Here is a 106,440-nt window from a genome sequence, read left to right as displayed (position 1 = left end):
GGCAAAAACGTAAATTTTTTACGAATTTGTTCAAAAAACTATTAATACATGAACATTCTAACATTTAGCCCCTTTAAAATAAAAACTGCACATGCTTTTATAAACCGTAATTTAGAGCAGGGGTTTTCAAGGGAGTGTCACCGAGAAAGAGACAGAAAAAGATTTAAATAAATAAATAAATAATAAGAATAAAACAAATAAGTAAGCCTACATAAATAAATTAGATTAAAATAAATAAATACAAGAACAGCACGATTAAAATAAAAAATATATTTTAGTTGTTAATATATTAAACAGATTAAATTAGATTTAAAATAAATACAAATTTGATTAAAGCTACAATATGTGTTTTTTTTTTTTACAGCTAGGGGTCGCTAACCTCTTAAAATAACAAAGGCGTAGGTTGATGATGCATAAGCGTCTGCAGAATTATGGAACTTGTCGTCATGCTGATGGATCTTATAATGTTTATGGATGAGTGAAAACACTGATGTTTTTAACATGGTTGTGGTATGAAGCAGGGCGCGATTGCTAATGAGAGACAGATATCAGCGCCACATGCGAAACCTGCGGATATAAAGGAATAAGGACATTTCACCGAACTAACTTACCCACAAGTGCATAATTACTACTCACACAGATCAGTTTATTTGACGAATTCAACTTGAGAGGTAACACAGCGCTGTTTCACTTGGTCTACACCAGAGGTGCCCAACCCTGCTCCTGCCAGCGTGAGCGTGCCGCTAGACATTATGCAGTTGTCCATGTCTGTCGCCATGGTTACTATGGCAGTACGAGCGGAAACCAGGGAAAACGCGGATATTACGTCACTGACAGGTGACAATGACCAGGGACGAGCCATTATTTCAAATTGGAATTTCTCTGAAATTAAAAATCTTTGGGAACTTTTGTGATATTGCAAGTACACAACTGCAGGAAATATATCACACTGTGCAAGTGATTTTTGGATATTTTATTACGGATGTAAAATCGTACATAATTATTGTACCTTTAAAATGAATCGGCCTACATATAACAGTACATTACTAAAATAAGCAGAAAAAAAAATATATAAAATGTAACTTCATAAAAACTAAATTTGGAGTTATAATGTTAATTTTCAGTGTTTAAATTGGGTGTTTATAATAGGTAGATGCCTTTGAATTTTTAGGACGGGCATCCCTAACATGAGGATGGTCATATTTGTGGGTTTGTGGAAACCCCTGATGTAGAAGAAATGTTCCCAGAGTGCTAAAAAAAAAAAAAATTCTCAGTGGTTTGAATTTGACCTTACCCACTAAAGCTCAGTCATGTCAATGTTACTCGCAGTTACTCAAAGCATCCACTGGGAGGCAATGTGGCTCAGCTCTTGAGCTTCCATGGGGAGTGGCACTGGAAGATAGCTAATCACTTGCAGAGAGACGGCATGCTCGCTCATTGCCTTGTGCTGGATAAAAACCTGTGTTATATCCTTTATACTCTGTAGAGGAACAGTGTCTTACAGTTAAATTGTCATTGGCAGTTTTTTGGCCTGTTTACCCTTGTCGAATTGAGAGAGTTGCCTATTTGATTGTACAGTGCAGTGCAACAGTGCAGTTTTCACCACGCCCTATGATATACTATAGGAATTTAATGAAACTTTATCATGAGGGTAAGTTGAATTATTCTTAAAGTCATGCAGAAATGTGCAGTTTGTCAGAGACATTGTGCTTGGATTGATCTGGATTGTTAAACAGCCCAGGGGAACGTACTGGTAGCTCAGTTTAAGAGGGAACATAAACCCAATGTCGTACTGGGACAGTGGCCAACAGACCCTGAAAATCAAAGGCAGATGATCTGGGCCATAGGGGACGCTGAGGAGTAAACAGTGTACTAGTGCATTTAAAGTCATTGTGCAATCAGAACTTTCTTAATACTTGTTCTTGGTCTTATTTTGAAGGACAATACTTTGCTGATGTGACCCAGGCTGTGCAGATGGGGAAAATATTGTTAGTCAAATAGCTATAGGTGTTGTTTTAGCCTCCTGTGTACATAATGCAGCCTGACTAAAATCTTGCCAATAGTTAACCCTGTAATTTACAATACACTTTAAAAAGTGTTAACATTTGGATTTGATGCTCGAGGTTGAATTTGACCTTCATGCGCTGGTCAGAAAGCCCCCTAAAAAGCGTTTTATAATTCACTGAAAAACACATTCAGATTTGGCCTTGGAACTCAAATATTATATATTCAAGTCCAGCCGGTGGAATATCCTCCTTCACTTGAAGCTATTACATCATATTAGAGAAATATAAAATATATTGCAAATGCTATACTGCATTGCATGCCATGTACTGTACATGTGGTACCTGAAGGGTTTTCTCTTGAGTGTACTGTTGACCTGGAGAGCCTCATTGTGCGTGTCCTCTATGTGTGTGTGTGCGCTTGTTACAGTAGACGAGGACACTGTTGACCCCCTTAAGGGTATGAGTGGAGAAGGGAGGAGAGTTAATGGTGGGTCAGTTTCCAGAAGAGGGGCCACACTGAAAAGCTCTTAGACTACAAACACACTTACACATACACACACACAGCACATATACCTGTAGCCCTGCTTAATGATCCTGCCGTTACCACGGCAACCTGTGAAAGGATCAACTTACTGGTATTTGCTCCATTATTTAAACCCGCCAAAAGCACGACATAAACCAGACGCTAATTTGCGCTGCTCTTGGTAGTTTGCGTTGGTCATTATGGAAATGATCCGGCTGCGTCATTGTTCTTTAATTTGCTTGTCATCAGTAGATCATGCGCAGAACTTTCCACTCCCATCAGCGCTTTTTTGGAATTGCGCTTTCACGCTAATTTGCCATTTAGTAAATATGGCCCTCAGGATCTGTACGTACAGTAATTGAGAGTTTTTGCTATGTTTCACAGAACCAAGTTGTAATGTTAGCTGTAACTGGACAGTTTTGAGTGTCATTGTTTGTCTGGAGCTGGTGTGCAGCTGGCGACTAACAACAAACTTTTGCTTGAATCTACTCTTGTACTGCATGTTCATTTTTTGTTCTTCCTTGTTGTTCGTTCGTCGGCTTCACTTTATTTTTCATGAAGCATTATTTTGCTTCAGTTTCACTGATAAAGAGACATCCACTCTTGCAGACAGCAACACAGTGTCGGCCCAGATGTGGGCCGGATCTGGGCCGACATTATGTTGCTGTCTGGGTTGCTTGTTCATGCATTTTGGGGGCGGAGCAAGGAGGGGAGACGTGTTTGTTTGGGTTGAATTTCAAATATCAACAATGTTTCTCAGAAATCATTTACTGCACCTTTTAAGCACGGATTCAATGATCCGGTCGGAGAGAGTCTAGTTAACTCAGTCTGAATTGGTCTTGTCTGGTTCAAACATAACATGATCCTCAGAATGTGCAGATGAAGTATATCAAATAGAAGTCAAATAATAAAACAAATGTTACGGTTGGTGTTGTGATATAGGCGTGATTATGCAAATGAGCAGCAACTCTCAGAGATCCAAGAAATGGGATGTGATCCATCATGTGACATTTTGTAGTTTACAGTGATACTGTAAAACTTAGTTATTGTTATGTGCGATTTTGCAGATCTATAAGATTTGTTTATGCCCATGTACAGGGCTATAATTAAACAAAGATTCATGGAAATTCATGTCAAAAGTTGTTAGCATTTCAATTTATTCATTGCTTATTGTTCATCCTGTTCATGACACTGTATGATGACTGTGACAATTTCTACAAACTCCTGAATTAATTTTAGCTGTTTTTTTTTTTTTTTTGCCTTGTCAAATTACATTTACATTTAAATGTATTCCTTAATCAGAAACTTTTACCCAGAGTGAGAATAATTCAAGCAGAAGGAATTAATCGAAAGGCAAACTCTACACAAGTAGTGCCACTATACCAACTTTCCAAAGTATCAGAGTAGTTCAGTGCTCGAGTGCAGAAGGGCTGACTTCTTCAGGTCTTCAGCTGTTTTGTGAAGTTTTTACTGGACTTGACTTGAAATTAGAATCATCTTATTTTACCAGTAATGAGATCAGATGCAGACCACCAATGAGGTTAAAGCATCTAGCAGAAGGAACGGCCTTTGCAAACAACAACACAGTAACTCCACAACCTCCTGCAATAAAATCACTGTAAGTGTGAACATCCCACTATGAGACAGCGGGATTACAGCCCCCAAGCATCATTTGCTCTCCATCAGTGTCTTCAGACTGGACAGCAGGATTCTTGTCTTTGGCAATTACCGACCATGTTTTTTTTTTCAGGTTTTTTTTCTGCCTGGTATTTAACCAGGCAATGGAAATTTAAAAGCAGCAAGAAAGACCTCACAGACGAAGAGAGAAAGAGAGAGGAAAAACTTCAGCTGATGTCTTTTGCTGGTCTTGTTATTGGGGTGATTTCTTTATAATTGTCGTTACTCAAAAAAGCCCTGGAACAGAGCTGAGTAGGATAAGCTGTTAAACTAAAAAGAGATCTTAACATTTTATGAGGTGACAAAAAAGTCTTTCTTTCTCTCAAGCAAGCATTCACACACACATTTTTGTCCCCAATAGTCATTAAGTGCAGCTTTTCATGGCCAAGAAGAGCAATCACAATTGCCAAACCACAAAACCCCCATCAATTCAGAATCTAAAATCATCATAACCACAGCAATGGCCGCCCCTTCCAAATAACAAAATAATGAGTGAAATGAACACATACAGATGTAAAAGGGTTTTGAGGCTTGCGGACAGAGCAAACCAATACTCGCTGCTTTAGTTACTGTAAAGAGAGCTCACACAGCATTAGAATTCACTGTCAATCATTTGTGTTCTCTCTGTGTGAAATGCAACACAAACACTCAGACGTTTGCAAGTTTGTTGGTTCCAGATGTCCCAAAAACATTTTCATGAAACACTCAAACACGCATATTCAATTATTTTTTTTACTTTTTCGAGGCTGTCATCTGATTTTTTTTTTTTTTTTACAGCATTAATTTTGTCCAACTACAATTTGATCACAACTTTTTGTCTTACTATATGACATATTTTCTTCATCTTTACAGATAAACAATGCAGCATGACCAGTCAAACATACAGACACCCCCCCCCCCCAACCTCCCCCCCCCCAAAAAAACATTCATACCAACACACTGGCACCATTCTATTGTATACATATAACAAAAGATAATATATATTTATGAATATTCAATTAGAAGAATTATATCAAAGACATGGCCACAGAGTCATTAAAAATAAATCTAATAAATAAATAAGTCGATAATTACAGAAGAACTCTTTTGAGGAAATGGATGATTGATTGAACTCGCTAACCTTACCATTCACAGAAGCAATAATACACAATTTGTACTGTTTTCAGGTCACTGAAACATTAAACTTAGACCAAAACAGTCACTCAGGTTGAACCTGAGAAATACTGATTGGTCAGTTTATCTATATTTTACAAATGTCCACTTCTTCTCATCACTGTCAGTTAAACTCTTTTCTAATGTTCAGTGCATAGGCAGAAAGTTAAGTCCCTTTCCTACATTCACTTCCCATGCAGGTCATGTAAACACCACGTTATTCCCATCCAGCCTGATGTGCACTCTCGGACCAGTCAAGCGTTCCCAGGCATCCGGATGCCAAACATGCTGAGGTCCCACCGTGTAGCACCATGCCGACCGTCAAGGATCGGACCGTAACCTCATGGTGGTATCTGCCTCCTGAGTCTCACCTCTGCATAGAAATGCCATATGGAAGGTGGAGGTATGAACAACACTATACCGTAGTCTCGTACTCCGTCACTTCTTTGGGGTTGCTGAAGCTCTGGTACTGGATTCGGGGCGTCACAGGAGACGTATTCTCTAGCACCAGGATGGTCTTCCTCAGCCTACGGTCGATAAAGTGGGCGTCCCAGGCCGGGTACCTTTTTCTTGGCAGGTCGATGCGGATAACGGGACCTTCAGTTCTTGATGGACGTGGGGAAGAAGCTGGGGGAACACTAGGAGGCCTTACCTGAAACACAGGCAGGCAACTGTCTCTATCCCCGGCCCCAATCTCCCGATCCCCACCATTAGTCCTCTGGAGTGTTCTGGGAGGGCTAGTAACCACGTCCGGTTGGGGCAAGGGTGTCCCCAAATCCCCAACGCCTCCCAGGCCGATTACCCCCATTCCCTCCTCCCTACAGCTCCACTGAGCGCCCAGGATGGGTCCGTCCGGGTGGAGCAGGCAATAATAGACGAACATAAAGAACGTTCCCAAAGCGTAGCTACACACAACCACACATACGACGATCAGGGCGTAGAAGTCCAAAGTGCGAGGTCCCCTGTGAATATACCAAGCGGTGGTGAGTGCGACATTCTCAACCAAGGTCACGCAGCAATACACACCCAGCCGAAAGCGGGCACGGCCTTCCTTCACATTGAACCAGCAAAAGATGTAGATGATGCCCACCACCATGTTGTAGATGATCTCCTCCCACTTGGACATGCAGAAGTCGGTCTCGCCCTGGATGATCCAGAAGGTCATGGCGCACCAGTGGGCCACGATGAAGATCCCGAAGTAAAGCTGGAAGACTGATGCGAAGAGGGCGAAGGCGATGGTTCGAGCACCGATGGTGAAGAGATGCCAGAGCATCTGAACAATCACAGCCTTGTAGGACATGGGGAGTTTATCGTCACGAGAGTCGCGCAGAACCTTCTGGTAGGAAGCGATCATCCAAGCGAGTGAAACCAATGAGGCAGATGCAGAGAGACCTACAGAGACAGAGCAAGATATACAGAGAGAAAGCTTAAGTAATGAAGCATAAAGCCAGAAAAAAACTTTACAAATGTATGCATAATAAACTTGGCCATTGCACTGCTAGCAATGTTCTACATAGATGTTTCTTGCATTACAGTGCTGGTAACAAACCTTACTCTAGGGTCAATGGAGTTACCTTTAAATGTCTGTGCTATTAAACAGGATTTGCTATTGTTCATGTAGCAGTATAAATGTCAACCATTTAACTAATTCTTAACTAACGTGCTCAGCAAGATTCCCTTGAAACTGCTGCCACACCATGACAGTAAACTAGCCATAGATGATGCTAAACCACTGCTGCTTAAAAGAACAGCTTGGACCAGTGCCATGAAGTTCCATGCTGGTCCAAGCTAGTTTATGCTAGTGTGGTGCTAGTCTAGCTGGTAGATTGCTGTTGGTAATGTTAAAATGAAAACATTTTCATGAACTGAAATAATAATCGGAAAAAAAAACTGAAACTAAACAAATAATGTTCAGGTTTCCGAAACCAACACACAAAAAAAGGCCACAAATATTTATTTTTTTCCTTTTTGATACATGGCATATTTAAACCTGAAATCTTTACAACCCGCCTGTATCTAAAATGAAAATGCCACTTGATAGCACTTAATTAACAAGACTGCTGTAAAACATTTTTAAACCATACCAGTTGGTGCATTAACTTTGGTAGCCCTAAATACTAAAACTAAAAAGAAAATAATAATAATAATAATAAAAAAATAGACTGAAGCTTTGGAAATTCTGGAAAACTAAATTCAATTGAAAATAGAAACAGAAATAAAATAAAAGTAGCAAAAATATATAAGAACCCTGCAAGCAAAACAGCTTGGTTTTTCTGGTGATGCTGAGAAATGAAGTTTTGTTGGTTAGACTAGTCAAGAAGCTTAACTGGAACACCAGTGCAACAGGATCCCATGCTGGGGTCCAGCAAACAAAACAACACATGCTGGTGACCAGCTCTTTTTAAAATCTTCAGCAGGAAATGCAAAGGCAACGATGCATGAAATCAAGCCTGCATAGCTAGAAGCGTTTGCATTCACACACATGCATACAGCAGATTTCAGGTCTGAGTGTGAAAATGACTGGTCATTTGAAAGAACAGTCATTTAAACTGCACAAATTGTAGAAATGATACACAAAATGTAAATGGATGTTATAAAACCTTATGAAAATACATTTTAAGTCTGTCTAAAAGGTTAGTTTATAGCTCAGTCTATAGTGTAGGTATCTTATGTATACAGATGCAAATGAGACACGTGTGATAGCATGAGAGCATGAGAGTCTCACTCTCTCACGCTGCCCAAGTAAACCCAGACAGCAACATAGTGTCGGGCCAGATCCGGCCCTCATCTGGTACACGTGGAATCCACACGTACCAGATGTGGGCCGGATCTGGGCCGAACACACGTATTGACAAGGTATGGATTTTAATCACAAAAATGTACCAATCACAATTTCCACACATCATGCAAGGTCACGGTATAAGCTGCTGACCCCAACCTGTGCATATAGTTTTTGTGCACACAAAGCAGATTTACACATCTAAGATAGCTATTATTAATTTTAGTTGTTAATTTGAACCTTTAATAATAATACCAGCTGACAGGGCTTATGTTTACTGCATTAGTTGAGAGATTTTTTCCTTGATACATGTATCTACTGTACTTGATGTACAGTATATCCAAATTAATTGATATTGAATGAAGATCGGAATCGTATAACAAGCTTATGAATAAATTCAGTAATAAAAACAGTAGGCTACTGGTTATTGTACCATGGAAGCTTTGTAACATGTTGTCACTAAACTTAATGAAATTCTTTTTTTATTTTACAACAGGCAGAAACCTGAGTGTTGCATGAAGATCCTCTATAGCAGTAGCTAATTAAATAGCCTGTAAAAAGCAAGTACTAAATATAAAGCCTAATCAAAATCATTAAGAATCGCTACATTTCCACATTCTCAGACTTCTGCCTTCAATAATTAATTAGATATGATTCATTGCTATGAACATGCGATTGAATAATTAACTTTCAAAACATGAATAATTGAGGCCCTAATTGATGTCGCTTGCCTCTCTGGACTCATAATATATGAATGTGCGAATATACCTTGCATCATGACGGTTACATTTTGAGAAAATGTATTCTTACGAGGCAAAGAAGCAAAGCGATGTTAATTCCAGACATCACGGCGGCTCTTATGAAACACAAACTGACGTGAGCTGGCAGAGATGCGAGAGCTGCTCTTTCAAGGGTGATGGCAGGAAAAAAGGAACGGTTCAAAGTTTTGTAACGTTTGTTGCTCTTGTTTTAGATTTCAAATAATATTTCATAGAAGCTACAACACCTGCTGAGACAACAAATCGCAAGGCTTGTTCCCCAACTGCCTGAGAGGATGTCTCTCTCTAGAGAGACTGAGTGTGAGTGTGTGTGTTTGACTTGCTGACAGGGAGACAGACAGGCGCTTTATATTGTGTTTGCGAGTAGTACCCTAAAGCGCAAGGTAGAGTGAAAAGGTGAAGAGGAGGTGTGTGTGAGTGTGTGTGATTGAGAGATGTGCAGCAATCTCAGGAGGCTTCCAGACTGAGCTGATGTTATCATGGGGATCAGCTCTTAAATACAGCCCACTACATGTTTGTGTATCTGGTGGGTCGTGGCAGATTGGCTTTGTTCTGGTGCTTGATTCCTCTCCTGTCCTACTATACACACACACACACACACACCTACACTTGTAACTTCAACCCATTTAAAGTGTCATGAAACCCCCTGTTTTAGCACTGCTTGTTCACACCTCTGATTTGAAAAAGCCTCAAATAATGGGCGTGTAAAGCTGTGGAAAAGTGGGAGTGTAGAGGGAGGGAAGAAGGAAGCCAACAACCAATAAAACACAGACCTGCAACACACTTCATCAGACGAATGAATATGTAAATATGAGCGTAGAAAAACAAACCAGCAACAGATTTGGAGGCACCTTGATGTATTTTAAAAATATAACCCTATGACAACAAACTCACAAAAATCGTATCATTAGAGACTATTAACAACTATCACGAACAAATCAAATATGATATGTTTTGTTAAATTATTCTCAAAAATATCAACAAATCAGCATTTTAACTTTGCAGAGCTATTGGTCTAAAAACGAGCAAGAACATTTAAAAGGTCTAATAATATTTTTATTACATTTACGAGCACTGTAGCCTATGAATATATGACACATCAGCAGTGAGAATAAAAGCATAATTACTTTTTTGTCCATTCTTCTTTGAATTTTCGGTCTACGTCATTGTCTTCGGTGTATCAGAACAATCCATCTTGTCATGGCGTACTGCTGTATCAGTGTCCTTTTTGCACATATATTTTATTAGAAGAAGACATGGTGAAATATGTGCGCATGGACCGTGCTGGTTAATTTTTTCGATAAAAACTTGAAACACACTTGCTCCAGTTATGAATTTTGATTGTTGATCCTGGTTAAAATTAGTAATCGACTAATATGGATTTTTTTTTTAATGGCCAATGCTGAAATCCTACCCAGATAGCATACATATCCGGGCCTCATCTGGGACAACAATGGCACATGTGGCTAAGTTCGACGTGTGACGTTACCCGGTGCTGTCCGTTGCGATGGTGCTGAATTGGTTAATATCGTTGGCTCGAGAATCAATTCTTCTCTCGTGCAGGGGCTGTTTCACTGCATTATGTGAGAAAGCGGTGTTCTTTATAAAAGAAGCACTTCAGAAATAGTTGAAATTGATATTATGGATTCGGACGGCAATAAAATCACCGACTTACCCCTGTAAATGTTTAAAATACCGGACGAGCCCATGAGAAACAATATTAGCGTCCTAATAGGACTTAACTGACAGAATGCTTTCACTGGCCTTTGAAAGCGCTCCACAGACGGCGCCGTCTTTTAGAACAACTATTCGCTGTATCGCTGCCATAGTTTGAGCAAACTCCCCACCACAATCATTCCCTTTAAATAGGCTATTAAGCCTTTAATGGTTCGCCAGCTGATGTACCTTTGGATAATATAATTAAAAATTTAACAACAATCCATATAATGACAGTTTTATTCTTTGCATGAAAACACTTGAATTAGCCTTATTGAACACTGTCTGGGTGTATTAAAACTTCAGAATTATTATTCGTATAGACCTGCAACAGTGATTAGGTAAAGCTAAGAGTGGTCCAGACCAACCCTCCGAACGTATGACTTGCAGAAGGTATACTTAACTAAGTACGTTTCGGGAAACACATATTAACGATAAGGTAGAGCTTAAGGTGTAACTTTAGAATGACGTAGCGTTAAGAAGGTTTCGGGAAACGCAGCCCAAGCCGGTTTAAGTGTGAGTTGTGGCTTGCTGTGTGTGGCCCATGTGATCTTTGCCGCTGCCAGAACTGAGCCATATGTGCCATAGTTGGCCCAGATGAGGCCCAGATATGTATGCTATTGCCAGCCACACTCAGGCTATCGCCGTCATCCGCGGTATGTGGGCCAGAAGAATGTGGGAGATGTTTATATATATATATATATATATATATATATATATATATATATATACACACACACACACTACTTATAATAGAAAGTAAGTTAAAGATGAAAATAAAAATAATAAAAGATAAGATAAAAATTATACTTTTTCATTTACTTTCTGTGTTAAACAGTTCTGAATACTAATTTATTAAACAGAGCTATTACAGAGGATGAGTCTGAAGTCTGTCAAAATAAAAGTCGCTCATCAACTAAACAGAAAAACGTATCAGCTGATGGCGATAATTATATATTGACCATGTCAACCACTAGTATAAATCATTTTTCTTTTTGCACAAGCCTGACCCTTGCTTTTTATTGAGTGTTTACTCTTGCATTTCATTTCCTCTGTATCTCACTCACTTTTTCTCTCTCTCTCAGCCCTCATTCTGAGCAACTCATTTGGTTCAGATCCAGATTAAGTGAGGTCTTAATTAGCACAGATCTGAAAGCATTGGTCTGCGTTTTCCCGCTCTGCTTCCAGCTTGCCCGCATGCTCTCCTCGTTCTCTCCCGGCCTCTTTTCAGAGGCTCTCATGGAGCAATGCGCTGGCAATCTTAATTAAATCAAACATCAGACGCAGCGCAAGCCCACTGCCACAAAGACTGTCTCAGATTAGAATGCAGTTTAAAGAGAAAGGGATAAGACAAGTTAAAGCCCAGCACTGCCAGTGCTGAGAGAGAGAGAGAAAGAGGGAAGTTTAAGTTGCTACTGCGCCTGCATTTAACGTGATGTGGTGGAAGAAAGTGCAGGAGATGTTTGGATAATGCGTTTTAATAACAGTGTTTGTGCTTTAGATTGAATTAAATGACTACATGGCAGTTACAATCAAGTCCTCAAAGAACAAAGACTCTCTACAAGACCTCAAAGACCTTAAAACACACAATTGGGAATTCACAAAGAATGAATTGTGCTGGCTGATAGTGCTGTTAATTTGCATGCCATATCTGTGTTGTTTCATTTTCTAAAATGCTCTTCTGTGAATTACTTTCTTATGCTAGTGAATAACCATCTTGCTTAAAAACAGCCCAAGCCGCTATTACTAGTTTAAAAGCATCACCTATGTGTTGAAAGTAATGTGTTTGAACAAGTAACAACTTGGTTTTGTTTTAAGCATTAGAGAAACACATTTCTGTGTGTGGGGGTTTGTATGAGAGAGAAGAGTGCTCATGATTACCTGTGGCTGCTCTGGCTGTCAACCATTAAGTGATTTTATTCACATTATTTCAGTATTTTTAGCTAGGAAAAAAAAATGGTTGTCTTTTGCTTTTTTTGTAACAGGCCTGCAGTATACCTAAACAAATATTTAAAAAGTAATAATTTCATGCCCATTGACTATATATGACCCTGGATCACAAAACCAGTCATAAGTTGCACGGGTATATTTGTGGCAATAGCCAACAATACATTGTATGATTCCAGATTTTCAAATAAATGTATCTTGGCCAAATATTGTCCTATCCTAACAAACCATAAATCAATGGAAAGCTTATTTATTCATAATCTCAGTGTGTATATATATATATATATATATATATATATATATAATATTAGTGATTCACAGATCGGAATTTCATGGAAATGAATCAAACTTACCAACTCCACTGTTTTTGCTTCTGAAGAGGTATGTTAATGTGTAATAATTAACATTATGTAATAATAATACATATGTTAAATCAGAGTAAATAAAACATCTTAATGCTTTTAAAACTTGCAAGTAAGGAATGTGAAACTAGTCTTATGCTCTTTAGGAAACATATATATAAAAAAATCTATCAATAAAAAGCATTTTAAAAGCCCTCCGAAGCTCACAATGTTTACAATGTTATATAGCCAGGAAAATCACAGCGAATATATTGTTAAAGGGACAAAATGTAAATTTCGCCGCTAGAGGTCGCTTGTTCAAAACAAAGGCGTAGCTTGATGATGCCGTGAATGAGCGTATAGATTCATGGGAGTTGTCGTCTTCACCTCCATAGCCGATGGAAGGCAATCATCTGTTTTGGCATCCCTCTACCTCCCCAACTCCACCAACATAATTGTTACCATACTCATCACCCAAGCATTAGTAGTCCCACTGGGGGGGTATATCTAAGCTCGAGTTGACGTTGCTTCCTCGAGCCCCTCCACTGCGGACAGCAAGCCAAATACGCTAAACCTTATTATCTTAAAGATTATGGGCAAACAAACTCGTGAAAAACTGGAAATTGAGGGAAACGCGGATATGACGTCATTGACAGGCGACGCAATGACATGGACATGGTCCGTGTCCTGGTTAAGATTGCTGATTTCTCTGGATTTAAACGTTCGAAACGTTTGGGATAGTGTAAGTACACAAGTCAACAAATATATATATATAACATTGTTCTTGTGATTTTTGTTCAAATATCTTACATATTGTGCCTTTAATATTCCTATAGGTCCATTCATTTGAAGCTTAGTTGTTTAAAAAGGACATATATGTCCTTTTTAAACATTGAACACATTAGTTAAGTAATTATAGTTAAGTGAAATGTGCTCAACAAACTAGATTCTACTGTACGTCATAGCAGTGCAGTTATAGAAAAAACGTTTTATTAACCTTTATATTAATATTTATATTAATCTTTGCAAATTGCTTGCTGCACGCTTCACAATGAATGCGGCTGTTTACACTCAGGGTACATTATGGGTTATGGCTTTATAATTCATAATCCCACGTTTATAATGAACAACGTGTTATGGTTATTGTGTTATTGTGTTACGGTGTACGCACAGAACAGAGCAAAGCTCATTATCATTTAAAGACACATGCACTTAAACGGCGTGCTGAAAACAGAGCTGTTTTTGACCAGGTAAAATTAGTGTTTTCTTACAATACTAATGAGAATTTTTAATTAAAGTATATTACAAACTTTTAATTTAGACCCTAAAGAATCATATTAGCTTGTACAAAAATGGCATTATATGACCCCTTTAAATAAAACAGCATTGCCATAGAATAGGAGACTGCACCCTTCAGAGCGCTCACTTCAAGTGCTCTGCTCTCCATAGTGAGTGCAGCATACAGATGCTCTCTTTCAAATGGAATTCGCTGACACAATGTAAAGGTCAAAGGTCTGAGTCAGACTGACAGGCAGGGCCTTGAGATCAGATGAAAAAACAAAGGAAAAGCCTTTGTTTGGTAGTTGGAAACCAAACCCATGACCCAGAATTAATCAGAACATCTCTGAGTCTGTTCAGTCCTACAGCGTGTCCCTCTGAGCTCTCCGTCCGGCTGCTATACACCTTATCCTCCCCTCTCTCTCTTTCTCTTTCATTCTATCTTCTCGTCTTTTTCTGCTGACTATCCTTTTGCTCTCATCTTTTGTCTCCTGAGTGGTGTTCTCTCTCCCAGTGGTGTGTGGTGGACTTCTGAGGAAGCAAAGAAGTCCTCTCTGTGTTTTTTTTTGTTCATTTTTTACTTTAATGATTTATACATCATTAAATACATTTTTTTCTATATAATAAGAATATAAAATATATATATCTAAAAAATATTTATACACTACCATCCAAACATTTGGAATTGGTCTCTTATGATCAGCAAGACTGTATTTATTTCATCAAAATATAATAAAAACAGTAAAATTGTTAATGTTTTCTATTTCAATATATTTTAAAATGTAATTTATTCCTGTGATCAAAGCTGAATTTTCAGCATCATTACTCCAGTCTTCAGTGTCACATGATCCTTCAGAAATCATTCTAATATGATGATTTGATGCTCAAGAAACATTTCTCATTATTATCAATGGTGAAAACAGTTGTGCTGCTTCATATTTTTGTGGAAACTAAATTTTTTTCAGGATTCTTTGATGAATAGAAAGTAAAACAAATATCTTTACTGTCACTTTTGTTCAATTTAATGCATCCTTGCTTTTGAATGGTAGTGTGCTTTTATTATTATTATTTATCATTTTTATTATTAAACTGTTGATTCTTTTATATATTATTTTATATATATAGTTTTATATATTGTATCTGAGGTGCCAGAGTAATTTCATATGCCATCGCACAGAGTGGAGCATGTTAAACGTTTTGTTTAATTCATCACAAGCAAAACTCTTCTCAGGAGTGGCCAGATGAATAAGTCATGACGATCAAAGCACAATCGCACAAGTGTTCTGTCCTCTCTCTCTTGTTCTCAACACTTCCCATTATATATGCACAACTAAAAGCATCTCATGGGAAACCTCCTGTGTGTGTGTGTGTGTGTTCTCTCACCCTGTAGGGGCAGTATGTGGTTGCTGTGGATCATGATGCTAAGCTGTAGCACAAGCTGAGGTGCGCTCTTCAGGAAAGCCTCCAGCAGCCGAAGCATGTTGATGTCAGCGCTCTCGAACATCAGACGCCAGTAGAAATGACGCTGACCCGGGTCGCTATGCCAACGGCTTTGCACTCCCAGGTACAAGGTGTGGACGTACCTAGAAACACGCAGAGGGGAAATGTCAAGTCGTTATTTAGGTTCAGTAATTAAAGGTCAAATGACGATATACATTAACAGTTGGACTACTGCAGGTAAGGGTCAGAAATTAACCAGGGGTTCGAAATGCCAATTATTCAATAATTAAATGTATTTAATACTTTTTCAAACATTCAGGCCTATTTAGTGAAGCATTTAGTACAGTGTTTTGTTCTGCTGTGGTGGAATCCCACCAATGCACCAAAATGGTTTACTGTAAAAACCCAGCAATATGCACACTTAAGACATGAAAAATTAACAATTTTGAAAATGCATAAACAACAGCAGAAGTCTGATTTACCAGCCAAACACATAAAACAAACACTGGGCCAAATATTTTCTCCAAATATATTTGTATTAGTGACAGTATAAAGTGACTGATAAATTTATCATAATAGTTTGATTGGATGCTCAGCCTTTCTCATCCGCCTTTCTCTGCAATTCAGCACTGTTTTTCCTTGCTGTCTGTTTGTTATTTCATACAGCTTTCTACTGTGTAATCTACTGTGAGTTTTGGACTGATTTTAAAGTCCACTCCAGCAGAGCACTTATTTTTTAGATTTAGAATTCCAATTAATTCATTCAAATGAAGTATTTGCTGTGTCTTATGTGGTTCCAAAAGCATGCCTTAAGGTAAAAACTGCAGCTGAAAATAAATTCCAGTTGAGGAGAATAACTTCTGACACTGCTGCTAGAAAATGATATTGGTTTTATTTAAATTAACGTTCTTATTTGCATATTCATGGGGTTAATAACATTGATTGGACATGAACATGACGCAACCTGTTTGAATATTTGCATTTGCGAAACATTGCTACATAAATCAGCTATTTGTCTTATATTTCTTGAAATATAACACAAAAACAATACTGCCTCTCTATCAGTTCAGTTAATGCGTTTGCCATCACTGTTTTTGACATTTTTAACTTCGTCCCCTCAGACACTGAAACTAAACACAGTGAGTGAGTGTGACAGTTTCTGTGACTTGCACAAACTGCATTAATATTTAATGAGGTAGGCATTAAATGTTGTTACATTTGAGTTGTGGCTTTTTTGAAAGGAGGGTTTTCTCTCTCTTTGGCCAATCTATAAAAAAGCCTGTAAAATGACAAAATATCAAACTACTGTGGGGAAATTCTGGTGGAAACCTGGTTGAATGGCAAGTAGGTGAGACAGGTCTAATACCTAAACAAGCTTTGGCTGAGCTGAGCGAACTGACTGTCAAAGTGGCCATCACAATATGACACCAGGAGAGTGGCACTAAGCGCTTTTCACCTGTCAGCAGCTTTTGGCAGGAGAAGAAAAAGACACAACCCGATACCATACACACACACACGGTCAATGCGGTGAGCACAAGCTTGAGCCATCTTTTTTTTTTTTTTCAGAAAGGATGCACTGAATGTGTCCATGGACAAAGATAACTGAATGACTGATTCTTTCTGTTTCAGACAATTTTCAGATTCATTTCTCAAATTCTATTCAATCTCTTTCTCCTTTTCACTGTCAAATTGATTTATTTACTTCAATAATCAATTAGATTCTCAGTTTTCAATTAGTTCAACTGGATTGGAGTTATGTTAAAGGCTCAGGGAAGAAGAACACCGGAACCGATGACCGCTCAACGTATTTTTAATCACCAATTAAACAAACAACAAAATGAAAGTAAAGCGGTAGCCCCTCATGGACTACTACCGCATAAACTAAAACAAAACAACAACATAAAGTCCAGGTCTAGTCCTCTCTCATCCTTCACTTTCGTCACTCCTCCTTATATCTATCCGGAGCTCCTCCGTGGGACTCAAGACCGGTGTGGTGCGGACTCACCACTCGAACAGTCTAGCTCTGTTTTCACCCTGCTTGTCACATAAATAATCATCATTTGGGGGCAAGGTTTGCTGCCAACTTGAAGTGTGACCTTCCAAACGTGCATACGTCACCAGAGAGGTCGTGAACTAAACTGTTTGGTGGACGCGCATCGCAGAGCTGGACCAAGGTGAACATTTGTTGTTAAAAAGTATATACATTTTTATATTTTTCAGAAAAATTGCTAGATAAAACCCTTATTCATTGCCTGCACTGAAAAAAATAGTGTGTTGGATTTACATGATTTAATAGTGTACATCGGTTCCACATGAATCAATTAAGTTGAACATAATTTGTTCTTGTAACTTCAACATCATGGAATTATGTAGTCTCAAAGTGAATTTTAAAAGGCTCTCTGATATGATTCAGGCATTCAAATTCAAATTAAAAAAAAATAAATCAAATACTTATTGGACTGCCTGGGGGGGTGTAAATAATAATTTTTAGGTGAACTATTCCTTTAATCTTTCTTCTATTGCACTTTCAAGCTGAATTCTGAAATTCAATTGGTTCAGTTAAACAATTCAACACTGATTTGATCAAAGAACTCTCCAAATTATCTGCAGAATTTTCACATTCATTTGATTCAAATGAATTGTATTATGAAAATTTGTAGCATTTATTCAATTAAAGAATTCTCAGAATCATTTCAATCTCTTGTTCTCAATCCTGTTCTATTTTTCTTTCTCTTTCTACCTCGCTCTTATCTCGGCTCTAACCAGGTTCAGGCCAGCTACATTATCTAAAGGCTGCAGAAGAATACTTTATCCCGAGCTCTACACTTTCAGCCTGCAACGGGAGGGATTTTTTCATGATAGGCGGTGAGGGCCAAATATTGTATTTCATGCTCCTCTCTGATAGGCTAAAGGTTTTAAGGGAACTGAGCCTGCATAGCACTATGGGAGATTTTGAGATGATCCATTGCCAAGTGCTCCATGCGAAGTGAATGTAAAAAATTGTATCAGCGAGAGAGAGAGAGAGAGAGAGAGAGAGAGAGAGAGAGAGAGAGAGAGAGAGAGAGAGAGAGAAAGAAAGAAAAGAGAAAGACAGAACCGGAAGCAAAGACATGCGAAATAAAAAATAAAATCATAAACAATATGTTACAATTTGTGCTGTCTGTGTGTGTGGTGTCTCAGACAGACATTTAGCCAGCATGTGCGCTCCAGCACATCCATTATCAAAAGGATGAATTCATCTTGAGGTCTCCAGGGCTCTGGAGTGGTTTGGAGTGATGAAGCCTGAGCAAAATCAGAGAACCACCTCAGATGCAGCAAGAACCTAGTTTTTCTACAAATATATCTTAGAGAAATGCCTTTTTGAGGCTGATGAAGAATCGTAAGGACAGGCAGCAGTGAAACACATTGCAGATGAACCTGAGAACAAGAGAGAAGAGACTAAAGCAGCCAAGCTTTACAGTATGAAGGACTTCAATTGCATTGCGCATTGATTCTGGCATAATGAACCCTGATTACTTTATACACAGGACCTGAAGGAAAGCAGAGAGTTCCATCTAAGGAACTATACAGAGAGACAGAAAGAGAGAGCGAGAGAGCGAGAGAGAAAGAGAAACTGAGCATGTATGCGTGTGGTTAATTGATCCTCTGCAGTAATTAGCACCCCTGTCCCTGTTGAGACCGCCGAGAAGCATTCTTGTCTAACACGCTTACAGTCAACACTATTTAACGCCGTCCGAATTTCAGCAGTAAATAGCATTATTATCGGGTGTCTATTAGCAGATGTGCCATCTGCTGTGTATAGAAATTAAGGAATGCGTGAAAAATGTCCAAATTCAATTGAATCTGAATTTCTCAAAACTGAAATCAACAGAAGATCTCTAATTCAGTTGATTCCATTCAAGAACAAAGAATTCTAAAATTCACTGGTTCAGTCAAGGCCAGCACGGCTCATTTCCTGCAATCTGGATTAGACAAAAAAAAAAAAATTATTTCACTATCAGACATAACATATTTTTTGTGATTGTGGCATTTATGTGATTGCGACACTGCACCTTTAAAGTTGCGTTAAAACCGAAGTAACAGGAAGATCTAGGAACCGAATGGTGCTCTCATTCCCTCCTAATCCCTTCTTTATCCAATATTTTCCTTTCATCTTCCAGTTCTCCCACTCCAGGTCTATGGGGAGTACTCAGAGGCAGCACTAAAGGCAATGTATCTGTGCCATGTTGTCCCTTCTGCTCTCATAGTTAGCCACTGGTCCTGTCTGGAACCACAGCATCAATTTTACTACAGACCCACAAGTCAAACTTCTATACACTGAAAATGTGCTGAAACTACGTCTACTTACATAACCCAATGTTTTGATCAAATTTGACTTTCGAATGACTATTACATTTATTGTGCAGTTTTAAATGTGATGGCAATACACACACGCACACGCACACGTACACGTACACGTACTTAGCTATCTAAATGGGACATTCCATAGACGTAATGTTTTTTTTTATACTATACAAACTGTATATTCTCTTTCCTTACACTTACCCAACAACTAAACCTACCCATCACACAAAACTTTTGCAGAGAATTTTTCATCTTTAATTACTGTATTTTTATACCAGATTTACAAATGAGGATGTTTTTGGAGATTTTGTCAGGTTTTGGTCACTTCTGGGTACAAATTTGTCCCCAAATACAGTTAAGTAGGCACACACACACACACACACACACACACACACACACACACACACACACACACACACACACACACATGCGCGCACACACACAAACTTTTTACTCATATGCTAGGAAATTAACAACAACAACAAGCTATACTGGAGAAGCACAGACACCGGACAAAGATTAAACTTTCCAGTGTGTCGAGCGCCTGTTTTTGCGCACACTATCAAATGGAATGTACTTTGAAAGGTTCAACAGTAGGCATACGCTAAGCATTCACAACAAAACTGAAGTATACTTAGGGCTTTAAAAAAAGGAAAACTTTAAATCGTCAAAGGTGAGAGCTACTGTAGACTTCAAAGAGACATTGAGTCAAGTATTATAATTAAACTAGGCAATACAACAAACCAATTGACCTAGACCCAAGACTAGAGAGACAATGGACTTTCAATCCCATTTCTACTCAAGATCTCATACCATCTCAAAGGAACTTTCAGAGAGGTGTATACAGCAAATGTGGTAGATTTTTACATGGTTTCTAGCTGGTCAAGGCTGGTCACTGTCAAAGCAGGAGCCGGTCAACCTGGTAGACTATTCTAGAGGAGCCCACCTTGTCTAAACTGGTTGAGCTGATTTAACTTCTGAAAACACCTTGAGCTCAAGGATGAATAATGGTACTGTGTGTGTGGCCCTGGGACACTCTTTAGAGGTCCCCTTTTGTCAAAATTATGAGATAATATTCACATACAGTAACAATATCAAAATTGCAAACCAAATGTGCAAAATAAAGTCAGAGTTGTTTTTCGTATAGTTGCACATACAAAACTGTTTTATGTGCAATACATTGCAAAAGAGATTGTTTTGGTAGTTTTAGTGCATTTTGAATGTGAAATTAACTGCTGCACCTAGTTGGAGAACTGTGTGAAGAGTTTTGAAAAAGTGACCAAAGTGTTGAGAAATGTGTCCTAGCGTTTCAAAAAAAAAAAAAAAAAAAAAAAACTGCTATACAACACCAAAGCTGCAAAAGTACTGCTTAGAATAGATAACATTTCAATTTTTTTTTGCTTATTTCACACTGTGGCGATACTCACTGGCACACGTTCAAGTGCTCTTCATCTATCTATATCAATATTACATCTGCAGTGGCTTGTTTCCAGGAGTCTGGAGGCCCCTTGCAGTCAGTGACCCCAGGGCACTGGGCCCATTGGCTCGGCCCATAATCCATCCTTGCTTAAGATGGTATGAACTGTTTTTTTTTTTTTTTTTTTTTTTGTAACGAGAGCTAGTGTGGGTGTTTAAGGTTAACACTTGTGCCAAACTGTGAACATGTGGAATCAAAAAACACAAGCACATCAATCGCCTCTCAGATACACAGGGATTCCAAAGTGCATGCTCTAAAATATGTGCAAAATTTGTTGAAAAAACATCTTGTTACTGTCGTAACCCTTGTTCCCTGATGTCGATGAATGACCAATGAAGAGTCAATTGGGAGCCCCAATCACCTCGAGGCCAATGGAATTGGTGAGTAGAATTTGCATGCCAAGCTACTCCTCCGTACATAGAATATTGAATATTGAACCTCGCCATTGAATAATTCAGGGTTGTGGCAGGAGGGAAATAACATCTCCATTCCCTTCATCAGGGAACGAGAGTTACGACAATAACCAAGATGTTCCCTACCTGTCAGTCATGTTCAATGTTATGTCAATGACTGACAAACGGGGTCCCATGGAAAGCGCCACAACTACTGAACTGTGTTATGAGTGTTGGAGACGCAGATACTGGCAAGCTGAACAACTGCCAGTTTTCGGCAACTGCTCTCTTAAGTTGTAATCCTTTCAGTGACCTATGTAAGCCCCCAGTGATAGTTTTCCAACCAACGGGGTGGAAGGGCCAGTGCCCGGTTGCATAAAGCACCTTAAGTGTAATTTTCCCTTAAGTTCGCCCTTATATTTCCCTTAAACCTAAGGGTGTTGCAGAAAAAAACCCTTAAGTGTTACTTAAGGGTTTCTTTAAGTGAAACGTCATAAACACTTAGAATTTCCCTTAAATGCTGTTTTTTCACTTAAGTAATCCCTTAAAAAGCATTAAGTGTTGCATAAAACCCCTTAACGGTAATTTCCCTAAGTATAGTTTAAGGTTTGGAAATCGTAACCTTAAGAGTAACGCGGACAAAAATAAGACGACATGGCTGAATTTATGGAACCAGCTGAAGATCATTATGTGCCAAGAAGAATTTTTAGGGATAGGGAGAACCCTTTGGACCATCTTAGCGATGAAAAATTGTTGCAAGAATACCGATTTGATCGACGCGCAATATTTGACATCGCTAACAAACTAGACGGCGACCTTGACCATGTCACACATCGCAACCACTCTTTACCTGCGGTGTTACAACTGCTTATAGCACTGCGTTTTTTTGCAACTGGGAGTTTTCAGACGGTAGTGGAAGATGTTTTCCACGTGCATAAATCGTCTGTCAGCAGAGTGGTTCACCGGGTTGCGGGGGCTCTTTCCCGTCATTTAAACGCAACGGTCAAGTTCCTGCAGATACATTGGGATTTAGTTTGCTTTTCAAAATTGTTTTTCTTTTACCATATTCGTCAAGAAGAATGCATTTCTCCTCCTCTGTCCAATTAGGCTTTCTTTTTTTGTTTTCTTTATCCATTCCGATATCCTAGCCTACTTTATTTGATAAAACTACGAAATTGCTAGTGTTAGTGTTTTGCGTATCTATGGCAACAACAGACTTTTGTAACGTGAATCCAGGATCGCTGTCGTGAAACACTTAAATGTTTCCCTTACCTAAGAGAACCGTTTAAGAGATTATATGCAACATCCTTAAGTTATTCTCTTAGGTAAGGGGAAATCGCCTCTTAAGTATCATACTTAAGGGAAAAACTTAAGGTGCTTTATGCAACCGGGCACAGGGCTTTCCATGGAGACGGTCATAGCTACCGTTCCTTAGATATGTTACTTCATGGGTAATCTCGCGTAGCCAGACCTTCTGCCGTCAGTCTGAAGCCAAGGACAGCCCAAGAGGACGTTTGACTGAGATGTAACGCAACCAATCACAGTTTGTTTTGTTCTGCGTCATGTTTAGGGGCATGAAAATATAATGTCGAGTCCCTACAATAACAGGGGCGTTCATCTATAAATAATTCATTCAAGAACGTTGTGCAAGTTTAATGTAACAATGGTTCCGCGAACTTCACATACTTTTGAAAATCCAATGTTTAGTTGATCGAGATAAGCGCTCACTGTCACAGTTGTAAACACGACAGCTTTCTTCTTCCACGAGGGGTTTTGGCGTCACAACATTTGTTTCCAGGTGGACCGATAAAGAACGCGACACGCACGTCACCCGGACATCCTGTAGAATTCAACCAATCAGATGATGAGTTCGAAACTCCTTAATTGTTTCCAGAAAAGTGTGCCATATGCATCAGACGTTCAGCCAGCAGTCTGTGGGCGTGGCGTCTGAGGCTGAGACTACTTCATGGGAAGAGTGCTTCGGCTTCCCATTTTTCTTTTTAGTCATGACCAGTGTTGTTAACACTGGGGAAGCATCCCTAATCTAATGGAAAGGGACGCTACTTAGGCCACGTCCTACCTGTAGGGAGAAAACCTGTGGAGATACACATATGGACTGACCCGAGGGGGAATTATATTTTTATCATGGCTGGTCTAAGATGGTTCTGCACATACTGTGGCTTGCTTTAACATCATGATCTGCGCAAGTAAATGATTCAATTTAGAGTGAGTCAAGGATGGAAAAATCTAATGCTATTCTGCTTTTACTCAATATGAGCCACATGCTGCTTCAAAGACAGGATGGCAAGTTCCCCGCGACTCCATTAGCATTGCAAAGCAACGAGCAGCGTGACTAACATCTCCTGTCTATCAGCCTGTCCCCACCTTAGTCCTCCACCATCCCAGCAACCCCTAGGGTAGAGCTGCTGTAATTAGCGTGATTAATGCTCATATTGAGTGTGAATGAGGCCTGGGAGGTTTTTACAGACAGAACACAAACACACACACACACACACACACCCCAAATGGAGTCTGCCATACCCAGGTAGAGTCTTTTTCTGACTGACAGAGTTCCTCTGAAAACAAGTATCCAGAATGGAGAGGGAACTCATTAACTCAGCCAAATACAGCTAATTACACTAAACGAGGCTTAGAGCCAACAAAATACGGAAGCAGGGAAGATGCAGCTGGCGCGTAGGGTTCTAGGTGAAGAGCCTCTCTCTCTCTAACTCTCATTCACATTCACACATCCGCACATACATACATAAAACAGCTGCCACCACATTAAAGCCTGACTGAAAGGACTTGACAAGATATTCAATGATATTATGGCTGCTTTGAATAAGAAATCAGCCAATTCTACCTCAAACGTCACATTGAACTTCAATAAAAGAAATCTGTCCTGGTTTGAATAGGAAAACATTTTACTCAACATGTTTATCCATAGCAAGAAGCAAATATAATCCTCCTCACACAGAAATTAAGCCCTCTTTAAACACACCTGAGCTTCATACACGTCTGCACACACATACAAGCATGCGCACACACACATACACACACAAATTTCTGTTCAAGTGAACTCTTCTGTCATTACATCGAGATCTTTGTTTCCATTCTTTTCACTTGTCACCATAATCTAATTTCTACTTGATTTTATGAGTTTTAAAACTCTAAAAATTAAGCCAATTTATGGGTCAATGACAAATTCTTGGAAAGTTCTAGCTAAGTTCTTGGGAAATGTTGGTTTCATATGGTTTTGAAAAATGTTATGCCATTTAAAAAAAAGAAAGAAAAAAAGTTTAAATCTAAAAATGTCATGTGGCGTAACCATCAAGTAAAGAGCAATAACATAATTTCCTTGGAACTTGAATACAGTAGATCTGAGTGTAATCAACTATTTTCAAAACTGTTTAAAATATTTTTAAGGTAAAACATATTTTGTTTTTACCAATATCTTTATGCCCCCCAAAAAATATTGAAATGAAAATTACAAATATATTATTATAACACTGTTGTGATTTTTGTATTGTGACATTCCCTTCAGTTCTCATTAATTTAATGCTAAAAAACAATACTTTTTAAATTGTAGAATATATACATCATCATATTTGAAATATTACTTTAAATTTATGCAGATTTTAATTAAAAAATGTTTTGTCTCCAGATGCGCTGATTCTCAATACTGTACTGACACATGACCCAGATGTCTTTGTGAAGTTCACTCTTAAGCAATATGTTGGGACATACAAGAGAGTGTGTTTTGACCTGTTTGAACTCTTTCGTAATTCGAAGTGGAAAGTTCTCTGTCAGGATGCTTTATACAGCTGCAATAACTTTTAATGGAAGATATAAAGTCCTCAGAGCGAGGAAGAAAGAAAGAAAACGAGCAGTTAGAAAACTAAACTGCTGCATGTGGTTTAACTAAATTAGGGTAATTATCCCATTTGAATGGAGAGAGTCCAGTTTAAGCCATGGATTATACACTAAACCCAGGTGAGTGACTGTCTGAATGACTTTACTTAAACTGTAAATTTAACCCACTAAGCAATTACAGTTCAAAAACATCATCAATATTTAGTGTGTGTACTTAGTCTAGGAACAAAACTTCCCTCAGGAGTTAGCTGAAACAGAGAAAACCTTCCTTTGGTGACATTCAGAATCGTCCTGATTCGGAAAAACAATTCATAAATAATGTCAGTATCATTGCCAGTAACAAATGTGTGTGTCTGTTTCTTCCCTAATGTGATGTCAGTGAATGCACACAGTGAATGTCGTGAATATCGAGTGTGCAAACATTCTTTCACCACTGCGTCATTTTGAAATGATTTGAGTAATAAGCTGATGAGGTGATGACATCCATTGAATACATTAATCACAAACCTGAGTGGAGTAAATCTCTCTCTGCCAACAGGCAGACGAAAAAGTGTCCAGCCCTCCTTTGGTAAGCCTAAACAAGCACACACCTGCACAGCTCCATGAATTACAACATTACGCTCTTACTCCAAACCACAGGCTTCTTCCTTCACTGTCTCTCTGCAAAAAATATTCTGGCATTTCGTCTACGTATAACTGTCATTTATTTCTAACATTAGGTATATTGACATTTCTATGTTATAGCCATTCTACAAAAAATAAGTATACTTCAAGTTTATTTTATTAAGTGCACTTAAGTCAAGTTCAAGTATATTTCTTCGTGGTCAAAAATTACCTCATTGTAAATAAATGGGAGACGAATTTCATCTAGTGGAAACTTTTGGTACTACAGCCAAACAAAATCTTACTGAAAGCTCATTTTTTGAGATATCAAGCTCAAATTTGGAATACAAATTTGGAACAGTAAAAAGTGTTTTTGCAATATATATATATATTTGAAATATATATAAGATTTACGACAGTTTAAGCTGAAAATGTAACTATGCTCAAAAAGTGGATTTATGATGGATATAAATGGATTTATAACTACAGCGTAAATATAATTTAGTACCATAAAATCCCCTAAAAATACAAAATATTAAATAAAAAAAACATAAAATTATAATATAGTACATTCATTTCATTGAAATAAAAAAATCGTTCAGTTTTGACCGCCAATTGAAGAGCACCAGAGAAGATTGGCTGTTTGTTGGTCAATGCATTTTTGCTTTTCAATCATGAAACTTTACCAGCTAATCAAATTTGACACAGTGTCAAACCCTCGAGCTGTGAAAAAAAAAAAAAAAAAAGCTCAGATATTAGATAGCAAAACAGGACAGACAAGGTAACACTGAAGATGTTTTTTCTCAGTTAAATGTATTCACATCAAGATGATTAAAATGTGTTTTTAAAACATAATAAATCAGCCAGAGGCAAAGTTCATCTAATCAGAGATATCCCACGAGTCACATGACAGCCAATCACACAAAATGGAACTAACTGGACAAACATAATGCAGCCAATCACAACGATCAAACCCTGTAGTTGCTCTTTTAATACTAATGAAAATTATAAATATACAATTTAATAAAAGGTCAGCTGCAATGTCAGGGTCAATACATTTAGACTACAGTTTTTCTGAAGAAAATATGAGTGGTGCTTGTCTGTGCACAAATGTGTTGCCACAAACTAGAGCATTATGGGTGGTTGCCAGGTGTTACTTGCAAAAAAGGTGCCCTCAAGTGTCTATGATATTCTAGTCCTTCCATTAAAGTTGATGAGAATGTTTTTCCTGTTTACCATGCAAAAGTCATCAGTCACTTGGAAAATGAATAGCACATCTCACATCCGTAACACAAATAGTGCAGGATGTTACACACGCTAAAGCTTAATACTAAGGATTAGGGGTTTGTTCAAAATATTAACCCTGAGAACTATATGGTTAAAAAGTGATGATTAAAAAGCAAAAATGCATAAAAAATATTCCTACATAGATGCAGACTTGCTTTTGCATGCATTATGTATGTAGCAGCACGGCACAACACTCTCTCATGCAGGTAAACACATTTTCAGGAATGTTTATTGATGTGATGCACGCACGCACACACACACACCAACTCTCTCACTTTCTCTTGCTGTACCACTGTCTCTCTCTTTCTGTCTTGTCCAGCACTGGTCAGCAGTAGTCAGCACTGTCAAAAAAAAGCATAGCGATAAAGATTGAGACTCTTGCTTTTTACAAGAAGTCCAGAATCTGATTGACAGCTGTCCTGTGCCATGAGGCTTCGAATAACACTTTCATAAAGTTCAGCGCTCCAGAGAGAGATAAGCCTCTGCGATACCAGTGCTATTTTTAAAGAATGGAGTTAAAAGGGGAACATATAACTTATACATTTTCCATTTTCTCCAACAAAGAGGAATCAACAGCGTAAAATAGAAGTACATTTAGTAAGAAAAATTTTCGGATATGAATGAAGGGGGGTAAAAAAAATCACTTTATAATTTTCCAGTGTTATTATAAACCCTAAACAGTATCTAATGCCATTTTCATACTTTACTTCCTGCTTATGCTGAATATGTGTATTAGTGCATGAGTGAGTGAGTATATGCAGCTAAAGTTTTGGATTGTTTCACTGTCCTTCTCATTCCCTCTATTCTGCCCAGACAGCAAAGACAAAACTCAGAAGAACAAAGAGCTGGAGAGCCATAAAGACAGAGAAAAATGATGTCAAACTATGTAAAGCTGAAATGACTCAATCTTCAAAATGATCTTCATTTTTCTGTTGTCTTCTTCAGTTGTCACTTTCTTGTATGTTTGAGAGAGCAGAACAAAGACCAACTTTGTGAAACAATCCCACTCAAGCCCACAATCTGTCCATCTATCCCTTCTCTCATGCTGCTCGCCTGCCAATCAAAAACACTGATTATCGCCATGGAGACAGAAGGCTTGGTGACATCATCAAACAAGATTTCAGAACAGCAGGTTATCAGAAAGTCACTCGCTGGCGGAAAGAGTTTACTTTACTTCCAACCCTCTGTAGAGTCAAGGTCAAGTGACGGTTTGGTTTTAAAATGGTATGATTCTCTCTCCTTAATAGTTTATCTAGTTCTCTCTCAGACAGAGCAAATCTTTCCAATTAGTGAGGCCAGTGGTCTGGAACAAAGAGACGCGCAAAATGTCTTTACGGGATTAGCCACAGTGTTTTTATTCCACCCTGGCTCTTCCCTCATTAAAATGCACTGGAAATATAGAATGTTACACATCAATGACACACACAGACGCATGCACGCACGCACGCACACACACAAACTAATCAAGTGCTATCAGAAGGCATTAATCATTTCTTTAAAAATGTCCATAGGGTTAAGTTAATATTTAAATACACTAACTAAATCTAATCTACTTGTTAAATATAAATATATAAATGTTAAATATACATGTTCAGTCCAATAAATGTTAAATATACAAGTCCTAAATCGAAATGCAAGTCTAAAGCAAGATATTTAGCAAGTATGCAAATGTATGATGCCTGTGGGTAACATCAACCAGTGGCGCACAACGTTGAACTAATATGCTGAACTAGTGCTACAGGCAGCAGCAGAGACATCAGGCTTTGATTCAGTAGCAGTAGTGAGCTCTATAACTGGCACACTGCTGCTAGCAGGAAGTCAGATCTGAGTCTTTATGCATTTCTTTTAACCTGTTGCACAGTCACAGTCAATGGCTTACTTTCTCTGCTTAAAGGGATAGAAAATGAAACAAATTAAATCATTTACTCACCGTTCCAAACCTATGTGGCTTTTCATTTCTTCTGCAGAACAGAAAAACTGATATTTTGAAGAAAAAAAAAGTCAGTGTCGTTTTGGACCCCATTTGAATGTTGAAACATTCCTCAAAATATCTTCTTTTGTGTTCTGCAGTAGAAAGAAAATCATACAGGTTTGGAATGACATTAGAGTGAATAAACGATGACAGAATGCTCATTTTGGGGTGAACTATCCCTTTAAACTCTCTGTGGAACTCAAATTGATTGAAGTCAGAATACCCCTTTAAGCTGTAGATTTCATATTTTCTACTATTAAAAGCCAAACCGGGAAAAAGCGGCACCAAATTTACATGCTATCATCAAGTAAGAGGCTCCATAATCCTCTCTCAAAGCCAACAAGCAGGATTACAGAGCCTAAAAGAGGAGTATTAAGTGACAGCATCGGTGGTCTTGATCAGACTGAACTGGTTTAGTTTTTCTCTGTGGGATTGGGCAAACTTGGTTTAGCACTCAACCACAGACATATGAACTGCCAAAGTCTGTCTTGATCTGTCTCTCCACGTCTTGCTCTCTTCCCTCTTATCCCTGCTGTCTGCCACTTGATGTCATCTGCTACCATGACCTCTGCTGTTTCCATGGAGATGTGAGAGTGGTGGCATACTTGCTCTTTTAATAATTAACATGTCTGGAGAACTGAGCTGTTCCAGAGGAGCTGTTCAGGTATATAGCTGTGCCTCAAACATTGGACAGGTCCTCCACATTCCAGTGTGGCTGCTCTTCGCAAGCATCCACCATTCAATGGCCCTTACTATAGTAATGTGGTTGTAAGGTACTGTGATTTTACGTGATGGAAATACCATGGCACTTTGATATGTACTGAATGATACCATGTTCATGTAAAATGGAAAAATGTAATGTTTTGATTTCTTAATTTCAGTTTATTGGACAATTTATGATGACAAAATGTTCAATTTAAAGTAAATTAGATGCGACTGACTAAATTAGACATGTCAAAGCATTTGGGGAAAAACCTACAATATTTGTTATATACTAATATATATTGTTACATACTTAATAGAGTTTCATTCTAAATTCGGCTTGATAAAACATGGTATATGCATAGTAGCATACATGTCCAGAAATCTGGCAATTTTCCATGGAAAATTTAATATTTCTCTAACCTAAATAATACTGTACCGATGGTACCTTGGTAGATGGCAAAAATGTGTGGCATTACCATGGTAATATGTAACAAAAACTGTTAGTGGAGAGGATGAATCCAACGAAAAGAAAAAAATATGGTCAAAATACATGGTATTACCATGGTACATGTCCAAAAAAAGATATAACATGATACTGAATGACACTGTGTCCATTCCGTGGTGTTTTCATATTATTATGGTATTTCAGAAAACCAAGATAAAAAAGAGAGTGAGTGAGTGAGTGAGTGAGTGAGTGAAGCAATAAAGGAAGAGCTTGGAACTCTCAACATCTAATGCTTTGATGAAACCAACCAGTGTTTGTGTGTTAGAGTCATCTATTTTTTCATTAGAAAACCCAAAGATCTATCCATCAAGGGGGCATCAGAGAGCGGGAAAGTCAGAGAAGGAGCAAGCAAGCGAAAGACAAAATGAGAAAGACAGGTATTTAAAGCGAGAGAGACAAGGAGGATCGAGGGCAAGTGATCAATGTGTGCTGTCAACCTCTTCAGCTCTGATAGGATCTGTCTGTGAGCCGTACACATTCATTTGCAAAATAAATCAGACATGAAAAAAGCTGCACACATCTAAGTAAATGTGCAATATATGCATGTATGTTAGTTTTAAGCACGTCAGTAATTGCATTAGATCACGTTTATACTTATATATTGGTCTATCTTTGTCGCAAGTGTTTAAAAGTCAGACTGTCACTTAGATGTCACAGTGTTGAATGGGCATATTGTGAAAAAGAAGTGACAAGTAGGTCAGTCACAGACAAGACTGAAATCAATTCTCATTTAGGACCGTAGACACATTCACACACACACACACACACACACACACACACACACACACACACGTCCTTGAGATAAGACGAAATAGTGCTGCTGAATAAAAGTAAATAAGCTAAATCACTTTTGTGTGTTTGTTTTTCTGAGTATCACCTGGCTGTAGGTCTAGTGTCGGAGATGATATTCAAACCAACAGCAGAGTTGTGCGTATGAGATTGCTTTTACAAAACAGTTCAATAATCAAGAAGTTAAAATTGGGTAACTTATAATTCAGATAATACTGGTTAGTTTATTTGCCGCTGACGAAAATAGTTCCAAACACAGTCAAAGTAGAATTAATTATAACATCTCTCAGCAACACAGTAGGGGCTGCGTCCGAAATCACATACTCTCCGAGTAGGTACTTACTTACACAAAGTACTCACTTCGCAATGTTAAAAAAATATGTTTTATGAATGTGTGTATTATGAATGTAATCTTGATGTACTACATTCAGCATGTTGTCCATATTGTGTGACCTACCAGCATCACTTCATGTCATTCACAAATCCTCTCTTCGGCCTCAAGGGATAGGGCCTTGTTTTGTCCCTGAATGAATCAGTGTGTTTGAACAAATCGGCTGAGTGAGTGATTCAATGACTCCCTCATAAAGACAGACACTTATCGCCACCAACTGCCTTAATCCACACCACTAATGCAGCGTTGACTTTTTTGTTGTTGTTGTTATTTAATGTCAAGGTAATACAACACAAAGTATCATCATATTAAACAATTTAAAATAATTTGAAAAAAGTTTGCGAGATTTACAATGTTAATCATTGCAGAAATGTGACATATCAGCACACGTTTCTAATGTAACTCTTAAAATGCTCAGCCAATTAAATTTATGGACTGGAACTAACTATTATTGAATGTTTAATGAGTGTCATTACAAGCTTTTTCTATGCATAAACCCTCATCATCTCACTTCCTCTATCTCTCGCTCTTTCTTCCTCACTCTCTTCTTTCCTCTAAAACTCAGTCTCTCCTTTCAAGCTCTTCTTGTTTAGCAGTAGTGGACCTCTCCAGTTGTGTTATTTATGGGAGCAAGACAAGTCTTGCATAGGGGATAGTGTGATTGACAGTGAAACAGAAATAATCATGAAATTAAATTAACAAGTTAACAAGAGAAGAAATATGAGAGCCAAAAGATAGAGTTGAGTCAAATAAGACACAAAGGTTACAAATACATGACGAAGGCTTAACATGAACTCCATGGACAGGTCCATCCTTTTGACTGAGGCAACAGAGCCAGTCCCCAATATCTCAGTTTTTTTATTATTTAATTTGAGGAAATTTATGCATTAAATGAGTCTGTTGTGAAGCACCAGAATCAGAGAGATACATTTGCAGCTTAATTTATTGAGCAGAGTAGTCAAACAGGCAAGGGTCAGAACCAGCAGATACAGCAGTGAAGACAGGGCTAAATCTTAGAACAATACCAGGCAGAAGATCAGGGCAGGCAGCAAACAGTCAGAGTCAGAGAACAAAGCATTAGGCGTTAGGTAACGTAGGCAGGCAGCAGACAGGGAGATATCCAAAAACGGGTAGGGTCACATTCACAAAACAAGCAGGCAGGCAGGCAGGCAGTCACAGGAATAAACGCTCAGAAATGTTCACAATAGCAAAACAAGACTTCGCTCAGAGTGTTGTGTGAGTGTGGCTTAAATGAGTGTTTGAACATGAGGTGCAGGTGTGTGTAATCAGTGCAATGCAGGTGTATGGTGTAATCAGTCCAGGGAGATGCATGATGGGAAATGTAGTGAAAAAGTCAATATTCAGGCAAAGGTGCCCTCTGATGGCTGGAGAGGGAGGTTACAGAGTCTGTGATTGTGACAGAGTCAGGCAGGGATGACCCATCGGAGCTGGTGGTGAGATAAATTTGAATGTCATCAGCATAGCAATGAAATTGAAGTCCTTGCCTGCGTATGATGTCACCAAGTGGATATATATAGATGATAAACAATAGTGGGCCAAGAACTGAACCTTGAGGAACACCCTGTGTAAGCGAAGCAGTGGCAGATCTATACCCTTGTATGGTGATATAGTACTTCCTGTCGCTGATGTAAGAAATGAGCTAAGGAAAGAGTGGTGCCGATATCAGTAAGCCGAGAGATCAGAATTTCATGGCAGACTGTGTTAAATGCAGCGCTTAGATTGAGAAGCATCAAGATGTTTATTAACCCTAAATCCACGGACAAAAGAATGTCGTTAACCACCTGAAGAAGAGCAGTTTCAGTGCTATGAGATCCTGACTGAAAAGGTTCAGATCGCAATTGCAAAGCCACAACCTTTTCAAGAATTTTGCTTAAGAATGTTCAATTAGATATTGGCCTGTAATTGTCCATGTTTAGTTGGTCAAGGCCTGTTTTTTTAAGAATGGGGGTCACCGCAGCCATTTTTAATTCTGCTGGGATAATGGCGGAAGCCAAACTACAGTTTATCATTATGTGTTATGAAGGGTGCAACCTTGAACACACATCTTAAGCAAGCCGGCAGGATGTGGAATTAGACTTCACAATTAAATCACTTATGGCAGCAGGAGTAGTCAGAGTAAAAGCAGAGAGAGAGTTTGTTGAGTGAGCTGAATCAGATAACATCAAATTAACATTTGAGTCACTTGTATGAGGGGTGTCTTTGGTGATGGATTCAGTGATTGACTTCAATTTGTCTGAAAAGAATTGGGAAAAGCTATTCACAAGCACCCCAGAGCCCGAAATAACATGGTGTGGTGGATTAGTGAGTTTGTTAACCATAGCAAAGAGTGATTTGGGCCTGCACATGGAATTCCTAATGGTAGAGGAGAAATAAGAGGATCTTTCATCGTTGAGGGCTGTACGGTAGTTGAGCAAATGTTCTTTAAAAGCCAGAGAGTGCACAATGAGTCCAGTTTTCCTGTATGGTCTTTCTAGGCGACAACCCTTAGTTTTCATCGTCTGAAGTTCAGGAGTGAACCAGGGTGAGGCACGAGTAGATGGAACCAGTCTAGTTTTAACAGGAGCATGCCTCTCAAGTATTTGAGAAAAAGTATTATTGTAAATACAGCAGATTTCTGATGGACAGTTAGATAGTAAACATTTGAACAAGGTTGAAGCAGAGAAATTCACAGAATTGATTTTACGAGAGGTGAGCATTTTCTTCAGTGGTGATATAGATTTTGAAAAAGTTTTGTGATCTGAGAAAGCAAAATCAGAGCCACTAACAAGAATATTATAGCCAGATGTACATATGAGATCCAGTGTATGACCCCTGGAGTGAGTAGCAAAAGTTACATGTTGAGTTAAGTTGAAACAGTCCAGTACAGACGTCAATTCTTTGCATTGTGCAGTGTTTTCATGTATATTAAAATTACCAAGCAAAATAACAGATGAATGACTACCATAGACAAGAGTAAGTAACTCACTAATCTCAGAGAAAAAGTAAGAGGGAAATTTTGGAGGTCGGTAAATTAAGATTACAGTGACGTTTGGCCAGTCATTTTCAGCGCTAGATGCTGCAACATCATGAAACTCGATCTTGGATATTTTAATAGTCTCACGGCAAACTACAGCCAGCCCTCCACCTCTACGATGAAGACGCGGTTGAGAGAAATAGATGTACCCAGGTGGTGTTAAAAGGTTCAATGTAGTGAGGTCGGTGTACAAGTTCAAGTTGTTCACACCATTTATAAGTGTCCGGAGCCAAGCGGAAAGATCCTTTTAATTGAGTTGAGTTGAGTTGAGTTGAGTTGAGTTGAGTTGAGCAGCAGAGAATTATAAAGCCATCTCGGGAAAAGTAATTTGATTAACGTCATCCAAAACCAGCACAAAAAGACCAAAAAACAAAACCTGCAAGTGGATACGCAACGACATGACCAGTGATGACCAATGTGACCCACACAACATTTTATCGGTTTAACTACGTTAGCCAGAATCCACAGAAGGGAAGGCTACCCAACCATACCAAGGATTGACACCACAAAAAGATAAAGAGATAAAGCTCGCGGCCGATCTGTGTGACAGGATCACGGAGACTGCCGGGTCAGTTATCAAAAACTTTTTGAGTGTGTAAAGTAGTCCAGGAAATAATCCAAGAATGTCGATTCCCAGAAAAAAACATATCCAAACAAGGTAACACTTTAGAATATTGTTCCTTCATTAATGAATAACTACACAGGAACAAATGAGTAATGCATTAGTAACACTCTAGTGACTACTATTAACTAACAAGAAACTCTGATTAACGAATTAGTAAGTAATAGCGCTCAGTCGGATGTGGTAGTTCACTATTAGCTAATCAATAACTACTATTTTTCATACCTCACTGAAGACTATAAGAACTACTATATACAGGTTAATAAATATTTATAATGCACAATGTTTAATATAAGGTAATGGTAGCCCATTAGTAATGAATCAAGTGTTACTACATCATTCTAAAGGAACTACTAATAATTTGGATCAGTATTCTAAAGTGAAAAACATGATAAAAACCTAATATTGACTGAAGTCATTGTAAGCTTTTAAGGCTTTTTGTAAGGTTTTGGATAGTAATGAATCAAGTGTTACTACATCTTTCTAAAGGAACTACTAATTATTTGGATCAGTATTCTAAAGTGAAGATCATGGGAACACACAAGTAATGACTAAAGTGTTACCAAATCCATTGGAAGGAATTGCTATTCAAAATCTTACAAAAATCTCAAAAGCTTACAATGACTTCAGTCAATATTAGGTAGTTATCATGTTTTTCACTTTAGAATACTGATCCAAATAATTAGTAGTTCCTTTAGAATGATGTAGTAATACTTGAGTCATTACTAGTGGGTTACCATTACCTTTTATTATAAATTATGCATTATTCATGTTAATTATGAACCTGTAGATAGTAGTTCTCTGGGAGGTATGACAAAAATAGTAGTTATTGATTAGCTAATAATGAACTACTACCATCTGAGCGCTATTACTAATTTGTTAATCAGAGTTTCTTGTTAGTTAATAGTAGTTACTAGAATGTTAATAATTCGTTACTTGTTTGTTCCTGTGTAATTATTCATTAATGAAGGAACAGTATTCTAAAGTGTTACCCCAAACAATAGCAGACAGACAGGTACCAGCGTGAAGAGGCAGCACAAGCGCGCCTAGCGTTCTCACACCGGAAGTCGCAGGTATGACATCAGACATACAGGGGGACAGCAATGACATACAATGACTGTGAGCAATAAAGATGTCTTGGTCCAGTGTGACAGGCCTGTTTGAGGTCCATAGCATGCAGAGAAAGAGAGCTGATAAGGCAAATGTGCTGACAGAAGGGCAAATAAACTCAAGCTACAATAGACAGGATGACAAGTGAATAAGCAAAACAGCAGGCAGACATACAGAGAAAGAGACAGACGGAAAATTAGAGGGACAGGTGGCCAAAACAAACAGTGACACATACTACGCTCACATGCCTCCTATGGACTGACAGTAATATCACATCGCTCAGTTCAACCATAAACCTGACCAGGTCTGCTGCCTGAAACAGATTGTGGCTGACTCGCAGACCGCTCATTGTCATGAACGATTCAGTCCACCCGCTGAATCAAGTCCACCAAGGACCCAACAACTTTATATAGGTACTCTATTCAGTTTCTGATTAGATTAGAACTATATATTACTGCAACCAATATGAATATCTTTTAATTTATGTTAAATACAAAATTATATCACCAAAATTTTAGACTGTTAAATTAAACATTTCTTGATCGTTGTGTTTTCTTAGTCCCTGTTTACACATGGTAATAAGAAGCATTTTCGTCGATTGATTGATTTGACTTTATTGTCCTCCAATGTGGAAATTCTCGTTTAGCTTCTCATAAAAAACACAATTAGACACATACACAATACAAAAGTTATACACATACACAATGTAACAATATAAAAGTGGATGACGCTAAATTGAGGTGTAAATGGGGTCTACAAAGCTTGTCCACTTTCGACTACTTCCAGAGGTAGTCAATAACACATTTGACCGGATTGCTTTCATACTGTAAACGCTCACGTTGTTGAATGCATTCGAACAGCCACAAAAGATGCGTAAACATTATGGGAAGTGCGCCAGCCAGCCAGGATTTAAACTTTGTCGACTCAAGACCCAAGTTTGGTTTGAAGACTGATCTAAACTTATTCAGTCAAGACTTCAGCTGCAATCTATATTTCATACGATCCCTCTTAACTTATCAATTTACCGCTCTCTTGATCTTCAAGTGTGTTCCATTTTCACTGGAAGATTGCTGTGGTCTCCTCTCTATAGAGAAATGACAAGAATAGGCCAATGACAAACTTCTGACGGACTGAGTCTGCCAACAAGCCCTTCTGATTGGCTGTAATTTATGATTGATTATATACTGAACATAAAATTATATTATATGCATTACATCATCTTTCAATCGATTAGTTAGGATTCAAAAGTGTTATATACAGTTACTCATTGATATTACAGGAAAATTACTGTGTCACTAAACCTAACCAGGCATTATCAGTTTAGGTGCAAGATATAGATTACTGATTATGTCACATCATGCAACACATGACAATAATGCTTTGTATCATGTTTAGAAAGTGAGCGAGACTATGTGTGTGTGTGTGGGTGTGGGTGTGGGTGGGTGGATGGATGGATAGATGGATGACTCTCATAGCAAGCCTTCTGGACTGAATGGATAAAGCCATAGAAAGTTTAACACCCCTGCATGTGGTGTGTGCTCTGTGTGTGCATGTGTTTGCCGAGATGATAAAAGGTTCACTCGGATGCTGCCATGGATACAGAAATCTCTGGTTGGCCGTATGGCAGCTCTGATCCCCAGGATGAGCAAATACATGCATCAGCGTAGCATACAAATCACACTATGGTCAGCTTACCTTGCTGTGTGTGTGTGGGGTGGGGGTGGGGGTGGGGTGGGGGGACAGTGTCCCTTTGAGGAAAACAGTGTCCTTGTGAGGAAATTTTTTTGGTCCCCATGAGGAAAACAGCTTAGAAATCACACTAAGAATGCTGAAAGTTTTCTCTGATGGGTTGGTTTAAGGCTTGAGGTAGGGTTAGGGGATATAATATACAGTTTGTACAGTATAAAAATCATTGTCTATGGAAAGTCCCCATTAAATATAAAAAAAAGGAAATATGAAAAGAGTGGCTTTTCACCCCCCCTAAAAAAAACAAAAAACATATCCATTTAAATTTCCCCCAGAATGAATCTGATTGTATAGCCTTCCTGTATCTCAAACAGTAGAGCATGGGGCTAGCAACACCAAGGTCATGGGTTCAATTCTCAAGTTAAGCAAGAACTGTGTTCCTTGAATGCAATATAAGTTGCTTTGTGTCTTTTTTAAGTGTAATTTAATTCCAATAGATGTATTTAAAAACAAAACTTCTATCTATAGTTATGTGATTGTTCAAGCGGAGGTATTTTTACCAATGAAATTCCAATGTAATTTTCCGAACACAATGACTATGGTGTGTGTTTGTGAAAAGCCTCTTTTTCTCACTCAATTTCTTTCCACATCTATCTGGAAAGAGAATAAAAGTATTTTACATCTCAGTTAATTAACAAAATGTGTGCCAATATGCTGATCCCTGTGTGAGTACAGAACTGAAAAAATTACCAAACTTTTGGGAATTGATGTTTGTAAATAAGTTTCTTAACACTCAATTTTAAATGTGTGTATTTGCAATAATTATTTCATTAATATTGAGGACTTTGACTAATTGCTACAACAACAAAAAAAATTGACGCTTTTGATTTCGTGATTTATCTATGTTGGGATAGAAGAGATTGCATCCGTTTTAACTGTTGTATTAACTCAGTTGGTCAGTGGCAGAGTGTGTGAGTGTGTGTGCAGGTATATCTGAAGTGCTGAGATTACGTGTATGCATCTATAAATAGTTCTTCCTTCAGTGCCACTCAGTATGAATCAGCTGTCTCTCCTGAAGCTGCTGGCCCATTTGCCCAGTCAACCACAGTGTGACTTCCCCTCCGACACACATGCAGGTTTGGAAGCACGTGTTTGCATTCACATACCATTGTATTTGCACACACACACACACACACTCAAGTACAGTTAGCCGTCAACATCCCTCTTGGCTTCATTACTCTTTGTGTGAGTGCCCTTGGACGCGCTTCACCTCACTGGTGATCCTCTGGATTGCCTCTCAACACTCGGAAAACTGAAACACCTACTACTCAACTCATATCGCTGATAAAAGCTATCATATATAGTCTCAATGCCAAGTGCAAATGCATACAATATCCTCTAACTACAAGGCTAACATACACTAAATGTAAATATTTCGCAACATGCAGTTTATAGCTTGTTAATGTAATATAAGCATGTCGTCAAATGTGTAAAAAAATAAGTGTACTTTTAATAAGAGTACTTAATATGGAAAAATATACTTTAAAATAAACCGATGTAATGTTTTCTGAAACTTAATTGCATGTCAATTGCATTCAAATGAAAATATTATAGTTTAACTTTATGTTAAATAAATTAGCTAAACTTTAGAGTGCTTTTTGACCCATTTAAATCTTTATGTTATTTCACATCTATTGTCTTTGAAATGGTTTAAGTTTACTGTTAAATGTACTGACACATATTTAAAATATACTTTAATGTTATTTATGTCATTTTAACTTGTATGTCATCTATTAAAATAAATGTGTCATTACACATGTGTGATAAAGTTGCAATTTAGTACATTTGAATTATAATAAAATGTAATATTAAATAACAAAACTAAAATTAAAGTCAAGTACTTTAAATGTGCGATGTTAGTCAACACATAAGTGTTGAAACAAGATTTTTTTTAAACAATTATTTAAAATGCACCTAAAAGTAAAACTTTTAATTTGACATTCTTACAAAAACGTACATTCTTAAGTGTGTTACGAAACAGTCATGAAAGTGTACTCTCTAGGTACACTTACTGTAAGTAGCCTTTTGTTTTATTAATATATTTGAAGTACACTACAACTGCACATTTAATACAATTAAATCTTTGCACTTGACTAAACTTTAGCCTATAGACAATGACAAAAATGTGCTCTAACAAAACACAAATGTGGTTACAATTAAATATATATTAGCCTTTTAAATTACCTTCCCCTGACTTCCTTAATGGCTGATTCATACAATATCCACAAGCCGCTATGCTAATTTAGATATACTAACATATGGTAACATATACAGCACTCACAACATTAGGATCATCAAGAGCCCACAAACTAAACAAACTGACATGGCTCCATCAATCACCTTTTCACAATTAATTGTGAACCACACCATCTGTTCTCTAAGACCTGTGTATTACAATCGTTACTGCAGTCATCTCGGAAAGAACCAAACAAATGTGTGTACCCTTTTTATCAGGATGAAGAGCAGGTGCAGATGGATAGCAGAAAAGACTATTTTATTTATTCACTTACATTAACTCTCAGTGAACTGGATGAAAAGAGCAAACAATATCTTACAGAATTGATATATCAAAGTGCCCCTATTATGCCCTTATATTACCTTTTATGTAGTGCAATATAGCTACCCTTTATGAATGTAAAGGGTCTGCAATGTTTTAAAGATCAAAGTGCACGATATAGAGTTATTGTCTCCCAATAGAAAGAACAGATTCTGAACTGTCTGAAACGAGTCGTCAGTAATTCCAGTCTTACTTCATGCACGAACAAATAGGTTTGTAACAAATTTCCATAATGTCAGCATATGGTCTTCATTGGTTGCCCACGAACAATGTCTACTTTGACCCGCTCTCAAACACTGTAGTTGTAGCTGAGATCTGGAAGAGTTTGGTTTTTGTTTCGACATGAGAATACACTGTTTTCTGCGCTGCCAAAGCAACTCCACTTGCATGCACAACCAAAGGATGAGGACTCCAAATTATATGGTAAAACAGACGCAATCGTTACTGTCTGTATCACAGTGTATTCAAGTGCTGAAGAAGAGCTAAAATTCAGATATGGAAATTACCATTTCTTTTCTGATACGCACTGTAAGCGGCAGACCAATTACAAGAGACTGGGCCATCTGGCCAATCAGATCAAAGTAGACCAATCACAACAGACTTGGCCATCTGACCAATCAGAGCAGAGTAGACCAATTACAACAGAATGGCTATCTGACCAATCAAAGCAGAGTAGACCATTCACAATAGACTGGCCATCTGACCAATCAGAGCAGAGTAGACCGACTGAGCCATCTGACCAATCAGAGCAGAGTAGACCAATCACAACAGACTGGGTCATCTGACCAATCAGAGCAGAGTAGACCAATCACAACAGACTGGCCATCTGACCAATCAGAGCAAAGTAGACCGACTGAGCCATCTGACCAATCAGAGCAAAGTAAACCGAATGAGCCATCTGACCAATTAGAGCAGAGTAGACCAATTACAACAGAATGGCTATCTGACCAATCAAAACAGAGTAGACCAATCACAATAGACTGGCCATCTGACCAATCAGAGCAGAGTAGACCGACTGAGCCATCTGACCAATCAGAGCAGAGTAGACCAATCACAACAGACTGGGTCATCTGACCAATCAGAGCAGAGTAGACCAATCACAACAGACTGGCCATCTGACCAATCAGAGCAAAGTAGACCGAATGAGCCATCTGACCAATTAGAGCAGAGTAGACCAATCACAACTGACTGAACCATCTGACCAATTAGAGCAGAGTAGAGTAGACCGACTGAGACATCTGACCAATCAGAGCAGAGTAGACCAATCCCAACAGACTGGGTCACATCTGACCAATCAGAGCAAAGTAGACCGACTGAGCCATCTGACCAATTAGAGCAGAGTAGACCAATCACAACTGACTGAACCATCTGACCAATTAGAGCAGAGCAGAGTAGACCGACTGAGCCATCTGACCAATTAGAGCAGAGTAGACCAATTACAAATGACTGAACCATCTGACCAATTAGAGCAGATCAGAGTAGACAGACTGAGCCAACTGACCAATCAGAGCAGAGTAGACCAATCACAACAGACTGGGTCATCTGACCAATCAGAGCAAAGTAGACCGACTGAGCCATCTGACCAATCAGAGCAAAGTAGACCGACTGAGCCATCTGACCAATTAGAGCAGAGTAGACCAATCACAACTGACTGAACCATCTGACCAATTAGAGCAGAGTAGACCAATCACAACTGACTGAGCCTTTTGACCAATCAGAGCAAAGTAGACCAATCACAATAGATCTAGTTAAAGTTAAAGATACAGTTGCTGCTGTTTTTAAAATTGTTTTTATTATTATTATTATTATTATTTACCTTGGATGCATGTAAACCTATTGAAGGAGACATAGAAAACAAAATTAGGAACCTTTAAAATAGCATAACAGGTGCACTTTAAATGAATATAACTTGATAGTTGCAATGCTGCTAAGCTGCTCAAGGACTGAAATGTGCATTGTGTGGAAATGGCTTAAAAAGCTTAGACTGGTTGTAAGTGAAAAATATTTTCTCAGTACTGAAGTAGAGCCAAATCTTTCCCTTTTTACTCTGCGGAGCTGAGGCTGGAGTATATCGCCATCGATCAGCACAATTATTCACCTGAGCGCTATTAGATCCCAGGAAATGAGGCTGTCTGTGTCAGTGTCTAGTTTCACAGGTCCATTCTTTTCAGTTAGGGCTGAGAGACAGCAGGGACCTCTTCCTTACCACTGAGATCTTACTAAAGATGAACTTTTGTGGCTTGATTTTGAGACAGTCTCTGCAGATACTGCATGCGTGATAGTTACTGCATTAGCCAAAGGTGCATGATGGACATAAAATATGTTATAGGGATAGTTATAACACCTACAAATTACAATTCTGTCTTCATTTACTCACCCTCATGTTGTTCCGAACCTGTATGACTGTCTTCTGTGGAACACAAAAGGAAAACATTTGAAGAATGTACTGGTAGCTCTTTTCTATGCAATTACAATGAATGGGGACTGGAGCTTTCAAGCTTTGAAAATGACACAAAATCATCATACAACTAACAAACTATTTAAAGGCATTGTTCATACAAAACTCTCTGAGAAGGAAATGTTCACCTCCCAAGGGGCTGAATATTAATAACTGCAAAAATTATATGTAAAACACAATGAATCTCATATAAGCCACACATGTGATGAAAGACAGTGGCAAGAATGTTTGCTCTATGTCCATCGTGTGTGTATTATTCTTGAATATTAGTTACATCGCTGAAATGATTTGTCGTTGGAAAATGGCAATTTGTTCATATTATTCACTGTCCATTTAAATAGTGCCGCCGTTAGAGAGAGTGGCGTGTTGTGCTGAAGTAATTGACTCATCATGGAGAGCTATTTGTGCTTTCAAACACATATTGGGAGCTGGGTGAAATAATTACCAGGGGAAACAAAACATGGCGATCACTTCTTTGATTTATGATATATCATTATTGAGTTAATAGAGCAGAACAATATCAACAAGCAGGGCCCACCGAGCAGACATTAGGAAAGTGTGTGTTTGTGTTTGAACTAAGTACTAGAGGGGCTTCAAATTAGTGAAGGAAACACATGGCTGAATGCCATTAGCTCATCTGTGTTGATGCAGTCGGGGGAAAACTTTATGTTTGTACTTTCCACTTGTTAATCATGGGGTCCGCTGGCATTAACACCATCAGCAACACCAACATTCGTGTCTTCATCTATATTTTCCATTTCATTAACAACTTCACATAGAATTTGCTATTTGGTGTCAGAAATTACATCCGTGTGAGGCACTTGTTTATCTAAATTCTCATTAGCTGCAATCCCTAACAAAAAATAAGTTTATTCAAGTGTGCCATTAGTATACTTTTAAACTAAAAATAGGAAACTACAATTACAGTCTACTTTTTATGCACTTCTCAGAAATATATATCCAATTATACTTAACGATACTTGACTTGACAGACAAGTTTAAGTATATTTGGGCTTTATACTGTATGGACTACAGATATGGTCCTAATTCTTAGTATGTGAATATTTGTGTAGTGCACTGGTAGTGTACAGCGGAATTTACTTTAAATCTACTTAAAGTACAGTTAATTTGAAGTATAAAAAATGTATACCTAAATAAGAACATAGTAAAAAGTGCAAAAATAATATGTAAATAGCAAACTATAAGAATGACGATTCACTTAAAGAAAAGGATCATTCACTTAAAGAAAACGTACAAGTATACTTGCAGTATAAAACTACTAAACCAGTAGTTTACTGAAAGTATACTTCAATATACTTTCATAAACTAAAAAGTGTGCTACAAGTATTTGACTAATATGTTTGGCTGGTAATATAGTTGCAGTACAAACGAAAAATGTTGTTGTAAACTACAGTAGTTGTGTACTCAAAGTTTACTACCGTTACATTTAAGGCATACTTAAACGTATACTTTTATACACTAGAAAGTGGGCCAATATAGTACCAAGTAGTATTGAAGTTGTACACTTACTAGTACAGAACATTGATATTAGTATACTTAAAGTACTACATAAAGTATAATTAAAAATACACTTGAACTTCACTTAAGTATACTTAAAATAAACAAAGTATACTTATTTATGCAAACTCAATACATAGACACATAAAGAGTTTACACACACAATCTAAGGGTACACTACATCTCATAAAATAAGTAAAGAATATTTAAATGGCATAACTAAGAAAGAAACACAGAAGTTGAATATACAGTTTTGCTCATGATAATTTGTTAACCTTTTTTTAAATGGCTCCAAAAAATCTGAATATCTTGACTTGTTTTCTGGCAAATCCAGTGATTATTTTATCAGCAAATGATTGGCAGATTGATAAAATTTTGTACAAAAATCTGTGACGGGATAAATACACCCTTGCAATTGCAAAGCAAGAATCACGTTTATGATTTAGATTTTTTTCATATACAGCTCGGGGTAAGTAAGATTTTGAGGTTGAAGAATTTTTTTACGATTTTTTAAGAAGTCTCTTATGCTCACCAAGGCTGCATTTATTGGATCAAAAATACAGGAACACAGTATTGTAAAAATAACTGTTTTCTGTTTGAATATGTTAAAATGTAATTTATTCCTGTGATCAAAGCTGAATTTTCAGCATCATTACTCCAGTCTTCAGTGTCACATGATCCTTCAGAAATCATTCTAATATGATGATTTGATGCTCAAGAAACATTTCTGATTATTATCAGTGCTGAAAATAGTTCATATTTGTGTGGAACCCATGATACATTTTATCAGGATTCTTTGATGAATAGAAAGTTCATAAAAACAACAACAACAACAAAAGCTTTTCAAATTATTATTCTTTTTTTTTTACTTTTGAATGGTACTGCGTGCACATAAATTTATATATTCCTATATATTTATTCATATTTTTGCTTTAGTTATTATTGCTTCTGTACAAGCAATGCTAACTAAAGAGAATGGGTTCAAAAGAGTCTGCATGACTGCAATGGTCACACTTCATATTATACAGTACTCTCTCATCACTGTTGGTTTCAGGTGGCCTGGTGTCATTGGCTTGTTATTGGATGGGGTGAGATCTGGTCTACAGCTGCTTATTGAGATGAAGTGCCTGCTACCATTCTCAGCAAGTGATGAATAGGACCGCTATTTGTGTTTAATGGACTGGTGAAATCAAATCATTCAGAGTCTAAGGAGCTACTGATTTTGTTTTTAAACACAAGCTTGCAGGATGTTGATAGACTCCACAAAATAGATGACAAGAGTTGTCTGTGTTATGGTGGGGAGGACAGGTCACCCAAAAGAAGAAATGTCTGGCATAATTTAAGGTGTGCATGCAACATTTCAACTATCAACATCAGAATCTTCAACATCATGCATTTCCGTGCTGGTAAGTTCTAGTAAGTCATGGCAAGGCTGGTAAATAACCTGGTGGGGACACCAGCATCCATATGGTGTTGTTTTCAGCAGGGTCAGAAAACAAAATGGCTGCTGCCACATGACATCACGTCTCACATGCCCCTGATTAGTTTACCTGACCAATTAGGACATGCTTGTCGTAACAAGAGGGTGAAGTAACAAAAGTGAAGCCAGTTAGAGAACAAACGAAGGGCAACGGTTTCCACACTTTCAGTTAGTCTTCACTAGCTGGTTTTAGTCCATTTTAATGTTAATCACTTCAGAAAGATTCAAACGTTACTCCTATTTGTAGATATTTCGATAAAGCATAATGAGACTGGTTTCAGTTGTGAACCAGCTTTAACGAATCAGTGATAATGATTCTTAAAAAATGATTCAATGACTCATTAAACACAAAAAAGTGTTATTTTAGTATATAGGCCTACTATATTATACTAGTATTTACATACTATTGTAGTAAAATGACAGTAACGAGATTTATAATGCTACAAAAGATTTCTATTTTGAATAAATGCCGCTCTTTTGAGCTTCCTATTAGTCGAAGAATCCTGGAAAAAATGTATCACATTTCTGTAAAAATATGAAGCAGCACAACTTTTTTCATCATTGATAAATATTTATTATTCTCTTTTGAGCAGCAAATCATCATATTAGAATGATTTCTGAAGGATCATGTGACACTGATGCTGAAAATTCAGCTTTACCATCACAGGAATAAATTACATTTGAAAATATATTAAAATAGAAAACTTATTTCACAATATTACCATTTTTACAGTATTTTTGATCAAATAAATGCAGCCTTGTTGAGCACAGGTTGAAAACGTTTAAAAAAATCTGACCACTTTGGTATTTTTTTAACTGTATTGTACATTGAATAAGCCATATTTATAGACCAGAAAGTCTTGTAGACTTGAGCCAATATATAACCACCTAGCAACCGCATAGCAACACCCTGGCAACCACCCAAGTATTTAAAAAAAGCACCACTCACATTTCATAAAATTCTAGTCTAGTTTACTATTGTACAATCTATACTGATCTAATTCAGTGTAATTTCTTCCTTTTCTCCTTCTCTTCACTCGATTTGTTTGATTAGCCTTCTCTTTTAGACTCAATTAGAGGTTCATTTCTGTCTTTGATAATCAACACTCAAGAGAATGCAACTGTTCGTGCCAGCACTTCAAATGAAAAAAAAAAAAGGTTTCAATCACTGTCCTTTATTCTGTCTGACTGTCTGTCTAGGAGAACATATTTGAGTACATGTGTTTTGATTGAGATGTCAGTTATTGGTTATGCTCTGCGTGTCAGAAGTGGAATGTTGGGACGGGCGAGGACCGAACACACGCACGTTTGATGGGTCGTGGAGAGGTTTGGTGCTGCGCTCACTGAGGTGATTTAGAAACAAGGCCGTTGGAAAACTATGCCTGAGCCTTTATATCACAAGCAAACAAGGCCAATCCCAGCTGACAGATCTTTGTACACTAAAGAAATGTTTTGCAGAGAAAAAGGGGAGCTGTAGTGACATATTTGGAAGCACTGGAAACCTGTGCATTATTTTATTTTTTGCCTTTGATACAATATTGTTCATGGATGTCATTTTCTGCACAAATATCCATCTGCTGCTTCAGTGGGGCAGGACTTGAATAATAACATCAAGTCCTGCCCCACTGAATATCTCACTTCAGAAATACAGCACATTGATAAAATATTTTATTTTTAAACATATGACCTGGGAGACATTTTTCAACCACTCATGCACTGAGCCATTAACATTGAGTGGAACTCAATTATAATATATATATTATATATAGACTATTCTGTGCTAAGTTACTTTAGCTACAGTATTTCTGCAATTCTTGCTAACTTCCTGACCAGTGATTTGTAATTGAAATGGTTAAGACTATTAAAAGACCACTAAATATTTTACCATTTTTGGCTTTTTTGCCCAGGACTGTAGAATAGTTTCACCCGTGACTATTTTTTCTGTTCTTAATACTAAAATATGTTCACTTTTCTATATATATACTGTTAATATGAACCCTAAACTCTACAAGATTTGATATTCACATTTACAATATATATTATATACAATATATATTATGAATATCGATTTGTGTAGACTTTAAGGTTCAGTACATCACCTCGCTTTTCCCTCTGTCGCTGACTCTATGCTGTAATAATAAATCTAGAGTCAAAATACATCACTGTTCACTGTTCGCACTGTTGGCAGAAAACTGACAAGAACCTTTTCTTGTAATTAGCCATAAGCTATTTTATCTTCTCAAGCATAGCAGTGCCGAGAGGCTGAAAAGAGACACTCCAAGATAAGACACAGGCGCATACTGTTTGATTTAAGCGCTATTTAGCAAATACTTCATTCCTTAATAGTGTAATACAAGAAGCGGTTCCAGCAAAAAACCTCCCCATTTCCACACAACCAGCGACTGCCTGTGACATCTTTAGTAGGTCAGAATACATCAGAGTTACAGATTCAGAAAATGTGTGTGTGTGAGGAGAGATAGAGAGGTTAATTAGCTCAGCTGAACAGTTCTCCAGTGTGGTTTCCACCTCGATCTACTCTCATGCCTGCAGCATGAGCGCTCACACACATGTGTGTGTGTGTGTGTGTGTGTGTGTGTGTGTGTGTGTGTTTCATGTGAATGCCTGAACCGAACTACCCTTCCATTTCTGTCACAGTTCTGGTGCTTTGATTAGAGAGCTTTCATCTCAGTGTTAAAGCAAATGAGACAGGGCAGCAACGAAGCTGAATTTCCCCGATTCGCTACATTCAAGTGTTGGAAGAACATAGTGTAGGTTGCACAGGCTGCCAGGACAAAGCAAGAACATCATAGACTAACGGAAAAGAAGGCAGTATCACTGAGATCTTCTTTGAGCAACTGCCTCTCTGCCCTGAGACGTCTCAGGCTCTCGGGCCAAGGCAGACGATGTACGTCACTTACAGAATCAATGAACTAAATATGGCAGCTTCGCTCTTGGTCTCCTCTGACTTCACTCTGTATTGGCACAGTTTGTCATCTCTGTGCTCCAGTGAGATCTCATTTCTTCCCCACTGCAGCAAGCTGCTATCCAATATTCTCATCCATATGCCTCTTTCAATGAATTTTCAAACATTAATAACCATTTTTCACTATAAAGGGACAGTTTTTGAGGTTAGATGAGCAGAAAAGGCATTTTGAAAAGCTTAAGATTATTTGACACTTTTTATACTGCATTGTTTTGTTCGGACGTTTTCTTCTCCATAATGTAGGTCAGGGATTCCCAAATATTTTTAAGTTAATATTTCAATTTAACAACATATTTGCATGTTCACGACAGGGTACCATTAAATAAACCTGAATATATATATATATAAAAAAATGTTTTTAATTGAAATAAAGCTGAAAAGAATATAATTATTAGATGAAAAACTGAAGCTAAATGAAAATTAGAAATGTTGCCTTTGGCAACTAACTGAAATAAATGTAACCAATGGAAATTACTAAATGGAAATAAATAAAAAGTAAAACTGAATGAAAAATAAATTAAACTTAAATATAAATAAAACGAATAAAAATGTCAATAACAAAATTACCACAAATTAAACTGAAATTAAAGTGAAACAGAAAATACAAAAATAACAGCTGATGCAAATTATTAATAACAATTGTTATAGTAAATAATATTCATAAATACATAAAAAATATAAATAATAGTCATGGTTATCTGATGTCAATAAATGATCAAATGACTTGCAGGTAAACTATAAAATATTTAATCTTTTTAGTAAATGTTTTATTTGATTGTCTTTATTTTAATTTTATTTTTTTTAAATGATTTTAATTTTACATTTAATTGCATTTCATCAGCTTATCAGTTTGGGAAAACCTGATGCAGGTGAAACAGAAACACATTGAATTTTGTGCAACGGGCAAATATCATCCAAATGTAGTAAATTGATTATTGACATTTTTCATGTATTTTAGTATGCTGTGTGAATGTTATGATATTTATTCTGCCTGTGAAACCTGCTGTGATTCATCCCAAAACTTAATTAGATCAAGGAACATCCTGTACATACAACACATCCACATGAAGTTTGATAGCAACAGTACATGAATTTTGTATTTACTTCTGCTGATGAATAAATTAGAAAGAAACTAGATATTAAAAATGTTCTAAAGCAAATGTGAGAGGTGCTTGCAAAACTCTAGCTCAAACACTAGAGTTTGGCGCTTGTGACGCTAAGGTCATTTGATTCCCAGGGAATGAATGAATTTAAAAAAAAAAGCATACCTTGAATGCAATGCAAGTAATTTGGATAAAAACATCTGATGCAGAAAAGTAATTTTTTTTAAATAAAGTAAAACTCACAGCCACATATCCGTCACACTAATTATTGTTAAAAACCTGCTGATTATGACAGACAAATTTGACAGGAAACTCGTTACAATTCAGGACAGAACTGAAGAAGATACTGACTGAATAATACACAATTCAAATGTAATCAATACAAACATTGTCATAAGATGATGGAAATGCAGGCTTATATTTAGTTATATCACAGAATTAAAAACATTTCTGAAGGCAGAAGACAGTGATGCACTGAAGTCCATTTGTGGAGAAAAGGATAGTTGTAAAACTCAACAGATTTAACATAATACTTGAATGCACCATCAGGCTTGTGCAAACACAATTCAATTCCCTTTCCAAAAGATTTAATTCATACTAATACTTTATTTCAGCAAGGACGCATTCAATAGATCAAAAGTGACAGGTAAATACATTTATAATGTTACAAAAGATTTCTCAAATAAATCCTGTTCTCTTGAGAAAATGTACAGTATCACATTTCCCACAAAAACATGAAGCAGCACAACTGTTTTCAACATTGATAATAACAGGAAAGGTTTCTTGAGCAGTAAATCATATTAGAATGATTTCTGAAGGATCATGTGACACTGAAGACTTAAATAATGTATAATAATATAATAATGCTGAAAATTCAGCTTTGCATCACAGGAATAAATTACAGTTTAAAATATATTACAATAACTAACAGTTATTTTAAATTGTAATACTATTTCACAATATTACCGTTTTACTGTAAATGCTGCATGCCTTCCTGAGAATATATATATATGTGTGTGTGTGTGTGTGTGTGTGTGTGTGTGTGTGTGTGTGTGTGTAGGTGTGTGTGTGTGTGTGTGTTCCTTATCTAATTTTTGTAATTTTATTTATAATAAGTTAATTCTCTTTCAAAACTTACATATCGTCGCTGTCGGGCGGAAACCTCGTATGTCCAAATTGGTCAATTTCATATTTTTTCACAAATCGATGCTATTGGTCAGTCCCCACGTGGTTTTGTTATTTTTACACTTACTGTAAATTGTTATTATACACAAGTTATATTATACTTTGAGTTATTTTTTTTATTTTTTTACTTTGTGTTCAATATTGGTTTGCTAGCAATATTGCAAAATTACAAAAATATAATAGTAATATTACAAACTATCTGCACTGTTCCTACCTCACTGAGCATAACTGCAGCCTCTATCCCAACATAAAAAAACATAACACTTAATCAACAAATAAACATACATTTGTCACTAAAAACAATATTCCATATCTTGTTTTTTTTATATATATATAGTCTGATTAGTATGGATACAGACAGAATGTATACTTGATTAACTCTTAAGTCATATATTTGATTGACAGGTAATGATTGCTAAGATGTTTAATGACTGCTAAAGCTGTTAAAGGCATATGCTCAAAGATTTAGACTAAACATGCAATGAAGAAATTAGCTAAAAATGTGTTACAATTACTCCTTCTCTAACCTACAGCATATGCCATAGATATAAATGTACTGTATATAGGCCTATATGTCATTTTTTTAGGCTAAACCAAATGCCATGCTTTTGAATATCCATTTTTATGTCCATGTCCAAGCACAAGTTTGCAGGTCTGCATGTGTGTTTATGTGTTTTGTGTGTGTGTGTGTGTGTGTGTGGGAGTGCGGTGGCTTTGTGTGAAATGCAGACTCTTCACTCTGTATTGTTTGGCCTGTGAAAATGCTTCCACAGCAAACTCTGCAGCATTGGGAATAACTCTCCCGCCTTGTATCGCCTCCCCGCTCTTAAAATATATGTGTAACCCACTATATTTATATATAAATCAATGTATATCTCACAACGGCATATTTTCAAACAACCTGCAATAAAGCCGCCTGTTAAATCAACACTCCTGCACTTGTGGTAAGTAGCGGTTCAAAGCGCAACGACTGCGAGATCAAGATTAAGATGTCAGGAAAGAAACTCTATCTCTGACGCTTTGGTTTACTTTCACAACCAACTTTTGTTTCCAGCTGACACAGTTTTCTTAAAGTGCACAAAAGAAACAGTGTTGTGAGTAAAACTCTAAATACTGTGACACACTGAGCTAAAAAAGCGCTGGTGAAATCCGCTGATTATGGCTTGTGGAAATAGTGGCATTATTTCGGGATGTCACACCTCTGCGGAGTTATCGTCTCCTAAAGCCTTTCTGTGGCTGCTCGGGAAAATAACTGGAACAGGCTATTCTTCTGTTTTCCATTTTTCATCCTTGACCCTCTGAAGTGGTGGAGAAAAATGAGCGCGAGAGAAAAAAAAGGATTTCAATGCATTCATCAGGGGGCCGGAGAGAGCGTGTAGTTGAATTGTTAAATCAGAGGCTTTTTAGAGGAATCAGACTATGAAAGTGGAGGACAGTGTGAACTAGGGACTCTGGTCATTTCAAACGTTATGTCGAATCAATAGCATGACTAATGGGCACTGTGTTCTGCCTTATTGTTGGAAATAATTAGAGGTGCTTGCTGAGAAAAGCATGACTATTACTGCTCATTGGGACAAATCTCTAACCCTTTGTACTACACTATGATGCATTTGTGGTATGGACCTGAATGAAGCCGTGCCAAAGAGTGTTTTGAAGAGTGTTTGCACCATTTGGGATGCTATGTTTTGTAGTTTCAGCTTCAGGCAGCTGATGCGTACAGCACACTAAATTGCCACTATATGAAAATCAGCATCTCCGATCTGACTGGCTGGTTTTAAAGGGGTCCTATTATGTCCTTTCACGAAGTCTTGATTTTGTTTTTGGGGTGTACTAGAATGTTTTCATGCTTGATTGTTCAAAAAACACATTATTTTTCACATATTTTACATTATTACAGCTCCTCTCTCCCCAGTCTGGTTGAACGTTTTCGATGAAGCTCCTCCTTCTGAAATACAAAATGTGCTGTGATTGGTTAGCTGGCCCAGTGTGTTGTGATTGTTCGGGAAATGTCCCGCCCCTCCATAACTGTGAGCTCTACTCTAGTGTAAATATTATGGATGGCAGCGATTTCAAACCAATTCGAGTCCGATTCAGACCCTGACAATGTTAACGAACAAGAGGAGCATCCAGAACGGATTTCAAGTACGGACTTTGCAAGCAAGGATTTTTTTTTTTAATCATCTAATACATTTTAGATACTATGTTACACCATTTATTCATGAAATTTGTTGGTAACACAATTAGTAATCAATCAGAAAACCATGGTTAATTTTCCTAATAGGCGGTGAATAGCCTTACAATACGAGAGCTTACAAAAGCTATAAACGCTATATCAACACTAATGTTGGCTAGCAGACAAGAGCATAAAACTTAACTGTTAAAAGAAAACGCAACTACAAATAATAAGAGAAATTAAAAGTTGTGATCCACAAACAACAGATTGTCAGATGTTGAAAGTGAAAACTGCTCCGTTTCAGGAGAAGCTTTAGTTCGTATAGCCTACTGTGTTTCTGGAAGCTGTTCTCCGTAAAATGTGCAGCACACAGATAAACTTCGGGATTATAATGGTCAGGAACAGTGTTTAAAAGAAATTTTAACCACAATTTTAACCAGTTCGTCAGCCTTAAGAAGGTCAAAAAAAAATTGTTGTGGAGAAAACAGTGTCTCTTTGACATAGAAGCAGCTCATCCAGGCCTGGTCTGCTTTTTTGCGAATTATGTGGGCGGGGATTATTTAAATGAAGAACATTATGATTTCACAAAGCCAGGAAAAAACGTGTTGTCCAAACGCGCCGTTCGTTGTAGGTCTTGGAAAGTGGATTCTGTTCAATAAAATATCTCCCTTTGGAGTGGACTTTTAGCTTTGCAACCTTGCAGATCTTTTTTATGCTTAAACAGAAACATTACACACTAACTAAAGTTGAAAAAGTGGAAGAGCATAATAGTACCCCTTTAAACAGCTTCTGAGAATAAGGGCACACATGTTTTCCTAATTTGGAAGGTACCTTGTTAGTAAAAAAAATACTGTTTTATTTGGGGCATTCAAGGAAACCAGACAGAATCAACCCGAATCTCACGGCAATTCGTACGAATTTTTCGTGGTGGCTACTTCGTACGAATTCATATGAACTCACTCGTACGAATTAGTAAGATTTTTGCTAAATCGTACATATTTTACAAGTTGCCCAATTCGTATGAATTCGTACAAATGACCTACCCCTGACCCCACCCCTAAACCTACCCATCACGTGGGTTTAGACAAATCGTACGAATTCGTACAAGTGAGGTCGTACGAATTCATACGAATTAGCCACCTTCGTACAAAGTTTTTTTTAAAGAACAATTTCATCGAATCCAGATTTTTTTTTTATCACGTTTCCATAAAAATATTAAGCAGCACAACTGTTTTACCGCATCGATGATAATAAGAAGTGTTTTTGAATTTTCGGAGCCTGATGAAACCGGTATAAATACGTGTTTAATACTGTAAAATACGCTCAATGTTACAGTCACTGCCCTTGCCGTCCAGAATAAAAGAGAACATCCCAATCAAGTGAAGGGATTTGTGAAAACTGTGGTTTCTAATTATTGTGAGCCAACATTTGCCTCGCATTTCAGGATGAAAAGACAACCATTTCAGGTGAAGGATAAACCACTTCTTACCTCCGAGACTGTTTTATGATCTATATGACCTTATTATTTTTATTGTGAGTATTATGCTGCGTTCACACCAAACGCGAATAGCGCGTCAAATTCGCGCCTGCCGCGTCTAGTTATACGCTTGACCACTTTGTGTTAATTCGCGCGTAAGAGGCGAAATCCGGAGGCGAAAGTTTCGAAACCTGTTTGCGGCCATCTTTTTTAGATGTTTATCGAGCATTAGCATTAGCATTAATCGAGAGAGTCACCGCTCGTATATGCTCTGGAGAGCAGAAACAGCTGCGTAGGGGACATCGTCGCTGTACTCGGGTCCACCAGACCCTCCGGAGGGTTTCACGAGTGTCACAATTTGCTACAGGAGCTAGGTTTGGTGGACCTAACGGTGAGGACGCTGACGAGGACAGCGTAGGCCTTATAAGGCCTCGGCCTCGAGTGGTCGCTGCCTGACGAGCCCGCGCTGTACAGCCCGGCGCGAGGTTCACCCTCACCCGCACCCACCTAATCTGTCATTTACTTTTTGTTTTGATAATAAATGGAGCCAGCCTCCAAAAGTGAAACCTGTCCTGTGATTTTTGTTTTGTTTTTATACACTAAATTGTGTTTGTTGTCTTTACATTAGATTAATGTTTCATATAATCTAGAATAGATATGGAATAAATAGCATTCAATACAAAATGAGTATCTCTCATATATTGAAATCGAGTTTTTATGTGAAAGATTTGCTTTGTTGTGCATTTTAGTCATATTACAAAATAATGTATTGAGGCCACACATAAAATAACATTATAAACTGTCACTTCACCACGTGACAGCAGCAAGCAGGCTCCTTATTGGTTAACGCGGCGCGAATTGACGCAGAAGTTCAGATTTTTCAACTCGGGCGGCAGACGCGAATTCGCGTCAAACGCGTGAATGCACAAAAAGCACTAATAAAATCATTCGCGCGTAACGCGCTTGACGCGCGAATGAGGCGTATTCGCGTCTACTGCGCCGCGCTCTACGCCTCATTCGCGCCGCAGGAATTTTTTACGCGCCTAACGCGTCTTTGCATTGACTTAACATTGAAATCACTCGCGCCTGACGCGCTATTCGCGTTCGGTGTGAACGCACCATTAGGCTTATCATAATTGCTGATCATTGTTGATATGCTATATTTTTACTATAAAACTCTTATGACAAACATGTCTTCTAATATCTTCAATTGTTGCGTATACCAAGCTGCAGCGGACACATTTGTAAACCAAGTAAATGACTTTACTTGGACCCATTGTGCGAGCTGTCTCTTTAATACCGCACTGTTCATAGACATGTTGCTGCTGATTGGGCTGACATTTTTGACACACCCAGCAAACAAGAAAAAACGTATCTCAAACCCCGTTGCACACCGTTTCCAGGAAACATGTCGTTCAACCCGGAAACCGTAGCAAAACGTTGCACACCGGTGTGAACTTGAATGTTCCCCTGATTTCAACAAGTACAACATTCCCATCAACCAATCAGATTCGAGGGACAAGTTTCAAATGCTGGGTTGTTTCAACCCAAATTTTATTCAAATATGGACACATTTTATTACAAAAAATTTACCCAACGGTTGGGTTTGTCCATATTTGATCCAAATTTGGGTTGAAACAACCCAGCATTTTTTAGAGTGTACAGTTAATGTCAAGTTTAGGCTTACAGCCAGGGTTAGGTGCTTCTACATCAGTGTTATTCACCTATCATTTCCCTCAGATTTTAGGGATAACCTATGGGTAGGGTTAGGTTTAGGTGTAGGGATAGGGTTAGGACAAAATTTTGGACAAGAATGTTGTTCCAGGATCAACAAAATATGTTGATCCAGGAACATGTCTTACTTGGCAAAATCACAGTGACCGATCCAAAGTCAAAAATCTAAATAACTTTTTTTGACTTGTCACGGCATCTAAAATGAAGCGTTCAGGTGTGAGGCGCTGCAAAACCAGCAATTCAAGGCACAATGGTCAAAACGTCCATCTAGTGCATGTTTACATTGGAAAACAATCCTATGGGGTTCTGTGTGGAGCGTAGTTGTTGACCAGAATAAACTCTAATACTGATAGTGTAAAGTCTGGTTACATAAGTCTGTAACATCCTTATTTGCACATTATCCTCCATATATCCTAACAGCTGACTCTCACAGATAACCCCAGTGTCACGTCTATTCTCAACTCAGGCTTTTCAGCAGTCCACAAAAAAACAAAAAAAAACAAGACAGAATCAGTGGCAGACTCAATTAAACTTCTGCCCTGATCAGCACGAATATACATATCATACATGAATATGCAAGCAACTGAGTCAAAGAGAGGTTACGCACCTAGGGGGCTCTCTTTTCTTCTTCTCCTGATGTGACATTATTACACTCGTTCTGTAATGGGGAAATCTTTCACTCAGAACAGAAATTAAAATGCCCCCACAATGCACAACTCCACATCTCTACACAGAGAACAGCTAGCGCTTGATTTATAATACATAAGAGTTGCTCTCATGTCTCAAGGTTCTTTAGGACACTGTGATTGTCAACACCTGCTGACAGAGCAAGGCATAATTTCTTCACCATCTTTTGAACAAATTAAACTTTTTAGCACTTGCTACATCATGAAACAGGTTACAATATATCACGTTATAAAACCTGAAAAAAGCTCTCTGGTTGTGTATAAAAACGTCTCTGTGAGTAAACATAATTAACCCATGGTCATTGCCAATCCAGATGTTCAAAACGGTGGAGCTGCCCAGAACTGTCTCAGCCAATCAGATCACAGTAATACGATTGACAGGTGTAATTGCACTGGGGAAATAGACACCATCATAGCAAACAGGTAAATCAATGTGCGTCCACCTGGGGATATTAAAATCTGAAATATAACCTATTTATCAGTCAAGGACAATCAAGAGAGATTTCATTAAAATTCTAATTTTAATAAACGTATTTGTTTTAGATAAAAAAGTAATTTTCTGCCAGCCACAGATTGCTGTTTGATTGATAGATTGAGACAGTAAATAACCCGTCACCCCTCATATACACTCAAACATTCATGAGTTGCCTTTTAAACCAAACGCATCATAAAGTTTCACTGCAGCTGAGTTGACCCCACGTCCCATGTGTACTCATAAAACAAAACACATCCTGTGATCTCTGATGGCCTGCCAGAACTAATCCATAAAGAAGCTGGGTCAATGACTGATAACTATGTCCATGGAAAAGAAAAAGAATAAAAAATCTAAAATGTGCATGTGCCAAGCTCTTAAAAATACACTCTTTTTATTCATGTCAGTTTCGTGTTTTTGCAAAAAATGCAAAATACCATTTCCAACAAAAGTTTTGATTTAAGGATTCTAAAAACACCAATTGGTGTAGCCATCAATAAGCAAACCCAAACGTCAAAAGTGAATTTACTATTATTATTATTTGTAGTAGTATTTATTTATTATATATAGGCTATAAAAAAAAAAGGTTAAGCAGTATTTATAAAGGTATTCTTACAAATAAAATGAATTTTGAATCCTGAATAAGTGTTATTTCAATTATATATAGATTATATTAATATAAATATTAATATGAATTATACTAATATGAATTGGCTATCTACTTAGTAAAAGTACTTTTTTCTAAAAAAATGCATTTGTTTCAAGTCAGTTGTGCGCACAATATAATAATAAGTTCCCTTGTATTACTAAATCATGGCCGCGTATACTAATTTGTTCCCTCGTTTTGATTTAACTAAAACAAGGGGACAAATTATTATAACTTAATTGTGAAAGTGTCTCGATCACCAACTGGAGTGCCCTTGATAGCCACCAAAGGGTATTCCACCCCAGACTACTGTCATTCCATCAAGGACTGCATTAACCATAACTCATTGCCCGGTCTCATCATCCATGATTGTCTACACCTGTTTCTCATTACCTTGTTTAGCCCAGCCTATATAAACCCTGTTCACTCAGCCATTCATTGTGAAGTCTTGCATGTCATCACAGCAATAGCAAACCACAATGATCCAACCAATTCTCAATGGACAAAATCAAGTCCCGTCCTACATTTTTTTTCTAGTTCAAGAAGCAGATTTACTCGGATATACTTCACAATAGGGAAGAAAAGACTATCACAGCTTTAATGCTGCTGTAATGGAGGCCAGCTATCAAAGAGCTGTGCGAGTAAACCTCACTCCCCTGGTCTTAATAGCCACACTTGCAACTGATAGTAGAGGCTGCTGTCTTTAGCATCCTTTTTAGCGTGTGAGTGTGAGTAGGACCAGTTACACTGCCACAGAACAAATGGAGTTGGAGCATAAGTCCTGGGAGGAAGTCCCCTCTAGCTCTTAGAAACACCCAGTAATAAAATCAGTATTGTAAATGTGCTGTTTGTTGTAGTCACCGAAGTTGAAGTAACATCCCTGGACATAAGTACAGTCCCTAAATCTGCTCTCCCACACATCTGCTGGCATAAACTCTCTTTAGCCCTATTCGGATGGGATTAACTTTACAAGGGTAGATGGAGTAATGTAATTTTACCACAGGACGTCTGTAATATTAATGGCCAATTCGCACGGGATATCTCAGTAAAATAGCAGAAGTGGGAGGAGTAACTCGATTTGCGCATCGCCGTCACCCTCCTGCCGTCATGTGTGTATTACGCTGCTTCCTGATATCACGTGCGCAAACAACCTATATTTATATAAAACAGTTATGTCCGGTCGAACGATGTATTAATTAATTTCAGATTGGATTGTGTTGGTAATAGGCACTTACCTAACGCTAAAAGATCTTTCGTGCCTCTAAGTGCTGTCGATCTTCTTTCTGATCTGGTATGTGGAAAACACTTGAGTTTTGCCACAGACTTGTCCCAGCGTCTAGAACGCAACTGAATGCTTTTTCAAGCGTCTCCATACTTGAAAAACCACGGAAAACTACCTTTAAACTAGTCCCGTCCGAATAGGGCTTTTAACTCACTCTGACAAGCAGATGGGTGTACAGAGGCATTCACATACAGTACAAACGGCGCTCAGCGTAATCTATATTCAGCTGCTGTTTTTAGGAAACCTGTGAACACTCTCTCTCTCCCCTATACACACACACACACTCAGTGTATCTGTCGCTCCTTTGTGAGTATTTTTTCCAGCATCTGCTGTGAAGAACTGGGTCAGCTCTGACAAGACAGACAGCATCAGGATCTTTAGGAAGGGAATGAGACGGAGAGACTGACAAGTGGATAGAGGGATGGCAAGGGAGAGGAGACAAAAGACAATCCCCCCCATTCTCTAACCTGTTTTTAATGACGGCCGTATCTAATGAGGAATTATTTTCTCCATTCCGGGCCCTGGGAAAATGTCACTTTGAGGTGTGTAGTTGAGATGGGTGAGGTGCTTTCTGCTTTAAAATGCTCCTCACGCACTCCGGCTGCGGTGTAATGCCTTCAGCTCGGTGAGAATATCCCCATCAACTCCCTTAATGGCCCAGCGGATACACTCCACTGCCTTACACACCTGCAACACACATATCACAACAGCTGCTCTGTGCTTGAGTGCATCTGAGAGTGTGTGTGTGTCTAGGGTGTTAAAACAGGTCTAACTAAGTCTTTACTTCATGCTTGGCAAAATGTGTTTTTTAAGAAAATGAAAACTTGATGTAGCCTAAGAGTCTAGTGACTCACTTGCTGTACAAAGGGTTGCAAACCATGCCGTACAATGCAGAATCAGTCCATATTGAAGGGAACGATAAAATCCGTCAATCTTACAGTATACAGACATTTATAATGTTACAAAGATTTCCATTCAAAACGTTTTTTTTTTTTTTTTTTTTTTTACTTTCTATTCATCAAAAAATCCTACAAAAATGCTTCATGGTTTCAACTTAAATATTAAGAACTGTTTTCAACATTGATAATAATCAGAAATGATTCTTGAGCAGAAAATCATCATATTAGAATGATTTCTGAAGGATCATGTGATACTGAAGACTGGAGTAATGATGCTGAAAATTCAGCTTTTCATCACAGGAATAAATTACATTTTAAAATATATTCAAATAGAAAAGTTATTTTAAATTGTAATAATATATCATAATAATAATTTTGTTACTGTATTTTTGATCAAATAAGAGAAAACAAAACAATTACAGACCCCGAACTTTTGAACAGAATGGATAATATATTTAGTTTTGCATACAGTAAGCGTCAATGTTAAAAATGATAAATTACAATAGAAAACAAATCGTGTGAAATTAACGTGAAACACAAACAATGTTTATCATTATCAATGATAAAGGTCACACAAATCATGTGAAAGATGTTTGTTTTTTAATAATTAACAACTGTAATAATTATCATTTGCTGTTGCTACATCACATGTACGCTAGGATATTGAGGAGGTTGATGAAAATCAAGAGAGGGCAGCTAATACTAACTAACTTCTATCAGCTTTAAAAAACCCTTTTTTTTTTTTTTACTTTTGGTTGTATTTTTAGTTATGTTTGTAATACAGTAGAATATAAAGACAGTTTTGTCTCCTTTCAGTCAGTTTCTTGTACATTGCACATTTCTCACTGTATGTGTTGGTGTGTTCATTAAAACGTCTAAAATACAAATTTAAACTGTCAGTCTGTTTACTGTGAAATATTAGTGTGCTGTCACAGTTCCCTATTATAGCAAGGCTGTCGCTAGAGGGATGAAAGGGGGGTGAAGATCCTAGGGGCCCCTGGGCCCCCCGCGATTTCAACCAAGGGGGAACCTAAACTATCAGCCTCCAGCCTCCCTGCTCCCTAGTGTTATTATTTGCCTAGGTAGAAAATACATTTATAGAGTATGTGTTTAATGGTGTACAACATTAAAATATATATATATATATTTTTTTTTTTTGGTCGTATGACACTAAAACTAAATGAAAGTGAATACATCTCAAATGTATTTTAGCTTTTATAATTCATTTATGCAGCTCTTTTTATACATTTTACTGCTGTTTACAGTCTTGGCAATTGTCACCTGTACAACCTGCTGTATACATATACATATATATATATATATATATATATATATATATATATATATATATATACATATATACACATATTAGATAGATAGATAGATAGATAGATAGATAGATAGATAGATAGATAGATAGATAGATAGATAGATAGATAGATAGATAGATAGATAGATAGATAGATAGATAGATAGATAGATAGATACAAATAATCACCATGATCAATTCAGTGATCTAAGAACAATATAAAAGAAGCATATGATCTCCATCATTGTGAGCAACTGTAATAAGGTGCAATCACACCACATTCTTCTCAACATCACTGAGGATGACTCTGTTGATTTGGCTTGTTTTGTAAATCTAGTTCCAGCTCTCTGCAGCTGATTCAGGCTGTTCCAGTTCTGGTTTATGTGAGCGGTGTGCATTGATCGCTCCTGAATTTCCAATAGCTGAATGTTCTCAGTTGCTTTGTGCGTCTTTAATCTGCTCTTTTTGCCTGCTAGAGTAGTGCTAGATGTTGGACTTTTGACTACTGATATTCATCAGTACATTTTTTATACATTTTTACATTTTCAAAAAACATCACTTATTATGATTTATTATGTATATATGTATATTATAATGCATATTATGTATATAATGTCCCCACAAGGACAAGGATTTCGGATACTGCCATTTTAGTGGGGATTACCAACACACACACACACACACACACACACAAACACTCTCTCTCTCTCTCTCTCTCTCTCGCACTTACTCACTCACTCACTCATACACACACACACACACACACATATATATATATATATATATATATATATATATATATATGTATACACAGAAACCAACATCTCGGTAGAAGCGGTTATAAAATAATAGATAATCAGCCTTACTGATGGGACTATGGGTGTACAGTACAAAAGAATAAACTAAGTTGAGAAATACTGTCCTAAAACAGGTAAATCACAAATATTTAATAAGCACACAAAGGCAGAACTGATGCTGGGAAATCTGAGATTCCTGAGGACTTCATCAGGTGCAGATTCCTTGTGGATCTGGTCACGGCTGATAGACAGAAAATGAAAAGATTCCCTCTTTCACACAGACATACTGTATACGTCAATCCATGCAAAAATTCACTCACATAGCATTCTGTTTACAACGGTTCACAATAATAAATCATATTTAGGGAATTCAAGTGGGAGGTAGAGAGAGAGAGAGAGAGAGAGAGAGGGAGAGAGAGAAATGCTGAAAGACAGAGAAGGAAAGAGAGGTAACAGGAATTTGTTGTGGAGAATGATGGCAGGAAATGCTATATCCTCTCCCACATAATCACTGAGACACACAGTCCTCCCCGACCCTGTGTTAATAATTCAGAACTTAAATACCAGTAAAACACTCACACACATGTGGGAGTGAATCGCTTCCTCTGTCCCTGCTCTGGAATAAAGGAAAGGAGCATCTGACAAGGGAAAAGCATTCTTTCCTCAGGGTGCTTTCAGCAGTGCCTATAGAGCTCAATTGTCATTAGCAAAACAAATCTGCTCGGTCCTTCAAGTGCCCGTCTGGAGTCTCTCACAAACACGCTGCATGCCCATTCCAGGCCTCAAGAAGCACAAAAGCCATAAAAGCATAAAGAAAACAACATCTTTCTATTCTGTTTCCCCATTACATTTGACAGTGTCACCTCGAAGAGCGTATGATGCTCACAGCGATGAAGGCAAATAGACAATGCAAGAATGAGTTATGATCCTTCCCGGAGAAAACCAGCATGGAAGTTGTCTGTACTCCCTGTACTTTGCCAATAATGAACCTGTGGAGTTGCACAATGCCCATTTTGTCTGAAGAGGGCTCAGACTTTTCAATGATTTCTAAATCTGTGAACTGAGATTTGACCATGCCGCTTTGGTAAAGTACAAGCAGCAGAAACTGTCTCTTTTTATAGGGCAGAGGTTCAACTGTTCTGATTGGACCCGGATAGGAACACAAATAATAAAATGCAATTGACAAAATAATCAAATAAAAAACAGTTTGTGGTCTGGTCAAATTATATTGTTTCTTGGTATTTAAATTTAACTTAATGACATGAGCAGGTTGCATCCACATCCACGAAAATATGCAAAGTAAAAAAAAATACAATACAGACAATATGAAATAGAATCCGTTTGGGTCACTACATCAAATTTGATTTCAGAACCACTGGTTTTATTTATTGGATTTACTGGACACAAATGGGTGCCAGTGCACATAGCAGATGTCTTCAGAATCAGAATGCGCATTTATTGGCCACTGATTTGCTCTTATTACTTAATGGTTTGCTCCAAAGGACAAACATAAGCCGAATACAACATCCATTTCAACATAACCTGAGGGTGACATGACCATGGGGCCACCAGAGATGGCACCGGGTGCTCCGTCCACCTTGGCACACCATCTACAGTATGCTGGCAAAGACACGCAGCCTAGAGGAGCGAGTCGGGATGTAGACAGACAAGGATGCAGCTCTTTCCATCTGTTCCCAAAGCATCACCAAGCATGAGAGCCACAATAAGAGTAACATCCATTCCAAGAAAACAGACACTATGGATGAAAATGAGCACTGACTGCTCTGCTGCGCTTATGGTCTCTCAGAGAAGTTCTGGGTATTAGATGTAATGCATCTTACCTCCAGACCTGTCCGATCTGCAAGATGTGAATGACGGACTGGAAGAGCCACATGCACACTCTGCAGCATTTCCTCGTGCCGTTCGCAGGCACGGTTCTCCGCCGGTCGCTGTCCTTGGTGCTGAAATCGCATCCGTCCCCAGTCGGGGATGCGCTCATCTCCGAGTAATCGTACACGAACCACCTGAAACTTAACACCTGAACCACCGCGGAGGGAACCACCACAAACACTAACGTGAGCCCGAACCACCAATACTCCCGCCTCAAGTAGTAGTCCGCTGCCAGCCACAGGTCGGTGGCTCCGTCGGAGAAGAAGACCAGGAGGGCGCACAGCACCCAGCAGCAGTCCAGCAGCGAGAAGCGCTTCTCGGCGTGAGGGTGCAGCGGAGCCGCGCTCTGCTCAGGGCCAAGCAGACACCGTGAAGCGCTCTCACACACGGCTGCTCCATCCGATTTAGCGGCCATGTTTGTTGTAGAAAGAGAGTGGGCAAAGGAAAGCGAAGTACAATGAGAGGGGAGGGGGATGTGGTGTGTGTGCTGGAGAGTGTGAGCGAAAGCTCATGGGAGAGTTGGGAGAGAGGGAGAGAAAGAACGAGAGAGAGAGAGAGAGAGAGAGAGAGAGAGAGAGAGAGAGAGAGAGAGAGAGAGAGAGAGAACCAAAAAATGGGGGGGGGGGGGGGGGGGGGGGGGGGGGGGGGGGGGGATACGGACAGACCTCGGGGATATAATTGGTTTGTGCTGGGATACAATCAGCCTTGTTTCACAAACATTTCGTTGGAATGACTACAAAGATATGCAGCGTCTTATGAAACGTTATTTATTGTAAACGACCAAAAGCTGTGAAAATGCAGATTTTACCTAAGTGAAATGAAAATGAATGACAGCTTGATCCAACCATATTTAACCTAAACTTAGTGAATAATTGCACTTTAACGGTAAAATGTTATTTAATTAGTTTTATTTTTTTATCTGACATTCCAGGATTTCCTTAATCTTCCTTAAAGGATTAATAAAAAAATGTAAATAAAAAACATCTAGTCTAATACTGCACAATGGGAAATATTATGTGGAGATTTATATTTAGTAATAAGACATAGATAGACATAGTAGACATAGTAAACATAGACATATACATAAGTAATTTAAAGGGATAGTTCACCAAAAAATGAAAATTCGGTCATAATTTACTCACTCTCATGTTGTTCCAAACCTGTATGAGTTTATTATCTGAATGAGATATTTTGCAGAATGGTGGTAACCATAATGTTGACGGCACACATTGACTTCCATAGTAGTTTACCAACATTCTTGAAATATCTTTTGTGTCCAACAGAAGAAAGAAACTCATACCGGTTTGAAAAAACACAAGGGTGAGTAAATGATTTTTTCTTCATGAAATAAATGAAATTTTCATTTTTGGGTGAACTATCCCTTAAAGGGGCTATTAGGATTCAGAAAACCTTATTATATACATATGACTATGTGAGACTAATTGAATTAATGCCATTTCTTTGCAGTATTATAAAGAAATGCAGCTAAACTGTATCCTGTTTATCATTTTTTGACCCACTTATGCATTCTAGGGGGAAAAGTTAACTACTTTAGGGTAAAACATTTTTTTTAACAAATCTCTACAGTCATAATTAAAAAGTGCAGTTTTAATAATTGCTCTTGAAATTACTGATGAATAATTCATTAATTTAACAGAGCTGTTCATTTGTGACGTCATTTGTAGGCCAACCTGGAAGGCTAATTCTCCATGGGTGTCCTCAAAGAAACAAAAATACATTACATTTTTACAAGCATGCACACTCTTTAAATAATTCTTATTGTTCATACCTTCCCCTATCAGTTGCAATTGTATTGGTTAGATAGATAGATAGATAGATAGATAGATAGATAGATAGATCACACATTAATCCCCATGATGTCCAGAGAGGTGTAGCTGGACGTCATTTAGATCTGCGGTGAGCACCAGTTGGTTAAAACTAGCCAATCCATCACAGCTTATTTAATACATATATTTTCCATGTGATCTCAGGTCCATAAATGGAGAATGATAGCACTCGTGCTTTTGTGGTGAATGATTGTAAATGGTTTATTGATTAGTGGGGAGGACGCACAAACTCTCCCTCTCTCTGCATGTTACCACCCCCCTCTATACTAAATCTAATGTACCATCCCTAATGCTCAAGCAATTTTGGTGGATGTTGACTCACACTTGGTCAAATTAAATTTGACCATTTCCATATATCGACTGACACGACAGTCATGGTGACCAGAACGTCTTTTGGACAATAGTCTAATCAAAGTCTTCTGGAAGACATAGCTTCATATGATAGCTCAGTCTGAGGAAAAGATCCAGGGTTGCCAAATCTGTGTGCCCAATAAACAAAATCCCTTGGTGGGGGATTATTTGAAAATTAAAACGGTGGGGGATTATTTACAGTTTTAGGATCTTGTTCTGATCAACCTGCAACAACATTTTAAAAGTCAACCAATTACGCAGGAAAACCACAGACATGGCATCCCTGAGAGAATCATAAAACTTTAAACAATAAAAAAAAAGAAGAAGAATAAGAAGAATAAATAGTGCACAAATTTGCTAAATAAAAAGTGAAATTTGAGAGCAGCAATAGGAAGATTTCCAGTGAATACTAACTAAAATTCAACCCTTTCCTCTATGTCATGGGGCTTCAGAAGACTTGAAGTCATATTGACAACATATATTGTGACATTATTGTGCTTTTTGTGCGTTTATTTTCATGTTATGGAAAAGAGCTGTGCAAAGATTCTTCAAAAATTCTCCTTTTGTGTTTCACAGATAAAATGAAAAAATAAATTTTGAACAACATGGTTAACTATCTTTTTGGTTTTGGGATAACTATCGCTTTAAATGGCTATTAAAACAAAATGTCCACAGAGATTTACAAAAGAGAAAGGATAGGCCTATGATTTTTGAACTGGTGAAAAATCAATTCAAATGGATTTTTTTTTTTTTTATTCAACTTAAAAAACCCTTATCTGACAGAACGGAAGTCCTGAAGCATCGCTCGTGGACCGTAAGAAATGAGCAGCAGACCTAATTACACTTATTCCATTAAGTCAATTAGCGTACTAGCTTGCTTTGGGATTCGTACTGGCAGAGTTGCAGGGTAGGCTCTTTAACTTCCAACAGAGATAAATAACGCTTAGCATTACTGTACAATCAGATATACGGCATCCGCTTTGACACAGAACAGACTGTGACCCTGGTAGTACAGTCAGAAGGATGCAGTGAAATCAAAGACAAGTTCACAAAAGCTGTGTAAAATTTCAGTCTCCTTTGATACTGTTGTCCAGTAAATGATAGCTCACCGCTTTTGGTTCAGAAGACATCATTGTCCTTTTCTGTGTCAGTTAAAGCTTTATGAGTGACTTGACTGCGTCTCTTGTAGCAGACATGCACCAACATCTGTATGAATAATGGGCTGTTTGGAGCGGTCAGAGTACTTGAGTACATGAGCATTAATCAAAGTTTTCTTTTAGGTGTGTCAGTGCTTTCCTATGCTGCTGTTTCCATTGCCAGCAGTTGTGTGATGAATGCTGTGAGACTTATTGTTGTGTGAAGAGCCTGCTGTGAGAAGCCTCACATTTGCACCTTCCTTTCATCTGCTTTTTTTTACCCCTCTGGCATAAACATATGACCACTGAATCGGACTATATTGGTTCTTGTGTCAGCGGAATTTCAAATTCATCTCCTCAGCTCTTTCCATCACTGTATCGTGGGGTCTCATCATGCTGATGTTCGGAAGTGAAGGCAATGATTGTTATGCTCCGCTATGTGTGTGTGCGTCCTATTAAATCAAATTCACTCATAGAATATGTCACTAGCAAACTTTTGTTCTGCAGTACCAAAGCATTACTATGGTACTGGATTCAAAAGTCAAGCCATATTCAAATCATCTAGAGGATTTCATTACTAAAATGCATATTTTCATCAGGTCATCAGGTCACTGGAAATATAAGTGTGTGTGGAATTGAAAATCTTCCTCTCTACTATAACTTTAAAATCTCATTCATACTATTCTAGACATTTAAAGCATTACAATGTTGTCAATGTCAAATGCCATCTTTTGTGAACAACTACAACATGCAAAGTTTAAATGTATCTTCTTGAATAAGATTTTAGAGGGACTTACAGTAAAGGCATACAGACAGACAAACCATACAAAAAAAAGATACAAAAAAGACAATGCAAATGACATCCCCTCTGCTGACCCTACTAACCACCTCCATTACCTAAATGCAAGTTTAACTCTCACAACATGTGTTAGGCTTTTTTCATTAGTCTCACTAGTTCTTTTTAATAGATACAAATATAGTTGACAGCACAGACAAAAAGGTATACAGAATCTTACAGATGTTGCAAGCATTATAGGATGTCAAAACATTGGGGGAATGTGGAGTGGAGAGTGGGTGAGTAAGTAGATATAATAATAAACATAGGATGGCATTTAACTGGAAACATTGATATGTTCAAGATGTCCATGTCACGAGTGCACCGGTCCTCCTACCCTCACACACACTCTGGACTCCATTTCCCAGCATCCATCCTGGTTCTCACCTGCACTCAGTCAGCCATCACCCACACCTGCCACTGATTATCACCTCAAGACACACACATAAGCATTTACCTCACCTACCCTCATTGTCTGGTCTCGTCACTCACTACTGTGTGTATGGACTTACCTGACTGTTTACCTGCCTTGATCCTTATTGTCTTTCTATGAGCCACAAGCTCTATCCCTTAAACCTCCAAAGGACAAATAGACTTTCTTTGAAAGTGGTGACTCAGTGACTTTATCTGCTACAGTTTGCTTACGTGATTCATTCCTTGTTTACACGATATAATAAAGAATAGGGTTGTGAGAAAACAAAACAAAATGATGCATCGATTTATCGCAATTCTCGCGAGCCAACATGTTATATTTGGGGCCCCTATGGTTATAAAATGGGCTGAAAAAAGGGACCAAGTAGGATTGTCCGCGGTTTCCAAAATGGCTCCATGTTGTCCAGATGGATTTCATGTAGGATTGCACTTGGTACTAGGCGGGACCCAGGTGGGCAACATGCACAAGTTCTCGGTCCCAGCTTATTCTGGGGTGAGTTTCCCAAAAGCATGGTTAGCCAACTACGGTCGAAAGTTCTGTCGTTATCAGCATAGTTCAACGAGTCGGTGTTTCCCGAAACCATAGTTCCAACGAACATTCGCAAACAGCATCGTAAAGTTGTGTGGTTGGAACAACAGCTCTCGACCTGTGGTTATAAGCATAGTTTCTTGTTTGAATGGCATGTGGACTCAATAAATCATTATCTTGAGCCAAATAAGCAAGCTAACATTCAGTACAATCTATATATTTTATTTAGAATACATACAAATGGCATTTACGTCTTTTAGTTTTTCAAGAGATTTAAAGCACCGTTTTTGAAGAGTGCGCATGTGCGAACGTGCTCTAAGTAGCCTACGTGAACGAGCTATGATTGAATCTAGAAATAAACCAAAATGGGAATGGTTCTCAGATGCCGTGTCTGTAATTTAAAGCAAAACATCTAGCATTAATTCGATCGGACTATATTTGTTCTTGTGTCAGCGGAATTTCAAATTCATCTCCTCAGCTTTCCATCACTGTATCGTGGGGTCTCATCATGCTGATGTTCGGAAGTGAAGGCAATGATTGTTACGCTCCGCTATGTGTGTGTGCGTCCTATTAAATCACATTAAGTTTAGAAAGGTTGAAGAGAATTACAAGGACATTACAAGGATTCATTGCACATCATGCACTGCATGCGCATCATATGCGGGCTTCATGCACTTTGCTTTATGTTACGCTTTCAGTGTGCGGTCTCGCCCGACAGTTTTCCTTACAAATTCTCTATGAAGGCATCATTTATGTAATTTATAATGCAGTGGGCTTATATAGGCTATTAAAAATATGAAACTTACTGACAAAATACTGCTTTCCGTTTCAAATGTGCGCTTTGTCAAGAGTGCTTGCGCATGCGACTCATTGATTAAACTTACTTGCATCTCCAAATGGTTTTATGCTGCGAAATTAATGTAAACACAGTCAGTTATGTCTTACAACAGTAAAGTCAGAAATATCACTCACAGCTCTTGAATGGAAAAAGTTCAGATACTCTTAAATACTAAAAGCACTCTTTGTTTGTTTTTTCCCCCTCTTTATTATTTACGACTTGCTATTATGTTTTGAAGCTATTAGTTTATATGTTTAAATATCCTAATTGTTTCAGTTTTTTATTTATAAAAAAGCCTACTTATAATTACATATGTAATTAAATAAAAAAAGATTTAAAACATTTCGGTAAATTAATAAGAAAAAACAACAAGAAGTATATAAAAAATCATGACTCCCAAAATCGGATTCGGGTCGTGAGGTGCCTAAAGATTCCCACCTTAAAGAACCAGTATTTGTGAATCTGCGTCTCCTCCTCTGTTAGTGACAGTTATACACTGAAGAGTCAGCACATCTGTCATCATGTCCCAGGTACGTTCACTGTAAATAATTTCTAACCCTCCCAAATCAAAAATTTCAAGTGACCGATAACATCTAAATTTTTCAATTGGCCCAAGTGAAATTCTGTAAATTTCAATTGGCCCAAGTGAAAATCTATACATTTAATTTTATAATTTACAGAATTTCACTTGGGCCAATTGAAAAATTTAGATGTTATCGGTCACTTGAAATTTTTGATTTGGGAGGGTTAGACATTTTTTACAGTGTTTAAGTTATGGTCTCACTGATCCACACAGCACATATGAATTAACGATTTTGTGCCAAATTGTTTCAATGTATTCCAACATATACGAAAGTCCAAGCTCTCTTAGTGGCTGTTTGTCGTGATATGTGCCCAAACTAATTACTCTACTGCTTGAAGGCATGTGACGTTACGCAAGTCTCGTGTTTGAAATGCTCAGTTTGTTAGTGTCAGCGGCAGGAATCTCGTGCAGGCTGTCAGCTGCCATGCCCGCTCTCCGTTTGTCTGGTCCTCTCACCCCAGTAAGACGACTGCCAAGCCACTGCTGCCACACCGATCTGGTGATCTGCCATAACAGGCTTACGTTGGGGGGAGATGGAAGAAAAGCCACGAAGCGACTGAAGTCAGCTCTGAGAATCCAATAGAGGAAAGACACAAAGAAAACAGAAGTTTGGAAGTGTAAAGAAAACCTCTGTGTTTAGGAAAGTGACTTTGGAGGTGTAACTTGCCAAGTTACACATTATTTAAAGCATTTTAAGATACTGTTTTGAAAAAGTATTTTGCTAGCTACTAACAATGACTTTTAATGGCGTTAGGGTTAGCTGATGAACTTATATTAAAGCTGCATTCCGTAACATTTTTGGGTTAAAATGATCCAAAATAATTTTTTTAGCAAGTAGCCTACATAACCAGCCAGTGTTCAGTGTTCAAATCTGCTTGCCTTATTTCAAAACGGTAAACTTGTAATAATGTTTTTAATTCCAGTGGTACTGGTGGATTTCCATGGGAAATTCGAGCATGTCTTTGCGTCATTACATCACATCTGTACACATAAAGAAGGCGTCCCGGCTAGTAGGCCATATTGCATGTGAGGATGTTGGAGGTGGAGATTTGTAGCCGTGTCTACGACTTTATATAATTAAACTTATCAATTTGATGGCGGATTCAGAAAGGTTCAAACGACGGAAATTCTTATGTTGGTCATACTTCCAAAAAGTAGAATCTGTGCTTCTGAATGACAGTATCCACACCGGCGCGGTGACTGACAGCCGCACATTCTCCTCAAAACATTGGATTCATCCGTGCTGTGCCGTGCCGAGGCACAACCCAAGTTGATAATTCCGCAAATAACTGCAATTGCAGATTTTGAACAGAGATGGCGACAAAGAGGAAAAACTACAGATTGCAGCTTTAAATAATATTAATTAGTTCTAATAAAAAAGATTGGCACATTAAGTACATCTGTTAAAAGATTTTTATAGCATTCATGGAAACTATTTAAAGTCGGCACGAGACGGAAGTCAGTTTTATCTTCGAGTCTTTAGGCTTGTTTGAGATGTGCCGCGCCTCGCCTGAAATGTACGCGAGAGTAAACGGCTGCAGCGAGGGGAGGAGTGAAAAAAGTGCAGGGAAGACGGACAGTTCTCTCTTTTCGCAGTGGATCAGACACCTACGAGATCAAAGATGGATATCGCGGGATTCACGCTCATGCGCCGTGTTGATGATAAACTGGATGTAATTGAAGTCCTGTTGCTTTCATATGAAAATGAATATAATGAGCAAAACACCCAAAGTACTTGTTATTTAATTCCTTTCCAAAGACGTGTTTATCAATCATTTTACTTTAAAGGTACAATATGTAAGATTTTTGTAATAAAATTTCCAAAAATCACTTGCACAGTGTGATATATTTCCTGCAGTTGTGTACTTAAAATATCCCAAAAGTTCCCAAAGATTTTTAATTTCAGAGAAATTCCAATTTTAAATAATGGCTCGTCCCTGGTCATTGTCGCCTGTCAATGACTACGTTTACATGCAGCCAATATCCGGGTTATGGTCGGGTTAGGGTCACTATTTGGGTTTCTGAAACATTCGGAATAACCCGTTTACATGCGTGAGCAGAGAGAGTTACTCCTGTATACATGGAATTGTAAACGGCGACGCACGGTTAGCGTCAGGACGTACGGACAACCTTAAGACGCAATATGCGTCATTTCCAATTCTTCTTCCTGTATCCAAAGACAACAACAACAGCAGCAGCACCCGGATAATGAATAGTTCGGGGCAGATAGCGATCGCCTTTGTTTGCGCTTTCCTCCTCGCTCCAAAAGTGTGTTGCTGTGCTGCGTCTCGCCAGGTTACCTTGGATGCTGCACACTGGTGGTGTTGAGGAGAGATTTCCTGATATGATTGTAAAGCGCTTTGGGTGTACAGTAGTACATATGAAAGCGCTATATAAATGCCTCATTCTATTCTATTCTTAACCTCTACTTCTTGTTTACTTCCGGTATACTGCACGCAGGTTTTTTTATGCGCCGTCTCTACTCAAAAGACCAAGATTCCTTGCGAATAGAACATGCGCAGAACACAAATCAATGTTCCTTTTGATGGGGATATGCCGATACGCGTTTACATGACCAAATATTCGGGTTAGAAAAGGGGTACCCCAGGGGTAATATCCGGGTTTTTAAAAACCGGGATATGAGCATATCCGGTTTTTTGCCGGTGTTTACATGGCCGTGCGCGACCGGGTTATTGCTAATATCCCGGTTTTGAACGGGTTATTGGCTGCATGTAAACGTAGTCAGTGACGTAATATCCGTGTTATCCCTGGTTTCCACTTGTACTGCCACAGTAACTATGGCGACAGACGTGGGTACGTCTAGCGGCGCGCTCACGCTGTTGTTGTTTCGTTCAAACATTATGGACCATGGCAAGCAGACTTTGGGACAAAAGGAGAAATAAAACGAGGATCAATATCGACACTTGGACACATTTCTAACCGGCACGCATCTCACGGTGATCACCAGTGATCGGTTCTGCGCCGATTTTGCTCATCTCAAACAAGCCTACTGTTCCCTAATAATTGTGAAGTATATCCGAGTTAAATTCTTTCTATTACAATAAAAAATGCTGGCGGGGACTTGATTTTGCCCATCAGGAATTGATTGGATGATTGTGGTTTGCTATTGCTGTGATGTCATGTGAGTGACAGGTTGTCCCGTCCTTGCGCCAATAAACACATCATCAGAGAAGAGAAGAGATTAGGGGAAGGGAAGTTATTTTAATTACAGATTACGAGGGCACGTTAAAAAAAAAAAATATATATATATATATATATATATATATATAAAAAAAAAATATATATATATACATATATACAGGTGCTGGTCATAAAATTAGAAAAGTGATGCAAAGTGAGATATTTCAAGCCTTTATTTGTTATCATTTTGATGATTATGGCTTACAGCTTATGAAACCCACGAAATCAAAATAATTTTCCAGCAGGATTTGCACCTGCCCACACTGCCAAAAGAACCAAACCCTGGTTCAATGACCATGGTATCACTGTGTAATTACTGTGTGATTTCATGTAATATTCAAATTTTCTGGGATTTTGATTTCGTGGGTTTCATAAGCTGTAAGCCATAATCAAAATTCTATCAAATAAAGGCTTGAAATATCTCACTTTGCATGTAATGAGTCTATATAATATATTAGTTTCACCTGTTAAGTTGAATTCTTGAAATAAATCAACTTTTTGATGATATTCAAATTTTATGACCAGCACCTGTATATATATATATAATGTGCACGATGGATACATCATTTAGAATAAATGCAATATTTCATAAGAAATAAGAACTGTATATATTGATTTCATGGTTATTTTAAGAGGAACATATCTTTTCAACTAATATATAACTTGCAGATTACAGAATATCAATATCACAACATTTAAAAAGCTCAAGCATTAAAGTGGCAGATGACATAGCAGCACGTGCTTATAATTAACAGATTGTTATCATCTGTCAGTTTATATCTATCTTTAAAGGTACCGTTCTTGGTGTGAACGGGCCTTTAGTCATGTTTCACATTGGACACGAGTCAACTTATACTTACACTTATACGACTTCGCTTTATCATTTACATAGTTGGAACTCGTAAATATGATATTTCTGACTCCACTTGAAGGTACCATTGGCATACCAAACATATTACCATATTTCCTTGTTTTTTTTTTTTTTTACCAGTACCAATAATAAGTTGAACAATAATAATATTGACTCTTGCCTTTCAAGCAATTAAGCAAATGTTGTTTTATTTGTATTACTCAGCACTTAGATTATACCATCACATGGACACAGCAATGTAAAGTGTGACCCTCCCTCTGAGTAAATAAATGGGAGATGTGTAATTTATAAGTATTGATCTACGGTGCAGAATTATATGTTGTTGTATCAAACAGTCTAAACAATGTATTAACTCCAAATGAGTCACATCTGTTCAGCAATCATAAGTATATCAGCTTGTTGGTACCACATCTATTTTCTCAATCAAATGTGTTCTTAACCCTTTAGCTGTGTTGCTAGTTGGCAAGCTCTGGAAAGAATGATTCACACTTTCTGATTAACAGACCCAAAGTTGAGTCACATTTTGTATGATCTTTAATGATTATATCATCAATGGCAATTGGCCACATCACAACCCTTTAGCTTCAATATCAGTCTGTTCCACACACAAAACTATGGCCTCAGAAGACTTGATATACAGTACATGAGCTAAATGGACTATTTTGTATGATGTTTTTATTGTATTTTTTTTCCTTCACTTTTTTTTCAGATACATTTCTGCTTTTGTGTTCCACAATCACACAACACAAGTGTGTAATAACATGAGGGTTCAACTTCAACCCAGAGGTCGCACTTCCGCATTGTCCGCCATTTTAACAGGGTTGTAAAAATTCTGTCATAATAGGCCTACCAGTCATTTTAATTTTCATAATTATTATAATGATAATAAGACTGTTTTTGTTCACATTTTCATTTTTATTCACAAACTTACAGGACAAGCATATAGGCTAGATTATGCATTTATTTATTTGTGAAGAGAAAGTTGAACATAGACTGTGGGTCAACTTTTCAAGTTTCATCATGAACGTTTGTCCCATAAATCGCAATAAGCTTTGTGCTTTGTTACTTTTGATATGAAACAAAGTCTCAGCTTTTAAATTATGTCCATTTTATGTCCAAAACTCAAACAATAAATGCTGTTTTGGCACTCTTTAATGTGGCGCGAGAGATCCAGCGCCTCAGTTCAAGCGAAGCAGGACACGATCAATTCCTTCCTCTTTTCCTACCTTACAGAGTGAAATAAACATGAATGAACACCAGAAAATATGTTGAAAGATACGGTCCAACTTACCGAAATTTGTATCATGTATCTCATGTAATCGCTCAATCTGTTTCAACAGCAGAAAGACATCAATAAAACAGCTAGTAAACAGTAGCCGCGTTTCCATTACCCTTCAAATTGCGCAAATTGAAATTGCGAATTGGAAATACGCTCAATGGAAACACGTCAATTTCGCAAAAACTCCCATTTATCGCAAAAAAAGTTTTTCCGCTCGCATGAGGTGGTTTTTCAGGCAATTCAAAAAAGAAATATTTTGCAAAACTGCAGTGGAAACAGTTTTTGCGCATTTACAGGTCACCTGATGTAGATGACTCGGTATGTTTGGACAGAATACGAGACAGAATTCTTTATTAAATTCATATAAGACAAAAGAATTACAGGAATAATGGATTCTAAACCTCAAATAAATGCCACAATCAAGACCTCGAAGCAAATATGAGGGAGAAACACCCAGAAACACCTCATATGTGCCGCTCACAAGTATAATAAGGGTCGTCCCTTACCATTAATGCTTGGAAAACACACATACATCTCCTTCGATTAATAATAGTGCAGTGGCTGGGATATAGTACATAAACCTACCAACGCCCGTTGCCATGGTTTTTGGAATGATTTTACTTATCGCGAGAGGAAAAAATTAGGTTTTAGTTGCATAACATCGGCTAATGGAAACACAGTCATTTCGCAATCGTTTTTTGTCGACATTTAGAAAAAATCGCAAAAGTTTTGCGCAAATCTGTATTGAAAACGCGCCTAATGTCAGGTACTTGCCTACTCAGAATAGCCATTCATTCGTTGAGTTGACCATAAACTTGATAGTCAGCAAAAGCGCACTTGCCACCAATTGGTCAGGGGTGAGAATTACAGTTACAAATTACAATTGACCTCAGTGTAATCTGTCAAAATGACGATGGCTTTCGGATTTTTCCATCACTGATAAATTATGTCAATGACGGCGACCTGTGGTTCAACCATAATTTTTGGGTGAACTGTTAAAGCTAAGTTTACAAGTTGTAATTACAAATTGAGTTCTACAACGACATGAACACTTTTTTAATCGGAATCTAGTAATTACGGTAATTCCGACATGGTGTGAACACACCTTTACAAAACCGCTTTGAGTTCTAACAAAAACCATGAATAAGTTGTTGACATTCATTATTATTGTAATGTTATGCGCTGAGACATGAGGTAATTTTTAAGCGTTGCGTTCCACCCTCCACCAAGGCCATCTCTCAAAGCTCTTTGCAGACTCTGCTCTGGCTTGCTATTGCTAGCCTTTACTGCACACTGCACTTTAAGAGTGATAGATGAAATGTTTTTGGCTATATATATTTTGAGTTGTCAGAGCTCACTACTTTAATTATAATATGACTCTTTTCTTTTCACATTGTAGATTTCCATTTACATCAAAATAACGCTACACATCAGGCATAGGTTTATATGAAGTATGTTTCTATAGGGAGAGAGGGAGGCTCATAATTCCTAGAAGAAAAGAGAAGGAGATTAATGCGAGAGAGTGATGAAGAATAAAGCAGAATGACTAATTGTAATGGACAAGAGCCTTTTGTAGAGGCAGGATATGGTAGCGCTGCAGTATGAGTGTTAAATAGCGAGACAGGAAGACAGAAGGGCAGCGAAAGCGAGGGAGGAGTGCTGAGCGCTATGAACTGCCGTTAACAGAGCAGAGGGAGAAGTTTTTATCAAGTGAGGAAGATTAGCTTTAGGAATCTATGGATGCTCCCGTCAGCAGTTCTGCATCATTCCGGCCTATATCCTAATGAAAATAGTCTCCCGGCTCTCCTCGCCAAACACGCACACCTCCTGGACTCCACACTCAGCACTCTCACGTTATTGAGTGGCGGTTATTGCTCCCTTATTTATTTCATTTTCTGTTTTCATTTGCCTTTTTTAATTCCTTTAGTTTAATTACTCAAGCGAGCTGTAGGGGGCTCTGCCCAGAACTGATGCTGCTGGTTCATCAAAAGTGTCTTCGTCCAGTTAAACCATCTCAGCATGTGAGAGATTACATGAGGGAACAAAACACACATGCACTTAGAGCTAAATGTTTTAACTGAAGAGTATTAAATAAAAGCCACTAACCTGTGCCTACCACCTTCAATTAAATACTTACTTATTATCTATCTATCTATCTATCTATCTATCTATCTATCTATCTATCTATCTATCTATCTATCTATCTATCTATCTATCCTCCATCTCTCTATCTTGCTGGGTTATTTTTATTATTATTTTTTAACCCAAATGCTGGGTTCAGCCTGTTGGGTCATTTTTTTTTCTTTTCATTTTACCCAGATCTTGGGTAGTTTTTCTGTAGCTACTGGGTCATTTTTAGCTATTATCAATACCAATGATGAACCCCCTCACATACCTACCCAGCGCTAGATCAGTGTAAACCAATGTTGGGTAGTCTGTGCCAAACTGGTTAAAACTGGATACATTTGTTAACGGTCATGTGGGGTGTTCTGTAAGAAAAGTTTCTGAGGGGAAACTTCCTGAATGAAATTAAGGTTTGTATTACATTCCTATCAAATTATTACTGTACAACAAATAGGTAAATGTAGACTCACATTTTACATTTTTTGTTTACATACAAAAACGTCAAAATACTAACGTCTGTTTGGGACGCAAGCCTTCTACAAACGCAGCATACACACCAGATAATACACTCAAAGCGAACGACGTGGCCACGCCACCATGGAAGTTTCACCTCCAGCCAAACGAATGTGCGACCAGGACTGAAACACGACGTGACATCGCTGTCATCTGTAAAAGTTGCCGTGTGCTTCACTGAGTCAGTGGCGCCATGGGCGGATCTACAGGGGGGCAAGGGGGGGCAGGTGCCCCCCCACTCTAGAGCCTTACCCCCCCAGCTGCCCCCCTAACTTTGATGATCCAAAAAAACTGTACTTGTAAAAACAACCCGCCACTATGTCCACAAGCTTCTCAAAACAGTGAACTAAACAATACATTTACCAAAAGTGAACCATTTAATTTTTTATTTTAAATGTATTATTAGCCCCTCCCCCCTGCCCCTCAAATACCTTTAGCTACGTCCCTGATTCAAACGTGCAGAGCGGCGTTCACTCAGTCTGGCTCACACACAGCGAGTCTGCTGCGGTGCGGTGGCCCTGCAACCCGACTGGAGAGACTGAGCTGCCCCAGAGCCTCTGAAGGTGAAGTGAGTTTCCCCATTTGTAGTTTAAACACACGTTTAACTTAAAGTTACATTTGTAATGAATGTATTGTATGCTAAAGACGATTCAGCATCAGCAAAAACAGCGAGTCTATTGCGTTAGCCAAAATCAGCGGTCAAATCGCTCCCTCGTGATTTGTAAGAGCACTCTTCCCTTTGATTAGCCTAATTTTGATTTTAGTAAAGACAAGAACAGCTTAATAAAAAATATTAAATATTGTTTGTATCCATAACGTTTACTGATGGTCGCCGTTACGCCGACGTACGTTACGTTACAACACACAATACAGTGCCAGTTAGGAGATCGATCATTTGATTAGCTAAGCAGTCCTATTAAATCCAATTCCTCTCAGATATCACAGCAATGAAACCAGGTTACAACTGGGGAAATAACAAATACAATAGAGCTGGTAAGTCCCGCCCCTTCCGCTAATCCCCCTGGACCTCAAAGTTGAAAAACCGTCAATGCAAGTGAATGGGAGAAAATAATTATTTTCTGGTCCCGTTTGAATTTTGCCATGAATGTGAACATATGTTGTCTGTGAATTTTTTATAGAACTTTTCGTGTAAAGAATGCTACAATTTAGCGGGTAGAAGTTTGATACGGTTAGACTTTGTGTGAAAGCACTTTGTGGACTACAACTCTTCGCTGCTTTCGACGCGTTTGAAACGTCACCACCACTAGCACACGGCTCTAGCTCACGGATCCCGCTAAACATGACTGTGTCTTTGGTGCACTTCACCGCCTTCTTTCAGGGAGAGGACAAAATCGTTGAGGTTGGTGAAAACCACGGGTAAGTCAACTTTATGGGGTGACGTCACATAGGCGACATGTAGTCTTTCTCGTTATGTCTTTTCCACAACTGCTAGCCGACGAATCATACCATATACTGTCAAACTTGTAACATGAAAGATTGTATAAAAAATTCACAGACAACATATGTTCACATTCATGGCACAATTCAAACGGGACCAGAAAATAATTATTTTCTCCCATTCACTTGCATTGACGGTTTTTCAACTTTGAGGTCCAGCGGGGTTTTACGGAAGGGGCGGGACTTACCAGCTCTATAGGATTAAGTATGGGCGTTAATAGTTGGGAGAAAATATGATGCGTAATAATGATTAGGTCTGCATTTGGTCTTAAAGAGGCAGCAGTCTAATAATCCTGCTGACGATTGCTCCATTAATGTGAATCAAACAACAAAAGGCAAAGAGAAAATCAGTCGCAGCTCTTGAATGATATAAGCTTTAATCTATCTATGATAAACTATGCAGTGTTATTTTAAATCTGACTTTATTAGATGTCTTTTTAGCCCATATTACTCCTGAACAGTCAGTAGACATTACTGAAATTAAAGCACTGGATATATTATTTGTATAGGCCTATTTGTTTAATTGTATCCTTTTTTTGTTTGACCATGTGTTTGTACTTTGTTTTTGGTGTCCTATGTCTTCTGAATATAAAACACAAAAGCCTGCACCCTTCTGCATAACATGCATGTTTTATTTGTTTTGTTAAAGCATTGCTTTTTCTTTTGCTATAGATATTTATTTTACATTTCAAAATCTAAAGCAATATTAATTGTGTTCTAAATTATTTTTTTCCCCTTTTTTTTTTATATAACAAAAAGAACCGATAAGAATACCGTTAAAGTACCGGATCGATAAGGAGTATTGGTAAGAGTAGTAATACCGAACGATACCCTTCCCTATTGGCAGCAATGAATTAAAGGTTATGGCCAATTTAACTGTGATTAAATTCAGTATATATACGTCTGCCATATGTTGCCACCCCTCAAAAATTCCTGCCCTCCTCTCGCCACCCCATAAATATTGTTTTAGATCCGCCCCTGAGTGGCGCATAGACTATGGTCGAGCTATGCACTTGACGGGTTGAAACTTAAATGTCTGAAAGACGAGATGGCACAAGGTAAAGCTGTTTTGATGTAATTTTACAAACATGGATATATAAGACTGGTATTTAATGAACTGGAACAGCCTTATACCAGTTTTCTTCCCACAGATTCCCATTGTTCTTGCTGCTCCTGTCACGTCTTAAAAGTTTACTAAATGTTTTAGAGTAGGCCTATTTTACGATAAAATAGTAAATGGTAAAACCCAGTTTGTCTGTCTGTCTGTCTGTCTGTCTGTCTGTCTGTCTGTCTGTCTGTCTGTCTGTCTGTCTGTCTGTCTGTCTGTCTGTCTGTCTGTCCGTCCGTCCGTCCACATTGGTTTATTGTATGGATTATTTCAGAAATACCCACTCCTTAACCTCATATAAAAACAAAATGAGCTGTGTTTTCTATGTTCTCGGCTGGAAGAAGTCAGGCTACATGAGACTATTTCTACAATAACTTGGATGGCACTCAACTGCCACAGACATTTTGATGAATGAGTTTAGACTAAAGAAGATATTGATAGAGAAAATATTATGTTAGTTATATATTACATTATGGGTTTAAGAATGGATACTAATAGTAAACTATATATTATTCAAAGGTCTTGGATTATAGTCTTCAGAGAGTTTATCAGAGGCTTTGCTGTGAAGCCCAGTGTTTGTTGAAGCTTGGAGCTGAACTACATAAAGATCTCAACAGTAAGTCTCTCTTGAATGTTTTCTTTTGTTCAGGATTTCAAATGGGAAAGGCTTAGAATTCACATGGCAAAGAAATCAGCCCGTAAGGTTGTGTTTTTTACAACAAACACAAGTATTGATCAAAGCCATCAATGTTACAACCTTTGCAGTTAAAGCTGAATTTTATGTTGCACATTGATCCAATATCTGGCAAGCGGGGTGACATTACTGAAAGAAATGAAAAGAGGCAAACACATATACGCACACGGATGAGTGTGTGACTGCAGCAGTGACACCGACACCACAAAATCTCATCAAAGCACTGAAGCAGAAGACTATCGTCATTCACAGGCAACCCCAGGAGGACAGAGAAAGCGAAAGAGAGAGAGCACTTGCTTGGCTGACATGAGGAAACGAGGTGACAGTAAAAAAAAAGAGGGATGAGAAAGTGTCTTTATAAAGGAGCAGGTAAGTATGGGTATGAACACTGTGTGTGTGTAACAGAGATATGTGATGTATGAGAAGAATGACATCATAATGGCTTGTGCTACATCCGTACATAGTGCACCCATGTAAACTGCTTCAAATGCAGAAACTTAACAGACATCCCGCAGTAATGTCATAAAGGAAGAATGATGAACCTTAAACCCTCTAGTCTAGAGGACAAAAGAGTGAGGTTTACCTGCACAGCTCATACCAGCTGCAGATGAGATTTTGTGGCGTCGATGTCACTGCTGCAGTCACATAAAATTGTAACTGAAAATGAGGCTGAGAGTGATAGAAGTACAGTCCATTCAAGTTTTATTGTCTTATGGTCCTATCAAGTCCTGTTTATTTTTAACAACTAATTTTTCATAGTAATATAGTAAAATCATATATATTTATGCAAGAATGTGTTTTAAAAGACACTTACTTTATGTGTATTTTTCATTACGGTAATGAGGAATGAGGGGAGTGTTGTGTGTGTATAGCCTAATGTTGTGTGTGTATGTATATAAAAATTGTGATTCCTGCCACACATTACAGACACACACATACACACACACACACACACACACACACATATATATATATATAGATGTGTCCGTATGTGTGTGTGTGTGTGTGGCAGGAATCATCATTTTTTATTAAATAATTAAATCCAGCAAAGGGTGTTGGACAGCTCAACTCACAGGCGGCCTTCAGGAGAACGTGAGGACTAGATAATACAATGGATCTTTTATCTGTTTTATTAACTCTTTCCCCGCCATTGATGGAAATTTCTGGCTTTCAGTGTTTTCACTATTATACTGTAGGGGGGCGCTATTCCCCAACTTCTGAAAGAGTAGTGAATCTCCTGATCAAAACCCATACGAAGAAGAAGCAGAACACGATATCATATGCAATCATATTATGCATATATAAATGATCAACATTAAACAGCATATAAATCAAAACTACCTAATGTTACTGAATGAAGTGTCAACCCATAACGAGCTATAGGACTGTGCAGGCATTGGATGTTGATGGACTCGATCTACTCCATTTTTGATCATAGTTCTGAATCCCCATCTGACATAGTCAAATTGTAATTTTTTTTTTTTTTTTTTTTTCAAACTTACCCACATTCAAGTTTTGATAAAAAAAAAGAATGCATGAAGCATTTTTGTTTAAAAGCAGAGGGTCTGTTCTTTAATTTAATATCTATTGCATACAGATATTCATACAACAGAATATTCTGGGGGCCATGAAACCTTTGTGAAAATGATAAAAACAATAAAAAAAAAACCTGGTGGTGGCTGGCAAAAAAAAAAAAAAAAAAAACGCTGGCGGGGAAAGAGTCAATAATTTACTCTACTGTTTTAAAATTTGGGGTTGGTATGATTTTTATTTTATTTTATTTTTTATGTTTAAAAAACATAATGAAAAAAAAAGTTTCTTATGCTCACCAAGACAACGTTTATTTAAAAAAACAGCAATAGTGAAATATCATTACATTTTAAAAATAACTTCGATTTAATATTTTAAAATGTAATTTATTCCTGTGATGCAAATTTTCAGCATAATTACTCCAGTCTTCAGTGTCACATGAAGCTTCAGAAATCATTTTAATATGCTGATTTGCTACTCAAGAAACATTTCTTATTATTATCAATGTTGAAAACAGTTCTTGCTTAATATTTTGTGTACAAGATTTTTTTTCAGGGTTATTTATTGAATAGAGAGTAAAACAGAAGTTCTGATCAGTTTAATGTGTCCTTGCTGAATAAAAGTATTAAATTCTTTAAAAGAAATGTTAACATCAAACTTTTGAACAGTAGAGTATTTATGCAATGAAATATAAATTGGACATGTAAGACACACTGAGATGCTGCCACACTGTGGTTGACATTAGAATGTACACCTGCTCTCTCCCCCCTCTTTCTCTCTCTCTCTCTCTCTCTCAAACACACACACACACTCACTCTCTCTCTCTCTCTCTCTCTCTCTCTCTCTCTCTCTCTCTCTCTCCGTCTCTCTCGCTCTCTGGAGGAGGAAGTTCTATGATTAGCTCTCTCTAGGAGTCACTCCATCTGCCAAGGTCAGGAGCTCTTATCAGCTCTGCTGCAGCTGCCTGTCCAGTCCAACACAACATAACACAACAACTGAGAGAGAGACAGAGAGGACAAATGAGACAGAGTGGCATACTGCCAAAAGGGTAAGATCTTTCTCTCCATCACTTCGGGTCAGAGAGGAATCGAAATAGCAGTTGTAGGTTTACGATGAAAGAAACGAAATAACTGAGAGTGTGAAGAAAAAGAAAAAAAGAAGAATGTGTAGAAGTTGTGTGATACGTCCAACTATAATGAATCTGGACTGGTGATGAAACGTCCACTCTGTCCGTATGCCACACTCACAGTCACCATATGGCCCAGAACTCCCTCTGCTGGGGAGAGCAGTGCATCACGGTCCTCTCTCAAAAACACATCTTCATCCACCCTTGCCTGACCTCACTTTTCAAAGTATCCTTTCAAGATCAAACCTCTTTATTCATGTCTCTTCAAATTTGGCTTCAGAAAGGGGATGTGATGTTAAATGAAAACTCCACACCATGTCAGCAGTAGAGATGATTAGAGACTGGGCTATAACACATAAGATGTTGTCCTGGGCCATGTGATAATGGTTGACCCATTGGTATAGTACTTTAAAAAATTCAGTATTTTTGCCTTGTTTTCCAGTAAAAAACAAAACAAAAATATAATCCTTTAAAACATGTTACACTACCGTTGTCGGGGTCAGTTAGATAAAATACTTTTATCTAGCATAAACTGATCAAAAGCGACAGTAAATACTATACATTCACTGTAAAAAGTGAACAGTTGGATCAACTTAAAAAAATTACTTCAGTTGGTAACACCTAAAGAAATGAAGTTTTCTCAACTTAAATTATCACGTTTTTCCACGATAAAACGTGATAATTTACGTTGAGAAAACTTAATTTCTTTAGGTGTTACCAATTGAAGTAATTTTTTTAAGTTGATCCAACTGTTCACTTTTTACAGTGTTGTTACAAAATAATTTCTATTTTACAATAAATGCTGTTCTTTCGAACTTTCTATTCATCTTAGAATCCTAAAAAAAAGTATCATATTTTCCACAAAAATATTAAGCATATAAATATTAAGCATATAATCAGCATATTAGAATGATTTCTGAAGGATCATGTGACACTGAAGACTGGAGTAATGATGCTGAAAATTCAGCTTTGACATCACAGGAATAAATTACACTTTAAAATATATTTCATTACAAAACTGCTTTTTAAAATTGTAATAATATTTCACAATTGTGCTATTTTTACTGTCTTTTTGAGCATTAGAAAAGAGTTACCGAACCCACATTTTTAATCGGAAGCTAATTACTTAAGAAAAATTAATTTGCTCACACAATTTTGCTTGAACATTTATTTTAAGTATGTTTAGATATTTTTACTTGGAATCAAGACAAAAAAATATGTATTTCTTTGAAGAAAATGATTTCTTTGCAGTGAACCGAACCGACTGATTCGACCCAAGGCAGAGGGGACCTACTCATAAAAATAACGTCCCAGGCCCTGTGAATTTTAGCGGTGGCTACACATGATAGTTTATGTAAAGACGCAACAAATTCATGCTTGCATGATAGTCTCAATTAATCCTCTCTCACACATGTACACAAAAGTAATGAGTATAGTCTCTGCACACCTCTTCCTTTCTGTTGAGATGAGGAGCTGTGATAACACTGTCTAGACATAATATCAAATATAGATGTGCTCCATTGTGAAACAGCACACACGAGCATCGTGAGATCAAAAAAGATGTGTCTAACAGGTGTAAGACTGCGGCTGGAATGATATGAATCAATAAGCATCAATAACTGTACGGTAAAACAACAAGCAGCTGTTGTGAACAGAGTTTTAAGATTGTGCAGGCCACCCCAGATGCGTATGGTCGCTTTTGTGTGTTTGTGCGTGCGTGTGTGTTTTCCCGTAAAGTTTGTCGCTGGGTCTAGGGAGAACATCCTGTCAGCAGACCCTCAGGAAAGGCTTGTGTGTGTCTGTTTAGACAAAGGATTGTGTGTGTGAAAAACAGATAAAAAGACTAAAACACCTGCTGTACGAATAAATTTCCGTTTAATACAGGAAGCAACAAGTTTCAAGCTAAAATCATAAAATCAACACCTTACTTGTAATATTCACTTGCAGGAACCTTCCATCTCACGGCGGTTCATACCAATTTTACGAGGTGGCGACAAAAAGTGTAAGACACACAAAAAGTTTTGTATTTAAAATCAAACTGACCTCAAACTTTTGAGTGATAGTATATACAGGACCGGATTTAGGCATTAGGCACGTGGCAATTACAGTAAGAAGAAATACTGTTTTTTAAATTATCATTATTATTATTATTAATTATAATTATATAGTATTATAATTGTATTATTATCACTCTAATGCTATACCTGTAACACAAACACTATATAAATTACCAAAATTTACTATATAAAATATTGTATCTGTTGTGCAGAAAGGGCCAAAAATGTATTTTGTCACAATATGAGGTTAGTGATAGTGTATGTACAGAACTGGATTAAGCACATTAAGTGGAGTGTCAAGCGAATTTTGCTGCAGTGTGTATGTGGAATCAATAGATAGAACACACACAAACAAGTATCTGTCCAAGCGGTCAGTCGTCCGGCAGCTGTTCTAATGGCAGTGTGAGGTATAATCAGTGTGAATGAGATAGCACAGAGCTCCGGGACGGCCCGGTCTGTGGTCAACAGGTCAGCACGGCTGCTCTTACGGGCTCCCGCTTGCAACACGCCACGCCACAGAGCTTCCTTCAGAGGGAGGAGGAGAGAAAGGTAGAGTCAGATATACAGATATAAAGCGGTTCTGGTGCACCACTGGAGGACGTTCCACTGGGCTGATGTGGCTTTTCTCACTTCATAGTCGGCCATCAGAAACAGATTCAACACCACAGAGACCAAACCTTCCTGACCTCACTGTCCACATTACCCATGACCGTCGGTGTCTCCAAACAAGCCCTGCACGCTCACAACCACTGAGATCAGCGTCTGCCAGCCAGGAATATGAGACCTGGAAAACATCTTCTGTCTTCATATACCATAAGCATTTTTATTTATCTGTTTTGTTATATATGTTAATGTTATTTATTTCATTTATATTAAATGCACACAAATCAAAGAATAACCAAACATATTCTATAAAAAAAATATTCTTTTTTTTAGTTAGCAGTTAGTTATTGTCTGGATCTATTTTTTGTTCATATATACATATATTAAATTCACCTCTTCTATGATGAGCACGCTTTTGATTTCTGAATTAAAATTCATTTTCAATTCATCACAGATGAAAAATTATTAAGTTGCTCTCTCCCTCTTTGCACATTCCATCTAAAGCATTTTGGTGATCACTTTTTTTGTTGTTGTGCAAATTACATTAAATTATGGATATATACTGTAAGTGTACAATGGTTCTACAAATACATTTCTATTCATTAATGTTTTACATGTGAAGTTATTCAACCATTCACACTGATGAAAACTATCAGACATGTGGCAATATTAGCATTATAGCATTCCTCTGACATTCCAATTGAAATCCCATAGTCATTACTCAATCATAAATTCATGAAATGCTTCCTCAGAATGTCATTGAGGGCAAATTATTAACTGATTTGTTGTTGAAGAAGGCTTTGAGGGAAAATAACTTTTTATTTTTGCTCCAATAATCAAACAAACCCGAACAAGTGAATCAAGGTCTTTAGAATTTAGAATTTTACATCATTTATGACAACACTCCACTGTCGTTGATGGAATTTGATAATAATTCTAAATGCAATCCGTAGTGGATTTGGAACTATCCCACTATGTTTGAGATCTCTATTACTAACAGTCTCTGATGCCCGGACACTTTTGGTGCTTGGACCCCTAAAAATAAAACATAAAATAGGAAATGAATTCGTAGAGAGGATCCATCATGCAGACCGTCATGACTATGATAAGTCCTAAATATAATGTGTTTTAAACTAGATTTTCATGTTGCCTTTTATTTATTTAAAGTCAGTGCAGTCCATTGTTGTTTGAATCCCAATGTTCACAGAAGAAAATGTCATGACATGAGGGTAAGTTATGACACAATTGACATTTTTAGGGTGAACTGTCTCTTTAAAATAATAATAATAATATGTTTTACAAGTATACACCAACCATTGGGTTTAAATTTTTATTTAAAAATTCAAAGTTCGTCCATATTTGACCCAAACCGCCCAGCATTTTTTTTAAATGATTTTTGATATGCCTTTAATGACAGTATGTGATCACACACAAACAGTGATTTGAGCTCTACGCACTCCTTTTTGTCCCTCAGCTGTTTGTCTCTCTCTCCGTCTTCCTAAGCTTCTGTTTCTTTGCATCACCATGAGCACTGTTTCCTGTTTTTCATACAAACTCGTAGCTGTCTCTGCGGACCAACAAAAGAACCTCGGTAACCTCACACACACACACACACACAAACATACTCCACTGGGAGGTGTGTGAGAATAATAGCGATGGGTCTATAGGGTTTTATTGACGTCTGAATCATTCATAGATGGTGTGTTGCCAAGGCTTTTTCTTCAGGTCAGTTAACACCAAGAGATCCAGCACAGCAACTGTACTCATAACACTATACTAGAATATTCCCTTATGTTCACCCACTAACATGGCATTTCACAGCTGAAACTAAATATAGAACACAGTATGTATAGCCTACCAGGTACAGCAAATGACACTTACACCTATCAAATGCCAAATGTAGGCCTATGTTTATTTCATCATCAGGCTCACAAGGAACAATGGCTGCTTTCAAAGTTTGCTTCAGTTTTGACGCAAACACTTAAGGTGCGGTCACATTTACTGTTGCTCTGTGAAATACAGTCATTTCAAAAGTAATCCATGCATTGAAGTTACCACACGCAGTTTGCCACACAAATTTCACTCATGTCCAAGGTGGTCACATGAATCTGCCACATTGACCAACAGAAAGCTGTTTGGTTTGAGATTGGTTTCGATGTTTTGCTTCAAACACCGCTAGTGTGCAGTGTTGCCACCTTTATTGCTAATTATTGCAAAAAATTAAAGGTACTAGAGTTGTCAATAAGTACGAGATGGTCCTCACTGCAGAACACGAAATCCAGGGGGGGGAGTTGGATCCAGATCCAACTCCTCCCACCTTACATATACCTAAACCTACCCATCTCCACCCCCTGATCCCTAAACCCACCCCTAAACCTACCCATATCCACCCCCTGATCCCTAAACCCACCCCTAAACCTACCAATCTCCACCCCTTAGATCTGGATCCAACTCCGCCCCCTGGATCTCGTGTACTGCAGTGAGGTGCTACTGATAAGTACAGACTTCGGTACCAAGTCGGTACTGAAATTTAAAAAATGTGATGATACCAGCATCTCCCTCTAGTATTTGTTGAACGGATTCTTAAACACCTCCGATTGGCCATTGTGTTGAAGCGCTCAACATACATGTCTGTGATTGGCTACAATGATCAACAATGACATCTTTGACGCTCTTCACCGAGCACTTGCATAGACACACACAGGAGCGTTTAAAAGCAGAGGATCCCTAATATATCCGCTGATGGACGGATCCACTGATAGACGCCTCTTTCAAACGCTCCCGTGTGTATCTGTGTAAGCGCTCTATGAAGAGCGTCAAAGACAACATGTTTTGTAGCCAATCACAGACATATATGTTGAGCGCGTCAACACAATGGCCAATCAGAGACATATATGTTGAGTGCGTCAACACAATGGCCAATCAAAGACATAGTATGTGGAGCGCGTGAACACAATGGCCAATCAGAGACATATATATTGAGTGTGTCAACACAATGGCCAATCAGAGACATATATGTGGAGCGCGTGAACACAATTGCCAATCAGAGACATATATTCATACTATAATCGCCACGACCACGTCGTCATTGTCATGTGACTTACGGAATCAGTGTCTCTGCACTGCCATTCACCTCTCCCGTGGCCTCATGGGATAGTAAAGTGTCCATCACATCCGCACTTCAGAAGTAGGTCATCCGGGTACTTTACATGAAAGAACTGTATGAATACTGTGAATTCGGACATAATACTCTACTTTTAGTAGGCCTATGCATTTTCGGATGTAGCCCTTGTTTCGTCCAGAGGTTTAACAGTGCACTGTTCATTGCTAATGATGAACGTCTGAGTTAACAAAGTAATGGGAAATACCTCCTTGAGGTAGCAGTGATGTTGAGTAATACGTGACCAGGAAAAGGAAAAAACATCCTCCAACTGGGGGGAAAAATGGAACAGACTGAGAAATAGGAAATGTTGTGCTGAGTGCTAGCAGTAAAGCAGCAGCGAATGCCTTTTCATAACATCACACATCTGCCATGGCTTCAAAGGCACTGACAGTATATTGGCTTTCTAATACCTGTCATACCTATATACGATATACCTGTTTTTCAGATAACCCGTTGACAAATATTTTGATCTCACTCCCTCTCTTTAAATCTGTTTTTGAGTGTGAAATGAAAGTGTGTGAAACAGGAAGAAACTGGAATAACAAAGGAGAGGAAACAGAGTCATCTGCTATACGAATGAACACACACACATTTTTACAGGTGACAATGTGCACATTTCAAAGCAGAATAATTTCACCTTTATTTGTATTTACAACTCAGTGTCTTATATTTTTGACATTTAAGCAATATCACAAAAGCTAGAGGGCTGTTTTAAAGGACATTCTGATATTCAGTATAACAGTATAGGAAGGTGAACATATGTAAATGTCTCTGTAAATGCAAACATCTTGGGAACAGGATCACTGCAGTGTAGCTTCATGCTTCCTCGCATGCTGGTCACAGAGAGAGAGCTGCAGAAGACGAGAGAGACCATAAAAAAGGAATAGGAAATGTTTGGCTTTCCATCAGAAACTTAAGCTCTTTTTGATGTGCCGAATAGCGCTGGAGTGGGTGGTTCGCTTCAGAGACTCACAAGCGACACATAAGCAACATCTTTCCTCATCTTGTTTTCCTGTCTCATTCAATTTTGGGTGGAACTTTCCAGACATTTTTGGGGGTAAATTAAGAATAAATAAGTGGAATATGCTGACAAACTTTTCATGTGAAAATAAAATCAGAAAATAGATTTGGAAAGCAACAAGAAGGAAGGTTTTATAGTGCCATGCAGCTTGAAGCTAAGTGTGTGTGTGTGTGTGTGTGTGTGTGTGTGTGTGTGTGTGTGTTGTGTGCAGATATTCAGAGAGCAAGAAGACGAAAGCTAAAACAGCTTTTCCTGAAAATTCTCATATTTTCTTTGCTTATTTATTTATTGAGTGTTTACTTTTTTGTACATTTCTCTTTCTTTTTTTTGTGTGACTGCTTCTTTTTCTGTTTATTTCTTTGATTGTTTGGATTTGTTTGTTTTTTTCTGTCTGTTTTGTTTGTCTTTTTCTTTTTCATTTTAGTTTGTTTTTGTTTTAATTTCGTTTTAATTTCTTTGATTGTTCGTGTCTGTCTCTGAGTCTGTTTTATTTTCTTTCTTTCTTTCTTTCTTTCTTTCTTGTTTGTTTGTTTGTTTTATTTGAATGTTTCTTTTTTAGATTGTTTTGGTTGAATTTCTTCGCTTGATTCTTTATGTCTGAGTCTTTGATTAGTTGTTTGTTTGTTTGATTGTTAGTTTCTTTCTTTTTTTTCTTCTTTCTTTCTTTCTTGTTTGTTTGTTTTGTTTGACTTTCTTTTTTTAGCTTGTTTTGGTTTAATTTCTTTGCTTGTTTCTTTCTTTCTTTGAGTCTTTGTTTTGTTGTTTGATAGTTTCTTTCTTTCTTTTTGTGTTTTGTGTTTTTTTGGTTTGACTGTTTCATTGTAGTTAGATATAATTCATTCTTTCTTTCTTTCTTTCTTTCTTTCTTTCTTTCTTTCTTTCTTTCTTTCTTTCTTTCTTTCTTTCTTTCTTTCTTTCTTTCTTTCTTTTCTGTTGTCTACCCTCATTTACCCCCCACCCTCCCCCCACATTTTGGCTCATGGCCACTCCCCACACTTGCGGTCTCACTGTCTTCTTCTCTCCCAGAGAAAACCACTTAATGCAAACAAAAAAGAGTTTTGTCCTCAGTTTGCAGAGCCCTGTCACATTGCTACGGAAACAGCCATTTAACACAGTGAGGATAAATCAGTGAGTAAGTGGTAGTGTCTTTACATCACAGAGACTTGAAAAAAACATCACTCATCAAGAGCATAGAGTTGTTTTTTATAATTATATGGATGGCAAATAACAGGCAGGATAAGAAAGGAATAAAATAACATACAGAGCCTGGGTGGATGTTACACAACGGCCGCATGGCACCAGCGGGTTAAGAGACTGTGGGTCCTGGGAAAGGGAAGTGAGTTTACTGTGTGTGTGTGTGTGTGTGTGTGTGTGTGTGTGTGTGTGTGTGTGTGTGTGTGTGTGTGTGTGTGTGTGTGTGTGTGTGTGTGTGTGTGTGTGTGTGTGTGTGTGTGATTGACTGTGTCTGGAGAGTCAACAATTAAAATTACCCTGTCAAAGACCAAGTGGAGACATTGCCCTCATAACCTCCGGGCCAGGGCAGTGACTAGCCCTTTAGTAGTATGTGATGAGTGTGTGGGTGAGAGCACACACACATACACTCACTCTCAGGGCCAAGTCCTGTTTGACTCTGCAGACACGGAGACTCACAATGATATGTTTGTAAAAGAGAAAATGGAAACCTGAGAAGGGGAATTGTGTGAAAGGAAAAAATAACCTCGAAACAGAAAAACATCAAAAACACCCAAAACAACCCCCAAAAAAGAACGAAGCGTTTATGAGGGCTGTTTTAGTCTGCTGGCTCGCTCCCCGATCTTTAGCAAGGCGTCACTCCGGGTCAGCAGCCCGTCTCACAGACGCTGCACTGTCAATTATGGCACTGTCATGGAAACTGCAGAAAGCCATGGAGAAAATGGCCCCTCACAAGTGCTGATGGTCTTGAAATAACACAAACGACTGCTATACTGAGCACAAACAGAGCACATTGTAAACAATTGCCACATTTTTTAAAGTAAAATCTTAAAATATTCTGTATTCAGAATTTAACACTGATATAAATGCAAGCTAGTTCACAGTCATAACAAATAATAATAATAATTATTTATTTTTTTAAATAACTGTATCATGTGAAATTGAGAAAATTGATAATCATATAAATACATGTTTCTTTTAAAATCACCATTATGGCATTACACCATTATTATTTTTTACTATCAGTTATTTTTCTCCAGTTTGTCTAATAGCATTACAGAACACAATTGGTAGCACTGTGTTGCATGAGAGAAAAAAAGGTAAGTTTTATTGTGATTTAATTATATCATTATTATTTAATTACAACTTTATATGTAGACTAGCACCTACATGTTGCAATATTGAACATTATATCAATAATATAATATTTTATGAAGAAATAAGTGTATTTTCTGGGCAGGTTCATTTAAACCAAAAAAAATAACCATACACACAGTAGTGATGTTTCGTTCCAGAATGGTTCAATGTTTTTAATTTTTTTTTAAATGGTTAAATCAATTATTCAATGACTTGTTTCATTCCAGAATAAATCAGCTTTTTGAGCGAATTTTGAGCAGTCACTGGTTGAAAGAATGATGAGGGGGGAGAGGCAGCACAATAAATCAGCAAATAAAAAAAATGCTGGGAACTTGCTGAGAACCTAAACACTGTGTACATACTGTCAGGATTACTGTAATGCAGACAGATAATTATTGTAATTCTACAGCGTAGCGCTGCTACATTACAGTAATTTCCTGGACCTACAGTGAAGTCTCAGTATACAGTCATCATTTAATTGCAATAAATTGTAGAACTACAACTGTAAAAACGCACAGTCCTGTTTATTGCACATATTTCACGTGCAATGGAACTAAAAAATACAAATGTGTTAAAGCATCAGATAGTCTGCAATCTATATAACCACCAATATAGCCAATGAAGTCTTAGCAGGTTGTTCTAACTGTAACTATCACAACCTGTGTTTGAAGCTCAGACTGGAATGGCATGTGTCCATTTGGTTGGGTCACAGTTACCGTCCTGTAGGGTTGCCAACTCTCTGAAATGAAAATAAGGAACGGGGGACACGCCCCCGTGACACGCCCCCGGACACGCCCCCCAATGAATAATAAAAAAAAAATAACTCCTGAAATGATGACTTCTGGTGAATATTGTGGAAACTAATTGATATATTTAGATAAATATATTTAATACATTGTAGCATATTATAATACAACTTATAGGCCTATATAATAGCAAAGTAGGCCTAATCAATATACAAGACTGAACCACATAAGTTAGATGTGAAATATAAAGCCTATCATGATCATTTTGCCAACAATGAACCATGGATTTGTTTAGTTTATAATACATTTTATTTTTAACTTAAACAAATACAACATCTAACATTCAAAACTTCTGTAGCCTTGTGCAAACTTATTCAATAGAATTAGACTTCTAGAATGTTCTTTCCAGTGCAAAAAAATATATTTTTAATTTAATTAGACAACATTTTAAGGAGGTGTAGTGCAAATATATTTATATAATTATACTTCCATTATAGTTAACTTTCTTTCCAGTGCAAAACAATAATATAAAAACATAAATAAAAAAAGCTAATAAAGAAAATCTAAAATATTGCACTCAAATACTGCATTCAAGCAATACAACACCTGTATGTATGCACATGGAAAATCTCACAGAAATAAATAAACCTCCAGACTAAGCACATTGTGCAGCTATTTTTTCCATGTGTACTTTTTTTATTTCTTTACAATGTTAGGCTAAACTTGTAATATCTCTTTTAATATAATCACTTTCTTATGAACTAATTTGAGTCTTAAAATTACATAGCCTACCATATCAGCTGGAGACGTCTGACGGACAAGGAACCGTGACATCGCTCGGCCGTGTATTCATTGTCCCTCACTCATTCCAGCCACGGGTAATAATTTTCCCATTCAATTCTATATTTTTGTGCTCTTTTCTTTTTCGCCGGCTGCTCGGAGGAAGTAATTTTTACATTTCCCGCTGTTGTCACTTGTCGTCATCGTTGCTACGATACGTGACTCACAATGACTGAAACGACCAATTAAAAGGGCATTCTCTGATGATGTTCCAAGATGTTAAAAACGCTACGCTGATCATAGACAATCCGGGGGAGAAATTAGTAGCCTATCTACCGCACCGTCGGGTTTTTTTTTTCACTGCACTGAATTGATTCTCAAAAATACGGAACAAAGTGCGTTCCGTATCAGTTCAATACGGAACAAGACTTTTATGTGTCAAATACGGAACGATTCCGTATTATACGGAACGGTTGGCAACCCTACCGTCCTGTCCTGGGTTTGAACCCACAACCCACTGGTCACACAAACCCAAGGCCACCAAACCACCAGGCCTGTGCACAGCCACGCTCGTAAATTATGCCGACAGTTCAGGAAAGAAAAAGTCAGAGGAGACTTACGCTCCAGTTTAACAATAAAGATTGGACACAGGAAGTCAGGAACCAGCGACCAGCAGTTTTGTTTTTTCTAGCGCTGTCTCTGGAATAATATTCTATTGAAAAAGCCACCTACTCACAGGAATCAAGTTGCAGTTATTCAATGCAACATTTCAAGTATCAGTGCTAAAATGTCAAATATATCCTTCTAATGATCTCAAGATGTTTCAGATATTGTTGTAGAGAAGTAGCAGAAGCTAATATATGATTTTGACTGCAACATTGGGCTCTTCCTTGCACCTCTGAACTCAAGACTGGCCTGTCAGTGACCCCATCCGCTTTTCCACTGTCGGGCCAGTGTGAGCCAGGGCTAACAGTGAGCCAGGCGGCTAGGCTAAATAGGCCAGTAGCCCCACAGCACTACGCTAAACCCGCCTCCATACAGTCTCTCCCATCTCACTATATAGTGTTATCCTTTCAGCCAGAGTAACAAAGGCAGCTCATTATATATATACAAGAACTCAGAGTGATCAAATCAGTTGATATTTCACTGGTTTTGGCCATCCTTCCTGTTAGACTGTCTCACAAATGAATTAGGTTGAATAGCTGTCAGCTGTAAAAATTTAAGTACACAATTAGACCATTTAGGTCAACCAATTACCAAGCAATGCTTAATTTTGTTCAGTCTGTGGTGTAAAAAGGTCGCATCTGCAATTAAAGAAAAAAACAAGTAAGCAAAACATGGTCAGGTCAAAGTGTCTGAATAATGTTTGGTCCCAAATTTGTATACATTTTTACTGGTAGTCCACTTGGGTATAATATGTCACAGTTTACTTTATTGTACTTTAGTGTCCTGCACCCACTAGTAAAAAAAATATCAAAAATTATATCTGGAGTCTGAATAATATATATATATATATATATATATATATATATATATATAATGCATATTACATCATGCATCTACCAGGTGTAAACAGAGTCAGTGTGTCCCGTAATAGATACGTGGTTCCTTTACGCATTTACGGGTACACGCATGTTTGTTCGTGCACACATATGCGCCACGTCCTGCTGCTTACACAGGAAGGGAAGGCAGAGCAACTTCCTGTCCAAGAGGGGAAGAGTAAGGGTATAGTAAGGGGCCACACTTCCTGATAAGAAGAAGAAGGGAGGAAAGAAACAGAAAATATACAGATGACATCATGCGGTAAGTTTGCTGGACAGGGTTTTGGGGAGAGTCCGTTGTTTAGCTTGATGGAAAAGCTGAAGCAAGTGTGCGAAGAAAAACACACACACACACACACACACACACACACACACACACACACACACACACACACACACACACATGCACTCTTCAGCTGCAATAATAAAACACTTACACAGGTCAAGATCTTTCGCCTTCTTACTTACTGACACATGAAATCACTAACACTCCCACGTGTGCAAACGCATAAAACACACCACATATTTTTATGAGCATTTTGGGATATTGCATTTAAAAATGCTGGATAGAAATGGGCATAAAATACTAAAATGTGCATAAAAACGGTAACTTTCAGTGTACTTTAGACATTCTACTAACTACATGTCAACTACCAGTCATAATGCTGTCTGCTTAATATCTGCTAACACTTTATTTTGATGCTCCCCAACTGACATTCTACTGACTGTAAGTAACTTTTCAACTACATGTCAACAGTCTAATACTCTGAGAGTTGGTTGGCATGTAGTTGCAAATTAATGATAGTTACTTGACATGTAGTTACGAGTGAGTAAAAGGTGGCTAATTCGTACAACCTCACTCGTATATGAATTCGTACGCTTTGTCTAAACCGGGGTGATTTAGGGGCGGGGTCAGGGGTAGGTCATTCGTACGAATTTATACGAATTGGGCAGCTTGTAAAACATGTACGATTTAGCAAAAATCCTACGAATTCATACGATTGAGGTCGTATGAATTTGTACGAATCAGCCACCTCGTAAAATCCAGACAAATTGCCGTGAGATCGGGTTGGAATGTTTATAGTGGACTCTCGAAATAAAGTCTAACCTAAAAACTTGAGGTGGATAATTGTATTATCCGATTAGAAGACATGCGCAAAAACCATTACGGAAACACAATTCCTCGATGCGCAACAAAAAACCCATGCAACTTTGCCTCAACAGATCATGTGATAAGTGGACTAAACAGAACCTCATCTCATTGCACACAATATAAAATGCTGTTTTAGTCATTCTGAAATGCCTGAGCCAAAGTCTGTCATTAAAATGATTTGGAATAATTGCCTCCTCGAACTGTCTCACACCATTGCGTTCCCAAAAATCAGACATATGCCTCCGAACAGATGAACACATTGCATGACGTCTGCATGCTCTGAGGTAATTTAATAGGGAAAAAAGAGATACAGAGGATTCAGGTCCCTCTTCAATGTACTGAGTAAGTTTACAGCATTACTAAAATGATTTTTTTTTATCATTTACCAAGCCAAAACTATACATCTAATCACTTTAAAATATATTTAAAAAAGACAACTAGGCTTAATAGAAAAAAGCCTTTATATTCTTAATATTAGCATAGTAAGGTTCCAGATTGACTCACAGTAAGTGTGACAAAAAATAAACATATGCAACAATAACTCAAAATATAGTTGGGTATAAGCTTTGTGTGCATCCATATGTGGTTTAATCTCTGTAAAGCCGACTAGTCGGAGTCATTTTACGGTCATATTTGAAATATGGAGAACCGTTAATGTGATATATAGTATATTATAGATTTGTGAGATTTACATCAGTCTATTTACTAAATATTTCAACAGATACGTGATACAAGTTTTGTTGAATTAATTTATAAAGGGAGGCCTATTCTATAATAAATTATAATCAAATATTTTACATAAAATATTATTGTTTAACGTATGATATCCAGTTTTAAGGTTGAATCGTAAGATAACTTTATTTGGATGTTGTAACCACAATCAACACTACATGAAAACATCCTAATTTTTCTGTCTGGAGCTCTGCTATCAGAACTATGAAGGTGTAGAAACAGTGTAAGCAAAAACGTAGCAAAAATGTTCAAAGGCATTGAGAATGCTTTGAACCTCTTTATTTTTAGGCCCCAAATCTTAGAAAACAAACACTGGTCAGTTCACTGATAATGAGATACAAAGACTTAAGAGGTCTGTTAGCTTAAGTTGAAACATTGTTTTAAACTTGAGATTGCTGAAGCCTGCAGAGTTGAGTTTTGCTTATTTATCCTTTCAAAAAAGTCAAAAGCTTTAACAATCAGTTTAATGTGAATTGTTTTTAAATAAATAAATAAATAAAAATTCACCAGGGGGGCACTGCCTTCACAAAGCCACAGATGGCCAATAACCTATAAACTGTGAAAGATAAGGCGCAATTCCACTGACGACCACAAGAGTAGCATTTTTTTGGTCTGCTGTCACACACGAAATAGAGCGCAGCTCAAAATACACGTCGTTTTGCTGACCTGCACATCGGACTTCAGAATTACTGGACCTGCATGATCGGTCAGTGTTGTTCTTTCCATTTAGGGAGCCGGTCAGGGGTGAAAAAAAGCTCCTCTTCCCTTTAACATCCTTCCCCCTGCTGCACAAGCAGGGAGATATTCTCCAACGCACAGATTCCTGCTATCCCAACATCCCCAGTTTCCCCAGGATCTTCCTCTGTTTTGACATTCCTGCTAATTTTATGGCTAATTAATTGGCGGGATGAAACTTTACCGCACGACAGCTGACCTGGACCTAACTGAGACCACTTAACGTCTTGGCAAGAGAATCTGTGGTGTGTCATTCAACAGACATCCGAATATAGTCAGCATGATATGGGGGAAAAGAACACATGAAATGTATCATTTGATGTAAAGAACACACACACTAGGCATCCTGACTGAAATGTAAATGCTTTGGAAAGAGTAATTTCCCTCTTGAAAAACACTCTTATATCAATCTTTTTGTTCTCAAGAATTGAATGAATCAACATGAGGGAGCATTTCATTAATCTCAGAGCTGCCTTTTTTTTTTTTGTATGAAGACATAAGAGAAGACAGTTTCAGTTTTATTCTCCTCAGTCGAAAATGTTTTCTTTTTGTCCGTGGTTTTAGGGGAAAAAATAGCTTAAAGAGCCAAACTCATTTTGTGGCTGATCAAAAATCTTGGAGGAGGGAATCAGAGAGACGAGACTGGATTACAACTTAAACATTGCGGCCCTTCATGCTCTCGCTCTCTGTTTCTCTCAAAAGGCAACAACAATTGCAGCCACATCACCATTTTACATAAATCAGGAAAATATGCACCTAATGCATGTGTAATGATTTTGACAAGCAACCAACATTTAGTGACAACTTTATTTAGCAAAAAAAAAAAAAATGCATTGATACATTTTGATGTGTAATACAATTTCTTTAATTAAAAACGGTTTTAAGAAGAAAAAAACTGTCTAGAAAAGCACATGCACTCTGTGGTGTGGGAAAGTGTGTTAGTTAAATACTATATACAATTGTGTGTTTTCAATTTAATTGCTTTGATTTAATAGCTCTGAGACATTTTTTATTGCAAACTCTTTTTATTTGAAGATAATTATTACCAAAAGGGGGAGAGTTATTACCAACTCAGCATGTTCCTCAAGTGCTAAGAGGATTACAAAATTTCATGTCCACATGTCCCAATTCAAACATATTCAGCCACAAAAAAGGGAAGAATGCACGATAAATTAGTCGCCAATAGATCGAATACTTCAGATGTCATGGAAAAGATGTATTTGAAAGATATTAAGTGCAGTATAAAAGAGTCTTGAGTGGTTTTCACATACCCAGTGCAAAACGTATTTTCATTCAACCTTATATAAAATGTCTATAAAAATAGAAATAATATAAAAAGCAAATAGAAAGACATATGTATATATAGCAAAAAATATTCACATTCTTGACTTCCACGTCCCAGTACCCTCATTTGAGACCGTAAGCATACAGTAGCTGGATGGAGTCAGCAAAATTATCGGTTAAATTCGACCACAGTCTCAGAAAGTACAGGTTATCAAGACCAGAAATGACTAGTCATACTGTGAAATGCAATTTAGTGAAGTCTATATTGTGAGAACCATCCTTGACATGTATAGAGTTCAGTAACCTCCAGTGATTCGTGAAACGGGGCAAGATGATTCCCTGAAGAAGGTAACTCGAATAATTCAAAAGATCTGAGACTCGTATGTGCACCAGACTTCAGGTCTGCGTGGAGTTCGCAGTTTTATCCCGTAATGCATGCGCTGTAGTAGACGGCGCTGCTGGCGTCGGACAGGGCTGATATCAAAGCACTGCTCTCCTCGCAAGGGGCGTTCCTGCTCAATCGAGTCCTGCTCGCGCTCAGGTATTGGTCAAACTCAATCCTGTCCACTTCGCCCCAGAATTCAGCCGAGGGTCCCAGCTGGTCCACAGCGTCCAGAGAGGGCGGAGCGACCTGAGCCACAGCCGAGGTCTCGGGCGGAGGAGACAGCTGGCCCAAATGAGAGGTGAAGGCGGGTTGGGGCTGACTGCTCCCGTATATCTGACCGTAATAGCCTGTAGGTGTGGGAGTGTGTGGAGCCTTGGAGGATTCTGGGAGGCTCATGTTGGGGTAGAGACTGTTAGGGTTCGTGGACTCGACCACCAGGCATTTCTCCTGCAGTGGGAGGCAGGCCAGCGGAGACTTCTGGTTGAGGTGTGGGTGGGAATGCTGGAGGTTATGGGAGTTGTGGTGAGGGTGGTGGCCAGTCTGATGGTTTGGATGCTGGTGGTAGTTTATCCATGAAGTCAGACCTACATCTTCCTGCATGTGAGGGGGGAAAAACACAGAATCTCCGCCTCCCTCCTCCAACACGTCTAGAGGGGACATCTCTGGCGTCGGCAGGCCGAAACTCTCCAGCTCTGGAGCTCCAGAGTGGTGGAGGTCTCGGAAGTGTCCCAGAGGGGGCAGCAGATGATGGGCATGGCGGTGCGGCGAGTAGGCGTCTCCGTGTCCCGGACCTCCGTGGGCCAGGCCTTGGAGGAGCAGACCCGGTTCCACTCGTTTCATCTTCTTGGGCTGCTTCTTGCGGCGAGGACGGTATTTGTAGTTGGGGTGATCCTGGAGGTGTTGCAAGCGGAGCCGTTCAGCTTCCTCCACAAACGGACGCTTGTCTAGTGTGCTCAGAGCCTTCCAGGACTGACCTAAAAACATCAGTGTTAGTGCTTCAGGAGTCATGCTACTTTTTGATTTAGTGGTTTATAAATATGACTTTCAACACTACAATATTATCTAAATTGTTCTAATTAAATACAGAAACAAACAAGTCCCGGGTTATTGAGTCAGATTCATTCAGTTATTAATAAAAAGTATTTCATTAAGCTCTCCGGAATCAACATACAAATATAATCATGCACAACTTTTTAAAAGAACTGTCACGATGATAACATTTGCAGCAGCGGTTGTTTTTGGCGAAAATAGACATACGTAACACAAGCTGACAAGCGTGTGTGACATGAGCGAATCATTACATGTAACTGGTGCTGGGCACACAGGGTTGGGTTGTAGTATTTGAATTATTAATGGGTCAATGGCTGCAGACAATCGGCAGCTTGTGTGTCTGCCGCAGCCCTGTTATATTGCAAAAAATAAGGACATCAAAATGTCTCCCAGAGACACAGCCAAATACAAATATTGTGCAAGATTCCCAAACTTTTTAAATGACTTCTTCATGTGTGCCCAAGGCTTGTTTTCTCATCTATAATCTGAGCTGCATACTCAGTTCAGTTTTATAGTAATAAACTGAATGCAAGTACGTTGCATGATTATAACATTTAGCTTGTAGTTAGATTAAACAACAAAACAGCTTGATTGTAGAAGTATCAGGATGCAAATTGGGACGTGATTTTGTGCAACACGAGTATAATTGTAACAAAAAATACAACAATGATCAAAATTTTCACTATGACCTTCATTTTATGGACCTTTTCTAAAGATGTTTACTAGACTCATTGCAATCTGAAGTATTTTAAGACCAAGACCAAAAATGATTAATCAATTAACCTCATGTTAACCTAACAGGCAACACTGTATTACATATGTTACATGTACTTACTGCAGTAATAACAGTAAATTAGGCATAATTACATGCAACTAACCCTAAAGTAAATACATGTTATTATTTAATATTACTCAGTACGTCAATGTATAATTACAACATAACAAGGACACCTTAAAATAAAGTATTTATTTGATATCAATTTATATATTTTAATATTTTATTTTATTACTTGTTATTTGTAATAATTAGGCAACTCAGACAATTAATGTTTTTGAAAGGGGTTGAAACACCCCTTTTCAAATATGCTCCATCTGTGACATTGCACCCTGCCGAAGTACTAGTATGACCCCAGCGTAACCCCCATGATGCACAGCGAATGTCTTACCCAGCATCTTACTGAGCACGGCGTTATGCAGGTCCGGGTTCTGGACGGCCAGACGTTTGCGCTCATCTTTTGCCCACACCATGAAGGCATTCATCGGCCTCCTGATCCTCGACTCCCCCCCTGATTTCCCCTCACCGGAGCCCAAGGTCAGAGCTCCAGGGCGGGTTGAGTCCGGGCTTCCCGTCCTGGCCTCTGCTGCGGACCCTCCGATCCGGGACCCCGTCCGCGTTCCAGAGCCGGGCACCGGCGCCAGCTCTGTGGTCCGGCTGCGGTCAAAACCATGTCCCCGGTCAGGGCCCGGAGTGCTGGAGGAGGCAACCCATGTCCCGCGCTCCACAACCTGGCTGGGCTGAGAACTGGCCTCTTGACAGCAACTAGACTCAGATATATTCATTCCAGCAAGACCACCACGGTTAAAGCAAGCTGTTGTCTTTGGATGGAAGAAACACCAGGACGCCTTTATGCTACTTTAAGTTACTTTAAATACAGACTGACCACTAACACAAATGAAACGAATCGTAAAACAAGCGAGAAAAAAAGGAAAAGTTAGAAAAGGCTTTGTTTTGGATGTTTCAGAAGTATAAAATCCCCACAGATGTTAGTGTTTTGTTACTCCTGCCCTCCAGACGGTATATAGTTCTTGTGCTGAGTTTGAAAGTTGTAGTGAGTTTTGGTGAACCCATGCTGTAAATATATACTTGGCCTGAGCCAATCAGAGCGTTGGCCCGGACAGAAGAGGCGGGAGGGTTAGCCGGTGGGAGTTCTCCTGCCCCCCTTTACAGCCTCCACAGACAGAGAGATGTAATCTGAGAGGGCCATTGTTTTAGGCCTGCTGTACACACACTCATATAGGGCACATACACTAAATCATAACACACTTGCGCACACACACACAAACCTTGTTTGTACTGGGGAGGCTGGGACCGCAAAGAAAGCTGTGCACTTGAGTGTTAACAACTTGTAACAATGAGCGTGAATGTAAAGATATGCCAGTTAACACAAAGTGATCCCAACACATAAACACACGCACACATACTAATGTTGAATTAGTAACCATTTTGGATGCATTCAACCTTTGCCCTGAATATAAGAGCAATGCCTGATCTCTGGTTTCTTGGTAGCATGAAATAACTATACTTAAAGTGATTTATAGACAGTTTTCACAGCTAAATATTTGTGGTCAACCCATAATTTATTTAAAAATAGTTTTTACCCTAGAAAAATTTGTTCTTCCACATGTGACCCTTAAAAACTTACATTGGTGTAACCCAATATAGTCCAGTTAATTTAGTCACATTATAACATATGCATCACTTAAGTAAAACCAGATAGTTAAGAAGCATATATTTTATAATGAGCTACAACATTTTCTTACAGTGTAGCTTATTTATACGAGCAGTGTAACAGCAGTGTATGTATGTGTATATATATATATATATATATGATTAAAATATATACTGAGGAACTGAGGAACAGGGAACTGTTATTCCCGGTCTGGGTTTGTATGCAAACATGTAAGTATTTTTTTATTGCTCATCTAAACATTATCGTTATAGTCTAATGAGCTGAAATCACTGCTGTGCTCTGGGTGACTGTGGCCTTTATTACACAGCAGTTAGAGAAAAAATGCAGGCATTCAAAAGCTGTGATTACAATGAACTTCACACTTCACAGTTCACAATGAGCTTCATTAACTTCATGCGAGTAAAAAAAAAGAGAATATAAAAATAGTTATGTTTGCCAATGATGTGAAGAACAATCTCAATCACTCCTGATATTATAAAAATAGAAGAAACACTGAAAGTTGGTTGGGTCGGGAAAGCCGACCTCTTAATGAGATGGGATGTTGGCCTGCCTCTCTTCTTTGAGAAGGGTCACGGTCAACAACAGTTGAACACAATCACTTAACCTCATCTAACTCAAGAGGATGTGAAAGTTAAAGACCTTCACTCTTAACGTTACACATAGCTCCAAACACAAACCGATGGTGAAAAACGATGTGCATGTGTTTAAAACTACATGTTACACAAGTGCATGTGTAAAAAATGTAAAGGTTGCTTTTGATTTATCTTATAAGAATGTGAAGTAACCACATTTAAACGTT

The 106,440-nt window shown here is 38.0% G+C and overlaps 2 protein-coding genes across 2 annotated transcripts; both read right to left on the bottom strand.

Annotated features, from left to right (window-relative positions):
• Positions 1-5,129: 5,129 nt before the first annotated feature.
• Positions 5,130-65,581, bottom strand: xkr7b (XK, Kell blood group complex subunit-related family, member 7b). The gene is made up of 3 exons (XM_084427951.1): positions 65,089-65,581; positions 15,582-15,781; positions 5,130-6,750 (listed from the first exon to the last, which is right to left on the bottom strand). The coding sequence occupies exons 1-3, from the start codon at positions 65,550-65,552 to the stop codon at positions 5,774-5,776; spliced, it is 1,641 nt and encodes a 546-aa protein (XP_084284077.1). The 5' UTR covers positions 65,553-65,581; the 3' UTR covers positions 5,130-5,773.
• A 35,658-nt stretch (positions 65,582-101,239) lies between these two features.
• On the bottom strand, positions 101,240-105,001 carry sox18 (SRY-box transcription factor 18). Its single transcript, XM_084428386.1, has 2 exons — positions 104,337-105,001; positions 101,240-103,094 (listed from the first exon to the last, which is right to left on the bottom strand). Exons 1-2 carry the CDS (start codon positions 104,728-104,730, stop codon positions 102,157-102,159), a joined length of 1,332 nt encoding a protein of 443 aa, XP_084284512.1. The 5' UTR covers positions 104,731-105,001; the 3' UTR covers positions 101,240-102,156.
• Positions 105,002-106,440: the final 1,439 nt, after the last annotated feature.

This window comes from Rutilus rutilus (genome assembly GCF_951802725.1).
Source record: "Rutilus rutilus genome assembly, chromosome: 13".
In the NCBI taxonomy this organism is placed as follows: Eukaryota; Metazoa; Chordata; class Actinopteri; order Cypriniformes; family Leuciscidae; genus Rutilus; species Rutilus rutilus.
The sequence above is the reverse complement of the archived record's forward strand: the minus strand, read 5'-3'. Positions and strand labels throughout refer to the sequence as shown.

Coding starts and splice junctions, on each gene's coding strand:
- sox18 (XM_084428386.1), bottom strand. CDS start 104,730: ATGAATATATCTGAGTCTAGTTGCTGTCAAGAGGCCAGTTCTCAGCCC. Junction 103,095..104,336: donor CGTGCTCAGTAAGATGCTGG/GTAAGACATTCG, acceptor TGATGTTTTTAG/GTCAGTCCTGGAAGGCTCTG.
- xkr7b (XM_084427951.1), bottom strand. CDS start 65,552: ATGGCCGCTAAATCGGATGGAGCAGCCGTGTGTGAGAGCGCTTCACGG. Junction 15,782..65,088: donor CAGATCGGACAGGTCTGGAG/GTAAGATGCATT, acceptor GCGTGTTTCTAG/GTACGTCCACACCTTGTACC. Junction 6,751..15,581: donor CCACATACTGCCCCTACAGG/GTGAGAGAACAC, acceptor CTGTCTCTGTAG/GTCTCTCTGCATCTGCCTCA.